Below are 144,179 nucleotides of genomic sequence, written 5' to 3' on the forward strand. Positions count from 1 at the left end.
TTTTTTTTCATTTCAACGACGAAGGTAACGCGTTTTCTTCACTTTCTAGGCCATTTCCGCGTTTTTGTGCTTGAATAAACATGTGAAAAAGTTTGTTACGGATATGTATCGGTAGATCTAGGCTTGTACGTTCGGATTTTGAAAATTCTAAGGCCGTATTCGGACACTAGAGCAAAAAGGATATATAGATCCGTGGTTTTTTTTCAAAAAGATGTGAAAAAATTTTCAAAGAAAAATGTAGATCTAGTCCGAACCGAACCTTTCTCGCTAAAACTAGTGCCGGATTTGTGTAGAGGAGGAGGAAACGAAGCTTTTGGTATAAAAATTTTGAAAAAAAATAATAAAAAAAATTCCGACGCGGTGGCGCCGCCGCCGGAAACCGGCCGGCCACCGCGCCGGAAAAGCTCCGGCCGCCACCTCCATATCAGCTCCGGCCGCCACCTTTTTTAGAGAGAAGGGAGAGCTTCTCTCTCTAAGTTTAACTTAGAGAGAGAAGAGGAAAGGTTTTGTGAGGTTTTTGTGAGAGAAAATCCTTTTTATACTCCCTCCGATCCCACGCGCGCGCGTGCGTGCTCTTGCCATGTTCCCTCGCTCTGTGAACCATCAGATCTGGATTGTTCCAAGATCTGATGGCTGCTGTGTGTTTGATTTTGAATCCTGTGCATGACTTTTTGTGTGAAATATGGTATATCTTCTGTTTGAACCGTTAGATCTTTGATCTAACGGTCACTATGCTTCCTGCATTTTACACTATCTTTTATGCTTTTTTCTGGACCCTTTGATCTTTGATCAAATGGCTGTGATGTGATCTTGAGAGCTTGATCTGGACCTCTGGATTCATCCAACGGTCCAGATTAAATCCTGCTGAGTTTTTTTTTATTGCTTTTTAATTGTGTTTTAAATACCTTTTTTACACTTTCTTGGTGTATTATGCTTCTAAAAAATTTTCTAAAAATATTTCCCCATCATTTTAATTTTTCCTCTAAGTATTAGAATTTATTTGCTTATTTTTGCATTTATTTCCTTTACTTTGTTCTTTAATTTTTGCTCATTAAAATTCCATATATGTTCTTGATGCATTTTTACATATTGTGATTGATAAATTCTCATGTTTTTACCCCTTTTTATTGCATATTCATTTGGTGCATTTTTTATCATTCCCATTATATTTTTCTTTGTTTCACTAACATTTTGTTCCTTATGTGACTTCACTCATAGCATTTCACTATCTTCTCCACTTTCTTTAGCTTAGCATTTATTTTTGCAAATTTTAATTCATTCGGTGATGTAATTTGTTATCATTGGTTTGTAGCTTGGCAAAGAGGCCATAGAATGTATTTAGGCAATTTTTGTAATATGGACTATGGACACTATGGCGCACCGGCACGCACACACTCACCCTAGATGTATGCCTAGGATTGCATGTGTAGATGTATGGCTAGGATTGCATGATTAGATGAATGCTTAGGTTTAAACACTTAGAGAAAATCCAATTTTTTCCAAAAATATGCAAACAAATTCACTTCAAATATTTTTCATAAAAAATGGAGTCAAAACTCCAACAATTTTTCCCTTTTATTTTCTCAATCAAATTCTCAAATAAACCTAATCATTAAGACTTTTTTGCAAAGTCACTAAACAAACCCTCACTTTTTCATACTCTAATGCTCATGAAGCCTCTCAATCCCTTTCTTCAAAAATTATTTCCAAAATTTAAAATCAAGCAATTAAAACAAAAAACCACAAGTCTTTTTAGCAAGAACTACGCCGGTTTTGATCCCGTAAAACGGTACGTAGGCAAGGGACTTTAACCCCTCCAAGCCGAAATATAAATCAAATTCTACTTCTTCTCACCTCCATTCTTCACTCAAATAAAACTTCTTTCAATAAGTAGGCAATAAAAATAAAGCGTAGAAATAAATTTAGGAGAACGGTTCTTATGGAATACCATAATCGCCCCGGGTGCCTAACACCTTCCCGTAGCGAAAACGACCCCCGAATCCGGAAACTCAAGGGTTTTTCTCCTTTTACCCTTCCCAAGAAAAAAGAGAGATATCAACGGTTAAAAGGTTCAAGTCCAATTAATGGCTTGACACCCAAAAACCATGATAACAATATGAATAAAAAAAACATGAGAAAAGGATCACCATTTCTCCAATCATTGTGAAATCATGTTTCTTCCTTCGTCTACTCGTTGAAAGGTCTTTTTTTACTGATCTAAGGGTTTAGTATTTATAGGCGCACCTTTCCCTGAGTTTTAGAGCAAGTTGATTCCCGATGCGAGCCCAAATCTTGCGATGTGGGATAGTCAGAGCTGATCCCTTTGGCATCTCATTCAATTCTCATAATGTGGAGCTCACAGTTCACAATGTGAAATATACAATATTGATCACCTTGATTTCCAATTGTGTTCTCGTGATGATGGGTTCATAGCCCCCGATGCGTGATAGGCAATAATTGTCTCATTGATTTCTCCATTCCCATCTCCATTTCTTCTAACCAAAACGTCTGTATCCACTACTCCTAAATCATCATAAATGACGAACTTGTAAAGAGTATATCTTGGACATATATTTGTTGGTGCAAGACTTAGAGGCCAATTATTTATATATGAACTTGGTACTTGTATCGAAAACTTATTTATTGAATAAAGGCATTTGTATATTATGTTTATTGTTTTAATAATAATAGTCTCGAGAATAACTTAGTTCGATTAATAGAACATTAATTGTGACTTAATCGTGAGACTCCATTAGAACAAAAACATTATTTTTAAAACATCCATAATCAAGTTTTAGTGTGAAGTGGGATAACACTGAAGAATAGAAATTATTATGTGAATGGACTGATGATCACATCTTACAGATCATTGTTAAAAAGTTATCAAGTCTTTACATAGATATAAATATTAAGGGTAGTGTTTATATTGGATTGACCCTCCATGAGAATGTTACATATAACTTTATGTGAAACTCACACGTCATCTTTATAGTGATAAGTGGTGTATTCCACCCTTCGACCGGAAACCAGTATGTACCCTAGATATAGGAGTCATATACTTAGTTGTCGCACAAATATTGTCCGTAACAGGATAATCATAAAGTCAGTTGATGGGTACTCGACAAATCATGTTGAGTGACATGAGTGTTCTAGATGGAATTTTCCAATCCTCCGTAATAGGAGAAATGTCTATGGATCCAATATTGAACTGGACAAGGGTTACATACCATGCTTTGTATTCAATATAGACATGAGGGTAAAAAGATATTTATCACGGAAGGTTTCGTGAGATCGATTGACATTCTTGTCACTTGGGTAGCAGTGATGTGTGGCTAGATACCGCTCACTGTTCATAATATTAAATATAATTTAATTTATTGTCACCGTTACAAGAACCTACAGGGTCATACACAAAAGGACAGTTAGACGAGAAAAATAAGTAAGACTTATTATTGGGAGGGGTAGATTTAGTATGTAAAGCTAATAAGTAAGTAATACTTATTAAAAGGAGGTGTATTTAGCAAATAAAGCTAATTAGTTAGCCGATCAAGCAAATGAGTTATTGGGCTTGTGCAAACCCAATAACACATGACTTGGAGAGAACCCAATAGTTTATATAAATAGAGGCATTGTGTGTGGAAGCAAGAGCTGCTAGAACCAATTGCTAAAGCCCTTGTTCTTCTTCTAACCCTAATCACCCCTCTCTCTTCTCTCTTAGCCTACATATCTGAATTCAACTAGCAATGTGAGTGGAGGAAATTGTTCGTGTTGACCGAGTAGAGGTACTACCGTTTGAGTGGTAGTGACCAATTTCAGAACTCCAATATCAACAGGACTGAACTACAAGAGGTAATACTTGAACCCTGATCATGTTCATTCATAAGGATCCATTGTTAAGGGAAATTTTTATTATTTAATCTGCTGCATATTTTGTTTTGATGTTATTACAATTTTGATGTTACTTACAAAACCATGAATCAGTTTTGATGTTATTACAATTTTAATATGATTTTGAATGAGTAATAAAACAATAATAATAAGAATTAATTGAAATTGATTGATCAATATCGTATATGTGATATACAATTCTAATACAACATCATTACATGTGATATATTGACGGTGTCAGTCGTTCAATAAATTTTATACATTGATTGTAAATTTGTAGACAATTCGTGAGATTGAGCTTTGATATCTGATTCTGGTAAAACATCAAAGATCTGATTTTCCATAATGAGGAAACAATTGTTAAAACTATCGATGTTTGATTGTTGCATTAGGGTACCTAACTATACAAGAGTTGTATTGTCATGGTTGTTTCATACAATCAATTGCTTTCAAAAGATTATTGTGAATTTGAACAATTCATGAGAATTAACTTCGAAATCTGAATATGGTGAAACATTAAAGATTCGGTATTTCATACTAAACAAACAATCCATGAAACCATTGTTGTTCGAAGATAAATAACAATACAAGATTTTTATTGTTATGAAATTTGCAATACAACTAAGGTTCATGGAGTTGTATCAAAGGTTGATGCAATACCGCATCTATTTTTTACTAATTAAAAGTATGCCATAAATTTTATGTGAACATATTTAATTAGTAAAAAATAGATGTAAACACATTTATTGTTTTTTAAGGGTACAATTAATTATAGTATATTTGACAAGATGTGAACACATGTAATTAATAAAAATAGTGTGAACACATTTATTTAGTAAAAAAAAGATGTGAACGCATTTAATTCTTGTACTTTTTGGTTTTAATATAAATATATAATCTATTTAAGGTGTCGCATATACTTTTGTGCTAAAAACAATTCTTCTTTAATAAATTATTATACACATTGTTGATATCTAATTTAAATATCTTTTTCATTGAACATAAATTAATTTTTATTCAATTTTTTATGCATTTTGTTTTTTTTTAAGAATTTTTTATGCAATTTGTTATTTACATGTTTGGACTAAACATATTCAAATGGCCCCTTTGTTTGGTTAGACTTTTGAGAAATTTAAAATTATAATTTTTTCCCTTAAAAAAAAAATTATAAGTGCAAATAGATAAGTTTGGTTTTCACTCATTCACCATTTTCCCTTCATATGTAGTTGTCCAAAACATGTTATGTTATACAATTTTGGGTGCAACAATTTATCCTTTTCAAACCAATTATTTTTTAAATAAAGTTACTCATCTTTCTATGTTTAGTTTCAACCCCATGAAGGTGAGGGAATATCCCTTGCTTTTACCAGTTGGTGATAGTCAACCAACTATCAGAAAAATCCATTTTCTCAAACTTGTTGAAAACTCTGTTGATGGCCCATATTTGAAGTTAAACATATTTTCATCATTGTCTTTTGTTTTCAAACCAAAGGACCGGCTTGAGAATTAATTTTACTGGATGGCGCTACAAATAACATCAACTCTATTTCAAGTAGATCTCTCATCCATCCATGGCAACATATCCAAATTCAAATGTTTAATTTGTATAGACAAGGTAAATATTAGAGTTTAGTTGTTTGATAATTTTTTTCAATAATTTCTCTTATGAACATATATTGAGTTTTTTCGGTTTGATTTTTCCATTTTCAGCATTTGCAATTGACTGAAATGTATTCTAATATGTCATTTCCTTCTTAATGGTGAAACTCAACTATGCATGTCTTTTTTTGCTCAATCATGTTATATAGTTATGTAAAACCTATTAGATCTTTTATGCATAACAAATAAGATTGAACTTTAAAATATAAAAATATATTCAATGTTCCTTTCTAGATATATATACCATATATCTCCAATTCTTAACATCGATCACATTATAACTTTTCTTGGTTTAATTATAAAGACCAAAGGTTAGTAGTATGTGTATACCTATAAGTAAGAGTGACTTTGCTATTTCAAACTCATATAGCTGGGAAAAATATACCCCTACCCTCATTTAAAAAAATAATTGATGATGATGAACACTTGAATATACATACATATAGAAGATTATTTTCATTTTCCATAAATTTCAAACAATGTGAATGGTTTTGGTTTTTCTCTACATTCCTTGTTTTTCAAATAACATAGAAATGCTCCAAACCATGTGGGATAACAAATGAATGAAGTAGTTATATTTCATAATTTATATTTTAATTCTTGTTGCTAGAACTATAGCATATTAAATCTTTAATAGATGTGTGCAAATATATAGCCTTTAGGTCAGGGTCACACATAGTTAGACTATGTTTTCTTTATTACTATAAATATCCCTACTCTGATGAATAAATGTTTATACTAAATAATATTCTATAGAAAATTAGATTTTCTACGTAATACAACGAGTCAGGTAGACATGCACTGAAAAGTTAAACTATATTCTTGTTTCTGTTATATATGTGAATTTAGGAAGGCGATAGAAGTGTTAATAATAAAGATCCTATATATAATTATGATGGTTTCATTATCATTACTCTAAAAAATAAGGTAATTTATATTTAATTTTCTATATTTTTCTCAATTTAAATCTTTCCTCACTTCAACTTTTTTGAATTATATTAATACCTTGTTAACTAAAGTGATGTCTCTGTATAGGCATGAACATATATTACCCTCTTCAAAGCCTGGTGTGCTCATTCTCGTTCCAACGTGGAATAAAAAACATGGAAAAAAATATATATTTAAGTCTACTCTTTAATAAAAGAATTGTATCAGTAATCTATACTTCTATACTATTTACAAAGAGAATGTATAGTTTTAAGCTGACTTTTTCGCTTTCAATTATATACCCGTAAATAAATTTGACTATAAGAATGTTATTTAGTTGATGTCACTGCAAAAAATAAGAATTTATATTATATTTGTCATTGCATAAGATACTTCCTTATTAAGTAATTTAGAATATTAAATGATTCATAGTCACAACAGTAATATGTCATAAAATACGAATTGCAAAAACTGTAGATATGTGGCATTCATATATTGGTCAAAAGTTGCCACTTACTTCCACATAGAACATAACCACAAAAATTTCCAAGGAATTAGAGTAAAAAGGAGCCGCTCGCTATATAAGAAGGAACCGAAAAAATCTCGATCCCCACATCACACAAATCAGCAACCTAGCTTAGTTCATGGCAGAGGCAGATTGGTATCAGCTTCCAAAGGATCTTCTCAATCTGATATCACAACAACTCGACAGTGAAGTCGATCTCATTTGTTTTCGATCTGTTTGTTCCAATTGGCACTCTTCTTCAACTCCAAATCATTGTAACGTTTTATGATGATTTGGAATGGAAGAAGAGTGTCAATTGGAACGAACATATCGAAAACGAATGAGATCGAGTTCATTGTCGAGTCGTTGTGATATCAGATTGAGAAGATCCTTTGGAAGCTGAGACCAATCTGCCTCTGCCACGAATTGAGTTAGGTTGCTGATTTGTGTAATGTGGGGATTGAGCTTTTTTTTCGGTTCCTTCTTATATAGACAGCGGCTCCTTTTTACTCAAATTCTTAAGAAATTTTGTGGTTTTGTTCTACATGGAAGCAAGTGGCACATTTTGACCAATATATGAATGCCACATATCTATTGTGACTATGAATCATTTAATATTATAAATTACTTAATAAGGAAGTATCTTTTTCAATGAAAAATATAATATAAATTATTATCTTTTGCAATGACATAAACTAAATAACATTCTTATAATCAAATATATTAACGGGTATATAATTGGAAGCCAAAAAGTCAGCTTAAAACAATGTATTCTCTTTATAAATAGTATAGAAGTTTATTGATCATACAAGTTTAGCATATTTGAGAAATATGCTGGATGGCGCTTCAGCACCTTTGTCTTTGTTGTCTTTGGGTGTCTTTAGTTCATTTTAGATGAGAGAGAATGTTGGAATTTGAGCCACTCTACAATATGAACCAAATAATTTCAAACAATGATCGGATCTATACAGAGGTTACATGTGTACATCAGAAGGTTGAACAATGTTCTTCGGCACAACATTGTTCAAGACGAATTCATTGTCTGACGGAGGTACAAAGCACTTGTGTGTGATCAATCACCTTGCGTCTCCCCTGTATGTGTATGTTTCAATTCACTTCAATTTGTAGCAAAATGAATTTTGAAGTGAATCATTGCTTTAAAATTGTTAAATTTCTTTAAAATTGTGAAATTACACTTTTATATGATGAGTTATGACCTTACATTTCTTATTTGTTATATTTCAAATCTTGTACGTTAATGAAACTATGCATTTAATAGTAAGTGATGAATAAACTTCTTTTATAAACTGTGCCTTTTATGATGTGTTTGTCTCAACAGTTTTTCAGAAATGTTAGGAGACATGGAAAATATATCATCAGTTGTTCTGGTGGGAACTTCCATAGAAGAGTTGTGATTTTCATTTAAAAATATCACTGGACTTAGATGCTCTACCATGCACCCCTGTGCACCGTACCATGCGCCCCGTGCATGGAAACAGCTAGGAAGTGTTGTTTGCTTAACTCTCAAGTCGTTTTTGTTGGAAAACCCCAATTTTCACTTCTTTAATCCCTATGTAGCCATGCACTATAAATATAGGCTCTTGCCGACTATTTTATTCATTCAGAAAGCTAGTGGTACAAGATAATTAGAAGTTTCAAGGCAAAAGATCTACATCCTCCTCTTATTCTCTCTAGGTATGTTTTTTCTATTTTTTTGTAAAGATGCCGATTGCCATTAGCAACTAAACTTTTTTTATTAGGTTTCCACGATGAAACCCTTCTTATTTGTTGGATTTCATTTAATAAAGTTTTTATTCAGTTTATAATATAAAGTTTGATTTAATTCGTATCTGTCCGCTTTTATCAAAATCATAGATGAAGCAATATTAGGATTGACAACCCTCGCCTCCATTCGAACAAGACAGTAGTGAATTGGTTAGTTTCTAATATAATTGAATCCAAATATGAATTTAGGGTTGTAACTCATTTTTTGGAACCTTCGTAATTTGCAAGGGCGAATTGCGGGGAAATCTATGTCCCCAAAACCTTAACGGGGTTATGCTCTACTTTCTTAAATCTAATATTAGACAAGTTATAAACGAATGATTTCTTAATGTAATTTCCAACAAAGAGGAAGGGGATTTAAGGATTTCTTAATCGCCGTTAAACATCTGAATCAACCAAACATAATCTTGCATTGGACAGGACAATTTAAACTTTGCAACAACTCCAATCTCTTCTTTTATTTGCTTTTCTAAATAAGTTCCGCTAATTACCGAAATGACAATGACGATTAGCTTAATAATTTATCAGTTGGTACCATTTGGTTCACTTGCCTAAATTATACATCAGACATGCAATTCAATTGTTTTCTTTGTAACAGGCTCCCTTTTATAGTTGTTTTCTATATTATTAAATTGATGTATTACAAGCACTCCCTAGTAATATTGGGGTAGAACCGGATAATACGTACATGATCTTCAACTGAACTGGAGTCTGGAGAACATGCGATTCAATTTTGTACCACACAATGCACTTCGAAGAAATGAATGGATCAATGTGGAGATTACATGTGTGTGTCTTTGATAATGGTATCACCTATAGAATTTGGAATCCATGTATTAAAGCCGTAAAGTAGCATGACGGATATTCAATTCACCGATCCTTGTAAAAAGAGAAAGTTATTGGATTGCGAAGACGATGGATGATTGAAGTCGTTCATGAAAATGATGCGATCGAGACATGTTTTATGTTCAAGCTGGTATCTTTTTGGTCTAAAGGTGAGCAGAAAATGACATATGAAGCTTTAAAATCTCTCCCTGCATAAAATAAAAGGAAAGGGAATGATAATGGTATGTGATATGAAAATGTGTTACAAAAATTGTAGTCAAAATGAAGCATGATAGTGGTATGTGACAGGATGTTCTCAGGAATTTATTCATTGTAATTATTGTTCATAGGTAATGAAATATGTAGAAGCTTTAAATGTTTGAAAGCCTTGAATTTTAACTTTTATGCTTTTAAAGAGTGTTTGATGTTAGGCATTCAGCGAACATTTGATAACTTGGCTTGTAGAATTGATGAATAAAGCTGAATTAGTTGGATAAAAACCAATTTTGTTATGTTTTCAATGAAATCAGGTAGATTTTTATAAAGGTTTTACATGAGTATTTGAGTTTGAATAATTCAATCATTAAATATGTGTTTATTGTTGTGAAGTTTCCTTTGTTTAAGAGGCCTAATACTGAGCAAAGATGGAGTAAATGTTGCAAAGAGCGTTGAATTCAACATTGGAGGCAGTCTGGCATAGATTGGTGAACATATTTCGAGTAGATTTTACATTATAGTCTAATTAATCTGAACCATTGGCTACTTTGATATTTATGTTAGACTAGATTGCACGGTTCTTGATATTTTCAATTTTATAGATTATCCATATAAATATTTCTCAGTTTCAAATAATGTAAGGTCTTCAATGATTGAAAATTGATGATAATGCTAAGAGAACATCTTACCCAATGGAATTGTCATTGACAATGAAATATTTCCAACAAAACACGGTTTTGAGTGACCCACCAAATTAACCACACACCAATGAAATTTTCCTTATCTTATCTTTTCTTTCATTTCATTCAAAAATTATTTTTTCTTTTCTGTCTTATGTAGAATTTTTCTACGTGTAAAATAATTATTAAGTCGAAAAATTTCTAACCATTTACCCATTCACTAAACGTAATTAAGCACAAGTGAACTAACCATTTAAATTGATATACTGAAATTTGATGTTGAATTTGTGTGTTAAAATAGCACAACTCATTAAAATCTTAAGTTGAATCGGTGAAATGTTGAAGTTGTTAAGTGTCTTCGTTGATTTGTCCTGTCTTTTCTTTTGTATTTGGTAGATAGGAAATGGGAAGGAAGTTTAACTCACGATGGTCTTTGGTCAATGGATCCTCTTAAGTTTCACTTCTTGATTTATTTTGAAACCCTATATATACACTCATCCACATTCTTACTTCTCATACTATTCTTACTTCCTTTTTATTCTCTATTCTCATGGCTATGCTTCAATCATCCGTCTCCTCATCCTCTTCCTTCTCCTATGGATTCACCTATGACGCGTTCCTTAGCTTTAGAGGTGGTGACACTCGTTATGGTTTTACTGGAAATCTCAATAGAGCTCTTTGTGACAAGGGAATCCGAACCTTCATGGATGACAGAGAGCTTCAAGGAGGTGAAGAAATAACATCATCACTTTTCAAGGCCATTGAAGAGTCTAGGATTTTCATTCCCGTCTTGTCTATCAATTATGCTTCTTCTTCATTTTGCTTGGACGAACTTGTCCACATCATTCACTGCTTCAAGGAAAGCGGGCGTCTAGTTTTGCCAATTTTCTATGATGTGGAACCTTCTCACGTGCGACATCACAAGGGCAGTTATGGTAAAGCACTGGATGATCATATAGAGAGGTTCCAAAATAACAAGCATAGCATGGATAGGTTGCAGAAATGGAAGATTGCTCTTACTCAAACTGCTAACTTCTCTGGCCACCAAATCAATCCTAGGTACCGTAGTGCACTCATGTTTTACATTCAAACATAGGTGATATTTCTTGAATGTTCTATTTTCGAACTGTTTTATCTTATAGTTGAAATAGGTAATATTAATTTTATTCTTAACAAGTGTAAGGTACTTGTATGTCAAATCAATATTTGAATTGTATTATACAACTATTATTAAAAATTGATGTGGTTGAGCATTTATGATGTATTTTGCTCAAACTTATTTGATTGGGTAGGAATGGATATGAATATGAGTTTATCGAAAAGATAGTCAAATACGTTTCCAAAAAGATCAATTGTGTTCCTTTATATGTTGCCGATTACTATGTTGGTCTCGAGTCTAGGGTCCTAAAAGTAAATTCATTTCTGGATGTCGGATCTAATGGTGAAGTTCAGATGCTAGGGATCTATGGGACTGGAGGAATGGGAAAGACGACGCTTGCAAGAGCAGTTTATAATTCCATAGCTGATCAATTTGATGGTTTGTGTTTTCTTAACGACATAAGGGCAAATTCAGCTAAATATGGTTTAGAGCATCTACAGGAAAATCTCCTTTCCAAATTAGCTGAATTGGACGTTAAGTTAGGAGATGTCAACGAGGGAACTCCAATCATAAAAGCAAAGGCTTCACCGAAAGAAGGTTCTATTGATTCTAGATGATGTTCACGAACTGAAGCAATTGCAGGTTTTGGCTGGAGGAATTGATTGGTTTGGTCCTGGTAGTAAAGTGATCATTACCACTCGAGACGAACAATTGCTAGTAGGTCATGGGATTGAAAGAGCATATGAAATAGATAAGTTAAATGAGAAAGAAGCTCTTGAATTGTTGAGGTGGTCTGCTTTCAAAATTAACAAAGTTGATGCGAATTTTGACGTCATTTTACACCAAGCAGTAACTTTTGCATCAGTCCTTCCATTGGCTTTAGAAGTAGTGGGTTCCAACTTGTTTGGAAAGAATATGAGAGAATCGAAATCTGCATTAACAAGGATTCCCATGAAAAAGATCCAAGAGATACTTAAAGTTAGCTATGATGCTCTGGAGGATGATGAGCAGAATGTTTTTCTGGACATTTCTTGTTTCTTAAAAGGATATGATTTGAAAGAAGTTGAAGATATATTTCATGCTCATTATGGTAGCTGCATGAAACATCAAATTAGACAGATTCACCCGCAATCTGTACACAGGTTTGAGTCACAAAGGAATCCACACCTTTATCAATGAGGATAAGGAATCTACTTTGAAGGCCGTCCAAGAATCTAGGACTTCCATTATCATCTTCCCTGAGAATGCTGGTTCAGAATCCTTAGGCCTTTCCTATCTTCTAAAAATAGGAATGCACACCTTTATTTCCCCTGTTTTTATCAACACTGATAATTCTCAAGTGCACACGAATGTTACCAGTTGTTATTATCCAGACCAGTCTGACCCAAATATGCGCCCGTTTGAGTTGCATTTTTATCTAAGATGGAGTTTTGATTTAGATAAAGTAGCTAAATTGCCCGACTGGTATTTCAAAGATTGGTACCTTCCTGACCACTAACATTGTTACCTTTTATTTATTTATTTTAATTTTAGTACAAGAACAAAAAAATGATCCGTAAACAACTCTTTAAAGATTCTTCTTTGCGTGGGTTTTGTATTTTGAAAAGAATGCCTGCTTTCTTCTTGAATTGTATTGTAATAATAAGATATATACGAAATCCTTGACATAAATACATATAGTTTGACCTAACCTCTCTGGTTTGGCAGCGTAGGGAATGAATTTGAGTTAATCAACAAGATTGTTGAAGATGTCTCGAGGATACTTAATGGTGTTCCTTCTTTACACGCTGCAGTAAGAAATGAAAAACCAAAATTCTAAACCTTTGGGCACTTTTTTTTTTTCTTTCTTATTTTCTTCTTTACATGCAATCATCTGAAAGCATCTTCTAAACAAAAACAATTATTCAAATCTTTTTGAAGAAATAAACCTGACTGAAATTACCTGTTCTTGTTATCGTGCAGGTTTCCGATGTTTCTCAGACTCGCAGAGTTGTTCAAGTTATAATGTTGATCTCACTTAGGGTGTTTCAAGCCGAGACGACTTGGAGAGTAATTGGTTTTATGTCATGTATTGTTGGCTTGTTATGTTATGCTCTAAGCCCTTCTTTCAATCGATTATTTGGAAGGTGGAATCCTTTCAAGGTCTTTCTCTATGTAGCGTTGTCCTTAGCCATCTTAACCACCATATTAGTTGTAAAGCAGGCATCACCTTCCACGCGCCATGTTCAACTAAAAAACACTTGCATAACCTTTGTGGTTTTGATGATTATCTCAGTGTACTCATTCTTCTATGACGAAGCTGTGAATGGAAAACCTAACATACTGAGTGTAATTTCAAATGCTGCATTTGCTTTTGTATCAGTAAGCTTGCACAGACTGCTTAAGTTTGGGGTTGAGATGGGTGTGTTCTCTTATTTTGTAGGTTGCTTTACAATTCAACTGTTAACCATCAACTGGGTGTTGAACTTTTTTGCCATAATCTTCGGTTTTCTGCTCTTTCTTCTTCATTCTACTATGAATCCCCAACCCAATGTGGCTAGTGAACGTCAAGATAATCAAGTTTGAGAAGGGTTGGTAGTGGTCGGTGGTCAACATGTTGGAATTGAATCGTGAAGCAAGTTTAAGAAATTAGCATTGTAGGGTAATTTGGCTTTTTTATCTACATATGTCCAATAATAGTTTGGTTGGCAATGAATCGTGTCAACTTGAACATTTGGAACTTGGCTCAACAATTAATTCGTGAACTTTATTTATGAATTCTGTGAACTTTGTTTATGAACCCAATTGAGTTGAATTTGAGGATGTTGTGAATCCGGTTTCAAACAAACCTTCACACCAATGAAATAAACCAATGATGTGTGGAGCAAGTGATAGTGATAATCAATGAGAACAAAAATGGTCTCCAAGCAAACAACAACAAAACAGCCCTAGACTAGTGTATAGCAAAACCACACAAGAGATTCCAAAGCATAAACAAGATAAGCGGTAAAAAGAAAGAACAAAACACCGAGAAGATTGTTGACCCAGTTCAGCCAATATGGCCTAATCTGGGGGAGAGAGCAGCTCTCCAATCTAATATGAGAAAGTGTTACAAAAGGTTACAACACTCTAGCCTTCAAGCTTTACACATGAACAAACCCTAGATTCTACCCTTTGGTATTTTCCCACTCTCACACTATGAACCCTAAAACCCAAGGTGATTACAATGTTTTTTTCCCAAACCCAAGAGACACTCTCAACAAAGACCCTCAACCCATTTGTTCTTTTCTTTCATTTCATTCAAAAATTATTTTTACTTTTCTGTCTTATGTAGAATTTTTCTACGTGTAAAATAATTATTAAGTCGAAAAATTTCTAACCATTTACCCATTCACTAAACGTAATTAAGCACAAGTGAACTAACCATTTAAATTGATATACTGAAATTTGATGTTGAATTTGTGTGTTAAAATAGCACAACTCATTAAAATCTTAAGTTGAATCGGTGAAATGTTGAAGTTGTTAAGTGTCTTCGTTGATTTGTCCTGTCTTTTCTTTTGTATTTGGTAGATAGGAAATGGGAAGGAAGTTTAACTCACGATGGTCTTTGGTCAATGGATCCTCTTAAGTTTCACTTCTTGATTTATTTTGAAACCCTATATATACACTCATCCACATTCTTACTTCTCATACTATTCTTACTTCCTTTTTATTCTCTATTCTCATGGCTATGCTTCAATCATCCGTCTCCTCATCCTCTTCCTTCTCCTATGGATTCACCTATGACGTGTTCCTTAGCTTTAGAGGTAGTGACACTCGTTATCGTTTTACTGGAAATCTCAATAGAGCTCTTTGTGACAAGGGAATCCGAACCTTCATGGATGACAGAGAGCTTCAAGGAGGTGAAGAAATAACATCATCACTTTTCAAGGCCATTGAAGAGTCTAGGATTTTCATTCCCGTCTTGTCTATCAATTATGCTTCTTCTTCATTTTGCTTGGACGAACTTGTCCACATCATTAACTGCTTCAAGGAAAGCGGGCGTCTAGTTTTGCCAATTTTCTATGATGTGGAACCTTCTCACGTGCGACATCACACGGGCAGTTATGGTAAAGCACTGGATGATCATATAAAGAAGTTCCAAAATAACAAGGATAGCATGGAGAGGTTGCAGAAATGGAAGAGTGCTCTTACTCAAACTGCTAACTTCTCTGGCCACCATTTCAATCCTGCTGGGTACCCCACTTCACTCATGTTTTACATTCTTACATATGTCATATCTCTTTAATATTCTATTATCTTACTGTTTCATCTTACGGTTTAAATAGAATATATTCTTTTTATTCTTAACAAGTGTAAGTTACTTGTATGTCCGTTTTATTCTTACATATGTCGAACAATATTTGAATTGTATTTATACAACTATTATTAATAAATTGATGTGGCTGTGAATTTGTGATGCACTTAATCAAACTTATTTTATTGGGTAGGAATGGCTATGAACACGAGTTTATTGAGAAGATAGTCAAATATGTATCTAACAAGATCAATCATGTTCCTTTATATGTTGCTGATTTCCCTGTTGGTATCGAGTCTAGGGTTCTAAAAGTAAATTCACTTATGGATTTTGGATCTAATGGTGAAGTTCAGATGCTAGGGATCTATGGGCCTGGAGGAATGGGAAAGACGACACTTGCAAGAGCAGTTTATAATTCCCTAGCTGATCAATTTGATGATTTGTGTTTTCTTCACGATGTAAGGGGAAATTCAGCTAAATATGGTTTGGAGCATCTGCAGGGAAAGCTCCTTTCTAAATTAGTCAAACTGGACATTAAGTTAGGAGATGTCTACGAGGGAATTCCAATCATAGAGAAAAGGCTTCACCAAAAGAAGGTTTTGTTGATTCTCGATGATGTTCACGAACTAAAGCAGTTGGAAGTTTTGGCTGGAGGATTTCGTTGGTTTGGTCCTGGTAGTATTGTGATCATTACCACTCGAGACAAACAATTGCTAGCTCATCATGGGATTGAAAGAGCATATAAATTACATAAGTTAAATGAGAAAGAAGCTCTTGAATTGTTGACGTGGAAGGCTTTAAAAAATAACAAAGTTGATACAAATTTCGACAGCGTTTTACACCATGCAGTAACTTATGCTTCTGGCCTTCCATTGGCTTTAGAAGTAGTGGGTTCCAACTTGTTTGGAAAGAATATAGGAGAATGGAAATCTGCATTAAATCAGTATGAAAGGATTCCCGATAAAAAGATCCAAGAGATACTCAAAGTAAGCTTTGATGCTTTGGGGGAAGCAGAACAAAATGTTTTTCTCGACATCGCTTGCTGCTTCAAAGGATATGAATTGAAAGAACTTGAAGATGTACTTCATGCTCATTATGGTAACTGCATGAAATATCAAATCAGAGTGTTGCTCGATAAATCTCTCCTAAATATCAAGCAGTGCCAATGGAGTCTTACTGATGTTGTGACGTTACATGCCTTGATAGAGAAAATGGGTAAAGAAATTGTCCGGAAAGAGTCTCCAAAAGAGCCTGGAAGACGTAGTAGGTTGTGGTTCCATAAAGACATAATTGATGTCTTAGAAGCAAATAAGGTGAATAATACTGATATCCATGAATGGTCTTTTTGTTATATTTAATCTTTACTTTGTTCTTTTTTACTTATCCTATTAATATCAATTTGTAATCTATGTTTATTTATTATCGTTTGGTTGATCTCTGTTTCTTTTTTGCTTTTTTAAGGGATCAAGTGAAATTGAAATTATATATTTGGAATGCTCGTCATCTGAGAAAGTGGTAGTAGATTGGAAGGGAGATGAACTGGAGAAGATGCAAAAGCTCAAAACACTTATTGTTAAGAATGGTACCTTTTCCAATGGTCCAAAATATCTTCCAAACAGTTTGAGAGTATTGGAATGGCAAAAATATCCTTCACGGGTCATACCATCTGATTTTTTCCCAAAGAAACTTTCTATATGCAAACTACAGCAAAGTGACTTTACATCATTTGAGTTGCGTGGCACAATGAAGGTATGTGTAAATGTAATGATTTTTTTTCCCTGAGCATGGATTAAGTGGTAGCAGCCCAGGGAACTATATTTTCATTGGTACCAAAATTCTCATTATATATATATATATATTAAAGGAGACTTTTATTTATATTATTTAAATTAAATTAAATATTTGCTAACAAAATTATAGGAGCATTACGAAATTAACACTCATAAAATATCAAATAAAATTAATTAATTACATTCACAATTAGGGAACTAAAATTAGAATAACGATATAGAGTTTGAATAATTTAAGAGTATTTTTAACTACTTTATATTAACACTCATGAGTCATATTATTTTATCCAGTTTATTCTTGATCCCAATTATGTTAGAGCAACTTCAATGGGGGTTCCTTACTTAAAAAGGATCACTTCCTACCAATCCCTCGTAAAGACCTCCCATGGAAGGAAGGAAAAAATAGTATCTATTAAGTAACAGACAGCTATATAAGAATCATCTCTCTCTTGAGCAACTAACGGGTCTCATGCTTAAAAGAAGTAATAAAATATGTACAAGTTGGTTCACTTTCAAAAGAAGTAATATTTTATGTGGTAATTTATAATTGGGTTAATATGTTTTTACCCCCCTGTAATTTGGGCGAGTTCTGGTTTTCCCCCCTGTAAAAAAAAAGTTTAGATTCCAACCCTGTAAAATAAGACTATTTCGTTTTAGCCCCTGACCCATGTGACTGTGCATAATTGCTGACGTGGCAAGCTAAGTGGCATGCTGACTGTGCATATCTGATTATGTGGCGTGCTGACTGTATAATTAATTTTTTTAATTTATTTAAAATATATATATATATATAAATTAAAAAAAAATCAGGATTTTTTTTATTACAAAAAATATTTTCTGAAATATATATTTTTCGAAAATTCCAAAATTTATAATTTAAGAAAAATATATATTTCCAAATTTTTTAAAATTATTTTCGAAAAAAATTCAAATTATTTTCGAAAATTTGGAATATATATTTTTTGAAGTTTAAAACAGATTTTTATTCGAAAAAGAAGTTTTTTAAATTTTCTCAAAAAAAAAAAAAATCTGGATACAAATTTATTTAAAAATTTAGGAAAATTTAGATTTTTTTTTAGAAATTTTTATTACAATGTGTTACAGATTTGAGAATATTTTTTAATATTTAAAAATGGAGGATAAAAAAAATCTGGAAATTTTTTTAATATTTAAATTTATTCTTATCTATTTGTTACATGTGTTATTTGTATTAAAAATTGTGGGCATTTTTTAAAAGAAACAACCAGCCCTAAAGCTGAAAGGGGTTGTTTTCTTTATATATATATTTCCAAAAATATTATATAAAAAAATTCATACACTTACTATATTTTGAAACTTTCGAAAAATTTAAAAAAAATAAAAATTAAATAAAAAATTTAAAAATATTCGAAAAAAATCCAAATTAATATTTTTTTCTTAAATTTTTTATTTTTTGAAATTAAACCATTACACACATGTCAGATTTAAAAAAAATTAAAATTAAAATAATTACACAGTGGCGTGCCACGTCAGTGTCAATTACACACGTGTCATATTTTTTTAAAAATAAAAATTAAAGTAATTACACAGTGGCGTGCCACATCAGCGTCTGGATGGGGTCAGTGGTGTTTTGTGGAGAATCTTCATATTACAGGGGTGTTTTGTGGAGAATCTTTATATTATAGGGTTGGAATCTAAACTTTTTTTTTTACAGGGGGGTAAACTGGAACTCGCCCAAATTACAGGGGGGTAAAAACATATTAACCCTTTATAATTTTATAAATAAACATGAGACCCTTGGGGCATGGATCTTAGCTTGGAGCCACTTGGTTCAAATTTCAAAGATCCAACTTTTTTTTTTCTTTTTTGGATTAATCATGTTTTACCCCCTGTAATATAGACCATTTCAGGGTTTGCCCCATGTAAATTTTGTTTTTTCGTTTTGGTCCTTGTAATTTTTTTTGTTTTGTTTCTGAATACACCCTAGGCCATATGAATCTGCATTTTTGCTGATGTGGCACGCTGAGTCACCTTTTTTAGTGATGTGGTACGTTGACTGTATAATTCATTTTGCTTTTATGTTTTTGTGGACCCACGTGGCATTTGTGCCTTTTAAAAAAAATAATAAATATAAAATCATTTATATTAATTTAGAAATATGGAAAATTATTTTTCAAAAATCAAAAAAATTTATTCATTTTTTCAAAATTACAAAGAGATTTTTTTTTTTAAAAAAAATTCACCAACTTAATATAATTCACAATTTTTGAAAAAATTATTAAAAAATATAATACTATATATATATATTTTTAATTTGAAAATTAATTCCCAGAGTTTTATTTTATTTTTCTAAAATCTTCATAATTTCGTAAAAATGATATGATTTTTTTCTTTTCTAATTTTTTAGTTTCGAAATAGATTTTAGATAATAATTTCGGAATAAAATTTTAGAAAAAAAGACTGAATTTTTTCTATTGAAATTCTGGATAAAAATTATCTCTTTTTTTTTATGTTTAAAAAAAATATTATCTAAATTCTGAAAAAATATTTTCAATTTTTATTTTAAAAAAATTCAGGAAAATTATTTTCAATTTGTGTGAATTTTAATTTTTTATTTTCAAGAAATATTATCTAATTCCGCCAAAAAAAGAAATATTATCTAATGTTTTGTTCTTTTAATTATGAAAAATATTTCCCAAATTTTTGTTTAAAAAATAAAAAAGCAATCTTTTTAATTTCGAAAGAAAAATCTAAACTTTTTTTTTTAATTTCAATTTTGTTTTTCTAATTTTTCGAAATATATTTTCTAATTTCTTTAAAATATTTCGAAATATATTATGTTCTACAATTTTGCTTTATAAAATAAAACTTCTTATTTTCGGAAAAAAATATGAATTTTTTTCTATTTTTTTATTTTTGAAAATTAATTTCCAAATTTTAATTTTTTTTTTAAGTTGTGAATTAATTCCTTTTCTTTGGCCTGATATTTTGCAGAGGTTTGTGAATATGAGAGAGTTAAATCTAGACAATTGTCAATTTTTAACACGGATACATGACGTCTCCAACCTCTCAAATTTAGAAATATTTTCATTTCAACAGTGTAAGAATTTAATTGAAATTCACAAATCTGTTGGGTTCCTAAATAAACTTGAAGTCTTGAACGCTGAAGGTTGCAGCAAGCTTATGAGTTTTCCACCTCTGAAGTTGACCTCTCTTGACGAACTAAGGCTTTCAGATTGTAAGAATCTTAACAATTTTCCAGAAATATTAGGAGAGATGAATAATATAAAAAGAATTTGTTGGGAAAACACTTCCATTAAAGAAGTGCCAGTTTCATTTCAAAATCTCACGAAGCTTCTTTACTTAACTATAAAAGGAAAAGGAATGGTTAGGTTGCCAAGTAGCATTTTTAGGATGCCAAATCTGTCAGACATTACAGCTGAAGGTTGCATATTTCCCAAACTGGATGATAAATTGAGTTCCATGCTGACTACAAGCCCCAATCGCCTATGGTGTATTACACTGAAAAGTTGCAACTTGTCAGATGAATTTCTTCCAATATTTGTCATGTGGTCTGCTTACGTGAGAATCTTAGACCTATCAGGAAATAATTTCACAATTCTTCCAGAATGCATCAAAGATTGTCACCTTTTATCGGATCTTATATTGGATGATTGCAAGTGCCTTAGAGAAATTAGAGGGATTCCACTAAATTTAACAAACTTGTCTGCAGCAAACTGCAAATCATTGACTTCCTCGTGTAGAAACATGCTATTGAATCAGGTTTTGTTTTATTCTTTTGTTTTCCTTGTATTTCACTTAATATTATATTGTTTACTCTATATATGATTTATTAATGGCTAACAGGATCTTCATGAGGCTGGAGGAAAAGAATTTTATTTGCCAGGATTTGCAAGGATTCCAGAGTGGTTTGATCACCGAAACATGGGACATAAATTTTCTTTTTGGTTTCGTAACAAGCTCCCTTCCTTTGCTATCTGTTTTTCTACTAAATCAGTTGCTACTGCAGCCTGGAATGATATTAATATACTCCCCACTCTGATCATCAATGGCAACAAATTTCGTCGAAATCGTCATGGTCGGGCTTATATAATGTCGACTCATCATACATATTTGGATGATATGATACGGGAATTTGTAAGACGTGACTACATGGACGAAATAGGTTTAGAAAATGAATGGAATCATGCAGAGGTTACATATGAACATCCGAGAGTGGAACCACTAACAGAAATTGGAATCCATTTTTTCAAACAGAAAAATAACATGGATGATATTCAATTCACCGATCCTTATAAAAGGATAAAATTAAATGATAATTATAATGATGATGATGGTGATGATGTTTTTTATGATGTTGATGATGTTCTTGATGATGATAATGATGGTGTCTTTGATGATGATGAAGACGACCACCATTCAGAATAGTTCAGACCAATCACTAGACCACTCATTGGTGCAAAAGCATAGATAAATAGAATCATTCATTGGATGATATTGTGAATGATTAACTCAATATGTAATTTTAATTGTGTGTACTTATTTATTATGTTAAACATTATCATTATTATTTATGTTCTTCAAAAGATTGCTCTCTCCACTGAGTTATTATCTGTTGCATAATATGCAATACTTCTGAATTATAGTTTTCATTACATACATTGCTATCCCTTGACGATTGAGTAGAAAAATGTAGTATGATAGTGTTACTTGTCATCTCTATGGTTAGCGCCATTAGTGTTGTGTACTGAGAAGTTCACACAATCCGATTAAATTGTCTTATTTGAGGTTATCTAATGTAGGCTGGAAATATGAACATTTGTATGGCAGGATCTGCAATTACATTACGCTATTAAATGTAAAATGAAATGCTTATGCAAGAAGAAAAAAAACTTATTTAGTAGCATGCTCCTGCAAGAGGAAGTCAATGATTTGCAATTTAATGCAGACAAATGTTTTAAACTAGGATATAAATGCAATTCATATAAAAAGAAAATGTTATTGTCTTCATGGAAATAAAAATGACATCCATCAATGTATCATTCATTCTTGTCATAAAGTTTGCAGAAAACAGGGGGCTCATATGCGTTTAAAAACAAAACTCCAAGAAGTATAATGAAATTCAAAATGGATCTAGCCAATTAAACAAAATATCTTCTGCAATAGACGATATAGAAGAGGCAAACCTAGAAGATTCATGAAAAAGATTCTTGTCATATTGTGAGAATCTTAACACTTTTCCAGAAATATTAGGAGAGATGAATAATATAAAAAGAATTGCTTGGGAGAACACTTCCATTGAAAAAGTGCCAGTTTCATTTCAAAATCTCACGAAGCTTCTTTACTTAATTATAAAATCTCCCCATTAGTGTTGTGTACTGAGAAGTTCACACAATCCGTTTGACCCGACTTTACCTATTTTTCAATTTTTTCTTCCAAATTCAGTTGCTTCTACATTGCCGTTGTAGGAGATTAAGGTATCGTTTGACCCGACTTTTTATATTTTTACATTGCTATCCGTCGACTTTTTATATTTTAACTATTTTCCAATTTTTTCTCCCAAATTCAGTTGTTTCTACATTGCCGTTGTGGGAGATTAAGGTATCGTTTGACCCGACTTTTTTCAAACTTCTCTACATTTTTAAGGAGAAGTTAGGCCAAACACAATATCAATTAAGTACTTACTAAAAAAATAACTTTTTTTGAACGCATAAAATTGAATAGAATGAGCTTTGACTAGAAGTTGTTGAATGTTACTTTAAAAAATTACTTCTCGATAATTTATTTCACAAACTCCTCTTTTCAACTCACGCTAGGAACCTTTTCTTTATTTTTTTAATATTATATTTCAATATGTTTTTTTCTTCCATTTAACTTTATTTTTTTTCAACCGTTCCATTTAATTTTTTAAGGAGGTTCCATTTAATTTTATCTTTTTTTCAAAGAAATTTTATTATCTTTTTATCACTTATATATTTAATTTCAATATCGTTTAATCATCATAACCTCACAAATATTTTTATTCACGCTGTCATTTAATGATTCCAAATATTTTTATTTCCTTTCTTCAACCTCGCGAATATACACACACACACATTAACATGTAGAGTAATATCTTATGTCCGTCTGTCTGTTTTTTTTGTTACGCTAATGCATATAATTATTTAGTGTTGCTTGGTTGAGTGCTACCTCACCAATTTTTTTAACTATTTTCCAATTTTTATATTTTTAAAAACTTTTAGCTATTTTACAATTTTTTATTTTTAACTATTTTCCAATTTTTTCTTCAGTTGCTTATACAGTGCCTTTGTGGGCGAATAAGATACCGTTTGACCCGGTTTTTTTTTTCTTCAACTTCTCTAAATTTTTAAGGAGAAGTTAGGCCAAATACAATATCAATTAAGTACTTACTAAAAAATGTACTTTTTTAATGCATAAAATTGAATGGAATGAGCTTTGGCCAAAAGTTGATGAACGCTACTTCAAAAAACTACTTCTCGACAATTTATTTCACAAGTGTCTCTCTTCGATTCACGTTGGGAACCTTTTCTTTTATTTTATAATATTATATTTCAATACGTTTTTTTCTTTCATTTAATTTTTTTTTTGAACCGTTGCATTTAATTTTTTTTAAGGAGGTCCCAATTAATTTTATTACCTTTTTTTCAAAGGAATTTTATTATATTTTTATCATTTATATATTTAATTTCAATATTGTTTAATCATCACAACCACAAAATATTTTTATTCACACTGTCATTTAATGATACCAAATATTTTTATTTTCTTTCTTCAACCTCACAAATACACACACTGCGTATAATTTTTTTTGGCGTTGCATAATGCGTAAGATTATTTTTATAAAATTTTGATTTTAATTAAAAGTAAAATTGTAGATGTCTTTTCTTTGAAAAATATATATATGGCATATCAAATGAGATGAGTGTTAAGAGTAAATTGGCTTTCTCCTTTTCCCTTATCCCGTTCTCTCTCTATTGCATAAACCATAAGTGACTGCTCTTTTTACCTCTTCTATGTATTGTTCTTCCTTGATTTTTCTCTCTATAGAAAGGATCTCTTCGACGTTCTTCTGTTCCTTTCTTTCCTCTCCCTCAATTTAGGTTCAATAGAAAGAAAACATAATAAGATTTTGTCAAAGAAAAGAAAGATTATGATAGCTTTGGGAGACAAATTCCAATTAGTTAGAATAATTTCGTAGAAGACTAACAAATAATCACAAGCTGATTTGTTTAAGAGTGAAATTATAGTTTAGTTCTACTATTGTTCAAATCCAACTTAAATTAACCTTTTTTAAAAAATTTAATCAATTGATAAGAAACGGTCACGAAAATGGAAAATAGAAAAAAACATTAAATTGGGGTATGTATGATTTAGGTGGCCATAGAAATCTTCTAACAAAAGCAGTAAGCATTGCCATCACCAACACTAGCTAAAGTGTTATGTACAAGTTGCATTGAGAAGCGTGTGCAGAGGAAAGATGAAGAGTTGTGGTTTTTGTTTTAATTGACAGCATAGGGCTCCAATTATGATGATATGTTTGAATGTATGAAGTTGTTGATAATTGAATTGTTGTTAGTAAAATTTCATGTTCATAGTATGAGAAAATGGTATATGATGAAATGTGCTCAATTAGTTGAATTATGCCATGATGTTGTTGAATTGTGATGAGATTTTATGATCAATTGTTGTGGTTGTTGCTAAGTGATGTTGTTGATGATAATTCATGGCTTGAGTTTGCATAATTATGATTTATTGTTGAGAAATGAGATGTTGTTGGTAGTTTGATAAAAATTGGTGAATTGGTCCAAATGTCAATTGTTTTCATGTTTATTGAGTCCTTGTGAGTCTTTTTAGTCATATTGACCTGTAAACAACATCTAGAAACACATTTGGGCATTGAGGGATCAAAATTGAGAATTTTGGGTGAAAAGGGGTTGAAACCCGTAACATTGAGGGATCAAAATTGTTTTAGACTTTTGTCGAAACAAACTTATGCAAAACTAATGGAGCTTGCAAGTTGAACCTACAGCTCATATAGACTTAGGTAAGGCTTGTGAGATTGGTTGAACATCTTAATCATGTCAAAAATGATATTTCGGGTGGGAATGTGAAAGATTGTGAAATTGAGTTTTTCATACGAACTTAAGCTATTCTTTGGATTAATGTCTAATATTCCGTAAGTGGCTTAAGCTCATGACTACATGATTGATTAAGATTGTTTGAGAACTTCCAACTTGTCTATGTTGTTTTTGTCTTGGGAATTATCAATTTTGGCCGTTTGCCACTTGATACGGATTTGTCGGAGATGTTCTTTTAAGGCAACCAGATTATAAATTATCGTGACTATTCTTATATGACTAAGTGAGGTTGTATGAATAATTGATTATATATTGGACATGATGTTTATCATGGGTTGTTGTATGATCTCTTACTTAGGATGTAAGAAATGCTTGAAAATGGTAAAACTATATGAAGTAGTTGAGGTTGAATAATATTGTTGATTATTGATAATCATGTTGATGATGTGATTCTTATTTGAATTATAACTTGATTGTGTATGGACATGATTTCTTGATAATGCAATTGGTGTGGAGATGATCAATATATTTGGAAGTTGTCCTCTATATTGTGGTGAAAATTGTGGAGTGTTGTCGCATTATCGAGTCTTTGTTACATGTCCATGCATCATAGTCGTGTTGAGATTTTATATGATGTTTTTGTTGCATCATCGGGTTCCAGCCTAGCAGAGATCATTTAGTGATCTAGTTTTGTGGACTTCGGTCTTGCAGAGATCCATTAGTGATCTAGATTGTAGGCGTCGGCCTTGTAGAGACCCTTGGCGGTCTAGATATAGGTGACGACCTTGAAGTGAAATGGTACCACATGCATATAAGTGTCGAACTAGGTGCACATCATGACATGAGTCTTATTGGTGAAATGTGATTGATGATTATGCATGAATGTTATCTCGATTTTGGGGTATCAAGTCATTAATTAGGCTTGAACCTTTCAATCTTTGATATTCTCTATTTTTTTCTTGGGAAGGGTAAAATTGAGAAGAAAAAAAACCCTTAGAAACTCTAAGTTCGGGGGTCGTTTTCGTTACGGGAAGGTGTTAGGCACCCGCAACGACTATAGTACTCTATAGGAACCGTTTTTCTAATTTTATGTCTACGCTTTATTTTTAATGCTATTTATTAAAAAAGAGAAGTTGTTTATGTTAAGAATGGGGGGAGGAGTGTTTGGATTTTTATTTTATTGGACTTGGAGAGGTTTTGACCTCTAGCCTACATACCCTTTTAAGGGATCAAAATTCCATGTAGTTCTCTTTCAAAAGTATTTTTGGTGTGTTTGATTGATTTAAGTTTTGGAAAATGGTTTTGAAGAAGAGAAAGAGGCCGTAAAGGCATGAGAGAAGAAAATGGTGAATGGTTGGTTCAATTATTAAAAAAAAAGGTCTACGTTGGAATTAGAGTTCATTTGAGTTTGATTAAGAAAATAAAGGGAAAATTCTATGGAGCTTTGACTCCAAGGTTTATTAGGAAATTTTTTTCAAGTGATGGAATTTGCTTATTTTGGAAAATTGATATTTTTCTAAGTATCGCGTTCCCTAAGCATACATCTAAGACAGTAAATCAACATACAACGTGTGTGCGTGTCGGTGCTTGTGTCGGTGTACATCATTAGAGTCCATTGTCCGTTACATTGGCCCTAGTTTACATTCTATGGTCTTGCAAGAAATTAAAAAAAGAGAAATTGAAACTACCTAAATTTACATGCCAACTTTAACATAGAAATGAATAGTAAAAGACCTAAACTATAAGAAATGGGGATGAAATGATAGAATGCTTATGGGGTGAATGAAACAAGAAATAAAATGGTTAGTAGAATAGGGTATAAAATAATAGGACAAGTAAGCAAAGAAATACGAGATAAATGGTAAAAACAACAACAATAACCAAAATGTAAAAAGTACACATTACTTGTAACAAAAGAAATTAACAAATCACATCATAAACAGTAAAACAATCACACAACCGGTAGCATATTCAACATGAAATTGCATATTAATCACTCATATCATGCACCAAGATACCATGAACACAATGTGACAAGAAATTCACAAGAAATTCAATTAAAAAGTGAAAAAACATCAAGAACTATCACATACATTTTTTTATTAGTTTTTCAATGTGTAAAAACACCACAAGAAATACCAAAAATGAATTAAAGAACACATAGGAAATTTTTTAGAATTTTTAAGAGAAAAAATTGAACAAGCAGGGATTCAAATAGCAAGACAGCAAGGTGCAAATAGCAAGAAACTAACAAGAAACAAAGGAATATGCGCAGAAGGAGGCCCAAGCCCAAAACCTAAGGCCTGGATGCACAGGGAGCGTTGGATTGATCCAGGGAGGGAAACCCTAGATCCAACGCTCAGGATTGCAAGGAATTGGACCGGTATTGAACCGGTCCGGTCTAGGGGTCTATATAAGCAAGCTTACACCAGTTCAATCACTTTGCTATGTTCTTTCTCTCTCTTCTCTCATCCTAGTGAGAGACGCTCTCGCCTCTCTCTTCCCTTCCTCCGTCGGTTTCTGGATTGAGCGGCCGGAGAAGATGAAGATCTGGCCGGAACCTTCATAGGTCCGCCGGAATCTTCATCCTCTCCGGCGAGATCTCCAGTTTTCTGGCAACCTCTAATCTCACCAGAAATTTACGAATCTTACATCAAACTCTTCGTTTCTTCATCCTAAACATGATTCTAACACTGGTTTTCACAAATAAAGCTTAAATCAATGTAGATCTAAAGATCTTGCTACGGCTTTGAAAGTTTTTTTAGGTTTTTTAGTTTTTTGAAAGAAACTCTTTGAAACTTTGAAGATCTACATTGATTCGTTCTTGTTATTGTTCTTGAGAAAGGAAAATGAAGATTCAAGTGTTACCTGTGATTTAATCGGAGATTTCGAACGAAAATCTTCGGAAAACTTCGATTTGATTTTGTTTCGTTGATTTCGTTCTTGAATCCGAAAATAAATCGGTGTTCTGGCTGGTTCGATTCCTTCTTCTTCTTCACCGGTTCAAATTCTTCTTCTTTTCCTCTTCGTCTTCACTGATTCTCTGTGATCGGTGCTTGAGTTTGCCAATGGCGAATTCGCGCCTTGAATTGCAGAGAATCCAGTTCAATGATGATGATTCTTTGAAGAATCGCTGAGAACTGAACGAATTTAGTTGAAATTGTTGATGAATTGTGATTCTGGAATTCTAGGGTTCATGAATGTTCTTCATGTTCTTGATAGTTTCTGAGTTTTTGATCTAACTGAATGGAGAGAGAAACTGTGCTTCTGTTTGTTGAGGTGGCGTGAATTGTGTGGATCCCTTTTGATTTGTGCAGTGAATGCACCTTTTATAGGCTGCTAAGTGTGCTTGAGACCCAATGGGAGAGGGACACCTGTTTTTGGACTTAGGGAACTCTCTGCAAAAAAGAAAAATTGAAGGACTGGACTGTAATTAAGAAAATGGACTAAAAGGCAATTTTTAAACTGTTTGGGATTGAAATGCAATTTTAGAAACTGTTCATGGACTAAAATGCAATTAAAATAAAATTGTACTAAAATTGGTAATTTGAAAAAAACGTAAAGTGAAACCAAAAAATAAAATCAACAAAAGGACTAAAATGAACCAATTACAAAAATGAGGTATTTCAAAATACCTCTCTGTCGAAATTTTGACAGGAAAAGACCAAAATGCCCCTAGGGACTAAAATGACTCAACCTGGCTCAGATGCAATTTTGAAATGATTTTAAACAAAGACCCAACAGTGTGTTACTTTAGTAAGATAAGTATATAGCAATTTTGTTACACATGCACCACCAAAGATAACTAACATTATAATTAAAATATATGTTTTGAAAAGTGGATCCAGAGAGAATCGAAGGAGGTTACATAAATTCATAAGCTCCTTGTTAAGCCGGAGGGTAAGCTGAAAATTTAGGCTTATTGAAAATGGCATAAGCAGCATATGAAACTATGATAAGCTATTTTTATTTATTTACCCAAACACCTTTAAAAAGGCTTATGGAGTAGATGATAAGTCCACATAAGCTCAAAATAAGTCAATCCAAACGGGACCTATATATAATTATGATGGTTTGGTTATCATTACTCTAAAAAAATAAGGTAATTTATATTTAATTTCCTATATTTTTCTCAGTTTAAATCTTTCCTCACTTCAACTTTTTTGAATTATATTAATACCTTATTAACTAAAGTGATGTTTAGATTGTAAGTTTGTATACCAAACCATCAAGTAAATAAAGATGTCTTAAAACACTATGAAATAAATAGATTGACTATTTGGGATATTAAGGAACAAACACACGCATTAAAATTAGGACTAATAAGGTATGTAGTCAATTTTAAAATGAACAATTTTTTTACTTTTATCTTGTGATTACGTAGATAATGGAAAAAAGAAAAATCATGAGTGCGTTTATGCTAAAACCTAAGCATGAATATACAATATTGTTTATATCTTCTTTGTAGTTTTTTATTAATGTAATGAAAATAATTATGTTTTTCCGCTTGAATAATAGGTAATGAAAATAGTAGCATCGAACTTCACTTTAGAAAATATTAAGTGATAGGTTTAATAATATGGGGTGGTTCTTAACTTTCCTTAGTACATGTGTAGAAAAGCATAATTTTGATGAGTATTTTTATGGCATCTTGAATTGTATAATATATGTGTTATACCCTGTTTTTGGACCTAAAAATACTGGGCCCAATTTCATTTTCAAACTTTGTCAATTATCAAATTTCAACTGCACAGTTCAAATTGTCTCTGCCTCGCAGTATTTTCAATCACAATTTTACCTATGTTTTTCTTGCATAAAACCTTTCGAAATGTCTTTACTTATCTTGTAAGTCATTCAAAAGTGTCTCTGAATCATTACATTGCTTTTTCTACAGTTTATTTCAAAATTTGCAAAAAAAGTCATACAGAAGGGTATTTTGGTCATTTCCTGCAGTGGGACCCATTTTCATCCTTGTGACTGTCTCTGAGTCTTTTCAAATTCATTTTTAACTTTCCATCAGTAAACCTTGCTAATTTCATTTCAAACTTGCATCTGAGTCAGTGTCGAGTCATTTTGGCTCTGTTTAGGTCATTTTTAGCCCTAGGGGCATTTTGGTCATTTCACATAAAATTTTGGCATGGGGAGGTTACTTTGAAGTACCTCATTTAAGCCATTGGTTCGTTTTAGTCCGTTTTGTCAGTTTTATTTTTTGTTTCACTTTACATTGGGTCAAAATTACAAATTTTAATTCATTTTATTTTTACTTTGCATTTTAGTCCCTTAATTTTGTTAAAATTGCATTTAAGTCCAAATTGTCCAATTTTTATATTTTGAGTTCTGTTTTTAAAAAATTGCAGTCCAGTCCCATATTTTACAAAATTGCAGGGAGGTCCTCAAAGTCAAATTACAAGGCAGCGCCCAAGTCACAAGTTCAACGCCACATGGCAGCTTCTCATTGGGTCTCAAATACAAGTGGCAGCCTATAAAAGGCGCATTCAATGCACAGTCAAAAAGAAAAGTCAGAGATTCATCAAAAACAGATTTTCTTTCTCTCTCCATTCTGTTACAGATCAAAACAGAAAAACCAGAGAAAAATCACCAAGAACAAAAACCCTAGAAAATTTTCCAGAATTGAAATCCATCAAAAGTTCTCAGTGATTCATTGAAGAATCATCATCATCGAACCGAATCCTTCACAATTCTAGTGCGGATCCGTCACCAATAGCGACGAATCCAAGCACGATCGCGAAGGATCCGAAAGTTTGAGAAGAAGAGGGAAAGAACCGATTTATTTTCGGATCCAAGCCAGAAAATCAAAACCGCGCCAATATCCAAGTTTTCCGAAGATTCCATTCGAAATTTTCAGCCAAAATTACAGGTAAAACTCAGAATCCATCTCTTTTTTTCGCAAGATATCAACAAGCACGAATCAGTTGTAGATTTACCACGTTTTAAAACTTTCATCCAACAAAACTTAAAAAAGAACCAAGAAAACTCTTTTCAAAACCGTGAACAAAAGTGTAGATCTACAACGATTCAAGCTTTGCATGAAAAAACCAGTACCGGATTCGTGTTTAAAACGAAAAAGGATTTCCAAAAACGTAAAAAATTTCGAAAACGGAGAAGTTTGTTCAACTACGGCGGCGGCGCCGCCACCCTTGGGTGGCCGGCCACCGCGCCGGAAGAGCAAGCCTCACCGGAGAAGATGAATCTTCATCTTCCTCCTTGAAGTTTCCGGCGAGAGGGAAGAAGAGAGAAGTAGGAGCTTCTCTCACTAGGATGAGAGAAGAGAGAGAAGGAGAGGAAAATAATGAGAAAAAAACCGGACCTTCCCCCCTTTAAAGCCAGTGAACCGGACCGGTTCAGGACCGGTCCAACCCCCTTTGTTCCTGGCCGTTTGATCTAGGGTTCCAGAATCCTAGATCAATCGTGTGGCTCCTGTGCAATCTGAGTTTTGTGTATTGGGCCTTTGGTTTGGGCTTTGATCTTTTACGTTTTTGTTTGTTTTCCTGCTATTTGCACCATATTTCTTTGCTGTTTGAACCCCTGCATGCTTAAATTTTTCTCCAAAAAATCTCCAAAAATTATCACATGTTTCTTGATATTTTCTTAGTGTTTTTATGACATTTTTGAACATCAAGGATCTACGAAATTTTTGTATAATTAATTCATAGCATTTTAATTCTCTTTGAATTATTTGTTATGGATTCTTCTTCACACATTTGTCCTTGATGTGAGAATATGTAATAAAAGCTACTTGATGTGTTAATATGAGAGATTTGTGCCTATAATTTCATGTTGATTTGCTGTTTTGATTTGGTTCATGAGTTCTTAATTTTATGAACAATATATGCATATTTTGAAAGACATAAAATGCCAAGTTCATTCTAAAAAATATGGCATGAAACAATGCTTGCATGCTTCCAATAATTCCATGCTATAACTTGAGATAAAGAAAACTCTTTCAAAATTTGTTAAAGCATGAGAATTAGAGGCCAAGAATGCTTTAGGTTTCATACCTAAGTTTTTAGGGTTTAATGTCATTTTGTTAACTTTTTGTGCCATTTTGCATGCTTTTATTTCTTAGTACTTGTTATGTTTTTTTCTTTTCACTAACAAGTTTATTTCCATGTTTCATGCATCCCATTTAGCATCCCCTCCACTTTCTTTAGCCTAGCCTTTATCTTTTGCAAGTTTTAATTCATTTGGTAATGTGATTTGTTATCATTGGTTTGTAGCTTGGCAAAGGGGCCATAGAATGTATTTAGGCAATTTTTGTAATATGGACTATGGACACTATGATGCACCGACACGCACACACTCACCTTAGATGTATGCATAGGATTGTATGGTTAAATAAGCGTTTAGGTTTTAAACACTTAGAGAAAATCCATCTTTTTTTTTCAAAAAAAATAATTGAACTTCACTTCAAAAACTTTCCTAATAAGTATGAAGTCAACACTTCATTTTTTTCTTTCTTTTTTTTCTTAAGGAAAATTCAATTCATCTTAATCATTTAGACTTTCTTTCTAATCACTAATCAAACCTCACCTTTTGCTAAAATCTAATGCTCATGAAGCCTCCCAATCTCCTTCTTCAAAACCTTTTTTCTCAAAACTTAAAATTAAACAATTAAAACAAAAAACAAGTCTTTTTAGCAAGAACTACGCCGGTTTTGATCCCGTAAAACGGTACGTAGGCAATGAGTCAAAACTCATCCAAGCCGAAATAAAATCAAAGTCTTACAATCTCTCCCCCCATTCTTAACTAAATAAACCTCCCATTTTCAAAAGTAAGCAAAAATAAGCGCGAATATAGACTTAGGAAAACGGCTCCTATAGAGGACTATAGTTACTCCGGGTGCCTAACACCTTCCCGTAGTAAAACCGACCCCCGAACTTAGAATCTAAGGGTTTTTCTCAATTTTGCCCTTCCCAAGAAAAAATAGAGAATATCAACGGTCAAAAGGTTCAAGTCCAATTAATGGCTTGGCACCCAAAAACCATGATAACAGAAATGGCGACTTCACTGGGGAAATTCTTTTTAGCGGGTCGCGCCTAGTTTTCCTTAGTGTATATTTACGCTTTGTTTTATTGCTTACATATGTGAATACTTGTTTACTTTCATTTGACGTGTGGGGTGAGAATATCAAAAGTCCTATACCCGGGCTGAGTGAACTTATGTTTAGGTAGAGATATAATCGACAATTCGATCCGGGGGTTGCCTCGTGTATTGGATTATGCGATCAATCTCACATAGCTGAGGCATTTTGAAGGTGATATTGTCGGCGTGTGTTGTCATGCTTAGGCACTTCACTTTCAATTGTTCGACGAAGCTATGAACCGTAGTTACCAAACCCATCCTAGCCTTTTTAGGACGTAGTGCGGTGGCTAAATTGAGTGTTGTCTCAAACTTTAGTCGTCACGCGATACTACACTCAAACTAGACCTTCTCACAAATAATCATGGAACGGGTGTCGTCCTGTACTACCATGATATATGTGAGAGAGGTTGCAGTTTGGGAACTGTGTTAGAACCTTGGTTACTACTATCCAAAGCCTTAGTTCACCGGACACCGTGTCCATCCGTGGCCTTGTTACTTTGAATCTCAACCCACATTGTAACTAAACAACACAATCATGCATACATGCATTCATGCATAAACATTTTTCATGCATTCATCGAAGGACTTAAACAAATGGAAATTTTTTGTAAATAATCACAGGTATGAAGAAGACTAAGTGCTACAAGTTCAAGGAAGTGGATTTGGTTAGTTTGAGAGAGTTGGCGCTCAAGGTCAAGAGCCAAACAGGGTTCCGACTCCGGTATGGGGGATTGCTTACTTTGCTCCGAACCGATGTGGACGAGAAGCTAGTGCACACTCTAGTGCAATTTTATGATCCAAGCTTCCGTTGCTTCACTTTCCCGGATTTCCAGTTGGTTCCTACTCTCGAGGCTTACTCCAATCTAGTGGGTTTACCTATAGCCGAGAAGACGCCTTTCACCGGTCCCGGGACTTCTCTTACTCCTCTGGTTATTGCTAAGGATCTCTACCTCAAGACTTCCGACGTCTCCAACCATCTTATTACCAAATCTCACATCCGCGGGTTCACTTCAAAGTATCTTCTTGATCAGGCTAATCTCGGTACTACTCGTCAGGATACACTCGAGGCTATTCTTGCTTTGCTTATCTACGGGCTCATTCTCTTCCCGAACCTCGACAATTTCGTGGACATGAATGCTATCGAGATCTTTCATTCCAAGAACCCGGTTCCTACTTTGCTAGCAGATACCTACCACGCCATTCATGACAGGACTCTCAAGGGCCGTGGGTATATTCTTTGCTGCGTATCTCTTTTGTATAGGTGGTTTATTTCACACCTTCCGAGTTCCTTCCATGATAACTCGGAAAATTGGTCCTACTCTCAGCGGATTATGGCCCTCACTCCTAATGAGGTCGTCTGGCTCACTCCTGCCGCTCAAGTGAAGGAAATCATTATGGGTTGTGGAGACTTTCTCAATGTACCTCTTCTTGGTACTCGGGGAGGAATTAACTACAATCCCGAGCTTGCTATGAGACAGTTTGGTTTCCCTATGAAGTCGAAGCCCATCAATCTTGCTATATCTCCAGAGTTCTTCTTCTATGCGAATGCTCCTACCGGACAAAGGAAAGCTTTCATGGATGCTTGGTCCAAGGTTCGAAGGAAGAGTGTGAAGCATCTAGGTGTGAGATCCGGTGTTGCTCATGAGGCCTATACTCAGTGGGTGATAGATCGAGCTGAGGAGATTGGTATGCCTTATCCAGCTATGAGATACGTGTCTTCGTCTACTCCATCTATGCCTCTACCTCTACTCCCCGCGACTCAGGATATGTATCAGGAGCATCTAGCTATGGAGAGTCGTGAGAAGCAAGTGTGGAAAGCTCGGTATAATCAAGCCGAGAATCTAATCATGACTTTGGATGGTAGAGATGAGCAGAAGACTCATGAGAATTTAATGTTGAAGAAAGAGCTAGCTAAGGCCCGGAGGGAATTGGAAGAGAAAGATGAGCTGCTTATGAGGGACTCCAAGAGAGCTCGAGGACGACGAGACTTCTTTGATAGATACTGTGATTCAGATTCCGAGTCCGATGATCTTCCGACTACTTCTTATGCTTGAGGGCTTCATTTGTTTATCTTGTTGAAATTTCAAAGTCTTCCTTTTGAAAATGCTATGTAGTTTTGATTATTTGCAAAATTTCTAATTTGTTTAAAAATCCTTCGATGAAAAAAATAAGTCTTTCGCATTTGCATTTGCATATCATGCATCATATGCATCATGCATCGGTCACAAAGGCTTCCGAGTGCTTACCACCTCCTGGTTTCTCTGCTACAGTGTGAAAAGTGGCTCGTGCTCAGAGAATTTACGAACCTGATAGAATTGATCGAACCAGAGAATACAGAAGAAAGAAAAGGGCTATGGAAGAAGAGAACACACAGCTTCGTACCGAATTGGCATCTCTAAGGGAGGAATTGGCCAAAGCTCATGATGCTATGACTGCTCTGTTGGCTGCTCAGGAACAACCAGTTCCTGTGGTTTCTACAGCTGCAAATGTGACTCCTACCGTAACAACTGATCCCCGCTCTATCATGCCATCCGGGTATCCTTACGGGCTTCCACTGCACTATACTGCTAATACAGGGGCAGGGACCTCTGGTACTACCAACAGTGGCCCAATCCCAGGGGCAAACTTAACTCCTGTTAGTACTGCCTTGACTCAAGCTGCAACGACTGTTACCGAGCCCATTGTGAATGCGGTGCCTCTATTTGTCCATGCTAATGCACACCACGGGAGTATTACCACAACCGGAACTATGGAAGAGAGAATGGAAGAACTTGCCAAAGAGCTCCGACGGGAAATTAAGGCCAACAGGGGAAATGGAGACTCCATTAAAACCCAGGACCTCTGCTTGGTATCGAAGGTAGATGTTCCAAAAAAGTTCAAAGTCCCGGAGTTCGACAAGTATAACGGGCTGACTTGTCCTCAAAATCATATTGTCAAATACGTCCGGAAAATGGGCAACTACAAGGACAATGATTCCCTTATGATCCATTACTTCCAAGACAGTCTGATGGAAGATGCTGCGGAGTGGTATACTAGTCTGAGCAAAGATGATGTCCATACTTTTGATGAGCTGGCCACCGCTTTCAGGAGCCACTACGGGTTTAACACTCGTTTGAAGCCGAATAGGGAGTTTCTCAGGTCCCTATCTCAGAAAAAGGAGGAAAGTTTCCGTGAATATGCGCAAAGGTGGAGAGGGGCAGCTGCCCGTATCACTCCTGCTTTAGATGAAGAAGAAATGACCCAGACGTTCTTAAAGACCTTGAAGAAAGATTATGTTGAGAGAATGATCATTGCTGCCCCGAACAACTTTTCGGAGATGGTCACCATGGGAACCCGTCTTGAGGAAGCAGTCAGAGATGGGATCATTGTGTTTGAGAAAGCTGAATCTTCTACGAGTGCATCGAAGAGGTATGGTAATGGACACCACAAGAAGAAAGAAACGGAAGTGGGAATGGTGTCAGCTGCAGCCGGTCAATCTATGGCTACCGTTGCTCCTATCAATGCAGCTCAAATGCCTCCGTCATACCCATATATGCCGTATTCTCAGCATCCGTTCTTCCCACCGTTTTATCATCAGTACCCTTTGCCACCGGGCCAGCCTCAAGTGCCCGTCAATGCAATTGCCCAACAGATGAAACAACAGTTGCCGGTTCAACAACAACAACAACAACAGCAGCAGCAGCAGTATACTAGGCCAACTTTTCCTCCTATACCAATGTTGTATGCTGAGTTGCTTCCAACTCTACTCCAGAGAGGGCATTGTACGACTAGACAAGGCAAGCCACCACCTGATCCGTTGCCTCCAAGGTTCAGGTCTGATCTCAAATGTGACTTTCATCAAGGTGCCTTAGGACATGATGTCGAGGGGTGTTATGCTTTGAAGTATATTGTGAAGAAACTCATTGATCAAGGGAAGCTGACTTTTGAGAATAATGTTCCACATGTCCTTGACAATCCTCTTCCAAATCATGCCGCTGTGAATATGATCGAAGTGTGTGAGGAAGCTCCTAGACTTGATGTCCGCAATGTTGCCACTCCCCTGGTGCCTCTGCATATCAAGCTATGCAAAGCTTCTCTGTTCAGCCATGATCATGACAAGTGTCTAGGATGCCTCCGTGATTCTTTGGGTTGCCATGCTGTTCAAGACGACATCCAAAGCTTGATGAATGATAATCTTCTGACTGTCAGTGATGTTTGCGTGGTCGTGCCAGTTTTTCACGATCCGCCTGTCAAGAGTGTACCTTTGAAGAAGAATGCTGAGCCTTTGGTAATAAGGTTGCCAGGACCAATTCCTTATGTTTCGGACAAGGCAGTGCCATACAAATACAATGCTACTATGATAGAAAATGGAGTAGAGGTGCCTCTAGCCTCCTTTGCCACAGTAAGTAATATTGCCGAAGGGACTTCTGCAGCGCTAAGAAGCGGGAAAGTCCGTCCGCCGTTATTTCAGAAGAAGGTAGCTACGCCAATCACTCCACCAGTTGAAGAAGCAACTCCAACCGTTGTTTCACCCATTGCTACAGATGTGAACCAGTCAGGTAAATCTATAGAGGATTCAAATTTAGATGAGATTCTGAGGATAATAAAAAGGAGCGACTACAAGATCGTTGATCAATTGCTGCAGACTCCTTCGAAGATATCTGTATTGTCATTACTCTTGAGCTCTGAGGCTCACAGGAACACCTTGTTGAAAGTGCTGGAGCAGGCATATGTTGACCACGAAGTCTCGGTAGATCGTTTCGGTGGCATAGTGGGAAATATTACTGCTTGTAACAACCTCTGGTTTAGTGAAGAAGAGTTGCCGGAAGTGGGAAGGAGTCACAATCTGGCTTTGCATATCTCGGTGAACTGTAAATCAGACATGATATCAAATGTGTTGGTGGATACCGGTTCCTCTCTCAATGTAATGCCCAAGACAACTCTAGATCAGTTGAGCTACCGCGGGACCCCGTTGAGGAGAAGTACTTTCTTGGTCAAAGCTTTTGATGGATCTCGAAAGAATGTGCTGGGAGAGATAGACTTGCCGATAACCATTGGCCCTGAGAATTTCTTGGTTACCTTCCAAGTGATGGACATTAATGCATCCTACAGTTGCCTGCTGGGAAGACCGTGGATACACGATGCAGGTGCGGTTACTTCCACCTTACATCAGAAGTTGAAATTTGTGAAGAATGGAAAACTCGTTACAATCCATGGTGAAGAAGCATACTTAGTCAGCCAGTTGTCTTCTTTTTCTTGTGTTGAAGCAGGGTCTGCTGAAGGGACTGCTTTCCAAGGGTTGACCATTGAAGGTGCAGAGCCTAAGGAAGCTGGGGCTGCTATGGCTTCATTGAAAGATGCTCAGAGAGCCATCCAAGAAGGTCAGACTGCCGGCTGGGGCAAGATGATACAGCTCTGTGAGAACAAGCGAAAGGAAGGTCTCGGGTTCTCCCCGTCATCAAGGGTTTCCTCGGGAGTCTTCCACAGTGCAGGGTTTGTTAATGCTATCTCTGAAGAAGCCACTGGATCTGGTCTCAGGCCTGTATTTGTTACACCAGGAGGCATGGCGACAAATTGGGATGCCATTGACATTCCTTCAATCATGCATGTTTCTGAGTAATGTGTCTTGTTGCTTTAGTGCTTTGTTTTCAAAAATAACAATCCTCTCGCTCTGCCCAAAGCGAGAGTGATATTTTCTGTAAGGGCATGTTTGTTTCGGCATTGCCGTTGATTAATAAAATTTTGTCGTTTCTTCCACGACTACTTTTTTTAGTGCTTTTTCCCTTGGAAACAATGGTAATGCCAGAAAAAACCAAAACGTCTGTATTTTCTTATTAATTTCAAAAATCTGCATGAAAAAAAAAACTCTTTCTAAAAATCATCCAATCATTATATGCAGGTTGAACCATAATAAACCCGTTGAACACAGTAATCCTACGGTTCCTCCAAGTTTTGATTTCCCTGTATATGAAGCCGAAGATGAGGAAGGTGATGACATACCGTATGAGATCACTCGGTTACTTGAGCAAGAAAAGAAAGCCATTCAGCCTCACCAAGAAGAGATTGAGCTTATCAACATAGGTACCGAGGAAAACAAGCGAGAAATCAAGATTGGTGCTACTCTAGAGGAAGGGGTTAAACAGAAGATCATCCAACTCCTCCGGGAATATCCGGATATTTTTGCATGGTCCTATGAAGATATGCCAGGTCTAGACCCTATGATCGTGGAGCATCGGATCCCTACCAAGCCTGAATGTCCTCCCGTCAGGCAGAAATTGAGGAGGACTCATCCTGACATGGCCCTCAAGATCAAGAATGAAGTTCAAAAGCAGATCGATGCGGGTTTCCTCATGACAGTTGAGTATCCCGAATGGGTTGCCAATATTGTGCCTGTGCCGAAGAAGGATGGTAAAGTTCGGATGTGTGTTGATTTCAGGGACTTGAACAAAGCCAGTCCAAAAGACAACTTTCCGTTACCCCATATTGACGTGCTTGTTGATAATACTGCTCAATCTAAGGTGTTCTCCTTCATGGACGGTTTTTCCGGTTATAATCAGATCAAAATGTCTCCTGAAGATAGAGAAAAGACATCTTTTATCACTCCATGGGGTACTTTCTGTTACAAAGTGATGCCGTTCGGCCTAATCAATGCCGGTGCTACCTACCAAAGGGGAATGACCACTCTGTTTCATGACATGATTCACAAAGAAGTTGAGGTATATGTGGATGACATGATTGTGAAGTCAGCAGATGAGGAGCAGCATGTTGAATATTTAACAAAGATGTTTGAAAGGTTGAGAAAATACAAGCTGCGATTGAATCCCAACAAATGTACATTCGGTGTCAGGTCCGGAAAGTTATTAGGCTTCATTGTCAGCCAAAAGGGCATTGAAGTCGATCCTGATAAAGTCCGGGCCATCCGAGAAATGCCAGCTCCACAGACAGAGAAGCAAGTCAGAGGTTTCTTGGGACGTTTGAATTACATCTCCCGATTCATATCTCACATGACTGCAACCTGCGGGCCGATCTTCAAGCTACTTAGAAAGAACCAGCCTGTTGTATGGAATGATGAATGCCAAGAAGCTTTTGATAGCATCAAGAATTACCTGCTGGAACCACCTATCCTTGTCCCACCCGTGGAAGGAAGGCCTTTGATTATGTATTTGGCAGTATTTGATGAATCCATGGGATGTGTACTTGGTCAACAAGATGAAACCGGAAAGAAAGAGCATGCTATCTACTATCTAAGCAAGAAGTTCACCGATTGTGAAACTCGATATACAATGCTTGAAAAGACTTGTTGTGCTCTAGCTTGGGCTGCCAAACGCCTGCGCCATTATTTGGTGAATCATACAACTTGGTTGATATCCAGAATGGATCCGATAAAGTATATCTTTGAGAAAGCGGCCGTTACTGGGAAGATCGCACGCTGGCAGATGCTTTTGTCTGAATATGATATTGTGTTCAAAACTCAAAAGGCAATCAAAGGCAGCATTCTTGCCGATCACCTTGCTTATCAACCTCTTGATGATTACCAACCAATTGAATTTGATTTCCCTGATGAAGAGATCATGTATTTGAAATCCAAAGACTGCGACGAACCGTTGATTAATGAAGGTCCAGATCCCAATAGCAAGTGGGGTTTAGTCTTTGATGGTGCTGTTAATGCTTATGGTAAAGGAATTGGGGCAGTCATTGTATCCCCGCAAGGGCATCACATTCCCTTTACCGCTCGAATTCTGTTCGAATGTACCAACAACATGGCTGAGTATGAAGCATGTATCTTCGGGATCGAGGAAGCAATTGACATGAGAATCAAACACCTCGACATCTATGGAGATTCTGCGCTCGTCATCAATCAGATAAAGGGGGAATGGGAGACCCACCATGCTAAGTTGATTCCTTATCGTGATTATGCGAGACGTCTTCTGACATATTTTACAAAGGTTGAGCTGCATCATATTCCTCGTGATGAGAACCAAATGGCTGATGCTCTTGCTACTCTATCTTCCATGTTCCGAGTAAACCAGTGGAATGATGTGCCATTAATCAAAGTGCAACGCCTTGAAAGACCTTCACATGTGTTTGCTATTGGGGATGTGATCGATCAAGCTGGTGAAAATGTGGTTGACTATAGACCTTGGTACTACGACATCAAACAGTTCTTGCCGAGCCGTGAGTATCCGCCGAGTGCTTCCAAACAAGACAAGAAGACCTTGAGAAGATTGGCCGGTAGATTCCTGTTAGATGGAGATATTCTGTACAAGAGAAACTATGACATGGTATTGTTAAGATGTGTTGATGAACATGAGGCAGAGCAGTTAATGCATGATGTACATGACGGTACCTTCGGGACCCATGCTACAGGGCATACTATGTCAAGAAAGTTGCTACGGGCAGGTTACTACTGGATGACTATGGAGCATGATTGCTACCAGTACGCCAGAAAATGCCACAAATGTCAAATCTATGCTGATAAGATTCATGTGCCTCCGCATGCTCTCAGTGTTATGTCATCCCCATGGCCGTTCTCAATGTGGGGCATCGACATGATTGGAAGAATTGAACCGAAAGCTTCAAATGGTCATCGTTTCATCTTAGTGGCAATTGACTACTTTACCAAATGGGTTGAAGCAGCATCTTATACCAATGTGACCAAGCAAGTGGTAGCTAAGTTCATCAAGAACAACATCATCTGTCGATATGGTGTTCCCAGCAAGATTATTACCGACAATGGTACCAACCTGAACAACAATGTGGTGCAAGCTCTTTGTGAAGAATTCAAAATTGAGCATCATAACTCTTCTCCTTATAGACCTCAGATGAATGGTGCAGTTGAGGCCGCCAATAAGAATATCAAGAGAATTGTCCAGAAGATGGTAACCACTTACAAGGACTGGCATGAGATGTTACCCTATGCTCTGCATGGCTACCGCACTACCGTGCGCAGTTCAACCGGGGCAACCCCTTTCTCTCTTGTATATGGTATGGAAGCGGTTCTTCCTTTGGAAGTGGAGATCCCATCTCTCCGTGTGATCATGGAAGCAAAGTTATCTGAGGCTGAATGGTGCCAAAGCCGGTATGATCAGTTGAATTTGATTGAGGAAAAACGTATGGATGCCATGGCTCGTGGACAGTCATATCAAGCAAGAATGAAGACTGCCTTTGACAAGAAAGTCCATCCTCGAGAATTCAAGGTAGGGGAACTTGTATTGAAAAGGAGGGTAAGCCAGCAACCCGACCCAAGGGGCAAGTGGACGCCTAACTATGAAGGTCCTTATGTTGTCAAGAAGGCCTTCTCCGGTGGTGCTTTAATCCTTACACACATGGATGGTGTAGAGCTTCCAAATCCAGTGAATGCCGATATAGTCAAGAAATACTTTGCCTAGAAATGTGAAAAGAACAGCGTGGTAGGTCGAAAACCCGAAAGGGCGGCCTAGGCAAAAATGCGCTTCCCGGTGGATCGAAAACCCGAAAGGGCGGTCCAGGCAAAAATAAGGGACAAAAAAAACAAATATGAAAAGCTCGCTGAGATTGTACGCAACTCAGGCAAGAATGAGCGTCTCGATGAGCCGAAAACCCGGAAGGGCGGTTCATGCAAAAATGAGATTGAAACAAAAGGCAAGTAACTATATCTGGCCAACCACCGTCCCCCTTGGGGCATCTGCAGCTGTTAATGCCTATCTTCATCAAAAGCTTCTGTACTTGTGAATTCAAAGTTTCTAAGAACTGTAGTGGTTACCGTGTTCAATGTACCACCAACCAATAAAAATTACCATTTTCCAAGCTTTGTGAATCCGTGGAGTCATGCCTTCGGCTGACCACCACTCTTATACATCAAATTGAGCTTGTGCTGTTGTTTGAAACTCTATTTTTCTTCTACTTTCAAAGCTGTATACAAAACATTTTCTTTCTATTTTGATAATGACAATGCTTGAAACAAACATTTTTGAAAATTGAAAACTTTTTGTGTGTTTTGAAAAGCAAGCCTGAGCAACAGGGTACGTTCAAATGAAACATGCATGAGCGAGAGTATGTTAATGTCTATTTCAATATATGTTACAAGCAGGTTCTCCTCCAAGATAATCTGTGGTCAATGGCAAGAATGAAAAAACAGAATGAAAATGCATGAAAATGAAAAGGCTCGCTAAGTTGAAAACCCGGAAGGGCGGCTTAGGCAAAAATGAGCACCCCGCTGGATTGACAACCCGAAAGGGCAGTTCAGGCAAAAATGGGGCATTGAAAAGAATCTATTTCCCCGGTGGATCGAAAACCCGAAAGGGCGATCCAGGCAAAAATGGGATGCGAAAAATGAGAATGAGAAAATAGCATGCAAAAAGCATTGACCACAGATGCGATGTCTACAACGTACCCAGCACTGAAATGCCCAGCATAACGGCGTTTTCCCCAGTAAAGCCTTCCGAGATTCAATTTCCAGCAAGTTGTATAGCTACCTGCCCTCAGCCATGGTTCCGATACGTCTCCCAACGACGTCATCTCCAAAGAGGATTTCCAAGAATGTGTAATATAGCACGAGCCACTACGTGCCCAATACTCTGATGTCTTGTCTTCCCCGTGAAGTCGTGCCTACAAAATGCCAACAGTCATGCATTACAAGCATTCATACATGCATAATCATGCATATTACGTGCCCATGCATTTAATGGAACTGTTATATCATCCATGCATATTGCATTTCCAATGTCAACATCAGTCTCAATTCAATACTCATGTCAGGTTCTCTGTCAAAGCCTTGTGATCCAATAATATCAATCAATTTCTACCTTTCAAACCAAATCGACGCCAAGTCAATCTCAATCTATGTTTCGTCAAACAAAACTCAATCCCCAGTGAATATGTTTCTGTTTGGTCAAGTGGCTAGTTCAAGTCCAAGAACAGCTTGTACCTATCAATTTGCTTATGTTATCGGTCGAGTGCCCAGCTCAATCCAAGAGCAGCTCGTACCTGTCAATATGTTTCCGTTTGGTCAAGTGGCTAGCTCAATCCAAGAGCAGCTTGTACCTGTCTATCTGTTTCTGTCCGGTGGAGTAACCAGTTCGCATCCAAGAACAAGCTCACACCTGTTTATTTGCCTTTGCTTTCGGTCGAGTGACCAGTTCGAATCCATAAGAACAACTCGTACTTGTCAATTTCCCCAGTCGGGTCACCAGTTCGAATCCATAAGAACAACTCGCACTTTCCAATATCCCCAAGTGAGTTACCAGTTCGAATCCATAAGAACAACTCATGTTTGTCCAGTAACCTCTATCCCCTGTGAAGTGACCAGTTCGAATCCATAAGAACAACTCGCAGTTGTCTGTTTGTTTCATCCCCGGTCAAGTGGCTAGTTTGAATCCAAGAACAGCTTGTACCTGTCCAACTTGTTTCTAGTTTCCCGTTACTCTGCTATTCACTATCTTTGTCAATGTCTACCAATCCCGCAGTGGATACGACATATTTTGTTAATTCCAATCCCCCTGAGGTCTTGCATTCATAATCCAAATGATGCATGACATGCATATTATTTGAAAATGGGTAGGCGTATTTTTACGTCCAAACACAGTGCAAATGCTAATATTTAAGTATCTTCGTCCTGTCAAGCCAAAGACTCCGTCTCTTGACTCTCCAGACAAAGAAACTTAAATAGGGGCAGCTGTTATACCCTGTTTTTGGACCTAAAAATACTGGGCCCAATTTCATTTTCAAACTTTGTCAATTATCAAATTTCAACTGCACAGTTCAAATTGTCTCTGCCTCGCAGTATTTTCAATCACAATTTTACCTATGTTTTTCTTGCATAAAACCTTTCGAAATGTCTTTACTTGTCTTGTAAGTCATTCAAAAGTGTCTCTGAATCATTACATTGCTTTTTCTACAGTTTATTTCAAAATTTGCAAAAAAAGTCATACAGAAGGGTATTTTGGTCATTTCCTGCAGTGGGACCCATTTTCATCCTTGTGACTGTCTCTGAGTCTTTTCAAATTCATTTTTAACTTTCCATCAGTAAACCTTGCTAATTTCATTTCAAACTTGCATCTGAGTCAGTGTCGAGTCATTTTGGCTCTGTTTAGGTCATTTTTAGCCCTAGGGGCATTTTGGTCATTTCACATAAAATTTTGGCATGGGGAGGTTACTTTGAAGTACCTCATTTAAGCCATTGGTTCGTTTTAGTCCGTTTTGTCAGTTTTATTTTTTGTTTCACTTTACATTGGGTCAAAATTACAAATTTTAATTCATTTTATTTTTACTTTGCATTTTAGTCCCTTAATTTTGTTAAAATTGCATTTAAGTCCAAATTGTCCAATTTTTATATTTTGAATTCTGTTTTTAAAAAATTGCAGTCCAGTCCCATATTTTACAAAATTGCAGGGAGGTCCTCAAAGTCAAATTACAAGGCAGCGCCCAAGTCACAAGTTCAACGCCACATGGCAGCTTCTCATTGGGTCTCAAATACAAGTGGCAGCCTATAAAAGGCGCATTCAATGCACAGTCAAAAAGAAAAGTCAGAGATTCATCAAAAACAGATTTTCTTTCTCTCTCCATTCTGTTACAGATCAAAACAGAAAAACCAGAGAAAAATCACCAAGAACAAAAACCCTAGAGAATTTTCCAGAATTGAAATCCATCAAAAGTTCTCAGTGATTCATTGAAGAATCATCATCATCGAACCGAATCCTTCACAATTCTAGTGCGGATCCGTCACCAATAGCGACGAATCCAAGCACGATCGCGAAGGATCCGAAAGTTTGAGAAGAAGAGGGAAAGAACCGATTTATTTTCGGATCCAAGCCAGAAAATCAAAACCGCGCCAATATCCAAGTTTTCCGAAGATTCCATTCGAAATTTTCAGCCAAAATTACAGGTAAAACTCAGAATCCATCTCTTTTTTTTCGCAAGATATCAACAAGCACGAATCAGTTGTAGATTTACCACGTTTTAAAACTTTCATCCAACAAAACTTAAAAAAGAACCAAGAAAACTCTTTTCAAAACCGTGAACAAAAGTGTAGATCTACAACGATTCAAGCTTTGCATGAAAAAACCAGTACCGGATTCGTGTTTAAAACGAAAAAGGATTTCCAAAAACGTAAAAAATTTCGAAAACGGAGAAGTTTGTTCAACTACGGCGGCGGCGCCGCCACCCTTGGGTGGCCGGCCACCGCGCCGGAAGAGCAAGCCTCACCGGAGAAGATGAATCTTCATCTTCCTCCTTGAAGTTTCCGGCGAGAGGGAAGAAGAGAGAAGTAGGAGCTTCTCTCACTAGGATGAGAGAAGAGAGAGAAGGAGAGGAAAATAATGAGAAAAAAACCGGACCTTCCCCCTTTAAAGCCAGTGAACCGGACCGGTTCAGGACCGGTCCAACCCCCTTTGTTCCTGGCCGTTTGATCTAGGGTTCCAGAATCCTAGATCAATCGTGTGGCTCCTGTGCAATCTGAGTTTTGTGTATTGGGCCTTTGGTTTGGGCTTTGATCTTTTACGTTTTTGTTTGTTTTCCTGCTATTTGCACCATATTTCTTTGCTGTTTGAACCCCTGCATGCTTAAATTTTTCTCCAAAAAATCTCCAAAAATTATCACATGTTTCTTGATATTTTCTTAGTGTTTTTATGACATTTTTGAACATCAAGGATCTACGAAATTTTTGTATAATTAATTCATAGCATTTTAATTCTCTTTGAATTATTTGTTATGGATTCTTCTTCACACATTTGTCCTTGATGTGAGAATATGTAATAAAAGCTACTTGATGTGTTAATATGAGAGATTTGTGCCTATAATTTCATGTTGATTTGCTGTTTTGATTTGGTTCATGAGTTCTTAATTTTATGAACAATATATGCATATTTTGAAAGACATAAAATGCCAAGTTCATTCTAAAAAATATGGCATGAAACAATGCTTGCATGCTTCCAATAATTCCATGCTATAACTTGAGATAAAGAAAACTCTTTCAAAATTTGTTAAAGCATGAGAATTAGAGGCCAAGAATGCTTTAGGTTTCATACCTAAGTTTTTAGGGTTTAATGTCATTTTGTTAACTTTTTGTGCCATTTTGCATGCTTTTATTTCTTAGTACTTGTTATGTTTTTTTCTTTTCACTAACAAGTTTATTTCCATGTTTCATGCATCCCATTTAGCATCCCCTCCACTTTCTTTAGCCTAGCCTTTATCTTTTGCAAGTTTTAATTCATTTGGTAATGTGATTTGTTATCATTGGTTTGTAGCTTGGCAAAGGGGCCATAGAATGTATTTAGGCAATTTTTGTAATATGGACTATGGACACTATGATGCACCGACACGCACACACTCACCTTAGATGTATGCATAGGATTGTATGGTTAAATAAGCGTTTAGGTTTTAAACACTTAGAGAAAATCCATCTTTTTTTTTCAAAAAAAATAATTGAACTTCACTTCAAAAACTTTCCTAATAAGTATGAAGTCAACACTTCATTTTTTTTCTTTCTTTTTTTTCTTAAGGAAAATTCAATTCATCTTAATCATTTAGACTTTCTTTCTAATCACTAATCAAACCTCACCTTTTGCTAAAATCTAATGCTCATGAAGCCTCCCAATCTCCTTCTTCAAAACCTTTTTTCTCAAAACTTAAAATTAAACAATTAAAACAAAAAACAAGTCTTTTTAGCAAGAACTACGCCGGTTTTGATCCCGTAAAACGGTACGTAGGCAATGAGTCAAAACTCATCCAAGCCGAAATAAAATCAAAGTCTTACAATCTCTCCCCCCATTCTTAACTAAATAAACCTCCCATTTTCAAAAGTAAGCAAAAATAAGCGCGAATATAGACTTAGGAAAACGGCTCCTATAGAGGACTATAGTTACTCCGGGTGCCTAACACCTTCCCGTAGTAAAACCGACCCCCGAACTTAGAATCTAAGGGTTTTTCTCAATTTTGCCCTTCCCAAGAAAAAATAGAGAATATCAACGGTCAAAAGGTTCAAGTCCAATTAATGGCTTGGCACCCAAAAACCATGATAACAATATGCATGACATGAGGTTCGAATTAGAGGAGCTTTTGTCAAGGTGTAGAAAATGGCATTTTTCAGCTTCCCGTTTGAAGAGAAAATTGTAAACTCTATTTATAATTGTTGCATATTTCATTTTGAACTTTTGTATTATGCTTAAAATATGCTTAAAATTATCATCCTGTATTAAATGATTATAACAAAGGCTTACAATCCTCAATAGACATGGAATAAGCAAGAATATTTTTATCATCTATCATACATCCATATTTCCTCGAACATTACTTCTCTTTCAATTTTGAACATCATTACAAAATTTTCCAAAATAAAGGCCAACAAGAATGGGAGGAAATCCAGGTAGAACACCAACATCTTAATCTATATTTCCTCGAACATTGACTTCTCTTTCAATTTTCAATGTTATGAACAAGATCATATGACCCAAAATAGTGAGTAGAACTATTTGGCCTTGCATTGCTTGATATTGCCCACCCCACTCCGAAACCCGGACATACATCTGTATAGGCATGAACATATAGTACCCTCTTCAAAGCATGTGGTGCTCATTCTCGTTCCTACGTGGAATAAAAAAAAATATAGAGAAAAAAATATATTTAAGTCAATTCTTTAATAAAGAATTGTATCACTAATCTATACTTATATACTATTTACAAAGAGAATGCATAGTTTTAAGCTGAGATTTTCGCTTCCAATTATATACCCGTTAATAAATTTGACTATAAGAATGTTATTTAGTTTGTCATTGCAAAAGATAAGAATTTATATTATATTTGTCTTTGCATAAGATACTTCCTTATTAAGTAATTTAGAATATTAAATGATTCATAGTCACAACAGTAATACGTCATAAAATACCAATTGCAAAGAATGTAGATATGCATGCAACATTCATATATTGGTCAAAAGTTGCCACTTACTTCCACATAGAACATAACCACGAAAATTTACAAGGAATTAGAGTAAAAAGGAGCCGCTAGCTATATAAGAAGGAACCGAAAAAATCTCAATCCCCACATCACACAAATCAGCAACCTAACTTAGTTCATGGCAGAGGCAGATTGGTCTCAACTTCCAAAGGATCTTCTCAATCTGATATCACAACAACTCGACAGTGAAGTCGATCTCATTCATTTTCGATCTGTTTATTCCAATTGGCACTCTTCTTCAACTCCAAATCATTGTAACGTTTTATGATGATTTGGAATAGAAGAAGAGTGTCAATTGAAACGAACAGATCGAAAACGAATGAGATCGAGTTCATTGTCGAGTCGTTGTGATATCAGATTGAGAAGATCCTTTGGAAGCTGAGACCAATCTGCCTCTGCCACGAATTGAGCTAGGTTGCTGATTTGTGTAATGTGGGGATTGAGCTTTTTTTTGGTTCCTTCTTATATAGATAAACAGCGGCTCCTTTTTACTCGAATTCCTAGGAAATTTTTGTGGTTTTGTTCTACATGGAAGCAAGTGGCACATTTTGACCAATATATGAATGCCACATATCAACAGTTTTTGCAACTGGTCTTTTACGATGTATTAATGTTGTGACTATGAATCATATATTCTAAATTACTTAATAAGGAAGTATCTTTTGCAATGAAAAATATAATATAAATTCTTATCTTTTGCAATGACATAAACTAAATAACATTCTTATAGTCAAATTTATTAACGGGTATATAATTTGTCAGCTTAAAACTATGCATTCTCTTTATGAAAGAATTGACTTAAATATATTTTTTCTCCATATTGTATTTTCCACTTAGGCTTCAATCTGTCGCTTTGACTAGTAAAGATAAGTGTCAGTTTATTGATCATACTTTTTAAGAATTTCACAATTCTACCATATGTCTCAAAGCATTGACGATGTTGGTCATGTTCTACCTGGATTTCCTCCCATTCTAGCTTGTTAACCTTTATTTTGAAAATTTATTGACGATGTTCATGCTGAAAATTCTGCTCATAATTGTATGATAGCCAATGAAAATATTCATGCTTCTTCCAAGTCTATGAGGATTGTAAGCATGTTTTATAAGCATTTAATCGTCCATTGTTCTTCATCATATTTAGCAGAGTTTGAGCAATCAATACAGTTTGAAGGAAGATTTTGAAGATGCAAATGGAAGCAACGATTTCAGGATGTGTCTAGTGACAGATTGAAGCTAATCTGAGAATCAAGGTGAAAGCAAACACTTTTATATATAAAAGGGATGAAGAAGCCAATAATGAAATTGTTGTGGTTTGGTTAAAAGATCAATGCAGGTAATGTTTTGGTTAAACACTTTTCTGAAAATGGTAATAGTTAGCAAAATGAATTTTTAAGTGAATCAGTGCTTTAAATTTGTTAAAATTCTTTAAAATTGTGAAATTGCACTTTTATATGATTAGTGATGAATCATATCTCTATTATTATAAGCTTGAATTGGATTCGTTGTTTATGTTAATTTAGATACGTACTTCCTTATATTTTATCTTCGTTGTTTATTATAAGCTTGATTCCTAGTATTTGTTGGTCAATGTTTTATCTTAGGTGAGTGACACGCTTAAAGTATAAAATCATGTAATTGCATCAGGTAAATAGGTAAAGATTATATTAGTTGCATGTTAACATTAGCATGAAAATTGTGATATTATTTTAGCAGAGTATGCTTTTCTTTTCAAGGTTTATAAATTCATTTATATTTGTCCTTTATGGCTGCGTTTGTTTCAGATTCATTTATACTACTGCACGCCATATTTGACAATTTGGAATTAGAATAATAAATTTTGATATATGACATCGAAAAAATGGAGGGCTCTTACTATTATATATCAATTATAAATTCACTACTAAAAAAACAAAATTGGCGAGGGAAATTTACAAATGGAACACATGAAATCATTCTCTAACTTTCTCATTAAAGTTTGCGATCAAAAAATTTATGAGAAATTTTATTTTTTCCCTCACTAATTTCCCTCCCTGATTTTGTTTTTCCTAATAGTTCAATATGTGAAACTTTGATTGTTACGTCTTCTTTTGTTTTTCCCTTCAGTTTTTATTAAAAAAAGTTTATTTTGTCTTTTCTTTCATATTTGGTACTTAGGAAATGGTAAGGAAGGTTCACTTGCAATGATCTTTCAATTATTTGCTCCAAGACTCAATTTTTTAATTATTTATTCCTGAAATTAAATAACTTGCAATTGAAGTAAAATAGTTATAAAAAGGAAATAATATTAAATAAAACGGAATCAAATCTAAATAAAACGGACTCAAATATTACATTAAAAACACTAATTATTGACTCATCAATTGTCTACTAGATTCAGGTTGATAAGGGCCATATGAGGGTCCAACTGGTACATGAATTTCTTAAATGCAACTCTAGGCTTTCGACTAATGTTGATTTGAGAACATTAAATTTTACCACAGTGGCAAAAAAAATGTCAAAACTTTAACAATGCTGTGTGAGCAATTTGCTCATTGGAATTGTCCTTGGCAATGAAATGTTTCCAGCAAACACGGTTTCTAGTGACTCACTGGCACGCCGGTAAAAAAAATCAGTACAGACTACACATATATAATAATTTAAGCAGAAAATTTTGTTTTGTTTTAGAAATATATAAACTAAAGCACACCATTATTTTGACAATTCGGAATTAGAATAATAAATTTGTTGTCTTTATTAACCACTTCACCAACCAAATTTCTATTATATTTTCTGGGTTGTCCAATTCTGATGCTGTCCTTTATATTTTCTTTTCATGTGATTCCAAAAATAATTTTTATATTTTTTTCTGTTAAAAAATTGTTTTAAGTATATGAAGAATTTAATTCACGAATTTAAAGAATATGCACAAAAAACCACCTCACCCACATTTTTTTAAATGATTTTTAAGTTAAATAATGATATATGACATAGAAAAAATGGAGGTCTCTTACCACTATATATCTACTCTTAAGTTGAATATGTGAAACTTTGAAGTTGTTACACGTCTTCTTTTGTTTTTCACTTGAATTTTTATTAAAGAAAGTTTATTTTGTCTTTTCTTTCCTATTTGGTACTATAATTATATACATCAATATAAACATACTTATTAACATAAATGAGATTATAGAATAAACAAATAAGGAATTCCCGTGAACTTAACTCAGTTGGTAGGGATATTGCATATTATATGCAGAGGCCGGGGTTCGAACCCGGACACTCCACTTCTCCATAATTAAATTGTGTGAGCTCTAACCACTAGGCTACTTGACCAAAAAAAAAAAAAGAATAAACAAATAAGGATATCTAATTCATAAATAATCATTCTACTATCTCATATTTATTCTGTTTCAAATATACCATTCATATGACATGATAGTTATGCTTGCACAATTGGCAAGTAATCATAAAAATGGTCTAATTATTCATGTTATCTCGATAATCTAACATAATCATAATTGATCCCCAAATGTGGGTTCTAAGCTAATTAAAGTAACTCTCCTTGGCATTAGTCCCGAAATTGCAAGCAGCTTATCCACAATTTGCAGCTTTTGCTAGCTCCAAAACTCCATAATCCATTTTCCAAAATAGCTTATGTCTTGGCTTATAGGTCTTGCTCTTTCCGAAACAACTCAACTCATTTGCGACATAGTCTTACTTCATCAACCAGCATATACAAAAAAATTCATTCCAGTCCCTGAACCCGAAGTTCGTCGTTTGGCTATTTAAGCACTTACAAAACAGCTTAATTACCATTTAATCCCCTTTACCATGATTAGACCAGCTTATTCTTTTTCCATTGCTCATATACCAATTCAACATATCCCTCCTAAACTGTTCATCACAAGATAATACCTGACACAACTTAAATTCCAATTTAAGCTATTATCCAAAGGGTTTAACTAGGAACTTATGACTTTTTTCATATCAAATTCGACCCAAACTTTAACACAGATGTTCCAACATGTATAGTAAGCCCTATGATCCACTTATACAGCATTTTAAATTCACAACTTAGTCATTTAAGGCATTTTGCTCAATAGTTAACAATACATATAGATATAAAATCTATTAATTTTTAAAAAAAAAGGTTAAAATGTAATGTTGTCAATAAAATATAGCATATTTGAGAAATATGCTATAACCATGGCTCTCTTTTTTTCTTCTACTAAATCAGTTGCTACAATCAGTAATGATTTTGATTTAAATATTAAAATACAAACTCTAATCATCAACAGGGCCGTTCCTATAGAATAGAGGCTCGGCTCTAACATTAAAAATAAACCTCTTATAAAATAAAAACACAATTTTTTAAAAGAGTAGCCTCTATTCATACTTAAAATAAGATATTAAAAAAAATTAAAATTAATTAAAGTAGCTAAAAGTAGATCCTAAAAATATTAAATTAATAAAAGAAGCAAAATAGAGGTTGAACCATGGAATCAGTGCTTTAAAATTGTTAAATTTTGAAATTGCACTTTTATATGATGAGTGATGACCTTACCTTTCTTATTTGTTAAATTTCAAATGTTGTACTTTAATGAAATTATAAATTTAATAGTAAGTGATGACCTTACCTTTCGGAAATGTTAGGAGAGATGGAAAATATATCATCAGTTTTTCTGGTGGGAACTTCCATAGAAGAGTTGTCATTTTCATCTTTGAGTCGTTCATATAGTTTCGTAAATATCGGAGCTTGTTTACTAACTTAATTCCTTGGTAATTTGTGCTATGTCCATAGTAAAAGAATTATGCTCTCCTTTATTTTGATTATGTAGCTACTATTTAATATAATATCTTTAAATGTTTGAAAGCCTTAAATTTTAATTTTGTATGCTTTTAAAGAGTGTTTGATGTTAGGTATTTAGCAAACGTTCGATAATTTGGCTTGTAGAATTGATGGCTAAAAACCAATTTTGGTATGTTTTCAATAAAATCTTGTAGATTTCTATAAAGGTTTTTAATGAGGTGTTTCCTTCCATGTTCCATAATTGAAAATCATGTTAAGGCATTGAAAAGTGACAACAAGTCATCAAGACATAACCCTACAAACATTTTGTCCTGATATTCGTTAGGAAATTCATGTTTTGTATTGTTACTCACTAGAATCAATATGAAGTCAATTATTGTTTTTATAATCACGATTTGAGTTTGAATAATTCAATCATTCAATCTGTGTTTATTAAGGAAAGTTATGGTGCTCCTAGTGGGCAAAGATGGAGTAAATGTTGCAAAGAGCATTGAATTCAACATTGGAGGCAGTCTTGCATAGATTGTTGAATATTAGCAATGATGTGACTGGTGCTGGTATGTTTAATAATCTGTACCATTTGCTACTTTGATATTTATGTTAGACTAGATTCATGATTCTTGATATTTTCAAAAATTATTTTTACTTTTTTTTTTTTGTCTTCTAGAATTTTTGACGTAAGAGAATAATTAAGCCGAAGAATTTAATAGATATGCATTTATATTTTGATTTATAAGGTAAGACACATTATTATATGGGAAATGCTAACTGGTGCCTCTGGGATACGGGTTAAGGATATGAAAAAGGAATTATATAGTAATTAATGTATTGAAATTGTGTAATTAATTTATAATAAAGTCAAAAACAATTTTCTTTTATGGTAATAATTCCCTTTTATGGTATCCTTAAACAGTGACCCGAAGGCACAGGTTAGTAGGACCCTTATTATATTTAGACTTAATACATGCTTTGGTCCCTTAACTTATTTTCGAATTTCATTTTGGTCCCCTAACTATAAAGTGTCTCAATTTGGTCCCTTATGTCTTTTGTCGTTATATCTTTTGGTCCCATCCGTTGCATTTTAATTGTTTGATCTATTTAAAAATAGAAACGTTGGATCATGTAGGTTTATTGTAGCCAACGGTGAATGATTAACACCTGATTTTTTTTAAGCAAAAAATATATAAAAAAAAATCATATTTTTTATAAAATCATTTTCAAAATTGAAAAAATTTATTTTTTTTATGAAATTTTTAAAAAAAGGTCAGATTTTTTTTTTTCGAAAAAAAAAGGTTTTTTACTACAAAATACCTGAAAATATTTTAATTTTAAAAAATCTGGAAAAAAAATTTACAATTTTTTTAATTTTTGAAATATATAAAAACTTCTGGAAAAGATTTAAAAAAATTCATATTTTTTCTACAAAATTCTGTATAATATAAAAAAAATTCAGATTTTTATAAAATATGAAGAAAAAAAATTATTCCTGACCTATTTTTTTTATATTTCGTAAAAAAATTATTTTTTTTCAAATTTTGAAAAATATATAAAAAAAATCAGGTTTTTATAAAATATGAAAAAAAAAATTATTCCTGAATTTTGAAAAAGATTTAAAAAGTAATTATAATATTTTCCAGATTTTTAAAAATTAAAATATTTTCCAGAATTTGGTAGGAAAAAATTTAAAAAAAAAAAAAATTTCGAAAAAAAAATCTGACCTTTTTTAAAATTTTCGTAAAAAAATTAATTTTTTTTTATTTTGAAAATGATTTTATAAATATTCTGAAAAAAAATCTAGAATATTTTTTTCTTCATATTTTATAAAAAATATGATTTTTTTAATATATTTTTGGCTTCCAAAAAATCAGGTGTTAATCATTCACCGTAGGCTACAATAAACCTACATGATCCAACGGTTTCTATTTGATAAATAGATCAAACAGTTAAAATGTAACGGATGGGACCAAAAGAGGTAACGGCAAAAGACATTAGGGATCAAATTGAGACACTTTATAGTTAGGGGACCAAAATGAAATCCGAAAATAAGTTAACGGATCAAAGGCATGTATTAAGTTTTATATTTATTATACGAATTTGTGTGTTAAAATAATACAGCTTATTTAAATCTTTAGTTGAATTGTGAAACGTTGAAGTTGATAAGATATGAAATGTGACAGAAGTTTCACTCCCAATGGTCTTTGGTCAATGGATCCTCTCTTAAGTGCAACCGAGTTGCCTTTTTTAGTTTGAAGCCCTATATATCCACATTCTTAATTCTCATACACTTATTACTTCCTTTCTATTCTCTATTCTCATATGGCTATGCTTCAATCATCCGTCTCTCCCCCTTCTTCCTTCTCTTATGGATTCACCTATGACGTGTTCCTTAGTTTTAGAGGTATTGACACTCGTTATGGTTTTACTGGAAATCTCTACAGTGATCTTTGTAAGAAGGGAATTCACACATTCTTTGATGATAGAGAGCTTCAAGGAGGTGATGAAATAACATCATCACTTTTCAAGGTCATTGAAGAATCTAGGATTTTCATTCCTGTCTTGTCTATCAATTATGCTTCTTCTTCATTTTGCTTGGACGAACTTGTCCACATCATTCATTGCTTCAAGGAAAATCGGCGCCTTGTTTTGCCAATTTTCTATGATGTGGAACCTTCTCATGTGCGACATCACAAGGGCAGTTATGGTAAAGCACTGGATGATCATATAGAGAGGTTCCAAAATAACAAGCATAGCATGGATAGGTTGCAGAAATGGAAGATGGCTCTTACTCAAACTGCTAACTTCTCTGGCCACCAAATCAATCCTAGGTACCGTAGTTCACTCATGTTTTACATTCTTACATATGTCATACTTCTTTAATATTCTATTTTCTAACTATTTCATCTCACTATTTAAATTGAAAATATTATTTTTATTCTTAACAAGTTTAATTACTTGTATGTCAAAACAATATTTGAATTGTATTTATACAACTATTATTAATAAATTGATATGATTGTGAATTTGTGATGCATTTACTCAAATTATTTGATTGGGTAGGAATGGCTATGAATGCGAGTTTATCGAGAAGATAGTCAAATATATATCTAACAAGATCAATCATGTTCCTTTACATGTTGCCGATTACCCTGTTGGTGTTGAATCTAGGGTCCTAAAAGTAAATTCACTTATGGATGTTGGATCTAATGGTGAAGCACAGATGATAGGGATCTACGGGAATCGTGGAATGGGAAAGACAACACTTGCAAGGGCAGTTTATAATTTTATAGCCGATCAATTTGATGGTTTGTGTTTTCTTCACGATGTAAGGGAAAATTCAGCTAAATATGGTTTAGAGCATCTATAGGTAAAGATCCTTTCCAAATTAGTTGAATTGGAAGTTAAGTTAGGAGATGTCAACGAGGGAATTCCAGTCTTAAAGCAAAGGCTTCACCGAAAGAAAGTTCTATTGATTCTCGATGATGTTCACAAACTAAAGCAATTGCGGGTTTTGGCTGGAGGACTTGATTGGTTTGGTCCTGGAAGTAAAGTGATCATTACCACTCGAAACAAACAATTGCTAGCAAGTCATGGGATTGAAAGAGCATATGAAATAGATAAGTTAAATGAGAACGAAGCTCTTGAATTGATGAGGTGGAACGCTTTCAAATATAACATGGTCGATTCAAATTTCGACCGTGTTTTGCGGTGTGCAGTAACTTTTTCTTTTGGCATTCCATTGGTTTTAGAAGTAGTGGGTTCAAACTTGTTTGGGAAGAATATTGAAGAATGGAAATCTGCATTAAATCAGGAAGAAAGGATTCCCATTAAAAATATCATAGAGATACTTAAAATAAGCTTTGATACTTTGGATGATGTTTTGGATGATGCTTTGGATGATGCTTTGGATTATTTTGATGATGATGATGAGGATGAAAGGATTCCCATTAAAAATATCACAGAGATACTTAAAATAAGCTTTGATGCTTTGGATGATGCTTTGGATGATGGTTTGGATGCTTTGGATGATGCTTTGGATGATGGTTTGGATGCTTTGGAAGACAAATGTCTTATTATGTGAATGATGAATTCAATGACCACATGTCAACAGAGATAATGTAAATATGTAATTTTAATTAGGGTTAATAGTGTTTTTCACCCCTGTAATATATGCCATTTTCGGTTTTCGTCCGTATAAAATTTTCGGTTTGATTTGCACCCTCGTAAAAAATAAAAATACCGGAAAACACCCTTAATAGGCCATTCAAAAACCAAAATTTCTTAAAAAAAAATCTGAAAATGGCCTATTAGAGGTGTTTTCTGTAAAAATAATAATTATACGAGGGTGCAAATCAAATCGAAAATAGTTCAGCAACAAAGATCTACTTTGGAACAACTCGAACGTATAAGTTCTTCGGTGACTTTTCGAGATCAAAGATGAGCTTATCACCTTCTTCCATCACACGTTCTCTGCAGAAATTGAACTATTGTCCACCCAAGTATTTTTCATAGCTTTCTCTTTCGGTGGTAATGAGTATATTACATGAACTCGATCACCCTAAATTCGAGAAAGAAACCAAAAAATATAAATAAATCAAAATGTACACTAATAAGTAACATTGATAAATCATAAAGGAAATTACAACAAATCTTAACTAACTCATCTAACCTTTGCATCACAAATAATGAGCTTCATATGTTGATTCACATTACTACCCGTCACAACCCAAAAATCCAGCACTCCAAATCCTATTTTCCAAATCTCCAAATCATTTTTGAGATCCTTAATGTAGTCATAATCCCTTGACATTGAAAGTCCTATATAGAAATACAATAATACATCATTTCATTTTATTTCCTTTGTTCATTCTGATATTGAAAGAAACTAACATATTTCTATGTGATCAATTTTATATCATTAAATCAACCTGATCTTAAATGCACAAATTTTGGTATCATTAACTTTCTGGATCTCACTGATATGACCAAAACAAATTTTATAACAATCAACTTTCGTACGGCTCAATGATATAGGAAAGAATAAACCAAATATAAAAAATGTTACAACTTTAGGATTACTCACAAAAACTAAAATAACCCACATGCGTCAAAACCTTACCATAACAAAGGAAGATTTTTCTAGAGCCATGCAACATAATAATTTCTTGTACATAATTCACTAACAATTGAAAGAAAAAAAAACCTTAAAAAACTAAAACAGTGTCGAAAAATGAACCCCTCAAGCCATAAAAATCAGTCAATTCAAGTCATGCATGGTCTCAGAACCATGAAAAAAGGAAGAAAATGATCTCTTATGAAGAAGAAAGTGAAACAGTGTGATGACAGTCCGTCATTCGCTATTTTGAGAGTCTTTTTATATGTATTTTGATCACAAAGTGGAGTTCACAAGGCAACTTATGCTGCAAAAGAGTAGAAAACTGAAGAAAATACAAAGAAGAGAATCGTGTCACGATTTGGTAAAAACGTGACACGATTTTAGAAGACCAAAATCAAGCTTCGACATTGAAGAAATCGTGTCACGATGGCATAATCGTGTCACGATCTGAGGAAACCCTAATTCAGCGATTTACGATTCAAGGAGAATCGTGCCACGATTTACTTAAATCGTGGCACGATTTTAGGCGGAATTCTGTGCCTATTTAAGCTGAAGTCTATTCCAAGGACAAGGGTTACGATTTGGAGAGAGAAAAGTGCGATTTTGAGACTACAAGACGGCGAGAAGGGCGATTTCTTCACTCTTTTACCAGTTCATGTATGCATTGATTCCTCTAATGATTATGTTATTTGTAAACACCATTATGAGTAGCTAAATCCATTAGAGGTTAGGTCTGAGATGATTCTTTGTAACCCTAATTGTAACATGTTGCTGTGAAACTCTATTATTTGTGAATGACAATCTAGTTTTTATTCAATTCAATTATTCTTAATGCTTTTTATATCCTGATCAAATATAAATATGATTTAGTGAGAACGAATGACTACTGACCATAGCTTTCGACTTAGACCTAATTGATTTGTTCTAATAAACATGGTTAGTCTAGGAATGAATAATCCTTTATTAGTGATATTAGGTTAACGTGCTTAAACCTTCAAAGGTTATTAGACCACCTAAGGAATTAGGGGCTGTAACCCTAGAAGAGGGTCCTAACTCAAGGGATTGATTAAGACTATTTTGTTAACTATCGTAAAACTAGTGACTCTTTCACAAGAATAGGTGCAGTATACCAATTAGGGGTAACATAAATGATTCGAAAGACCTAAACTCATCTCTATCTTATTCTTTAAACCAATCTTTATTTTCTGTTATTGCTTATGCAAACAAATCAATCAACTGTCTAGCGGCAAATTAAAAGAACTTTTATACATCTTAAGTTACAACGTAATTGAATTATTGAGATTAAAATCAGTCCTTGTGGAACGATATTTTTACTACTTCGATAGTATTTGGTACACTTGCCAAAAATCTATCACAGTGTTCCCAACTGAACTTAGATACTGTTTGGCAAAGGTTTTTTACTGTCTAAAAATTACTTCAAAACAAAGTTAAAATAAAGGCCTTTAAGAAAGAAGCTAAAGTTGTTTGTTTTTTTAGTTTTAAAGTTACTTTTAAGTTAAATGTTGTTTGGCAAAATATTGTGCAAACTTTGAATTTTTTTTATGGTGTCCGGGGTTCGAACCCCGGACTTGACATATATTTATGAATTGTTCCTATCATCTGAGCTAAACTTACGAGCACAAAACTTTGAATTTATTATTAATTAAAATAATAAATAAAAAATGTTTAAAATATTTTCCGAAGGCTAAAAATGTTAAAAAATAAAAGATATTTTTTCACAAAGACTATATTTACGCAATAACGTTTATTTTTGTGTAACATGAATACAAATCTGTATCATCATATAAATGACTTGTTAATTTTTATTTTTTTTTGTGGTGGCCGGAGTGTGAACCCCGGACCTTGCATATATTATGCATTGTCCCTATCAACTGAGCCAAGCTCACTAGGACACTTGTTAAATATTTTAATAGGATAAATAATTTAAGGAGTCTGAAATAATAACATAAATAATATCAAAATAGTTGGTTTTTTCTATTTCAATTATACTCTATAACTAATTTAATTTCGTTATAAGAATACCATATTTTTGGTGTCTTTCAAAAAGATAAGAATTTATATTATATGATATTATATTTGTTACATTGTTGGTGTTATGGAAACATATATGTTTGTTTTTTTGAATAAGAAAAAGATATGCATAGTTGTTAATTACAATATAAAGGTGCAATATATATATATATATATATATATATATATATATATATATATATATATATATAAGTATTTTTTTTCGGCATTTAGACCTTTTTTGAAGAAAAGACATCTACAATTTTACTTTTAATTAAAATCAAAATGTTATAAAAATAATCATACGCATTATGCAACACAAAAAAAAATTATACGCATTAGGGTAACAAAAAAACAGTCACACATAAAGTATTACTCTAAACACTAATGTGTGTGTATATTTGTGAGGTTGAAAAAAGAAAATAAAAACATTTGGTATCATTAAATGACAGCGTGAATAAAAGTATTTGTGAGGTTGTGATGATTAAATTATATTGAAATTAAATATATAAGTGATAAAAAGATAATAATATTAAATTGAACCTTCTTAAAAAAAATTAAATGGAACGATTCCAAAAAAAAATAAAAATGGAAGAAACAAACATATTGTAATATAATATTAAAAATAAGAGAAAGGGTTTCCAACGTGAATTGAAGAGAGATGCTTGTGAAATAAATTGTCGAGAAGTAGTTTTTGAAGTAGCATTCAACAACTTTTGGCCAAAGTTCAATCCATTCAATTGTATGCATTAAGAAAAGTACCTTTTTAGTAAGTTGGCCTAACTTCTCCTTAAAAATGTAGAGAATTTGAAGAAAAAAAACCGGGTCAAATGGTATCTTAATCTCGGAAGAAAAAATTGGAAAAGACTTAAAAAAAAAATGAAAAATAGTTAAAAAATTTTAAAAATATAAAAATTGGATAATAGTTAAAAAAAATTATATGCATTAGCGTAACAAAAAAACAGACAGACGGACATCAAATATTACACTAAATGTTAATGTGTGTATGTATATTTGTGAGGTTGAAGAAAGGAAATAAAAATATTTAGTATCATTAAATGACAGCGTGAATAAAAATATTTGTAAGATTGTGATAATTAAGCGATATTGAAATTAAATATATAAGTGATAAAAAGACAATAAAATTTCTTTGAAAAAAGATAATAAAATTAAATGGAACCTCTTTAAAAAATTAAATGGAACGGTTTAAAAAAATAAAATAAAATAAAGTTAAATGGAAGGAAAAAAACATATTGAAATATAATATTAAAAAATAAAAGAAAATGTTCCAAGTTGAAAAGAGGTGCTTATGAAATAAATTGTCGAGAAGTAATTTTTTAAAGTAACATTCAATAACTTTTGGCCAAAGCTCATTCCATTCAATTTTATGCGTTCAAAAAAATTACTTTTTTTAGTAAGTACTTAATTCATACTGTGTTTGGCCTAACTTATCCTTAAAAATGTAGAGAAGTTGGAAAAAACCGAGTCAAACGATACCTTAATCTCCCACAACGACAATGTAGAAGCAACTGAATTTGGGAGAAAAAATTGAAAAATAGTTAAAAGTTATTAAAAATATAAAAATTATAAAATAATTAAAAAAATTGGTGAGGGGCAAAATGGTAAAATGCACCCATAAAAAGGTGAGGTCCCACCAAATAGGAAATTACAAAAATGCCCATCTTAGGGGCAAAATGGTAAAATTACAGGGAATTATCTTTTATATATAATAATTAGGTAGATTTTCTGTTATTGTCCATTAATTTATGTTGTTGTTCATTTCTGATGTTGTCTTTTATATTTTCTTTTCATAAGATCCAAAAAGAATTATTACATTTCTTTTCTCTTAAGAAAATGTTAAGTTGATGAAGAATTTAATTAAAGAATATGCACAAAAATCCACCTCACCCCCATTTTTTAAAATGTTTTTTTTAAGTTAACTAATGTTTTTTTTATTAGGGAAAAGTTAACTAATGATATATGACATCGAAAAAATGGAGGTCTCTTACTATTATATATCAACTCTAAATTCACTAATAAAACAACAATTTTTATTAACCACTTCCCCAACCAATTTTCTATTATATTTTCTGTTATTCTCCATTAGTTTATGTTGTTTTCCATTTCTGATGCTGTCTTTTATATTTTCTTTTCACAAGATCCAAAAAGAATTTTTACATTTCTTTTCTCTTAAGAAAATGTTAAGTTGATGAAGAATTTAATTAAAGAATATGCACAAAAATCCACCTCACCCCCATTTTTTAAAATGTTTTTTTTTTAGGGAAAAGTTAACTAATGATATATGATATCGAAAAAATGGAGGGCTCTTACTATTATATATCAACTCTAAATTCGAAAATAAAAAAACAAAATTGGCGAGGGAAATTTACAAAGGGAACATATGAAATTTCTCTCTAACTTTCTCACTAAAGTTTACGACCAATAAATTTGTGAGAAATTTTATTTTTTCCCTCATTAATTTCGCTCCTTGATTTTGCTTTTCCTAATAGTTCAATCTGTGAAACTTTGATTGTTACACGTCTTCTTTTGTTTTTCACTTCAGTTTTTTTATTAAAGAAAGTTTATTTTGTCTTTTCTTTCATATTTGGTACTTAGGAAATGGTAAGGAAGGTTCACTTACAATGATCTTTGATCAATAAGTCCTTTTAAGTGCAACCCTGTTGCCATTTTTTCACTTCTTAATTTATTGAGACCCTATATATACACTCATCTACGTTTTAACCTCTCATACTCTTCTTACTTCCTTTTTGTTCTCTACTCTCATGGCTCTGCTTCAATCATCCGTCCCCCCCTCTTCTTCTTTCTCCTATGGATTCACCTATGACGTGTTCCTTAGTTTTAGAGGTAGTGACACTCGCTATGGTTTTACCGAAAATCTCTATAGAGCTCTTTGTCACAAGGGAATCCACACCTTCATTGATGACAGGGAGCTTCAAGGAGGAGATGAAATAACACCATCACTTTTCAAGGCCATTGAAGAGTCTAGGATTTTCATTCCTGTCTTGTCTATCAATTATGCTTCTTCTTCATTTTGCTTGGACGAACTTGTCCACATCATTTATGCTTCGAGGAAAATAGACGCCTAGTTTTGCCAATTTTCTATGATGTGGAACCTTCTCACGTGCGACATCACAAGGGCAGTTATGGTAAAGCACTGGATGATCATATAAAGAAGTTCCAAAATAACAAGGATAACATGGAGAGGTTGCAGAAATGGAAGATGGCTCTTACTCAAACATCTAACTTTTCTGGCCACCATTTCAATCCAGGGTACACCAATTCCCTCATATTTTTCATTCATACAAATATAATGTTTCTTTAATTCTCTATTTTCTGGACGTTTCATCATTCAGTTTAAAGAGGAAATAAATTTTTTATTTTATTTTATAGTTTAAGGTACTTGTATATCAAACGAAAATTTGAATTGTTATTATACAATTATTATTAATACAACGATGTGACTGAATTTGTGATGCATTAACCAAGACTTATTTGTGTGTAGGAATGGATATGAATACAAGTATATTAAGAAGATAGTCAAATATGTATCAAACAAGATCAATCATGTTCCTTTATATGTTGCCGATTACCCTGTTGGTCTCAAGTCTAGGGTCCTAAAAGTAACTTCATGTGTGGATGTTGGATCTAATGGTGAAGTTCAGATGCTAGGGATCTATGGGACTGGTGGAATTGGAAAGACAACACTTGCAAGAGCAGTTTATAATTCCATAGCTGATCAATTTGATGGTTTGTGTTTTCTTCACGACGTAAGGGAAAATTCATCTAAATATGGTTTAGAGCATCTACAGGGAAAGCTCCTTTCCAAATTAGTTGAATTGGACGTTGAGTTAGGAGATGTCAATGAGGGAATTCCAATCATAAAGCAAAGGCTTCACCGAAAGAAGGTTCTGTTGATTCTAGATGATGTTCACGAACTAAAGCAATTGCAGGTTTTGGCGGGAGAAATTGATTGGTTTGGTCCTGGAAGTAAAGTGATCATTACCACTCGAGACAAACAATTGCTAGCAAGTCATGGGATTGAAAGAACGTACGAAATAGATAAGTTAAATGAGAACGAAGCTCTTGAATTGTTGAGGTGGAAGGCTTTAAAATATAACAAGGTCGATTCAAATTTCAACGGTGTTTTGAGGTGTGCAGTAACTTATGCTCCAGGAGAGCCAGGAAGACGTAGTAGGTTGTGGTTCTGTAAAGATATAATTGATGTCTTAGAAGCAAATAAGGTGAATAGTAATTTCCATGAATGGTTTTTTTTGTTATCTTTAATCTTCATTTTGTTCTTTTTTACTAATACCACCTTCGTCCCTAAATATAGGAGCCTTTTGCCAAAATTGTGGAGATTGAGAAAGTTGGTTGTGGTATTAAATTTGTATATAATTACTATTGTTTTTACAATTTTATCCTTAAGAAAGAGAATAAATTTATGTTTTCAATATAATATTTATTGTTGATTGAACAAAAATGCAAAATAAATAAGGGTATGTTGGTAAAAAAATAATTAATGTACTTGGAAACACCAAAGAAGTCTTATAAAAAGGGACAAATTATTTTTTCAAAAGTGTCTTATAATTAGAGACGGAGGTAGTACTATTAATAGCAATTTGTATCCATGAATGATTTATTTATTATTTTGTTCTTCAATTCGTATCATACACACATGTATTGATACGTGTTCTTTTCCGCTTTAAGGGATCAAGTGAAATTGAAATTATATATTTGGAATTCCCGTCATCTGAGGAAGAGGTGATAGATTGGAAGGGAGATGAACTCAAGAAGATGCAAAACCTCAAAACACTTATTGTTAAGAATGGTACCTTTTCCAAAGGTCCTAATTATCTTCCTAATAGTTTGAGAGTATTGGAATGGCCTAAATATCCTTCAAGGATCATACCATCTGATTTCTGCCCAAAGAAACTTTCAATATGCAAACTAAAGGAAAGTGACCTTTCATCATTTGAGTTGCGTGGCACAGTGAAGGTATGTGTAAATGTAATGATTTTTTTCCCTCGTCAGGGGTGGCCTCGAGTATGGGCTAAGGAGACATCAACCCACGACACTATAATTTTAGAGGCACCAAAATTTATTTTAGGCTTAAATATGTTTTTAATTTCTATAAATATACCAACTTTTTGTTTTAGTCCCTCTAAAATTTTCCTTCAACTTTTAGTCCCTTAAAGTTTTTTCATCTTAACTTTTGGTCCCTCTTTTAAAGTAAACTCATATATAGAATTAATATTTTTAAATGAAATATTCCAGAAAAATTCTTAATATTCTAAGAATCTCTCCCAAAAAATTTAGAATTTTTTAACAAAACATGAATTTTTATATTTTTGAAGGTTAAAAATTCATATTTAATTTGTGTTTTGCTAAAAAATTCTAGTTTTTATTGGGAATTTTTTTTACAATATTCTTAACATTTCTGCACAATTTTATTTAAAATTTCAAAAATTAACTTAAAAATAGGGACCAAAAGTAGTGATTGAAAATTTTATAAGGACTAAAAGTTGAAGGAAAATTTTAGAGGGACTAAAACGAAAAGTTAGTATATTTTTTTTTTTTGGTCAAGTAGCCTAGTGGATTTAATTGTGGAGAAGTGGAGTGTCCAGGGTTCAAATCCCCGGCTCCTGCATATAATATGCAATATCCCTACCAACTGAGTTAAGCTCACGAGGATAAAAGTTAGTATATTTATAGGACTAAAAACATATTTAACCCTTTATTTTATATATATATAATAGAATTTTATATTATGTAAATTGTGTAAAATATTTGCTAACAAAATTATAGGGACATTATAAAATCAAAATTAATAAATGCATGTGATTAAATAAAATATTGAATAAAATCAATTAATTACATCCACAATTGGAGAACTAAAATTAGAATAATGATATAGAGTATAAATAATTTAAGAGTTTTTTTAACTCTCATATTATTTTACTCGAATTTATGTGTTTCCTTTCTTTCTAATTCTCAATCTTTAATCTCTTAATTATCTCAATTTTGTTAACACAAAAACACAAATCATTTACTTTCGACAAACTCCAAAAGCATAAGTGTCAATGTCGTATAGATAATAGTCATACAATTCTTTTCCTTATAGATAAAGTAGTAAAAATTCAAACAATTTCTTGGAGGATGAGAAAGAAGAAGTCTCTTTATAGTGGATTATGAATATAAACATTAAATTATAATCCATGTGCGCTATTGTGTAAAACATGCTCTCTTTAGTTACTAAATTATTAAGTGTCGAATGTAGACTTTGGAGCATGGATCCTACCTTAGAGCCACTTGGTTCACATATAAAAAATCCAACTAATGTTTTTTTTTTTTTTTTTTTTGCACAATATCAAATGAAAATGTGAAATAATCTTTCGATTCATATCTTTTGGCCTTCTATATTTTTGTCAAATTTTCTTATAATGGTACCATTTTTTTTTACAACTCTTATAGTGGTACCATCTTATGCTTTGCCTGAGTCATCCAAATTCAAAAGACCGACCCTGCCCCTTGTCTTAAACAATACTTCCTCTGTCACTATATCTAAGCATCCGTTTGATTTTCTTTGTCCTTAAATGTAAATCCTTTTTCAAATTACTAGATGCATTTATTATTTTTTCCTAAACATACCCCTAATTAATACTACTAACTTGTCTTGAAATATGAAAAAGTCAAATTTAATAAACATAAAAACAATGGATAATATGGTAATATTAACACACAAAATAGACACATTAATTATACTAACAATTTTTATTAAGAAATGTGAAAGAAGCAAAGAGAGCTTACATATAGAGGTGGAGGGAGTATAATATAAGAATCCTCATTCGTTCATTAATTAATTATTTTTCTTTTGCCTTATATTTTGCAGGGCTTTGTGAATATGAGAGAGTTAAATCTAGACAAATGTCAGTATTTAACACGAATTCACGACGTCTCCAATCTCCCAAATTTAGAAATATTTTCATTTCAATACTGTAAGAATTTAATTGAAATTCACAAATCTGTTGGGTTCCTAAATAAACTTGAAATATTGAATGCTATGGGTTGCAGCAAGCTTTTGAGTTTCCCACCACTAATGTCAACCTCTCTTCAATATCTGGAGCTTTCATATTGTGAGAGTCGTAAGTCTTTTCCAGAAATATTAAGAGAGATGAATATAACAGGACTTACTTTCCTAAGCACTTCCATTGAAAAACTGCCTGTTTCATTTCAAAATCTCACGGGGCTTCGTCGATTAAGTATAGAAGGAAATGGAATGCTTAGGTTGCCAAGTATCATTTGTAGTATGCCAAATCTGTCAGTTGTTTATGTTCGAGGTTGCATATGGCCCAAAGTGGATGATAAATTGAGTTCCATGGTGACTTCAAGCGCAGAGCATATGCACCTGAGAAATTGCATCTTGTCAGATGAATTTCTTCCAATAATTGTCATGTGGTCTGCTAATGTGTCAAAGTTAGACCTATCAGGAAATAATTTCACAATTCTTCCAGAATGCATCAAAGATTGTCGCTTTTTAACGGATCTTATATTGGATGATTGCAAATGCCTTAGAGAAATTAGAGGGATTCCACCAAATTTAAAACACTTGTCTGCAAAATACTGCAAATCATTGATTTCCTCGGCCAGAAACATGCTATTGAATCAGGTTTTTTTTTTATTTTTTTTGTTTTCCTTGTATTTGTCTTAATATTTTATAAGATTGTTTACTCTATGAATTATTTATGGCTAACAGGAACTGCATGAGGCTGGAGGAACCATATTTTGTTTTTCAGGATTTGTGAGGATTCCAGAGTGGTTTGATCATCAAAACATGGGACATACAATTTCTTTTTGGTTTCGTAACAAGCTCCCTTCCATGGCTCTCTGTTTTTCTACTAAATCAGTTGCTAAAGGTTTTCATATGAGTACGAAAAGACCCATACTTGTCATCGATGGCAACAATTATAGTCTATCTTCCTTTCATGGGTATGATATAATGTTGACTCATCATACATATTTGTATGCAACGGAACTGAAATCTCGTCCAGTCAACAACTTGAACAAAATAATTTTAAAAAATGAATGGAATCATGCAGAGGTTATATTTGAACATTCAAATGTGGAACCACTAACAGAAATTGGAATCCATTTTTTCAAACACGAAAATAACATGGATGACATTCAATTCACCAATCCTTAAGAAAGGTTAAAATTAAATGATGATGATGATGATGATGGTGATGATGTTTTTTATGACGTTGATGATATTCTTGATGATGAAGACGACCACCACTCAGAATAGTTCAGGCCAATCACAAGACCACCCGTTGGTGCAAATATGTAATTTTAATTTAATACACCCGTTGAATGATGAATTCAATGACCATGGTGTCAACACTGATAATGTAAATATGTAATTTTAATTCTCTGTTACATATTATACCCTTCGACTACTATCAAAATAATTTATGTTTTGTTACATGATTGCTCAGTCCTCTTTGAGTTTTCATTACATACATTGCTAGCTGAGAAGTGCACATAAGGTCTGTTTGGATTGGTTTATTTGAGAAGATTTATAGAAGACTTATACATGTCCAAGAGGAACTTCTTTCCAAAACAGTCGAATTGGACAATAAGTTGTGAGATGTAGCTGATGGAATTCCTATCATAAAGCAAATCCTACACCATAAGAATGTTCTTTTGATTCTAGATAATATGGATGAACTGAAGCAACTGCAGGGTTTGGCTGGAGGGCTTGATTGGTTCAGTCCTGACAGCAGAGTCATCATTACCACTCGAGACAAACGTTTGCTAACATGCAGTCACAGGGTTGAAACAACCTATGAAGTGGATTGGTTAAATGTGGCAGAAGCTCTTGAATTATTGACGTGGAAGGCATTTAAAAGTAACAGAGTCCATTCAAGTTACAAGTACATTCTACCATGTGCAATAACTTATGCTTCTGGCCTACCATTAGCTTTAGAAGTAGTTGGTTCCAACTTGTTTGGATTAGATATAGGAGAATGGGAATCCACATTAGACCAGTATGAAAGGATTCCAAATAAAGAGATCCAAAAGATACTTAAAGTTTTGATGCTTTGGAGAAAGATGAGCAAAGTGTTTTTCTCGACATTGCTTGTTGCTTGATTTTTATAAAGGTTTTACATGAGCTCTTTCCTTCCATGTTCCATAATTGAAAATCATGTTTAGGCAATAATTTTATATTAGCATTGAAAAGAGATGAGTCATGGCATAAAACTAAAACAAAAAACATTGAAACATTTTGTCCTGATATTACTTGAGAAATTCCTGCTTTGTATTATTACTCACTGGAATTACTATTTGAATTTGAATAATTTAATCATTCAATCTGTGTTTATTGTTGTAAAGTTTAATCTGTTTTAGAGGCCTAATGCGGTGGATTAAGGAAAGTTATGGTGCTCCTAGTGGGCAAAGATGGAGTAAATGTTGCAAAGAGCATTGAATTCAACATTGGGGAGGCAGTCTTGCCTAAATAGTTATGAGTATTTGTTGTGAATTCGATGAAAATCACACCAATAACAACTTGATGTGTGGAGCAAGAGATAATCAAGCAATCAAAACAAAGTGTATGGAACAATTAAATACAAGCCAAAAGTAGAAAACAACGGCGAAAAGAACACAAAGAAGAGAAGAACACAAAAGAATTTGTTGACCCAGTTCGGTCCAAATTCACCTAGTCTGGGGGAGAGAGCAGCCCTCCGATTCACTATATGATGAGTAACGTTACAAAAGAGAAATCAATGGGTTACAAGAATAAGTCTCCCGTCTAATTCTACCGAAAGTCCCAGCCTCTTCCCGTAACCAAGAGACTCAATCCTAATAGTGTTTCCCAAGGTGAATCAACCCACAAACCCTAGTGTTTGTTCCAAAGAGACAAACTCTATACAAACCCTAGTTTTGTTGTTGCCTTTCTAAACCCTTGTTTCAGCCCCCTCTATCTCTAAGTTTGCTCTGATACAAGGTCTATATTTATAGTGAAAGTAATCCCTTAAAAAAACTGAAACAAATTTTCAATAAAAATACGTTTTATTTTTATCTTCAATCGCACTATCGTGGCACGATTCGATACAATCGTGGCACGATTTTTCCAGTGTTTGCCCAGAACTTTGCTCCAACAATCGTGGCACGAAGCTTCTCCATCGTGGCACGATTCTTCAGAATTCTGATTTTAAGTTAACTCTCACAGTATTATCAATGATGTGACTGGTTCTGGTATGTTGATATATATTTCAAGAAGATTTTACTTTATAGTCTAATAATAATCTGAACCATTGGCTACTTTGATATTTATGTTAGACTAGATTGCACGGTTCTTGATATTTTCAACTTTATAGTTAATATGCTTATAAATATTTCTCAGTTTCAAATAATGCAATAAGGTCTTACCCAATGGAATTGTCATTGACAATGAAATTTTTCCAACAAAACACGGTATTGAGTGACCCACATGGAGGAAAATCAATTTAGTAGGACCAACCAAGTCTCCATTATCATTTCTTTTCATGTGATTCAAAAGAGTTTAATATTCTCTCTCGCTTTTTTTCTCAAGTTTTCATTCTATTATTAGTAGGGCCAGTGTGCTTTTATTTGAATCTGCAATTTTACCAAGTAAGAAACTTCATGAATGCCTTAAAAGTCAAATTGACATTTTCAGATGGGACCCTAAAAATGAATTGAAAGCTTAAGTAATATTTTGTTTAGACCTCAAAAGTCTTTACGATATTTAATCTCATCTACCAAACTGACATTTCTAGTTGTTATTCTATGTCAAAACTTGATATCTATATTTAGTGTATGGTTGTGAATTGCCTATCAGACAGGTCAGCAAAAGAGAAATAAATTAGACAGCTGCAAAAGTGAAACCACGTTGCTATTTAATTTTTTCAATCTTGTTTTATTATATTATTACAATCACATTCACACACTCATAGTCTTCTTACTTCCTCTTTCTTCTCTACTCATGGCTCTTCAATCTTTCATCTCCTCATCCTCCTCTTCCCTCTCCTATGGGTTTACCTATGATGTCTTCCTTAGTTTTAGAGGTAGTGACACTCGTTATGGTTTTACTGGAAATCTCTACAAAGATCTTTGTAAGAAGGGAATTCGCACCTTCATTGATGACAGAGAACTTCCAGGAGGTGACAAAATAACACCATCACTTTTCAAGGCCATTGAAGAGTCTAGGATTTTCATTCCTGTCTTGTCTATCAATTATGCTTCTTCTTCATTTTGCTTGGACGAACTTGTCCACATCATTCACTGCTGCAAGAAAAATGGACGCCTAGTTTTGCCAATTTTCTATGATGTGGAACCTTCTAACGTGAGACATCAGATTGGCAGTTATGGTAAAGCACTGGCTGAGCATATTGAGAAGTTCCAAAATAGCACGGATAACATGGAGAGGTTGCAGAAATGGAAGAGTGCTCTAACTCAAACAGCTAACTTCTCTGGCCACCATTTCAGTTCTAGGTACACCACTTAACTCATGTTTAGCATTCTTACATAGTTACATATAACACATTTCTTTAATTTTCTATTTTCTAACCAATTCATCTTACAGTTGAAATAGAAAATATTAAATTTATTCTTAACAAGTGTAAGTTACTTGTATGCAAAACAATATTTGAATTGTATTTATACAACTATTATCAATATATGATGCATTTACTCAAACTTATTTGATTGGGTAGGAATGGATATGAATACGAGTTTATTGAGAAGATAGTAAAATATTTATCCAGCAAAATCAATCGTGTTCCTCTATATGTTGCTGATTACCCTGTTGGTCTCGAGTCTAGGGTCCTAAAAGTAAATAAATTTCTTGATGTCGGATCTACTGGTGTAGTTCATATGCTAGGGATCTATGGGACTGGTGGAATGGGAAAGACAACACTTGCAAGAGCAGTTTATAATTCCATAGCTGATCAATTTGATTGTTTATGTTTTCTTCACGATGTAAGGGAAAATTCAACTAAATATGGTTTAGAGCATCTACAGGAAAAGCTCCTTTCCAAATTAGTTGAATTGGACATTGAGTTGGGAGATATCAACGAGGGAATTCCAATAATAAAGAAAAGGCTTCACCGAAACAAGGTTCTGCTAATTCTCGATGATGTTCACGAACTGAAGCAATTGCAGGTTTTAGCTGGAGGACTTGATTGGTTCGGTCCTGGTAGTAGAGTGATCGTTACCACTCGAGACAGACATTTGCTAAAAAGTCATGGGATTGAAAGAGCATATGAATTACCTAAGTTAAATGAGACCGAAGCTCTTGAATTGTTGAGGTGGAATTCTTTCAAAAATAACAAGGTGGATTCAAATTTCGATGGTGTTTTACGGTGTGCAGTAACTTATGCTTCTGGCCTTCCATTGGCTTTAGAAGTAGTGGGTTCAAACTTATTTGGAAATAATATAGGAGAATGGAAATCTGCATTAGATCGGTATAGAAGGATTCCGATTAAAAAGATACAGGAGATACTTAAAGTAAGCTTTGATGCTTTGGAGAAAGATGAGCAGAATGTTTTTCTCGACATTGCTTGCTGCTTCAAAGGATATAATTTGAAAGAACTTGAAGATATACTTTATGCTCATTATGGTAACTGCATGAAATATCAAATCAGTGTGTTGGATGAAAAATCTCTCATAAAGATCAACAGGTACGAGGGGAATTATGTTGTGACGTTACATTTCTTGATAGAGAAAATGGGTAAAGAAATTGTCAATGAAAAATCTCCAAATGAGCCTGGAAGACATAGCAGGTTGTGGTTCCATAAAGATATAATTGATGTCTTAGAAGAAAATCAGGTGAATACTGATATCCATGAATGGTTTTTTTTGTTATCTTTAACCTTCCTTTTGTTCTTTTTTACCAATCCTATTAATATCAATGATATCCATGAATGGTTTTTTTTGTTATCTTTAACCTTCCTTTTGTTCTTTTTTACCAATCCTATTAATATCAATTTGTAACATATCCTTGAATGGTTTATCTGTTATCTTGGTTGATTTTTTTTTATTTTTTTTTTTTGCGCTTTAAGGGATCAAGTGAAATTGAAATTATATATTTGGAATTCCCGTCATCTGAGGAAGAGGTGGTAGATTGGGAGGGAGATGAACTGAAGAAGATGGAAAACCTCAAAACACTTATTGTTAAGAATGGTACCTTTTCCAATGGTCCAAAATATCTTCCAAACAGTCTGAGAGTATTGGAATGGCCTAAATATCCTTCACCGGTCATACCATCTGATTTTTGCCCAAAGAAACTTTCTATATGCAAGCTACAACAAAGTGACTTTATTTCATTTGGGTTTCATGGCACAATGAAGGTATGTGTAAATGTCAGTGTCGTATAGATATAATAGTCTCCTAAGAGTATAATGCAAACAATCTATTGATTTATTAAATATTCATGCAATTCTTTTCCTTATAGATATAATAGTAAAAATTCAAACGATTTCTTGGAGGAGGAGAAAGAAGAAGTCTCTTTATAGTGAGTTATGAATATAAACATTGAATTATGATCCATGTGTGCTATTGTGTAAAACATATTCTCTTTAGTTACTAGCTTAGAGCCACTTGGTTCACATTTCAAATTCCAACTCATGTTTATTATTTTTTTTGCACAATGTCAAATGAAAATGTGGAATAATCTTCCTATTCATCTCTTTTGTCCTTCTATAATTTTTGTTAAATTTTCGTATAAGGGTACCATCTTATGCTTCGCTAAGTCATCCAAATTCAAAGGACCGACATGTCCCTCGTCTTATACAATATAAGAATTCTCATTCATTCATTAATTCTTTTTCATTTGCCGTATATTTTGCAGAGGTTTGGGAATGTAAGAGAGTTAAATCTAGACGACTGTCAATATTTAACACGGATTCACGACGTCTCGAATCTCCCAAATTTAGAAATATTTTCATTTCAATTTTGTAAGAATTTAATTGAAATTCATGAATCTGTTGGGTTCCTAAATAAACTTCAAATCTTGAATGCTGTCAATTGCAGCAAGCTTAGGAGTTTCCCAGCTATGAAGTCCGCCTCTCTTCGAAGATTGGGGCTTGCATATTGTACGAGTCTTAAGACTTTTCCAGAAATATTAGGAGAGATGAAGAATATAACTCATATTTCTTTGATGAAAACTTCCATTGACAAATTGCCAGTTTCATTTCAAAATCTCACGGGGCTGCAAATCTTTTTTATAGAAGGAAATGTAGTGCAAAGGTTGCCAAGTAGCATTTTTAGAATGCCAAATCTGTCAAAGATTACTTTTTACCGTTGCATATTTCCCAAACTAGATGATAAATGGAGTTCCATGGTGTCTACAAGCCCAACAGATATCCAACTGGTAAAATGCAACTTGTCAGATGAATTTCTTCCAATAGTTGTCATGTGGTCTGCGAATGTAGAATTTTTAAACCTATCAGAAAACAATTTCACAATTCTTCCAGAATGCATCAAAGATTGTCGCTTTTTATGGTCTCTTAGGTTGGATGATTGCAAGTGCCTTAGAGAAATTAGAGGGATTCCACCAAATTTAAAACACTTGTCTGCAATACGCTGCAAATCATTGACTTCCTCGTGCAAAAACATGCTATTGAATCAGGTTTTGTTTTGTTTATTGTTTTCCTTGTATTTGACTTAATATTATATAATATTGTTTACTCAATGAATTATTTATGGCTAACAGGAACTGCATGAGGCTGGAGGAACCAAATTTTGTTTTTCAGGATTTGCAAGGATTCCAGATTGGTTTGATCACCAAAGCATGGGACATACAATTTCTTTTTGGTTTCGTAACAAGCTCCCTTCCATGGCTCTCTGTTTTTCTACTAAATCAGCTGCTACAATGCCCACGGGAAAGACTAATTTTTATATCACAATACCCACTCTATTCATCAATGGCAATAAATATGATCGTCTAGATATGAGCGGTATAATGTCGACTCATCATACATATTTGTATGACATAAATCTGAGAAAACTTGATCAACATCCCTTCATGAAGGACTCCATACTTCTAGAAAATGAGTGGAATCATGCAGAGATTATATGTGAACATCAGGAGGTGGAACCAATAACAGAAATTGGAATCCATTTTTACAAAGAGCAAAATAACATGGATGATATTCAATTCACCAATCCTTATGAAAAGATAAAATTAAATGATGATGATGGTGATGATTTTTTTTATGACGTTGATGATGTTCTTGATGATGATAATAATGATGTCTTTTATGATGTTATTGATGTTCTTGATGATGATGATGATAAGGATGTTCTTGGTGATGAAGACGACCACCATTCACAATAGTTCAGGCCAATCACAAGAGCATAGATAAATGGAATCATTCATTGGATGATATTGTGAATGATGAATCAATGACCACCGTGTCAACACAAAATAATGTAAATATCTAATTTTAATTCTGTGTGCTTATTTATTATGTTACATATTATCATTAGGGTTTTTCTATCATGTGCAAATTTGCACATGATAAACTCAAATAAGACAATTCTATATATTTAGATATAATTAGATAAACTCAAATAAGACAATTTAAACAGATTATGTGCACTTCTTAGTACACAACACCAATGGGGGCTAACCATAGAAATGACAAGTATAATTCTATAATACTACATTTTTCCACTCAATCTTCGAGGGATAGCAACAGATCATAACTCAAAGTGGAGAGAGAAATCATTTGAAGAACATAAATAATAATGATAATATGTAACATAATAAATAAGCACACATTTATTTCTTCAAAAAAAAAAATAAGCACACATTTATGTATAGCAATGTATGTATGTATGTAATGAAAACTATAATTCAGAAATATTTCATATCATGCAACAGATCATAACTCAAAGTGGAGAGAGCAATCATTTAAAGAACATAAATAATAATGTAGTATTATCACTACTACAATTTTAGCTTTTAATAGCACAATTTTAATAGCGTTTCTATATAAATGCTATTAAAAAGGCAACATACATGCTTTTAATAGCCTTTTTGGTCGAGCGCTAAGAAAAGCTACTAAAAAATATGGATTAAATGGCTAGAGGTTTTCTTCAGAAGCAAGGCATGGACTATAATGAAGTGTTTGCTCTAGTTGCTAGAAACTGTGAGGTTAGTAACTGCTATTGCTTGTAAGAATGAATGGCCACTCTACCATTTACATGTAAAGTCAGCATTTCTAAATGATCCGCTAGAAGAGGTAGTGTTTGTGTCACAACCACCAGGTTTTGAAATTGCTAGGAAGGAAAATGTGGTGTATAAACTGCATAAAGCACTATATGGATTAAAACAGGCTCCTAGAGCATGGAACAAGAAAATTGATCAAGTTTTAATTCAAATAGGCTTTAAAAAGTGTTCAGTTGAGTTTGGTGTATATGTTCAGAAGCCTAGTGATGGAGGAACTGTTATAATTTGTCTGTATGTTGATGACTTACTCATCACTAGTAGCTCAACATCAGAGATTAAGAAGGTTAAAGAGAAACTGAAGCTGGAGTTTGAGATGACTGATCTTGGTGAGCTTTCATTCTTCTTAGGAATGGAATTTGTGAAATTGAAAGTTGGGATAGTGATGTATCAGAAAAAATACATTGGTGAATTGCTTGATAAATTTGAAATGAAGAGCTGCAATACAGTTTCAAATCCTTCAGAGACAAACTCAAATCTGGATGAGTGCATTGAAGAAGAAAAAGTGGATACCACAATGTTCAGACAAATTGTGGGATCTCTAAGATATCTATGTAACAGCAGGCCAGATATTTGCTACTTAGTAAGTGTGATTAGCAAATTCATGCATGACCCTAGGAAACCTCATCTGATAGCTGCTAAGAGGATCCTTGGATATGTAAGAGGGACTATGGAGTATGGTCTGTTATTTCCTTATGGAGCTAAGAGTGAAGTGAATGAGCTCATAGGTTATTCAGACAGTGATTGGTGTGGAGATCTAATTGATAGGAGAAACACTTCAAGTTATGTGTTCAAATTCAATGATGCTGCAATTTCATGGTGCACCAAGAAGCAACCAGTCACTGCACTTTCATCCTGTGAAGCAGAGTACATAGCTGGAACTTTTGCTACTTGCCAAACATTATGGCTGGATTTAGTGATGAAAGAGCTCAAGTGTGAAGTGGTAAAGCCTCTGACACTGAAGATTGACAACAAATCAGGCATAAGTCTTGCTAAGAATATTGTCTCTCATGGCAGAAGTAAACACATTTCGACCAGATTCCATTTCATTAGAGAGCATGTGACTAATGGAATGATTGAGTTGCACTACTGCCCCACAGAACTACAACTTGCTGATGGTTTTACAAAAGCAGTGAAGCTTGACAAATTTGAATTCTTGAGGAAGAAATTAGGTGTTCTTAATATTCAGTAGTTATGATTAAGGGGGAGTATTGGAGTATTAATCAATAACTGTTGTTCAGAATCTGAAGTGCAGCTTCGGAACATGAGCTTCTGAAGTATAGCTTCTGATGTTTTGCTTCTGAAGTGCAGCTTCTGAACATCAGAAACTTCTAATGTGCTGCTTCTGATGTCTTCAGAAGCAGGGTCTAGTAACAAACCTTGGTTAGCGTGTTAACCAAGGTAGTTAGTTTGTTAGAGAAGTTTGTTACAACGTCTAGTTGTATATATACTCACTCATGTGTTGTAAATAATAACAAGCATCAGCAATCAAAATAAAAATTCATTAGTTTTCTCTCTTCAGTTTTACAATAACTTTATGTTATTTCATCTTGCTTAGAAACAGCTTATTTTTCATAAGCACTTAGACAACGAACATGATTAAAGGTTACAATGAAATAATATAAAATTCCAAGTATCTAATTTGTGAATTGGCTAAAAAAAAAATTTCGATTTTGAATTTTGTTAAGCAATTTGATCCTTTTATTTACATGGATTTAATTTAGTCCATGAATTATATCCTTCTTTAAATATAAGATAAGATAAGATTACTTTCTGTGATAAAACCTATGAGAAATCAGTACCACTGCAATTATTGTGAATTGGCTGCCCCATATGGTGGATAGGAAACTTCGCCCTTGGTGTTTTGATCCCAAAAAGCAATGATTCAAAGGACAATGATTTATTTTAGAGGAAGGACAATGATTCATTACTACACGAGAATTGTTGTTTACACATTTGGTTTGGCTGTGCCACACGAGTAAATTACTCAAATGCTCCTCGACAGTTAAATGCCGAAGTTTTTAGGGAACCGGCGGCAGTTAACTGCCGAGGAAAACCTCGGTAGTTAACTGCCGAGGAAAATGTTTCATTTGATGAAACAGCTACCTGCTCCCCCTACACACTATTTTCTTCATCACCTTCATTTCCACTTCCATTCAATCCCAAAATCCATTTTTTTTAATCAATTTTTGATCCAAAATCATTCAAGCGTCAAGCATAGAAGGTATCAACACACTATTGACGTAAAAAAACAGGTATTGTGCATTTTATTCGATTGATTTTTTGGGTGTTTTATGGGTATCTACGTCAGTTACGTAGAACCCTGTCATGGGAATCCTCGAAACTGCCGAGGAAAACTTCGGTAGTATAGTGCCGAGGAAAACCTCGGTAGTAAGGTGCCGAGGAACTCTTGTGAAAAAATTTCACAACGAAAAAATGGCAGCTACTGCCAGATTTTCAAAAAAAAAAAATTCTTTTGTTTTTTTTTTATTTTAATTCATTATGGCATTGATGTTTATACATTACTTAGTTGTTAATTCATATTTATGTGTTGTTTAATTATAGTAATGGTAGATAATGCGAAAGATGTTCCGGGAGAGACAAAACCAAATGTTGTCGAAAATTCCGGAGATGTCAAACCGCCTAATGTTGAAGCGAAACCAAACATTGGTGGAGCTTCCGTCCATGTTGAAGCTTCAATGTATGTTGGGGGCTCCGGTGTCCTCCCACTTCAACCCCACGAGGTCGACACGGCTAAGTTTTTTTCAGACGACGTTAAGTCGAAAAATAGAGATGAATTGCTTGAGTGGGTGCGTCGACAAGAAAATAAGGCGGGATTTACAATTGACACACAAAGATCAAGCTTGATCAATCCAATGTTCCGGCTAGTGTGTGAAAGGAGTGGAACTCACAAAGTTCCGAAAAAAAAATCGAAGCATGCGAGAACGGGCTCAAGAAAATGTGGTTGCTTATTCATGATTAGTGGATATCAAAGTAAGCAAACAAAGGAATGGGGATTGAACATTCTTAATGGAGTTCACAACCATCCCATGGAGCCAGCTTTAGAAGGACACATTCTTGCCGATAGATTAAAGGAGGACGACAAGAAGATTGTACGTGACTTGACCAAGAGCAAGATGCTTCCAAGAAATATTTTGATACATTTGAAGAACCAAAGACCACATTGCATGACAAATGTGAAGCAAGTGTACAATGAACGTCAACAAATATGGAAGGCAAATAGAGGTGACTATTGGAACAAAATGTGTTTCACAATGAACCTTATTAAGTTTTGATGATAACAAAGTATTAAAAATTGTCAATTGGTTATTACTAATAATTGTTCAAGTGTACAGGACCAAAGGCTAGTCAAGTAATTTCAACAGGTCCTGGAAGAACAATGGAAAGAAATAGAATTCCAAGCATCTGAAGAAAACCGCTCCTGAAGTTCAGAGTGCTTCTGAAGTGATGACGTCATCAGAAGCAGAAGATCATCAGAAGCAAGGTTTTTCATCAGAAGCAAAATATCTTCACCAGAAGCTGCATTTGATCCTTTAATCAAACTGAAGATTTAAAGTAGCTGGTTCTCCATTCAGCCTTATCTAAGAAGAACGAAGAATTAAAAGGGAGGTATCAACGGTCATTTGGAGAGCTCTGAACATTTGTCCTTCGTTAACAGAGTTGACAAAGTACAAGTGTACAACCACTACCTCCACTACTCTGTTTTGTCCACGCTACAAGACAAGACAACAGCTATGCCTGCAGAATATGTGCCTTCAAGATGGGAATGAATTTGAAGCTGATTCTTCAAAGGACTACACCCAAATCAGGCAAAGGATTACTGGTGATGATTTAAGGAATTCAAACGACTCTTTAGACATGCTGATTATCTCAACGTCTCTTTCACGCCTCTATATAAAGGAGTGAAGACTTGAAGATAGTAGACAGAGATATACAAGTTCAAAAGCGCCAAAACTCTGTCAAATTGATTCTACAAAGCACACAGAATTTCTGCACTGATTTGATAAATCTTAGAAATTCAAAGTCTAGAGTCTTTACTGTATTGTATTGAGAACACCACTGATTGTATATCAAGTGTTCAAGTCAAACTCAATTGTCTGTATTTTTGTTTGATTAGAAGTCTCTTGCTTAGTGCTTGAGCATTAGAAGTCTCTTGCTTAGTGCTTGAGCAGTGGAAGTCTCTTGCGTGTGTGCTTGAGCATCTTTGTGAAGTCTCATACTTTGAAAGTATTGAGCAGTTGTAATCTTGTTGATTATAGTGAAATCTCCTTGGAAGTGCAAGGGGGACTGGACTACTTCCGTGTTGTGGAAGGAACCAGGATAACTGCTTGTGTCTTTGTCTTTCTTTTCTCTACTCTGTTCTTTTCCGCTGCACATCTAATTCTGATCAATTCATCAGAAGCACTCATAAACTGCTTCTGAAGATTTATCTGAAGAAGATTATTTAAGAGAGAAAAAGAAAACACAATTCAACCCCCCTTCTTGTGTTTTTCTCACCTTCAATTGGTATCAGAGCTTGCTCTGTTATCATAGCGCTTAACAGTGTTACAGATCAAGATCCTATAGAAAAACATGTCTGGAGGAGATGAATCAACTACTACCTTAAAATACACAAGTGTCAAGCATGACTATGATACGGCTGACAAGAAAACAGACTCTGGAAAAGCTCCTAAGTTTAATGGAGATCCAGAAGAGTTTTCATGGTGGAAAACAAATATGTATAGCTTCATCATGGGTTTGGATGAAGAGCTATGGGACATATTGGAAGATGGAGTTGATGACCTGGATTTAGATGAAGAAGGAGCTGCCATAGTCAGAAGAATACATACTCCTGGTCAGAAAAAGCTTTACAAGAAGCACCACAAAATCAGAGGAATTATTGTGGCTTCTATACCTCGCACCGAATATATGAAGATGAGTGACAAATCTACTGCAAAGGCTATGTTTGCGTCACTATGTGCCAACTTTGAAGGCAGCAAGAAGGTGAAAGAGGCTAAAGCTTTGATGCTTGTTCATCAGTATGAATTATTCAGAATGAAGGATGATGAGAGTATTGAAGAAATGTACTCAAGATTTCAAACTTTGGTTTCTGGATTGCAAATTCTAAAGAAAAGCTATGCTGCTTCTGATCATGTCAGTAAGATTTTGAGAAGCTTACCTTCAAGATGGAGACCCAAAGTAACTGCTATTGAGGAAGCTAAGGATCTAAACACTTTAAGTGTTGAAGATCTTGTTAGCTCACTCAAAGTGCATGAAATGAGTTTAAATGAGCATGAATCCTCTAAGAAGAGTAAATCCATTGCTCTACCATCTAAAGGAAAGACTTCAAAATCTTCAAAAGCCTACAAAGCCAGTGAATCTGAAGAAGAATCACCTGATGGAGATTCTGATGAAGATCAGTCGGTGAAAATGGCTATGCTGTCCAACAAACTTGAATATCTGGCAAGGAAGCAAAAGAAATTTTTGAGCAAGAGAGGTGGCTACAAGAACTCAAAGAAAGAAGATCAGAAGGGGTGCTTCAACTGCAAGAAGCCTGGTCATTTTATTGCTGATTGCCCTGATCTTCAGAAGGAGAAATCCAAAAGTAAATCCAAGAAATCAAGCTTCAGCTCCAGTAAGTTTAGAAAGCAAATCAAAAAGAGCTTGATGGCTACCTGGGAAGATTTGGATAGTGAATCTTGTTCTGATAAAGAAGAAGCAGAAAATGATACAAAAGCAGCCATGGGGTTAGTGGCAACAGTATCATCAGAAGCAATATCAGAAGCTGAATCAGATTCAGAAGATGAAAATGAGGTATATTCCAAAATTCCTAGACAAGAACTTGTTGATTCTCTAAAAGAACTTTTATCACTATTTGAACACAGAACCAATGAGTTGACAGATTTAAAAGAAAAATATGTTGATTTGATGAAACAACAAAAGTCAACTCTATTGGAACTTAAAGCTTCTGAAGAAGAACTCAAAGGGTTTAACCTCATATCAACAACATATGAAGATAGACTCAAGAGTCTTTGTCAGAAGCTACAAGAAAAATGTGATAAAGGATCAGGCAATAAACATGAGATTGCCTTGGATGATTTCATTATGGCTGGAATAGACAGAAGCAAAGTTGCTTCTATGATCTACAGCACATACAAGAACAAAGGCAAAGGGATTGGATATTCTGAGGAGAAATCTAAAGAATACAGTCTCAAGAGCTACTGTGATTGTATCAAGGATGGATTGAAATCCACCTTTGTGCCTGAAGGTACAAATGCTGTAACTGCTGTTCAGTCAAAACCTGAAGCTTCTGGTTCAAAGGCTAAGATCACATCAAAGCCAGAAAACCTTAAGATCAAGGTGATGACAAAATCTGATCCTAATAGTCAAAAGATTAAAATTCTGAAAAGATCAGAACCTGTTCATCAGAATCTGATTAAACCAGAATCTAAAATTCCAAAACAAAAGGATCAGAAGAACAAAGCAGCTACTGCTTCTGAGAAAACAATACCAAAAGGTGTCAAACCTAAAGTATTGAATGAACAGAAGCCACTCAGCATTCACCCTAAGGTACAAGGGAGGAAAAGTAAAGCCTCCAGAACTAACCCAAAAGGACCCATGAAAATATGGGTACCTAAATCTGAATTGGCTAAAACTGCAGGTGTGCCTAAGGGCAAGAGAGAAACAAAGGTCATGGTACCTAGACAGCGGATGCTCAAGGCACATGACTGGAGAGAAAGCTTTGTTCCTTACCCTTACAATGAAAGATGGAGGAGAAGTGAAGTTTGGTGGCAACCAAACTGGAAAAATCATTGGTACAGGTACTATTGGTAATTCCTCCATCTCAATTAATAATGTGTGGCTAGTAGATGGTCTGAAGCATAACCTATTGAGCATTAGTCAATTTTGTGACAATGGGTATGATGTAATGTTCAGTAAGACCAACTGCACACTGGTCAACAAGGATGACAAATCCATTACATTCAAGGGAAAGAGAGTTGAGAATGTCTATAAAATAAATTTCTCTGATCTGGCTGATCAGAAGGTAGTTTGCCTTCTGTCAATGAATGATAAAAAATGGGTATGGCATAAAAGGTTGGGACATGCTAATTGGAGATTAATTTCTAAAATTAGCAAGTTACAACTGGTTAAAGGATTGCCTAACATTGATTATCATTCAGATGCACTTTGTGGTGCATGTCAGAAAGGGAAAATTGTGAAAAGTTCTTTCAAATCTAAAGACATTGTATCAACCTCCAGACCCTTAGAATTACTCCATATTGATCTTTTTGGACCAGTTAACACTGCATCCTTATATGGAAGTAAATATGGATTAGTCATTGTTGATGATTACAACAGATGGACTTGGGTCAAATTCATTAAAAGTAAAGATTATGCTTGTGAAGTGTTGTCATACCCCAATTTTGGACCGTTTAAAATCTCTTGTCCGTATTTTAAAATTGTTCACGTTCCCATTTATTCGTTGTTTTTTACCATTTAAAATTCGTGTTTCTTGTCTTTAGTTATTCAAAAAAGTTTTATTTTTACGTTAAATCAACGTTTGCATTTCACAACGATTAAAACCGTCTCACTTTCATTTTTATGACGCATTTTTGTTATATAGTCTTTTTAGCCGTAACGATCATGTCTAAAAAAAGAAGGCCTAATCGCATTTTAAAAGGCGTTTTTTATTAATCATTTCAATCGAAATTTCGGCAAGGAGGATACTTTGAAGTACCTCATGTCAGATTTCGAAGGGACTTTTTTATTTTTATTTTTTTTTTTTAGGTTAGTTTGTTTATTATTATTTAGGAAAAAAAAACAAAGAAGTGAAAGTCACGTGAATGACTTCCTTCCTTTTATTTTCTTTTCTTTTTTTTTATTATTTATTTATTTTATTCATTTTTGTTTTTATTTTATTTATTTATTTATTTATTTGTTAAAATCTTTTTCTCCAAGTCTCAGCTGCAGGGGCATTTTGGTCATTGACTTGTACCAGAGCCAACCCTAGTTTGTCACTATAAAAACACTGTCAATCATTGGGAAATGGGTCAGAGAAAAATCACTGTAGCTGCGTCAGAGTCAAATCAGTCCCTCAACCCACACAAACCCTAATTTCCTTTCTCTCATACATTTTTTTCGGATCAAAAAAACAGGATTTCCAGATAAAGAAGAAAGAAAAGGCTCAACAACATTCAATATCAAAACAAATCATAATCACAACACCAGTTCATTACACAAACAAAAACAGATCGGAGTGCTCAAACCCAAGAACAACAAACACCAACAATTACGAAATCAAAGTGTAGAAAACGGAACCGAACCGGACCGGAAAGAAGAGGGAACAAACGGAGGCACGGATTTTTGGACCGGATAGAAGAAAACAATCAACAAGAGGTAGTCTCTATCTCTTCATCTTGTGGTGTTTTGTTTCTTCTTTTACTCCTATCTTATTTTCGTGAATCTTTGGCTTTAGATCTAGGTTTTTTTGTTGTGAGTTTGAGAAAAGCAAGTCCGGATCCGTGTTTAGTGCTAAAAAGGATGTGTGAATATGTGAAAATTTTTTAATTTGGAGTGGTTTGGTTGCTCCGGCGCGGCGGCGCCGCCTGTTGGCCGGCGGCCACCACGCCGGAAAACGCAAGCTTCGCCGGAGAAGAAGGCTGCAATTTGCAGACCTTCTCTCACTAGAAATGTTTAGAGAGAGGGAGGAAGGAGAAAAATGATAAAAAACCGGTCCCTATGCCTTTTATAAACATGCGCAGACCGGTCTGGTTCATCTGAACCGGACCGGTCCATATATTTCCTCTTTCCTTTCTTTCTAAACCTTTAAATCCTTTCTTTTTTTTAATCCAACGGTTATGCATGTGCAATCTATGGTGATACTTAGTACACCTTCAGATCTAGACTGATTGATTTTTAATCTAACGGTCAGGGATGATTCTGTTTAGATCACACGCGTGTCCCTTGCTTGCAGTATTCCATGTTCTGTTTTGTCCAACCGTTGGATCTTAGATTCTATGGCTGTGATGAGATCTTGAGATTCAGATCTGGACCTCTGGATTCATCCAACGGTCCAGATTAGATCCTGCTGAGCCAATATTTTTTTATTCCTTATTTTTAATTATCTTTATTTTTAAATACTGTTTTTACACTTTTTTGACATTTTGTGTCTAAAAAAAATTCCAAAAAATATTTTTTCACCATTTTAATTTTCTCTAATTTTAAAAATCCATCCTATTTGTTTCCTTTTAATTTTTTTTTTTTGTTTATCTCTTATATGATGATCTTAATTATTATTTGTCTTAATTCTTGCTTATTATTTCTTATGTCTCATTCATCATAATATTTCTTGTGATTACTAACTATTTAATTTTTGTCTTGAATCATAGCATGCACATTTTGTAACGCCCACTTTCGTTTAATCGTTATTTAATCGAGTTTAGGCAATTATATTATAATTATATAATATGTGCATGATTTTGATATGTTTTGATGATTTGTTTTGATGACGTGTTAAGTTATGAGTTTTGGAGGATATGATAAGATTAGAGAATTTATTTTATTGTTAAATAAAATAAAGATTTGAAAAATATTTAGTTGAGGGCTGTTTTGATATTTTAGATAGTTTTGGGGGAGAAAGTGAAATAAGATAAGTTATTAAGGAGAGATATAAAAGAGGCTAAACCTAGTTTTAGAAAAACACTTTGTACGTGAAAACTTTTGGAAAAGGGAGAAAAAGCTTAGAGAGGAGCAAGAGACCAAGAGGGCTGCGATTTCTTCATAACCAGGTAAGGGTGGGACTAATAACTCAGTAGCATTAACCTCTGTAATTCTGATGATTAGTTGACAAAGTTAGGATTGATTTAGAGAAGTTTTGGAATTAGGTCAAACCCTAAAATTTGAGAATAAATGGTAAAACTTGTTTAGATTGATGAAAGAACCGTCCTTTAACCTTAGAATATGTTTAGGATGAATTCTGGAATCAAAACCAAGCTTAGAACCATGTGAAACGTCGGATTTCTGTGATATTAGGAAGCCTGGCCGTAGCGACATTCATCGCTCGCCACGGCGAGCTATGATCCTCGCCTCGCGAGTGATGAAGATTCATCGCTCGCCTCGCGAGCCCCTTTCCTTCGCCTCGCGAGTTGTCTGGTGCAACTCGCCATGGCGAGCAACCCCTCTCGCCTCGCGAGCTTAGGCAGAGTGCATGTCATATTTCGTGTTTCGACCTTTTTAGTTGAACCTTGTATGCCTTTGAGTACCAGAACATACCTAGTATTGATTAGGAATGATTTTAGGACAGGATTGAACCCAGAACAACATCAGTTTGGGAGATTAGTGTTACTCGCCATGGCGAGTAAGTACTCTCGCCTCGCGAGTACAACCAGAATGTAGTTGCTTGAGTGTTGTGCGATCTGTGTCGCATGTGTTGATCAAGAGTGAACCCCTAGTTGGTAATGAAACCTAAAGATGACGTTTAATGCAGCCTGTAGAGTTGTTTAAGTTACATAAATATTAATTGAGCAAGAACTATTATATTGTATATTCATGCAAGATATGAAGGGTTAATAATAATGCAATTTATGTGCTATTGATATAATGATATCATCTTGATATGTGACTTGTTTATGCTGCTTCCGTTATTTAACTAAGTGCATATGTATATGATAAGGTTTAGCTCCAAATTATTGGACGCATTGTTGATTACGATGATTACGTGTTTTGTTCATAAGTGTCCATGCATTACATATCATTGAGCTTAGTCTTCACCACGAATATTAGGAGCTTTGTCCTCCGCACGTTTTATAGGAGCTTTGTCCTCCGCACGATTAAAGTATATTAATACTTATGATGACGATTGGTACCACATGCATATATGGAGTCTAGGAGCATTGTCACATTGTCATGATTAAGATGCCTTGTTGATAATGATTGAATATGTGATTACGTGATAAGTGTTTATTGAATGTGTTATGTTATTCCTAATTATTGGATATATGATTACGTGATAACTGCTTAGCATTTATGCAAAGTTAATAATGTAATGACTATGATGTTTAACTTATAATTCTTAATTGCATTGTTTAATGTTATTCTGTTATGAAATCTCACCCCTTCTGTTTGAATGTTACCTCGACCGTGGGTAACGTGCAGGTGATCGTGCTTAGTGTGCAGTTGCCGTCGTGAGTGGCCTTGCCTTCACTGTGTCGTCTAGGTCGCTCTGATACGTAACGGGATGGGGTTATTGCTATAATAAGCTTCATTCTTTTACGTGAACTGCCATGATAATTATGTTTTGATAAACTCTTTTGAGATACTTGTTGGGCCTGAGTGCCAAAACGTTTTATGAATTATATTTACGACTTTCCGCTGCAATGTTTAAGATATTGGTTAAATTATTATTTAACTGTTGGATTACGTTATATGTGATATCCCGTTGTTTGATGTTACTCTGATAAATGTTATGTTTTTAAAGAAATTTTCGATATTGGGAAAACGGGGTGTTACAATTGGTATCAGAGCAGGTCGGTCCGTCCGGTCAATTAGAGAGTTGTGTCGAGTCTTAGTAATATTATATTACTATCTTATACTGTTGTTGCTACTTTTGTAGAATATCAGAATGGCTGGAAGGAACGATGCTGCGTTAGCTGCTGCTCTACAAGCTGTTGCCCAAGCTGTGGGACAACAACCTAACGTGAATGCTGGTGCGAATGCTGAAGCTAGGATGTTGGAGACGTTCATGAAGAAGAACCCTCCGACTTTCAAAGGACGTTATGACCCTGATGGAGCCCAGACGTGGCTTAAAGAGATAGAGAGGATTTTCCGGGTTATGCAGTGCACGGAAGATCAGAAAGTTCGGTTTGGTACTCATCAGCTGGCCGAGGAAGCTGATGACTGGTGGGTTGCTCTTCTACCTACCCTTGAGCAGGAGGGAGCTGTTGTGACTTGGGCTGTTTTCAAGAGGGAGTTCCTGAGAAGATACTTTCCGGAAGATGTTCGCGGGAAGAAGGAGATCGAGTTCCTTGAGTTGAAGCAAGGGAACATGTCTGTGACAGAGTATGCTGCCAAGTTTGTGGAGCTGTCAAAGTTTTACCCGCACTATACTGCTGAGAATTCTGAGTTCTCGAGATGTATCAAGTTCGAGAACGGTTTGAGGCCCGACATCAAGAGGGCGCTTGGGTATCAACAGCTGAGAGTTTTTCAGGACTTGGTTAATAGCTGCAGGATCTATGAAGAGGATACGAAGGCTCACTACAAGGTAGTGAACGAAAGGAAGGGTAAGGGGCAGCAGAGTCGTCCTAAGCCGTACAGTGCCCCCGCTGACAAAGGGAAACAGAAGATGGTCGATGTTAGGCGGCCTAAGAAGAAGGATGCTGCAGAGATTGTGTGCTTCAATTGTGGTGGGAAAGGCCACAAGAGCAACGCCTGTCCCGAAGAAATCAAGAAGTGTGTCCGGTGTGGTAAGAGAGGTCATGTTGTAGCTGATTGCAATCGCACGGACATTGTGTGCTTTAACTGCAATGGAGAGGGTCACATTAGTTCTCAGTGTACTCAGCCGAAGAGGGCGCCGACTACTGGTAGGGTTTTTGCTTTGACTGAGACTCAGACAGAGAATGAGGATCGTTTGATCAGAGGTACTTGCTATATTAATAATACCCCTTTAGTTGCTATTATTGATACTGGTGCTACGCATTGCTTTATTGCTTTCGATTGTGTTTCTGCTTTGGGTCTTGAGTTGTCTGATATGAATGGAGAGATGGTTGTCGAAACTCCAGCTAAGGGTTCGGTGACTACTTCTCTCGTATGTTTGAAATGTCCTTTGTCTATGTTTGGTCGTGATTTTGAAATGGATTTAGTTTGTCTACCTTTGAGTGGTATGGATGTGATTTTGGGTATGAACTGGTTAAAGTACAATCACGTTCTTATTAATTGTTTTAGCAAGTCAGTACATTTCTCTTCCGTCGAAGAGGAAAGTGGTGCAGAGTTTTTATCTACTAAGCAGCTGAAGCAACTGGAACGCGATGATATCTTGATGTTTTCCTTGATGGCTTCTTTATCTGTTGAGAATCAAGCAATGATTGATAGGCTACCGGTGGTGTGTGAATTTCCTGAAGTCTTTCCAGATGAGATTCCTGATGTGCCTCCAGAGAGAGAAGTCGAGTTTTCTATTGATCTTGTTCCTGGAACGAAACCGGTCTCGATGGCACCTTATCGTATGTCTGCTTCAGAATTATCTGAGTTGAAGGAACAGTTGGAGGACTTGCTTGAAAAGAAGTTTGTTAGACCAAGTGTTTCACCTTGGGGAGCGCCGGTTTTGCTAGTAAAGAAGAAAGATGGTAGTATGCGGTTGTGTATTGATTATCGGCAGTTGAACAAAGTAACTATCAAGAATAGGTATCCACTTCCGAGAATTGATGATTTGATGGATCAGCTAGTGGGTGCACAAGTTTTCAGCAAGATTGATTTGAGATCGGGTTATCACCAGATTAAAGTAAAAGATGAGGATATGCAGAAGACAGCTTTCAGAACGCGCTATGGTCACTATGAATACAAAGTTATGCCTTTCGTTGTGACCAATGCACCTGGAGTGTTTATGGAGTATATGAATCGCATCTTCCATGCATTTTTGGATCGGTTCGTAGTTGTGTTCATCGACGATATTTTGATTTACTCCAAGACTGAAGAAGAACATGCAGAGCATCTGAAGATTGTCTTACAAGTGTTGAAAGAGAAGAAACTTTATGCCAAATTGTCTAAGTGTGAATTCTGGTTGAAAGAAGTGAGTTTCCCTGGCCATGTTATTTCCGGAGATGGTATTGCTGTGGATCCGTCTAAAGTCGAAGCTGTATCACGATGGGATACTCCTAAGTCCGTTAGTGAGATTAGAAGCTTTTTGGGTTTAGCTGGTTACTATAGAAGATTTATTGAAGGATTTTCTAAGTTAGCTCTTCCGCTTACACAGTTGACTTGTAAAGGTAAGACCTTTGTGTGGGACGTTCATTGTGAGAGGAGTTTCGGTGAATTGAAGAAACGTCTGACGATTGCTCCAGTTTTGATTTTGCCGAAGCCCGAAGAACCTTTTGTGGTATATTGTGATGCGTCCAAGTTGGGTTTGGGAGGTGTGCTTATGCAAGAAGGTAAAGTGGTAGCTTATGCTTCAAGACAGTTGAGAGTTCATGAGAAGAATTATCCTACGCATGATCTCGAGTTGGCAGCTGTAGTCTTTGTGTTAAAGATATGGAGACATTATTTGTATGGTTCGAGGTTTGAGGTGTTTAGTGATCACAAGAGTTTGAAGTATTTGTTCGATCAGAAGGAATTGAATATGAGGCAGCGAAGATGGCTAGAGTTGCTAAAGGATTATGACTTTGGTTTAAATTATCACCCAGGTAAAGCTAATGTTGTTGCAGATGCCTTGAGTAGGAAGACATTGCATATGTCTGCCATGATGGTCAGAGAGTTCGAGTTACTTGAACAGTTCAGAGATATGAGTTTGGTTTGTGAATGGTCGCCTCAGAGTGTGAAACTGGGTATGCTGAAGATTGATAGTGAATTTCTGAAAAGCATCAAAGAAGCACAGAAAGTTGATGTGAAGTTCGTGGATTTGTTGGTTGCTAGAGATCAGGCTCAAGGCAGTGATTTTAAAATCGATGATCAAGGCGTGTTGAGATTCCGAGGGAGAATTTGTATTCCAGACGACGAAGAGATTAAGAAGATGATTCTTGAAGAGAGTCATAGAAGTAGCTTGAGTATTCACCCGGGAGCTACGAAGATGTATCATGATCTAAAGAAGATTTTCTGGTGGTCTGGTTTGAAAGGAGATGTGGCACAGTTTGTGTATTCCTGTTTAGTTTGTCAGAAGTCGAAGGTCGAGCATCAGAAACCCGCTGGGATGATGGTACCTTTGGATGTGCCGGAATGGAAATGGGATAGTATATCGATGGATTTTGTGACGAGTTTGCCGAATACTCCGAGAGGGAGCGATGCAATTTGGGTTATAGTTGATAGATTGACAAAGTCAGCTCATTTCCTACCTATTAATATTAGTTTCCCTGTTGCCCAGTTGGCAGAGATTTACATCAAAGAGATTTTGAAGTTGCATGGTGTTCCTTCGAGCATTGTATCAGATAGAGATCCAAGATTTACTTCTAGATTTTGGAAAAGTTTGCAAGAGGCTTTGGGTTCGAAGTTGAGATTGAGTTCGGCGTATCATCCACAGACGGATGGTCAGTCGGAGAGGACAATTCAGTCACTAGAGGATTTATTGAGAATTTGTGTTCTTGAGCAAGGAGGAACTTGGGACAGTCATCTTCCGTTGATCGAGTTCACTTATAATAATAGTTATCATTCTAGTATTGGAATGGCACCTTTCGAGGCTTTATATGGTCGGATATGCAGAACTCCGTTGTGTTGGTTTGAGTCAGGAGAAAGAGTGGTCTTAGGACCAGAGATTGTTCAGCAAACTACTGAGAAAGTTCAGATGATCCGAGAGAAAATGAAGGCGTCGCAGAGTCGACAAAAGAGTTATCATGATAAGCGTAGAAAAGATCTTGAATTTAAGGAAGGAGACCACGTGTTTTTGAGAGTCACTCCTATGACTGGTGTAGGACGTGCTTTGAAGTCAAAGAAGTTGACCCCGAAGTTCATTGGTCCGTATCAGATATTGGAAAGAGTTGGGACGGTGGCTTACCGAGTGGGTTTACCGCCGCATCTTTCGAATTTGCACAATGTTTTCCATGTGTCGCAACTTCGGAAGTATGTTCCGGATCCATCTCATGTAATTCAGAGTGACGATGTGCAAGTTAGAGACAACCTTACGGTAGAGACGTTACCGTTGAGGATTGATGATCGTAAAGTGAAGACGTTGAGGGGCAAAGAGATACCTCTCGTGAGAGTCGTTTGGTCGGGAGCGACTGGCGAAAGCTTGACGTGGGAGCTTGAGAGTAAGATGCTGGAGTCGTATCCAGAGTTGTTTACTTAAGGTAAATTTTCGAGGACGAAAATCTTTTAAGTGGGGGAGAGTTGTAACGCCCACTTTCATTTAATCGTTATTTAATCGAGTTTAGGCAATTATATTATAATTATATAATATGTGCATGATTTTGATATGTTTTGATGATTTGTTTTGATGACGTGTTAAGTTATGAGTTTTGGAGGATATGATAAGATTAGAGAATTTATTTTATTGTTAAATAAAATAAAGATTTGAAAAATATTTAGTTGAGGGCTGTTTTGATATTTTAGATAGTTTTGGGGGAGAAAGTGAAATAAGATAAGTTATTAAGGAGAGATATAAAAGAGGCTAAACCTAGTTTTAGAAAAACACTTTGTACGTGAAAACTTTTGGAAAAGGGAGAAAAAGCTTAGAGAGGAGCAAGAGACCAAGAGGGCTGCGATTTCTTCATAACCAGGTAAGGGTGGGACTAATAACTCAGTAGCATTAACCTCTGTAATTCTGATGATTAGTTGACAAAGTTAGGATTGATTTAGAGAAGTTTTGGAATTAGGTCAAACCCTAAAATTTGAGAATAAATGGTAAAACTTGTTTAGATTGATGAAAGAACCGTCCTTTAACCTTAGAATATGTTTAGGATGAATTCTGGAATCAAAACCAAGCTTAGAACCATGTGAAACGTCGGATTTCTGTGATATTAGGAAGCCTGGCCGTAGCGACATTCATCGCTCGCCACGGCGAGCTATGATCCTCGCCTCGCGAGTGATGAAGATTCATCGCTCGCCTCGCGAGCCCCTTTCCTTCGCCTCGCGAGTTGTCTGGTGCAACTCGCCATGGCGAGCAACCCCTCTCGCCTCGCGAGCTTAGGCAGAGTGCATGTCATATTTCGTGTTTCGACCTTTTTAGTTGAACCTTGTATGCCTTTGAGTACCAGAACATACCTAGTATTGATTAGGAATGATTTTAGGACAGGATTGAACCCAGAACAACATCAGTTTGGGAGATTAGTGTTACTCGCCATGGCGAGTAAGTACTCTCGCCTCGCGAGTACAACCAGAATGTAGTTGCTTGAGTGTTGTGCGATCTGTGTCGCATGTGTTGATCAAGAGTGAACCCCTAGTTGGTAATGAAACCTAAAGATGACGTTTAATGCAGCCTGTAGAGTTGTTTAAGTTACATAAATATTAATTGAGCAAGAACTATTATATTGTATATTCATGCAAGATATGAAGGGTTAATAATAATGCAATTTATGTGCTATTGATATAATGATATCATCTTGATATGTGACTTGTTTATGCTGCTTCCGTTATTTAACTAAGTGCATATGTATATGATAAGGTTTAGCTCCAAATTATTGGACGCATTGTTGATTACGATGATTACGTGTTTTGTTCATAAGTGTCCATGCATTACATATCATTGAGCTTAGTCCTCACCACGAATATTAGGAGCTTTGTCCTCCGCACGTTTTATAGGAGCTTTGTCCTCCGCACGATTAAAGTATATTAATACTTATGATGACGATTGGTACCACATGCATATATGGAGTCTAGGAGCATTGTCACATTGTCATGATTAAGATGCCTTGTTGATAATGATTGAATATGTGATTACGTGATAAGTGTTTATTGAATGTGTTATGTTATTCCTAATTATTGGATATATGATTACGTGATAACTGCTTAGCATTTATGCAAAGTTAATAATGTAATGACTATGATGTTTAACTTATAATTCTTAATTGCATTGTTTAATGTTATTCTGTTATGAAATCTCACCCCTTCTGTTTGAATGTTACCTCGACCGTGGGTAACGTGCAGGTGATCGTGCTTAGTGTGCAGTTGCCGTCGTGAGTGGCCTTGCCTTCACTGTGTCGTCTAGGTCGCTCTGATACGTAACGGGATGGGGTTATTGCTATAATAAGCTTCATTCTTTTACGTGAACTGCCATGATAATTATGTTTTGATAAACTCTTTTGAGATACTTGTTGGGCCTGAGTGCCAAAACGTTTTATGAATTATATTTACGACTTTCCGCTGCAATGTTTAAGATATTGGTTAAATTATTATTTAACTGTTGGATTACGTTATATGTGATATCCCGTTGTTTGATGTTACTCTGATAAATGTTATGTTTTTAAAGAAATTTTCGATATTGGGAAAACGGGGTGTTACACATTTAATTTTCCCATCATTTTATTTTATCTTTGACTTAGTGTGTATAAATAGGAAATTGATGTAATTTTATTTCTTGCATTTTTATTTTGGCATAAAGGCCTTAGGGTTGTATTTAGGAATTGATGTAATAATGTAGGTAACACAAGCACCGACACATGCACCGACACTACCACATTTTATTTACCACTTTCCGTTAGTTTTTGCGACGTTACGTTAGTTCTCACCGTTAGTTTAAAAAAAAAACTTTTTATCAAAAAAAAACTAAATATGTCAAATTCAAAAAATCATTTTTCTTAGCAACATTTTCTCTTTATTTTCTTAATCAAATTCTCAATCAATCTTAATTCAACTTCAACCATTTTTTTTTAAATTTTAAAATCAATCAACCTCACTTGTTTTCTTTATCTCATGCCTTGAGGCCTCTTTCTCTTCTTAAAACCCATTTCCAAAAAAATCTTAAAATCAACCTAACCCACCAAAGAAATTCTTGAGTGTAACTACGTCGGTTTTGATCCCTTTCCCAACAGGGTACGTAGGCAGAGGACTTGTTCTTCCAAATCAAATAAAAATAACAGAAAACATACTTCTTCTCCCTCCATTCTTTCACTTAGACATTAGGCAATAATTTTTTCAAATGAACAAGTATTTTAGCACAAGATAATCTAGGTAAGAGGTTCCTACGGAATACCGTAGATGCTTAGGGTGCTAGCACCTTCCCTTCGCATAACCAACCCCCGAAATTTCCATGTTGCTTATAGAAATCGTCCGTACAAACCACTTTCTTCCCTAGCTTCCTTAAACTCAAGAGATCTGGCTTCTTGAAACTATACTGCCTAAGGCTCCTCATATCTACAATGTTTACAACAAAGCTTTTATAAGTCCTTCAAAATTTTTGATGAATGGAAAAAATATTTATGGATGGATACATGTATGCATGATAATACTAAAGCACATAGGATGCACGGTGAGGTTAAATTCATATGTTGGAGTCAAAGGGTAACAACGCCATTTGGTAAGGACTAAGGTTTTTAAATTGCACTGGTAACAAGGGTTCTACCAAGTTCCCAAAGTCTTTAACCACTTCAAAATATTTATCGGGTGACGGGAGTACTCCCATTCCAATTATATTTGTCGGAAAGTCTCGTTTGGGTGTAGCATCGCGTATCAACTAATTCAAGAGTACTCTCGATTAGCCACCGCACTACGTCCTAAAAGGCCAAAGATAGGTTAAAGGTGACTAAAAGTCCTCAACTTCAATGGTCACTTGAAAATAGCATGCCAAACATGAGTACTCACGTTGACAACACATACTTCCAAGATTCCTCCGTTGAGTGGGGTTATCACATGTGCCAATACCGAAGAGTACTCTTGGCATGGAACTATGATTATACCACCGTCCTATCTTAAATTTCCCTCAAACTCGGGTGTAGAGCTTATCTCACCACTCACGTAAAAAGAAATAACATTTAGGCATGTATTTACAAGGCATAAGAAATAATAAAGCACAAGGATAAAGAAAGTAAGGTGGGTTTAACCCGCGTAGAATTCAAGTCCCCAGTGAAGTCGCCATTTCTGTGCTCGTGATTTTCGGATGTCAAACCATTAATTGATTCGAATCGTCAATCTTTGAACTCTCGATTTTTATTCGTGGGAAGGGAAAAAATGAGTAAAAACCCTTATCGAGACTTTGGATTCGGGGGTTGGTTACGCAAAGGGAAGGTGCTAGCACCCTAAGCGTCTACGGTACTCCGTAGGAACCTCTTACCTAATTTATCTTGTGCTAAATTGCTTTGCTTATTTGAAGAGATAAAAATAAAATTAGATGGTGAGTTGAAAAGGAACGGAAAATTGATTTTTTATTGGAGAGAAAAAAGAAAATTGTTTTTTTAGTTGATTTGGAAGGACAAGGTCCTCTGCCTACGTACCCGTGAGGGATCAAAACCTCGTAGTTCGGGATAGAAATTGACGTTTGATTTACTTTTGTATTTTTTAATTAGTTTTGAAAGAGGTTTTAAAATAAAAAGCCAAGCGGCAAATGAGAATTTGTTTGTGTTTTTTATATTGAAAGATAATAGACTCAAAGTAGAATTAAAATTGATTGAGATTTGATTAAGAAAGAAAATAAAAGGAACGACCACTTGATTTGAGAATCAAGGTTTATTATAAAAATGTTTTTGTGATTTTTGATATTTGAATGTTTTTGTTGTTTTGGCATAGTAGATGAAAATTAGGCTAACAGAGCAATAAAAAATAAAAACATAGGACCAGAGCACTCTGGAGAATGATTAAATTAAACAAAAATATAATATTAACAGTTAATATAAGACCAGAGCACTCTGGATTAATTTTATTAACAAGGACCAGAGCACTCTGGATTAATTTAATTAACAAGGACCAGAATACTCTGGATTAATTTAATTAACAAGGACCAGATCGTTCTGGAGAATAATTAAATTAAACATAAATATAATATTAACAGTTAATATAGGACCAGAGCACTCTGGATTAATTTAATTAACAAGGACCAGAGCACTCTGGATTAATAGAGAGAAAATTAAAATGCATGAAAAAGAAATTAAAAAAAATGAGATGCTGGGGGGTAAGCAAGAAATAAAAAGGGGTGCAGGAATTAGAAAAGAGAATTGGGCTTAAGAAAACTGAACCGGGTCGGTTCTACGGGTCGGTCCATGGGTTGAACCAGTGAACACATATATAAGGGTTGTGGGTCACAAAAATTGCCATTTTTCATTGTTTTTCTCTCTCTTCTCTTATTTCTAGAGAGAGAAGCTCTGCCTTCTCTCTAGAATTTCTTCATCTTCTCCGGTGGAGAGATGGTGGCCGGAGGCGGTTCCGGCGCGGCGGCCGGCGAGTTCTCGCGGCGGCGCCACCGCGCCGGAGTTAAAAATGTCTCCTTTTTTTATTTTTTTCGTCCTCTCTCCTTCTTTTTACTCACTCTTTCTGATTTTAAGCTCAAAAATTATTTTTACCAAGCAGTTTGACCTAGATCTAAGGAAAGAAATACTACCTTTTGGTAGATCCGGTTTGGATTCGAAACCGGTGGTGGTATGGTTCGGATTTGATGATTTGTTGCGCTAGGGTTATGGTTTATGATGGTTTAGTGATGGTATTGTTTGGAGTGATTTGTAGATTTGGTGATGGGGGTTTATGGTACTGTGATGTTATTACGTGAGATTGGGAAAGGTTTGTGAGATTTTGTTGCAGTGGAATTTTTTATGAGTTTTCTCCTCCTTTTTTGCTGGTGGTTGTTGGTTGTATTTATAGAGCTGAGTTGAGCAGAATTTTGTTGCTTGGAGAGGAACATGACAGGCTGTTTTTTTGTGGCTTGGAGAGGAAGTGTGGCAAAGCTGTCGTGGCTTGGAGAGGAAGGGTGGCAAGCTGTTTTGGCTTGTGTTCCCTTTGGATAAAATTTTGACAATAATAATAATAAAAATAATAAAATAAAATAAAAATACAAGGACTAAAGTGAATCAAAATGAGATAAAAAAAAAGATAAAAATTTAAAACGGATTTAAAATTAATAAAAGTTGAAAATAAAAATTAAATGAAAATTGAGAGAAGAGACCCGACTCGGAATCAAATATGAGGTATTTTAAAATACCTATCTGCTGAATTTTTTGCTCGAAAGGCTGAGACCGGTCGGAGTTAAATGACATGTGTCACTATTGTCTTAGGTCAAAAATTGGGGTATGACAATATATGTCGGCGTGTGTTTTCACGTTTAGACTTTATTACTCTTAAGTTTCCATTGAAGCTAAAGACCTTTAGTAACCCTTAACCCATCTTGGCCTTTTAGGACGTAGTGCGGTGGCTAACCGAGTGTTTTCTCGGAACTAGTCGACACGCGATACTACACTCAAATGAGACTTTCCTACGAACGTTTTTGGACCGAGTGTTTTCTCGGTATCCGATAATATTCGGAAGTGGTCGAGGACTTTGGGAACCTTGGTAGAACCCGTGATACAGGTACATTTGAAACCATAGTCCTTACCAAATGGCGTTGTTACCCTCGACTCCAACATGTGGACTTAACATCACCATGTATTCTATGTACTTTAGCATAACCATGCATACATGCATTCATTCATAAACAACTTTTTCCATCAAAAAATTGAAGGACTTAGACAAGTTTTTTTTTTTGCAAACATCATGGGTATGGACTTTGTAAGAATGAACACCAAGAGATACAACTTCAAAAAAATCTTAACTAAACTTTAGCTTTTGTTAAGAACTTTTTCTTTGGTTTCGATCTTACCTTTTGAAAAAAGAACCTTTTGCAATATCTTCATAATTTTCAAATGAAACCATGTTTCTCTACCATGTTTAAAAATTAACTTTGATAAGTCCTTCAAAAAAAAAATAATACATTTTTGCATACATATATCATGCATCATTTTTTTTCATTCATAGTTTCTAGTTTGTGTCTCATACTGTATCTTCTCCATAAAAGGTCTATCTGTCGGTCTAATCGCATCTACAACACTCGAGCAAATCAGAATGGATCATATTGAACAAGAGAACCACAAGCTTCGTGAAGAGGTGACAACCCTCCGGACCGAGAATGAGATCTTAAGGAACTTAGTATCTTTGATGACGATGGCACAAAGACAACCATTATCTCATCCTATTGTCAGCACTCAGGATCAGACGGTTGCTTCCACTACCCCGATTTCAACAGTGTTTGCTAGTAGTCCTCAACATGCTATGCTTGAAGGTTATCTATGGGGCACACCCTTTGGTTCTGGTGAAGTATTTTGTCCTGATGACTCTAAGGTTCAAGCTCCTTTTGTGCAACTGACAACGCCTATCCCTCAACCGGGTCCTTTGTTCCCTCAAGCTGCTATGATTCATACTACTCAGCAAGGCCATAAACCAATCTATCGTTCAGGAAATGTGGTTGCATACGACCGGACAGCTGAACTGGAAGACAGGTTTGACAGAATACAATTGGAATTGAAAACTCTTCGTGGGAAAGAACTGTTTGGGAAAAATGCTTATGATCTTTGCTTGGTTCCCAATGTCGTGATACCACCCAAGTTCAAAGTCCCTAATTTTGAGAAATACCAAGGAAACTGTTGAATATTAGCACAGAATCAATCAGATTTTGTGCTGTTTGACTTATTATAACTGGTTGTAAATACTAATTAATTGTAATTAGCTGTATTAGAATTAGAATTTAAAGGGAGAATAAGTAGCATTTATAGACAGAATAATTTGTTTTATTTTCTGGCTAGAATAGCACTCTGCCTACAGTCCCTTGTATTCTATAAATACCTCCTATGTACTGTTTTATATATCAATGAAATATAGAGCATATTTCCATATGGTATCAGTGGCAGCAAGAAATCCATAGGGTTTATTTTGCTTCCGTATTTTTTTATCCATCCCACATAATGTCTGATTCCATGTCTGATAGTGAGTCCCAGCATTCACCCAAACATTCTTCACCCAATTCAGATACCATATGGAAACCACCCTGTTCAGATCACAACAATTCGGCTGAACGGTGCTAATTACTTTCGTTGGTCACAGTCTGTTCAATTGTATATCAGGGGGAGAGGAAAGATTGGCTATATCACTGGCGACAAGAAACAACCAGACAAGGTAGGCGCAGATTATGATACATGGGATGCTGAAAATTCCATGGTCATGACATGGTTAGTCAATTCTTTGACTGAAGAGATAGGTGCGAACTATCTCTGTTATGCTACCGCAAAAGATCTTTGGGAGAATGTCTCTCAAATGTACTCTGATTTGGGAAACCAGTCCCAAATTTACGAATTAACTCTCCAGCTTGGAGAAATTCGGCAAGCTGAAGATTCAGTCACCAAATACTTCGGTTGTCTCAAACGTATTTGGCAAGATTTGGATCTCTTCAATGAATATGAGTGGAAATCACCTGAGGACTGCAAGCACTACCAGAAGATGGTGGATGTTAGCCGTGTCTTCAAATTTCTTGCAGGTTTAAATGTTGAGTTTGATGAGGTTCGTGGCCGAATTCTTGGTAGGAATCCTATCCCTCCAATTGGTGAAGTCTTTGCGGAAGTGCGTCGCGAAGAGAGTCGTAGGCAAGTGATGCTCGGAAAGAAGAAAGCTGCTGTCCCGCCACCAGTTGAAGGATCTGCCTTGGCTGTTCCTCAAGTCAATCACAAATCTTTCCGTAACCCACGAGGTGGTGACAAAACTCATTTAGTTTGCGACTATTGTGGCCGCAATCGTCACACCCAAGAAACTTGTTTCAAACTACATGGTAGGCCAAACAATAGCAAGGCTGGTAAGTTTGGTGACCGACCTATGCCTACAACCAGCAATGCTGCTTCATCTCCATTTACTAAGGAGCAGATGGATCACCTTCTTAAGCTTCTAAAGTTCAATTCATCCCCTAATACTCCAATTGGTACTGTGGCACAAACAGGTAAGGATTCTTGGGCACTATCTGTCCAAAACCACTCCAACCCCTGGATAATAGATTCAGGGGCATCTGAACACATGACTAATTGCTCTCATCTATTCAGTTCATATTTTCCTAGTTCAGGCTCTGAAAAAGTTAAGATAGCTGATGGTAGTTATTCCAGTATTGCAGGCAAAGGCAACATAAAAATTTCAGAGCAAATCACTTTGCAATCTGTTTTACATGTTCCCAAATTTGCTTGTAATCTTCTATCTGTTCATAAACTGTCTGAGGACTCTAATTGTTCTGTTCTTTTTTGTCGTTCTACTTGTGTTTTTCAGGACCAGAACTCGGGGAAGACGATTGGAACTGCTAGAGAGATTAATGGACTGTACTACTTTGATGAAACCCCTCTTGGCAATACAGCAATGTTTGGTTCAAGCCGTACGAGTCCACCTCTTGTTTCAAATAAAATCATGTTATGGCATAAAAGATTAGGTCATCCTAGTTTTTCTTATCTTAAGCATTTGTTTCCTGAATTTTCCAAAGAAATAAGTTCTTCACAATTTCATTGTGATGCTTGTCATTTAGCTAAAGATCATCGTGTGTCTTTTAATTCAAGAGGTTATTCCGCTTCCAAACCTTTTTATCTAATTCATAGTGATGTTTGGGGTCCTTCAAAAATTAAAACTTTATCTAGAAAAAAATGGTTTGTGACATTTATTGACGATCACACACGGGTTTGTTGGGTTTACCTCATGGAAAAGAAATCAGAAGTTGAACAAAGGTTTCAAGATTTTTTTAACATGATTAAAAATCAATTTCATACCACGATTGGCATTCTAAGGTCTGACAATGGCACTGAATACTTCAACAAATATTTAAGTACATTCCTAGTAACTAATGGGATAATTCATCAATCCACTTGTCGTGATACTCCACAACAAAATGGTATTGCTGAAAGAAAAAATAGACATCTCCTAGAAGTTACTAGAGCTATTATGTTTTCTATGAATGTACCTAAGTATCTTTGGGGTAATGCTTTATTAACTGCTTGTCACCTCATCAATCGAATGCCATCCCGTGTGTTACAATATGAGACTCCCGTGCAGGTTTTACAAAATAATTTTCCCACTTCTCGCATTATTACAAATATTCCCCTTAAAGTTTTTGGTTGTCTCTGTTATGTTTACATCCCAAATATTTTTCGTTCCAAGTTGGACCCTAAAGCTGAAAAATGTGTCTTTCTTGGCTATGCTTCCAATAAAAAGGGATACAAATGTTTTAACCCAGTTACAAAGAAATTTTTTGAAAGTATGGATGTCCACTTTGTTGAAGATCAACCTTTTTTTAGAGAAAATTCTCTTCAGGGGGAGAGTCAGAGTAGTAATGAGGAAGATAATTTTTGGGAAATTTTACCAGTTCTTGATGATATTGTAACAAATGATCATCTAGATGCTAAGATAACAGAACCTAGAAATCCTAACCTTGAATTACTAGAACATATGGTATTTGAAACAGGGGGAGAAGAGGGAGAAACACTGATTAAGAATCCTGAACTTAGAGTGTATGTTCGGAAAAAATTTCATAAAGATGGTACAAATCCCATTGTCTTTCCGGCAGAAGTTCAATCGGATTCTCCAAGTGAAGGTCCTACTGATAATCCATCTTCTAGTTCCTCCGGTAATTCTTCTCACTCATCCAATGATTTACCTGATTTGTCTTTTCCTGATATTAATCTTCCGATTGCTGTGAGAAAAAATATCCCTGACCTCAATATTCCTATTGCTGAAAGAAAACGTACCCGTACATGCACTAAACACCCCATGTCTAATTACTTGTCGTATGACAAGTTATCCCACAGTCACAAAGCATATGTGTCTAGGATTTCTAATTTGTTTGTGCCCAGAACTATTCAGGAAGCATTAGGTGATCCGAATTGGAAATTAGCAGTGAAAGAAGAGATGAATGCTTTGAACAAAAATAACACTTGGTGTATCACTGATCTACCTTATGACAAAAAGGCAGTAGGATGTAAGTGGGTCTTTACAGTGAAGTGCAAGGCTGATGGAAGTGTGGAAAGATACAAAGCAAGATTAGTAGCAAAAGGATTCACTCAAACTCATGGTATAGATTATCAGGAGACTTTTGCCCCGGTTGCTAAGATCAATTCCATCAGAATTCTTCTCTCTCTTGCAGTAAATTTCAACTGGACCCTACATCAATATGATGTTAAAAACGCCTTCTTGAATGGAGAATTACATGAAGAAGTGTATATGCGCTTACCTCCGGGATTTGAAGATAAGCTTGGAAGAGGTAAAGTTTGCAGATTGAAGAAATCCTTGTATGGATTAAAACAATCGCCAAGGGCCTGGTTTGAGAGATTTGGAAGTGTTGTCAAGGGACATGGCTTCACTCAAAGTCAAGCTGATCACACTATGTTCTTCAAACACTCACGTGAAGGTAAGATTGCCATCTTAATAGTGTATGTTGATGACATTATTATGACAGGAGATGATATTGGAGAGATTAGTGATCTAAAGAGAAGACTTGAGGCTGAGTTCGACATCAAGGATCTTGGAAAATTAAAATACTTTCTCGGTATGGAGTTTGCAAGATCGAAAGAAGGAATTTTCCTCAACCAGCGGAAGTATATACTTGATTTACTCACAGAGACAGGGATGACAGGGTGTAAGGCAGCAGAAACACCAATGGATCCCAATGTGAAACTAAAATCAGTTGCTGAAGATGAAATAATAGATAGAGAACGCTATCAACGGTTGGCTGGTAGGCTAATTTATTTGTCACATACAAGGCCTGATATAGCATTTGCTGTGAGCGTAATAAGCCAATTTATGCATGCACCAGGGCCAGCCCACTTTGAAGCTGTTTTCAGAATATTGAGATATTTAAAGGGAACTCCAGGAAAAGGGTTAATGTTCAGAAACAGAGGGCATATACAGGTTGAAGCCTATACAGATGCTGACTGGGCAGGTAATATAAATGATCGGAGGTCTACATCCGGATATTGTACCTTTGTAGGTGGAAACTTAGTTACATGGAGGAGCAAAAAACAAAATGTTGTAGCCAGGAGCAGTGCAGAGGCTGAATTCCGATCGGTGGCTCATGGTTTTTGTGAAGTACTATGGATCAAAAAATTCATGCAAGAATTGAAGATTGCAGGCCCAACTCCAATGAAAGTTTATTGCGATAATAAGGCAGCTATTTCTATTGCTCATAACCCTGTTCTACATGATAGAACGAAACATGTTGAAGTGGACAAGCACTTTATTAAAGAAAAAATTGACAGTGGTGAGATTTGTATGTCTTATATACCTACCAAAAGTCAAGTAGCAGATGTCCTCACAAAGAGCTTACCTAAGAGACAGTTCGATGACATGGTGTGCAAGCTTGCTATGAATGACATATTCATGCCAGCTTGAGGGGGAGTGTTGAATATTAGCACAGAATCAATCAGATTTTGTGCTGTTTGACTTATTATAACTGGTTGTAAATACTAATTAATTGTAATTAGCTGTATTAGAATTAGAATTTAAAGGGAGAATAAGTAGCATTTATAGACAGAATAATTTGTTTTATTTTCTGGCTAGAATAGCACTCTGCCTACAGTCCCTTGTATTCTATAAATACCTCCTATGTACTGTTTTATATATCAATGAAATATAGAGCATATTTCCATAGAAACACTTGTCCTGAGCTTCATTTGGTAATGTACGTGAGAAAGATGTCTGCTTAAGTAGGTAATGATGAGCTCCTTATCCACTGTTTCCAAGATAGTTTGACTGGTGCCGCACTGATATGGTATATGGGCCTACACAAGGTTGATATCAAAACTTTCAATGATTTGTGTGAGGCTTTCGTCCAGCGATATAACTACAACTTGCATTTGGCCCCAAACAGAAAGGAACTGCAAGCCATGACCATGAATGATAATGAATCTTTCAAAGCTTATGCCCAACGGTGGAGAGACGTCGCTGCACAGGTTCGTCCACCTCTAGAAGAGAAAGAATTTACCGAGATTTTCTTGGAGACTCTGGATCAGTTCTATTATGAGCATATGCTTACAAGTGCATCCGGCAGCTTCGTAAATATGATGACTGTGGGCATGCGTATTGAAGAGTGGGTCCGAAAAGGACAATTGGTCAAAGAAAGTGCTCCCACAGATGATTTTGAGTACGAAGATCAGGAAATGAGTGTGGTAGAAAGTCAGCCTCAACCACAGTATCTGGCTTATCACCCTGCTGCCGCTATTATGCCTATCATAAATCCTGTTCAAAACTCGGGTTATCAACCTCAGTTTTAACCATATCAACAACAGTATCAACAACAACCTCGACAACAGGCTCCAAGAACTCAAATTGATCCTATTCCTATGAGGTATGCAGAGTTGTTTCCAAGGTTGCTTGAAAGGAATTTGATCCATACCAAGGCACCTCTCTCGGTGCCGGCAATTTTGCCAGCAGGATATAGGGCTGACCTCTTTTGTGCCTTCCATCAAGGGGCACCTGGTCACGATATTGAAGAATGTTTTGCATTTCAGAAGATAGTTCAGAAATTGATTCTAAAAAACCTCATACCTCTCGAAGAGTTTGAATTTGAGTGTGTAAGTTAATCCGATATCGGATTTTGGTATCTAAGGTTGACACATGAGATGTTTTAGCTGCATTTGGGTCGCTGCTAATGTTTTATTTCTACTACTTTTTGTTCAATTAATATGTTTGTTTGTTGCTTTATGTTTTTCAAAAACAAAAAAAAAAAACCTTTCCTCCCACCTGAGGCGAAAGTGAATTTGTTTAGGGCTTTTTGCTTTATGTATTTTCATCATTAGTGAAAGGTCGCTTGATCCCGACTTTGTTTTATTTTGTGCTTTTTCTGGAAAAATGGTAATACAAAAAACCAAAAAAAAGAATTTTTTTCTTTAATCATTTCCACATATCTGCATAACCATAATGTTTATATCAATAATCAAATCATGCATTAATAAACCCGTTGAACACTTAAACCCTGTACTCTCGCTTGACTTTGAGTTCCTTGTATCTGAGGCTGAAGAAGAGGATGATGAAGAAGTTTCCACTGAGATTTCTCGCCTACTAGGGCATCTTGGCCGTCGTAGCTACAAATATCAAGAGAGTTTGTCCAGAAGAGGACTTTCATGTACAAAGACTGGCACGAGATGCCACCATTTGCCTTGCAAGGATATTGTACTTCAAGTGAACATTTCAGCAGGGGCAACCCCCCCTCCATCCCTCAGTATACAACATAAAGACAGTGCCTTACATGAAGGTCAAAGTCCCGTCAACGGGAGTTCCAATGAAAGCTAAGCTTGATGGAACTTAAAAGTGTCACTACCGTATGGCGTGGACAGTTGTATCAAAAGCATGAAGCAAGTTTTCAACAAGAGAAGGCTTGTCCCCATGAATGTCAAGAGAGTGGCCTTGTGCTCAAAAGTTATACTATCTGATTTAACCAAGTTCCAGGGGCAATGAATGCCTAACACAAAGAATGAGGGTAAACTGGTATGTCCTATGAATACCGATGCAGTCAAGAAATACTTTGTTAAAATGAAAAAGCTCGATAAGTCGCAAATCTGAAAAGGCGGCTTAGGCAAAAAAGAGCATCTCGATGGACTGAAAACCCAAAAGGGCGGTCCATGCAAAAGTTAGCGACATATAAAAAAAAAAATGAAAAATGATTATCCTGATAGGTTGAAACCCGCAAGGGCGATCTATGCAAAAGTTAAGGATCATGACAAAGTAACTGCATCTGGTCGGACATGACTCATCTGTGGCATTCCAGCCGTTAAAAGACCTTCGACTCATGGCAAGATAATTGCATCAAATCATATATGATTCATCTGGGGCATCTTAGCTGTCAAAAGGCTTCCGATCTGAAACATCTGCAAACCAAAGACTCAGAACAGTGAAATTCAAAGTTGGTAGGGAGAACAGTGGTTATTGTGTTCAATATACATTTCCCATATAATTACCATTTTCCAAACTTTTTTTTAATCCGTGGAGCCACGCCTTTCCCTGGCTACCACTCCATTTTATTAATGTGAACCAATGCCCATTTATTTGAAATTCTCATTTAGTCTATTTTGCAAATTTTCTTCTATTTTTGATGTTAATATGTAAAGCAAAAAAAAAATCTTTTAAAACTTTTTTCATGTCTTTTGAAAAGCATAAACAAGTACATTTTCTTTGAACTTATGAGTAAGTGAAACATACATCAACATACGTTTCAAGTACAGTTAAAACTCTGCAAGATAAGCATGATCAAAAACTGTAAGATGACCTCTGTAAAAAAAAAAAAAAAAAAAAAAAACACAAAAAAAGAAAGGCTCGCTAAGTCGAAAACCCGAAAGGGCGGCTTAAGCCAAAAACGAGCGTCCCGGTGGATTGAAAACCCGAAAAGGCAGTCCAGGCAAAAATTAGGGGCATACAAAAAAAGACAATATTCCCGGTGGATCGAAAACCCAAAAGGGCGGTCCAGGCAAAAGTTAGGGATTTTCAAAAAAAAAAACAATATATACAAAAAAAAATGAAATGAAAAAAATGGAAAAGACAGAGGCATCACAGTTCCAACGGGCCAAACAGAAGAATACACCTTGAGCTTGGTTTACAAATGGCGACTTCGGCCGGTGGTTTGATTAACTGTGACTTCTACCTCTGGTTTGATTAATGGCGACTTCTGCCAAAACATGGGTTGATATCCTTCTAGTGGTTTGATGAATGGCGACTTCTACCTGCGGTTTGATAAATGGGTTTACCCTTTCAGTGGTTTGTTTAACATGCATTACTCCCAAGAAAGGGCGATTTCTGCCAGTTGTTTGATTAAAGAGCTTTTACCTCTTCAGTGTATTGATTATTGAGCTTCCTCTCATCAGTGATTGGATATCGAGCTTTACCCCGTCAGTGATTTGATTCATCTCCAGTAATACTATCCCCAATGAAGATTGTCGAGTGTTTGTACTGCGATGTCAGTCCGCCTTCCATCTTACTTGTCTAGTCTTGTCAGCTTCACTTGTTGTATAGAGTCGTCTAAATCATACATTCATACAGACATATATTCATGTACTCATACATTCATTCATTTCATATATACATAATCATGCATATAAACATTCTTGCACATATAACTTGCATACAAATACCATTTATACTTTATCGCATTAATTGCCTTGTGTCTTATTTCATCTGTATTTCACAAAACTGTCGTCTCCAATATGTCTGACCCAGAAAGGTCACATGTAGTCTTGTTTGGTCATATTCCTTCAGTTCGGTCTGGACTTACCTTTCGGACCAGGTTAATCCCCTGCCAATGTCTTTTATACCTTTTGGACCAGGTTAATACCCTGCAAATACCTTTCATGTCTTTTGTACCAGGTTAATACCCTGCCAATACCTTTCGTACCTCTTGGACCAGGTTAATCCCCTGCCAATGTCTTTTGTACCTTTTGGACCAGGTTAATCACCTGCCAATATCATTTCTACCTTTTGGACCAGGTTAATACCCTGCCAATACCTTTGAATACCTTTTGGACCAGGTTAATCACCTGCCAATATCATTTCTACCTTTTGGATCAGGTTAATACCCTGCCAATACCTTTCGTACCTCTTGGACCAGGTTAATCCCCTGCCAATGTCTTTTGTACCTTTTGGACCAGGTTAATCACCTGCCAATATCATTTCTACCTTTTGGATCAGGTTAATACCCTGCCAATACCTTTCGTACCTCTTGGACCAGGTTAATCCCCTGCCAATGTCTTTTGTACCTTTTGGACCAGGTTAATACCCTGCCAATACCTTTGAATACCTTTTGGACCAGGTTAATCACCTGCCAATATCATTTATACCTTTTGGACCAGGTTAATACCCTGCCAATACCTTTCATGTCTTTTGTACCAGGTTAATCCCCTGCCAATACCTTTCATACCTTTTGGACCAGGTTAATACCCTGCAAATACCTTTGAATACCTTCGGACCAGGTTAATCACCTGCCAATATCATTTATACCTTCGGACCAGGTTAATCCCCTATCTTTTATACCAATCATGTCTTTACTTTTGCCACCCGTCGGCTAATCATGTCTTTACTTTCGCCACTCGTCGGCTAATCATGTCTTTACTTTCGCCACTCGTTGGTTAATCATGTCTTTACTTTCACCACTTGTCGGCTAATCATGTTGTTATTTTCGTCACTCATCGTCTAATCATGTCCCTACCTTTACCTTGAAGCAATGTTAACGAACATCAATCATAAACATTACTTATCATTTCTTTCCCCAGTGATATCTGTCCAATTGTCCCCAGTCAGTCTTTATGCATCATCTTTACATTCATACTTACATCATATTTAGTCGTATTGTCACATTCATCAGCATCACACCTCTGGCGTTTCAAATGGTCCAAAATTGGCGTTTTTATATATTTAAGTCTCTCCGACCCTTTGGTTTAAAAAGTTCTCTTTTAAAACCTTTGTGACGAAGAAACTTAAATAGGGGCATCTGTCATACCCCAATTTTGGACCGTTTAAAATCTCTTGTCCGTATTTTAAAATTGTTCACGTTCCCATTTATTCGTTGTTTTTTACCATTTAAAGTTCGTGTTTCTTGTCTTTAGTTATTCAAAAAAGTTTTATTTTTACGTTAAATCAACGTTTGCATTTCACAACGATTAAAACCGTCTCACTTTCATTTTTATGACGCATTTTTGTTATATAGTCTTTTTAGCCGTAACGATCATGTCTAAAAAAAGAAGGCCTAATCGCATTTTAAAAGACGTTTTTTATTAATCATTTCAATCAAAATTTCGGCAGGGAGGATACTTTGAAGTACCTCATGTCAGATTTCGAAGGGACTTTTTTTTTTTTTTTTTTTTTTTTTTTAGGTTAGTTTGTTTATTATTATTTTATTTTTATTATTATTTAGGAAAAAAAAAACAAAGAAGTGAAAGTCACGTGAATGACTTCCTTCCTTTTATTTTCTTTTCTTTTTTTTTATTATTTATTTATTTTATTCATTTTTGTTTTTATTTTATTTATTTATTTATTTATTTGTTAAAATCTTTTTCTCCAAGTCTCAGCTGCAGGGGCATTTTGGTCATTGACTTGTACCAGAGCCAACCCTAGTTTGTCACTATAAAAACACTGTCAATCATTGGGAAATGGGTCAGAGAAAAATCACTGTAGCTGCGTCAGAGTCAAATCAGTCCCTCAACCCACACAAACCCTAATTTCCTTTCTCTCATACATTTTTTTCGGATCAAAAAAACAGGATTTCCAGATAAAGAAGAAAGAAAAGGCTCAACAACATTCAATATCAAAACAAATCATAATCACAACACCAGTTCATTACACAAACAAAAACAGATCGGAGTGCTCAAACCCAAGAACAACAAACACCAACAATTACGAAATCAAAGTGTAGAAAACGGAACCGAACCGGACCGGAAAGAAGAGGGAACAAACGGAGGCACGGATTTTTGGACCGGATAGAAGAAAACAATCAACAAGAGGTAGTCTCTATCTCTTCATCTTGTGGTGTTTTGTTTCTTCTTTTACTCCTATCTTATTTTCGTGAATCTTTGGCTTTAGATCTAGGTTTTTTTGTTGTGAGTTTGAGAAAAGCAAGTCCGGATCCGTGTTTAGTGCTAAAAAGGATGTGTGAATATGTGAAAATTTTTTAATTTGGAGTGGTTTGGTTGCTCCGGCGCGGCGGCGCCGCCTGTTGGCCGGCGGCCACCACGCCGGAAAACGCAAGCTTCGCCGGAGAAGAAGGCTGCAATTTGCAGACCTTCTCTCACTAGAAATGTTTAGAGAGAGGGAGGAAGGAGAAAAATGATAAAAAACCGGTCCCTATGCCTTTTATAAACATGCGCAGACCGGTCTGGTTCATCTGAACCGGACCGGTCCATATATTTCCTCTTTCCTTTCTTTCTAAACCTTTAAATCCTTTCTTTTTTTTAATCCAACGGTTATGCATGTGCAATCTATGGTGATACTTAGTACACCTTCAGATCTAGACTGATTGATTTTTAATCTAACGGTCAGGGATGATTCTGTTTAGATCACACGCGTGTCCCTTGCTTGCAGTATTCCATGTTCTGTTTTGTCCAACCGTTGGATCTTAGATTCTATGGCTGTGATGAGATCTTGAGATTCAGATCTGGACCTCTGGATTCATCCAACGGTCCAGATTAGATACTGCTGAGCCAATATTTTTTATTCCTTATTTTTAATTATCTTTATTTTTAAATACTGTTTTTACACTTTTTTGACATTTTGTGTCTAAAAAAAATTCCAAAAAATATTTTTTCACCATTTTAATTTTCTCTAATTTTAAAAATCAATCCTATTTGTTTCCTTTTAATTTATTTTTTTTTTGTTTATCTCTTATATGATGATCTTAATTATTATTTGTCTTAATTCTTGCTTATTATTTCTTATGTCTCATTCATCATAATATTTCTTGTGATTACTAACTATTTAATTTTTGTCTTGAATCATAGCATGCACATTTAATTTTCCCATCATTTTATTTTATCTTTGACTTAGTGTGTATAAATAGGAAATTGATGTAATTTTATTTCTTGCATTTTTATTTTGGCATAAAGGCCTTAGGGTTGTATTTAGGAATTGATGTAATAATGTAGGTAACACAAGCACCGACACATGCACCGACACTACCACATTTTATTTACCGCTTTCCGTTAGTTTTTGCGACGTTACGTTAGTTCTCACCGTTAGTTTAAAAAAAAAACCTTTTTATCAAAAAAAACTAAATATGTCAAATTCAAAAAATCATTTTTCTTAGCAACATTTTCTCTTTATTTTCTTAATCAAATTCTCAATCAATCTTAATTCAACTTCAACCATTTTTTTTTAAATTTTAAAATCAATCAACCTCACTTGTTTTCTTTATCTCATGCCTTGAGGCCTCTTTCTCTTCTTAAAACCCATTTCCAAAAAAATCTTAAAATCAACCTAACCCACCAAAGAAATTCTTGAGTGGAACTACGTCGGTTTTGATCCCTTTCCCAAAAGGGTACGTAGGCAGAGGACTTGTTCTTCCAAATCAAATAAAAATAACAGAAAACATACTTCTTCTCCCTCCATTCTTTCACTTAGACATTAGGCAATAATTTTTTCAAATGAACAAGTATTTTAGCACAAGATAATCTAGGTAAGAGGTTCCTACGGAATACCGTAGATTCTTAGGGTGCTAGCACCTTCCCTTCGCATAACCAACCCCCGAATCCAAAGTCTCGAAAAGGGTTTTTACTCATTTTTTCCCTTCCCAAGAATAAAAATCGAGAGTTCAAAGATTGACGATTCAAATCAATTAATGGTTTGATATCCAAAAATCGCGAGCACAGAAATGGCGACTTCACTGGGGACCTTGTCCTACGCGGGTTAAACCCACCTAACTTTCTTTATACTTGTGCTTCATTATTTCTTATGCCTTGTGAATACATGTCTAACTGTTATTGTTTTCACGTGAGGGGTGAGAAAATGAGCTCTACACCCGAGCTTGAGGGAAATATAAGATAGGAGTGGTAGACTCATAGTGGCATACCGAGAGTATACTCGTGTCTTGGCACATGTGAGATAACCACACTTAGCGGAGGAGCTTAAAGTGATATATGTCGGCGTGTTTTCTACGAACGTTTTTGGACCGAGTGTTTTCTCGGTATCCGATAATATTCGGAAGTGGTCGAGGACTTTGGGAACCTTGGTAGAACCCGTGATACAGGTACATTTGAAACCATAGTCCTTACCAAATGGCGTTGTTACCCTCGACTCCAACATGTGGACTTAACATCACCATGTATTCTATGTACTTTAGCATAACCATGCATACATGCATTCATTCATAAACAACTTTTTCCATCAAAAAATTGAAGGACTTAGACAAGTTTTTTTTTTTTTGCAAACATCATGGGTATGGACTTTGTAAGAATGAACACCAAGAGATACAACTTCAAAAAAATCTTAACTAAACTTTAGCTTTTGTTAAGAACTTTTTCTTTGGTTTCGATCTTACCTTTTGAAAAAAGAACCTTTTGCAATATCTTCATAATTTTCAAATGAAACCATGTTTCTCTACCATGTTTAAAAATTAACTTTGATAAGTCCTTCAAAAAAAAAATAATACATTTTTGCATACATATATCATGCATCATTTTTTTTCATTCATAGTTTCTAGTTTGTGTCTCATACTGTATCTTCTCCATAAAAGGTCTATCTGTCGGTCTAATCGCATCTACTACACTCGAGCAAATCAGAATGGATCATATTGAACAAGAGAACCACAAGCTTCGTGAAGAGGTGACAACCCTCCGGACCGAGAATGAGATCTTAAGGAACTTAGTATCTTTGATGACGATGGCACAAAGACAACCATTATCTCATCCTATTGTCAGCACTCAGGATCAGACGGTTGCTTCCACTACCCCGATTTCAACAGTGTTTGCTAGTAGTCCTCAACATGCTATGCTTGAAGGTTATCTATGGGGCACACCCTTTGGTTCTGGTGAAGTATTTTGTCCTGATGACTCTAAGGTTCAAGCTCCTTTTGTGCAACTGACAACGCCTATCCCTCAACCGGGTCCTTTGTTCCCTCAAGCTGCTATGATTCATACTACTCAGCAAGGCCATAAACCAATCTATCGTTCAGGAAATGTGGTTGCATACGACCGGACAGCTGAACTGGAAGAAAGGTTTGACAGAATACAATTGGAATTGAAAACTCTTCGTGGGAAAGAACTGTTTGGGAAAAATGCTTATGATCTTTGCTTGGTTCCCAATGTCGTGATACCACCCAAGTTCAAAGTCCCTAATTTTGAGAAATACCAAGGAAACATTTGTCCTGAGCTTCATTTGGTAATGTACGTGAGAAAGATGTCTGCTTAAGTAGGTAATGATGAGCTCCTTATCCACTGTTTCCAAGATAGTTTGACTGGTGCCGCACTGATATGGTATATGGGCCTACACAAGGTTGATATCAAAACTTTCAATGATTTGTGTGAGGCTTTCGTCCAGCGATATAACTACAACTTGCATTTGGCCCCAAACAGAAAGGAACTGCAAGCCATGACCATGAATGATAATGAATCTTTCAAAGCTTATGCCCAACGGTGGAGAGACGTCGCTGCACAGGTTCGTCCACCTCTAGAAGAGAAAGAATTTACCGAGATTTTCTTGGAGACTCTGGATCAGTTCTATTATGAGCATATGCTTACAAGTGCATCCGGCAGCTTCGTAAATATGATGACTGTGGGCATGCGTATTGAAGAGTGGGTCCGAAAAGGACAATTGGTCAAAGAAAGTGCTCCCACAGATGATTCTGAGTACGAAGATCAGGAAATGAGTGTGGTAGAAAGTCAGCCTCAACCACAGTATCTGGCTTATCACCCTGCTGCCGCTATTATGCCTATCATAAATCCTGTTCAAAACTCGGGTTATCAACCTCAGTTTCAACCATATCAACAACAGTATCAACAACAACCTCGACAACAGGCTCCAAGAACTCAAATTGATCCTATTCCTATGAGGTATGCAGAGTTGTTTCCAAGGTTGCTTGAAAGGAATTTGATCCATACCAAGGCACCTCTCTCGGTGCCGGCAATTTTGCCAGCAGGATATAGGGCTGACCTCTTTTGTGCCTTCCATCAAGGGGCACCTGGTCACGATATTGAAGAATGTTTTGCATTTCAGAAGATAGTTCAGAAATTGATTCGAAAAAACCTCATACCTCTCGAAGAGTTTGAATTTGAGTGTGTAAGTTAATCCGATATCGGATTTTGGTATCTAAGGTTGACACATGAGATGTTTTAGCTGCATTTGGGTCGCTGCTAATGTTTTATTTCTACTACTTTTTGTTCAATTAATATGTTTGTTTGTTGCTTTATGTTTTTCAAAAACAAAAAAAAAAACCTTTCCTCCCACCTGAGGCGAAAGTGAATTTGTTTAGGGCTTTTTGCTTTATGTATTTTCATCATTAGTGAAAGGTCGCTTGATCCCGACTTTGTTTTATTTTGTGCTTTTTCTGGAAAAATGGTAATACAAAAAACCAAAAAAAAGAATTTTTTTCTTTAATCATTTCCACATATCTGCATAACCATAATGTTTATATCAATAATCAAATCATGCATTAATAAACCCGTTGAACACTTAAACCCTGTACTCTCGCTCGACTTTGAGTTCCTTGTATCTGAGGCTGAAGAAGAGGATGATGAAGAAGTTTCCACTGAGATTTCTCGCCTACTAGGGCATCTTGGCCGTCGTAGCTACAAATATCAAGAGAGTTTGTCCAGAAGAGGACTTTCATGTACAAAGACTGGCACGAGATGCCACCATTTGCCTTGCAAGGATATTGTACTTCAAGTGAACATTTCAGCAGGGGCAACCCCCCCTCCATCCCTCAGTATACAACATAAAGACAGTGCCTTACATGAAGGTCAAAGTCCCGTCAAGCAAAAGGCACTGTCTTTATGTTGTATACTTCAAGCAAGGTTTTTCATCAGAAGCAAAATATCTTCACCAGAAGCTGCATTTGATCCTTTAATCAAACTGAAGATTTAAAGTAGCTGGTTCTCCATTCAGCCTTATCTAAGAAGAACGAAGAATTAAAAGGGAGGTATCAACGGTCATTTGGAGAGCTCTGAACATTTGTCCTTCGTTAACAGAGTTGACAAAGTACAAGTGTACAACCACTACCTCCACTACTCTGTTTTGTCCACGCTACAAGACAAGACAACAGCTATGCCTGCAGAATATGTGCCTTCAAGATGGGAATGAATTTGAAGCTGATTCTTCAAAGGACTACACCCAAATCAGGCAAAGGATTACTGGTGATGATTTAAGGAATTCAAACGACTCTTTAGACATGCTGATTATCTCAACGTCTCTTTCACGCCTCTATATAAAGGAGTGAAGACTTGAAGATAGTAGACAGAGATATACAAGTTCAAAAGCGCCAAAACTCTGTCAAATTGATTCTACAAAGCACACAGAATTTCTGCACTGATTTGATAAATCTTAGAAATTCAAAGTCTAGAGTCTTTACTGTATTGTATTGAGAACACCACTGATTGTATATCAAGTGTTCAAGTCAAACTCAATTGTCTGTATTTTTGTTTGATTAGAAGTCTCTTGCTTAGTGCTTGAGCATTAGAAGTCTCTTGCTTAGTGCTTGAGCAGTGGAAGTCTCTTGCGTGTGTGCTTGAGCATCTTTGTGAAGTCTCATACTTTGAAAGTATTGAGCAGTTGTAATCTTGTTGATTATAGTGAAATCTCCTTGGAAGTGCAAGGGGGACTGGACTACTTCCGTGTTGTGGAAGGAACCAGGATAACTGCTTGTGTCTTTGTCTTTCTTTTCTCTACTCTGTTCTTTTCCGCTGCACATCTAATTCTGATCAATTCATCAGAAGCACTCATAAACTGCTTCTGAAGATTTATCTGAAGAAGATTATTTAAGAGAGAAAAAGAAAACACAATTCAACCCCCCCTTCTTGTGTTTTTCTCACCTTCAATAAGAAGCCGTTGCAATTTCTAATCTCGAAGTTGGAGGAGCACAACTATACTTATTACTCAAGAACACAACTTGAAAGTAATACAATTGAAGATATCTTTTGGGCTCATCCAACATCCATTAAGTTGTTTAACAATTTTCCAACGGTTTTGGTTATGGACTCCACCTACAAGACCAACATGTATAGGATGCAAATGTTTGAGGTAGTTGGGGTCACTTCAACCGATTTGACATATTCGGTTGGGTTTGGATTTATGACACATGAGAAAGAGGAAAACTTTGTTTGGGTTTTAAAAATGTTGCGTAAACTTCTTTCGTCAAAGATGAATATGCCTAAGGTGATTGTTACCGATAGGGATATGTCTTTGATGAAAGCGGTTGCACATGTTTTTCCGGAAAGTTATGCAATGAATTGTTACTTTCATGTGCAAGCTAATGTCAAACAAAGGTGTGTCTTAGATTGTAAATATCCTTTGGGTTTTAAAAAGGATGGGAAAGAGGTGAGCAATCGCGATGTGGTCAAGAAGATAATGAAGGCATGGAAAGCTATGGTTGAATCGTCCACTCAACAGTTATATGCAAATGCATTAGTGGAGTTCAAAGATTCATGTAGTGATTTCCCAATTTTTGTAGATTATGTCATGACCACCTTGAATGAAGTGAAGGACAAAATTGTGAGGGCATGGACAGACCATGTGTTGCATCTTGGTTGCAGGACCACAAACAGGGTCGAATCGACTCATGCTTTATTGAAGAAATACTTGGACAATAGTGTGGGTGATTTGGGTACTTGTTGGGAGAAAATACATGACATGTTGTTGCTTCAGTTCACTGCTATATAAACATCCTTTGGTCAAAGCGTTTGCGTGTTGGAAAATAGATTCAAAGATGTCACTTTGTACTCGGGTTAGGTGGTCATGTGTCTAGATATGGTTTGGACAACATTGCTTTGGAAGAGACACGTTGTAGGGAAACATTGTGCATGGACAATGACATTTGTGGTTGTGTTCAAAGGACATCTTACGGGCTACCATGTGCATGCGAAATTGCTACTAAGCTCCTTCAAGTGAAGCCAATTTTATTGGATGAGATATGTAACACTCTAATTTTTTTATTTAATTATTTTTAATTGTGTGGTGTCATTATGTGATTTTTGGTGATTATTGTAGTGTATATATATTTATTATATGATTATTTTATTAAATAATTAAAATAGGAGTAAAATATGATTAATTAGAATTATTTAGGAGGATAAGGATTAATTGGAAATTAATAGTGATTAGGAGGGGTTTAATGAAAAATAGGAGTTACACTTTGAAGGAATAAGGAAAGAAAAATAGAGAAAAACAGTTTAACGTACAAAACATACAAGTTTTGGGAGAAAAGCCAAGTGCAAGGGAGAGAAGCTTAGGAATCAATTGCTGCTGTATTTTTCTGCGAATCTAAGGTAAGGGTGAGGTTTACCGCAATTATATAGATTCTGAATGTTGATTGTGTTCTAATAGGTTTATGTGAGGATTTGGGAGAAATTGGGTTTTGTTGATTAAGGAGTTTTGAGTGTAGAAATCATAGAATTGAGGGTAGAAATGGGTTCTGGGTGCATAAAACCTTTCATTGCATATCTGTAAACTAAATTGGGGAGTGAATTGAGGAAAAATGGAATTTTGGGAAAAACCTGCATTCTGCCCGTACTGAAGTTCATCGCTCGCCTCGCGAGTAGCCATTGCTCGCCATAGCGAGTGAACAACTTCATCGCTCGCCTCGCGAGTGAATCAGCTCGCCATGGCGAGTAGCCTTGTAAAAATCTGGATTTTGAAAACGTTGTTATAAGCCGTATTTTGGGTAGTTTCGTGTACCTAGATGATTTTTAAGAGGACTAGAGCAAGTTTTAAGTTTAAAAGATGATCAGGGAGCTTAGAAATGAGGATTTAGTGAGAAAAATGTCATTTTTCCCGAGAGTACCATATTTCTGTTCGCCTCGAGTTCGCCTCCAACTCGCCATGGCGAGTAACTATTTTTCTGAGCTCGCCATAGCGAGCAGAGGAGCTCGCGAGGCGAGCTGCCCAGTAATTGGTTGTTTAATTTCTGATGTTGTCTGAATGGTTTATTTGGTTGAATTATTGCATGGCTTGTATGCTGATAATGTATTTACTTGGATGTTTGATTGGTTACAATGAATGGATGCTGACTGATTGAATGTTGTATTTAAATAAAATTCCTTAACGTTGTAAGTTGGTTGGTGAAACATATATATATATATATGTCTAGGTGGGTTGGTATGTAGATATACAACAAGGGGATTAGTTGCATTAACATAACAGTGGGAGAGCTTCGGCTCTGGAATGCTTAGTCGTTCAAAGTGGTGGAGTACTAGTTACTCAAAGTGGTGTAGTGGTGAGGACTTATGTCCTGTTGAGAATGCTTTAACCATTCGACAGAGGTGTGGGTCACGGCCCTGATTTTTGGTACCACATGCATGGGTGTTTAGAGGAGTCTTAGTGGAGTAGTAATAAGTTGCATATATTGTTGAGAGGTGTATGAGTTAATATTGTTGATAAGATGTAAAAATGATGTTGTGTAAGTAATATTAATGTGGATGATTTATGATAGGGTGTTAGATTCAATTGATGCATTCTTTATCTATATTTTGTTGTGAATCTCACCCCTTCTGCTTGAAAATGTTGCCCTTCCTATGGGTAACTTGCAGGTGATCCTGAGTAGTTGGTGGTGGCTCATTGTGTCTAGGGCTCTGATACGTGGGATGGGATTTCTTTGTTTAAATTCATTCTATGTATCAAATTTTGGATATTTTATGTTGTAGCCCTATGAATGAAGAAATATTTTATGTTGTGGCTTAATGCCAAGATTATTTTGGATAATGGAGTTTAATTTAAAGATTATTCCGCTGCAGTTAAATAAAGGATGTTGTTAAATAGTTTTAATCTATTTAAGAATTTTATATTTTGAAGTGTGACATACCGTTTGATGTTGAAACTCTGATTTTATATTATAATTAAATTGATTTTTGGGAAACGGGGTGTTACAATTGGTATCAGAGCAGGTTGGTCCGTCCGGCCAAGTAGTAGAGTCGTGTTGAGCCACCTAGGATAGAGTGTCAACTCTAATATTGTTGTGTTGTTGTTGTTGTTGTTCTGAACTGTTGTTCATTATGTAGAATCTTAAGATGGCTGGTAGAAACGACGCTGCTATTGCTGCTGCACTTGAGGCTGTAGCTCAAGCTGTTCAACAGCAACCGCAAGCTGGTAATGGAGAAGTGAGGATGCTGGAGACCTTTTTGAGAAATCATCCCCCAGCATTCAAAGGAAGGTATGATCCAGATGGTGCCCAGTCATGGTTGAAGGAGGTAGAAAGGATTTTCAGAGTTATGCAGTGCTCTGAAGTGCAAAAGGTGCGGTTCGGGACGCACATGTTGGCTGAGGAGGCAGACGACTGGTGGGTAAGTTTGCTACCAGTGTTAGAACAGAATGGAGCTGTGGTGACCTGGGCAGTGTTCAGAAGAGAATTTCTGAATAGATACTTCCCGGAAGATGTCCGAGGTAGGAAGGAGATTGAGTTCCTGGAATTGAAGCAGGGTGATATGTCTGTTGTTGAGTATGCTGCAAAATTTGTGGAGCTTGCAAAGTTCTATCCCCATTATGTTCCGGAGACAGCTGAATTCTCCAAGTGCATAAAGTTTGAGAAGGGCTTGAGAGCTGACATCAAGAGAGCCATAGGATACCAGCAGATTAGAATTTTTTCTGATTTGGTGAGTCGCTGTAGGATCTACGAGGAGGACACCAAAGCTCATTATAAAGTGATGAGTGAGCGAAGAGGTAAGGGACATCAGAATCGTCCTAAACCGTATAGTGCCCCGGCTGACACGGGTAAGCAGAGACTTAATGATGAGAGGAGGCCGAGTAAGAGGGATGCTCCTGCTGAGATTGTATGTTTTAAGTGTGGCGAGAAAGGTCACAAGAGTAACGTTTGTACCAAGGATGAGAAGAAGTGTTTCAGATGTGGACAGAAGGGTCATATGCTAGCCGATTGCAAGCGCGGTGATGTTGTGTGCTATAATTGTAATGAAGAGGGCCACATCAGTACTCAGTGCACACAACCGAAGAAGGTTAGAGTTGGTGGAAAAGTTTTTGCTTTGACTGGTACACAGACTGCTAATGAGGACCGTCTCATCAGAGGTACTTGTTTCTTTAATAGTATTCCTTTAATTGCTATTATAGACACTGGTGCTACTCATTGTTTCATTGCTTTAGAATGTGCTTATAAACTGGGTTTGATTGTGTCTGATATGAAAGGAGAAATGGTTGTTGAAACTCCAGCTAAGGGTTCAGTGACTACTTCTCTTGTTTGTTTGAGGTGTCCAATTTCTATGTTTGATAGAGATTTTGAAGTAGACTTAGTTTGTTTGCCGCTGACGGGAATGGATGTTATTTTTGGGATGAATTGGTTAGAGTATAACCGAGTTCATATCAATTGCTTTAACAAGACTGTGCATTTTTCTTCTGCTGAAGAAGAGAGTGGAGTTGAAATTTTATCTACAAAGCAGATGAAGCAGTTAGAACGTGATGGAATTCTGATGTTTTCTCTAATGGCATATCTGTCGTTAGAAAACCAAGCTGTGATTGACAAGCTAGCAGTGGTGAATGAGTTTCCGGAGGTGTTCCCTGATGAAATTCCCGATGTGCCACCAGAGAGAGAGGTAGAGTTTTCGATTGACCTTGTTCCCGGAACAAAGCCGGTGTCAATGGCACCGTACCGTATGTCAGCTTCTGAGTTAGCTGAATTGAAGAAACAGTTGGAAGTTTTGCTTGATAAGAAGTTTGTAAGACCCAGTGTTTCACCGTGGGGAGCACCTGTGTTGTTGGTGAAGAAAAAGGATGGTAGTATGAGGTTGTGCATTGACTACCGTCAATTGAACAAAGTTACAATTAAGAATAGATATCCGCTTCCGAGGATTGATGACTTGATGGACCAGCTGGTAGGTGCAAAGGTGTTCAGTAAGATTGACTTGAGGTCAGGTTACCATCAAATTAAGGTGAAAGATGAAGATATGCAGAAGACGGCCTTTAGGACACGATATGGTCATTACGAATACAAAGTGATGCCTTTCGGTGTTACTAACGCGCCGGGTGTGTTCATGGAGTATATGAATCGAATTTTTCATGCTTTTCTGGATAAATTCGTGGTGGTATTTATTGATGACATTCTGATTTATTCGAAGACTGAAGGAGAGCATGCAGAACATCTGAGAATTGTGTTGCAAGTTTTGAAAGAAAGGAAGTTGTATGCCAAACTGTCGAAATGTGAATTTTGGCTAAGTGAAGTGAGTTTCCTTGGTCACATTATTTCTGGTGATGGTATAGCGGTTGATCCATCAAAAGTTGATGCAGTATCACAATGGGAGACTCCGAAGTCGGTGACTGAAATCAGAAGTTTCTTGGGCTTGGCTGGTTACTATCGCAGATTCATAGAAGGATTTTCAAAGATTGCATTGCCGTTGACTCAGTTAACTTGTAAGGGTAAGTCCTTTGTGTGGAATGCTCAGTGTGAGAGTAGTTTCAATGAATTAAAGAAAAGATTGACAACTGCTCCTATTTTAATCTTACCTAAGTCGGAAGAGCCATTCGTGGTTTATTGTGATGCGTCTAAGCTGGGTTTAGGAGGTGTTTTGATGCAAGATGGCAAGGTGGTAGCATAGGCTTCTAGGCAACTGAGGGTGCATGAAAAGAATTATCCCACTCATGATTTAGAGTTAGCTGCGGTGGTTTTTGTTTTGAAAATTTGGAGACACTACTTGTATGGTTCCAGGTTTGAAGTGTTCAGTGACCACAAGAGCTTGAAATATTTGTTTGATCAGAAGGAATTGAATATGAGGCAGAGGAGATGGCTTGAGTTGTTAAAGGATTATGATTTTGGGTTGAATTACCATCCGGGAAAAGCAAATGTAGTCGCGGATGCATTGAGTAGGAAGACACTCCATATGTCTGCTATGATGATGAAAGAATTTGATTTATTGGAACAGTTTAGAGACATGAGTTTGGTGTGTGAGTTGTCGCCTCAAAGCATACAGTTGGGGATGCTAAAGATTAACAGCGATTTCCTGAATAGTATTCGAGAAGCACAGCAAGTGGATGTCAAGTTGGTTGATCTAATGGTTACTGGTAATAGTATTGAGGATAGTGACTTCAAGGTTGATGATCAGGGTGTGTTGAGATTCAGAGGTAGAATTTGTATTCCTGATAATGAAGAAATGAAAAAGTTAATCCTAGAGGAAAGTCATAAGAGTAGCTTAAGCATTCATCCGGGAGCTACGAAGATGTATCATGATTTGAAAAAGCTGTTTTGGTGGTCTGGGTTGAAGCGAGATGTTGCTCATTTTGTGTATGCATGTTTAACTTGTCAGAAGTCTAAGGTTGAACACCAGAAACCTGCAGGATTGTTGACACCATTGGATGTACCGGAGTGGAAATGGGATAGCATTTCTATGGATTTTGTGACGAGTTTACCAAACACTCCGAGGGGACATGATTCGATTTGGGTTGTGGTTGATAGGTTGACGAAGTCGGCACATTTTATTCCTATCAACATTAGTTATCCGGTAGCTCAGTTGGCTGAGATTTATATACATAGTGTTGTGAAGCTACATGGAGTTCCTTCGAGTATTGTGTCGGATAGGGATCCGAGGTTCACTTCTAGGTTCTGGAAGAGTTTACAGGACGCTTTGGGTTCGAAGTTGAGGCTGAGTTCGGCTTATCATCCTCAGACAGATGGTCAGTCGGAGAGAACGATCCAATCATTGGAAGACTTGTTGAGAGTGTGTGTGCTTGAACAGGGTGGAGCTTGGGATAGTCACCTACCATTGATAGAGTTCACCTACAACAACAGTTATCATTCGAGTATAGGAATGGCACCATTCGAAGCTTTGTATGGTCGAAGGTGCAGGACTCCGTTGTGTTGGTTTGAGTCAGGAGAAAGTGTTGTGCTGGGACCGGATTTGGTTCAGGAGACTACAGAAAAAGTCAAGATGATCAGAGAGAAGATGAAAGCGTCACAGAGTCGACAGAAGAGTTACCATGACAAGCGGAGAAAGGCCCTTGAGTTTCAAGAGGGTGATCATGTATTTCTAAGAGTGACTCCGATGACGGGTGTAGGACGTGCTTTGAAATCGAGAAAGTTGACTCCGAAGTTCATTGGCCCGTATCAGATTTCAGAGAGGATCGGGACGGTGGCATATAGAGTTGGCTTGCCACCACATCTATCGAACTTGCACGATGTGTTTCACGTGTCACAGTTGCGGAAGTATGTAGCAGATCCTTCGCATGTTATTCCGAGAGATGATGTGCAGGTTAGGGACAATCTCACAGTTGAGACTTTGCCGTTGAGGATCGATGATCGGAAAGTAAAGGCATTGAGGGGCAAGGAAATACCTTTGGTGAGAGTAGTTTGGGGTGGAGCAACTAGTGAAAGTTTGACTTGGGAGCTGGAAAGTAAGATGAGGGACTCTTATCCTGAGTTGTTTGTTTGAGGTAAGATTTCGAGGACGAAATTCAGTAATTTGGGGAGAGTTGTAACACTCTAATTTTTTTATTTAATTATTTTTAATTGTGTGGTGTCATTATGTGATTTTTGGTGATTATTGTAGTGTATATATATTTATTATATGATTATTTTATTAAATAATTAAAATAGGAGTAAAATATGATTAATTAGAATTATTTAGGAGGATAAGGATTAATTGGAAATTAATAGTGATTAGGAGGGGTTTAATGAAAAATAGGAGTTACACTTTGAAGGAATAAGGAAAGAAAAATAGAGAAAAACAGTTTAACGTACAAAACATACAAGTTTTGGGAGAAAAGCCAAGTGCAAGGGAGAGAAGCTTAGGAATCAATTGCTGCTGTATTTTTCTGCGAATCTAAGGTAAGGGTGAGGTTTACCGCAATTATATAGATTCTGAATGTTGATTGTGTTCTAATAGGTTTATGTGAGGATTTGGGAGAAATTGGGTTTTGTTGATTAAGGAGTTTTGAGTGTAGAAATCATAGAATTGAGGGTAGAAATGGGTTCTGGGTGCATAAAACCTTTCATTGCATATCTGTAAACTAAATTGGGGAGTGAATTGAGGAAAAATGGAATTTTGGGAAAAACCTGCATTCTGCCCGTACTGAAGTTCATCGCTCGCCTCGCGAGTAGCCATTGCTCGCCATAGCGAGTGAACAACTTCATCGCTCGCCTCGCGAGTGAATCAGCTCGCCATGGCGAGTAGCCTTGTAAAAATCTGGATTTTGAAAACGTTGTTATAAGCCGTATTTTGGGTAGTTTCGTGTACCTAGATGATTTTTAAGAGGACTAGAGCAAGTTTTAAGTTTAAAAGATGATCAGGGAGCTTAGAAATGAGGATTTAGTGAGAAAAATGTCATTTTTCCCGAGAGTACCATATTTCTGTTCGCCTCGAGTTCGCCTCCAACTCGCCATGGCGAGTAACTATTTTTCTGAGCTCGCCATAGCGAGCAGAGGAGCTCGCGAGGCGAGCTGCCCAGTAATTGGTTGTTTAATTTCTGATGTTGTCTGAATGGTTTATTTGGTTGAATTATTGCATGGCTTGTATGCTGATAATGTATTTACTTGGATGTTTGATTGGTTACAATGAATGGATGCTGACTGATTGAATGTTGTATTTAAATAAAATTCCTTAACGTTGTAAGTTGGTTGGTGAAACATATATATATATATATGTCTAGGTGGGTTGGTATGTAGATATACAACAAGGGGATTAGTTGCATTAACATAACAGTGGGAGAGCTTCGGCTCTGGAATGCTTAGTCGTTCAAAGTGGTGGAGTACTAGTTACTCAAAGTGGTGTAGTGGTGAGGACTTATGTCCTGTTGAGAATGCTTTAACCATTCGACAAAGGTGTGGGTCACGGCCCTGATTTTTGGTACCACATGCATGGGTGTTTAGAGGAGTCTTAGTGGAGTAGTAATAAGTTGCATATATTGTTGAGAGGTGTATGAGTTAATATTGTTGATAAGATGTAAAAATGATGTTGTGTAAGTAATATTAATGTGGATGATTTATGATAGGGTGTTAGATTCAATTGATGCATTCTTTATCTATATTTTGTTGTGAATCTCACCCCTTCTGCTTGAAAATGTTGCCCTTCCTATGGGTAACTTGCAGGTGATCCTGAGTAGTTGGTGGTGGCTCATTGTGTCTAGGGCTCTGATACGTGGGATGGGATTTCTTTGTTTAAATTCATTCTATGTATCAAATTTTGGATATTTTATGTTGTAGCCCTATGAATGAAGAAATATTTTATGTTGTGGCTTAATGCCAAGATTATTTTGGATAATGGAGTTTAATTTAAAGATTATTCCGCTGCAGTTAAATGAAGGATGTTGTTAAATAGTTTTAATCTATTTAAGAATTTTATATTTTGAAGTGTGACATACCGTTTGATGTTGAAACTCTGATTTTATATTATAATTAAATTGATTTTTGGGAAACGGGGTGTTACAAGATATACCACCATTGGCTTAGGTTATCTATGGGCGAAGAAAGTAACGAAGTTGCTTTTTGTGTCGAGGTTGAGTTGAAGGCTATTCTAGAACGTCTAAAGAAACTCCCTTTCCAAATGAAGCTTGAGGTCAAAGAGGGTTTGCGGCAGTTGGCATTTCCTGAAACCACCTTGATGTCTGCACCACCACAAAAAGTACCAACCAAGGGAGCAAAGAAAAAAGTCGAAATTGTGAGGTCTAAAGGAAAAATTACATCGACTAGTCGGATCCCTTCTTCTTGGGAGGTTGTTGATTCCCAAAATCCGGATAGCCAACCGTCACCATCACCAACAACATCATCATATAAAAGGAAAAAAGGTGCTCGTCTTGGTAAAACATCACTTTCCCCACTTCCACCACCTACTCGGTATCCAAAGCCTAAGGCTATCCCGGTTATGCGTCCTATTGATTATATGCCACGCTTCATGCTTCCATTTATTGAAAAAGTGGTGGATGTTATCGGTGATGGACATTGCGGATTCCGAGCTATAGCCGAGTTCATGGGCTTGACCGAAAAAAATCATCTCATGATCCGTACACATCTTATTCAAGAGTTGATAGATCATAGAGATGATTATGTTGAAGTATTTGCGGGTGAGGATCGTTATAACTACATTTTAAACGGATTACATCCTCCCGCAAATACAAAAAGTTGTGCACATCTTGTTGATAAGTGGTTGACTTTTTCGGATATTGGACACATTGTTACTAATTATTACAAAATGTGTGTGGTGGTGTTGAAAAATCTTGAAGTTGGAAACTCGGAATTGTTTTTCCCACTAAGAGGGCCAACACCGCCGGGTAATCAAAAAACTCTCATCTTGTGCCTTGGGGCAATTCCAAATCATTTTGTGCTTATTTCCTTGAAGAATGGTTGTCCACTACCTCCATCATCTACGGAGTGGCACAATCACAAGAAAGAAGATGCGGTGACTTGAGAAGATGAGTATTTGGATCAACATGAGTTGTTCCGAAAGCTCATGGCTATTGAAAGTGGAAACAAACCGTTCATACCACAAAAGGAGTCAAACAAAGCGGCGTCTATTTTGTTGGACACTCCCGAAAAACCAAAGCAACAATTTGAAGTTATTGCGGAAGATGAGGAAGATTCTATGTCACTTGATCTTCTCCAATCACTTGGTCTTTAATGAGTGATTTTTTTGTCGGTGTTAGTTCTTTTTTTTTTGTAGAAATTACACCGACGTATTTTTTGGGATCGAAATTGTAACGCCAATTTTTTGTGGCCAATATATAAGTAACATTATGTAATTTATATTGATATATATATATATATATATATATATATATGACATTTATGTGGTGAAAATAATGCAATAATTATTTATAGCTTATTAATGTTTACGCATTTGATTTATTCGTTATTACATTCCATTTAATTTTGTTCTAATATATGATTCTTTTGTTAATTTTTTTTTCAAGTGAGACATGTCTGAGGTTGCACAAATTGAAGGGCGTGTTAGGTACTCCGCGTTAAAAAAGACGGTTAAGGTTATGATAACGCCGACGGACTCTCTTGACAATTTGAAGGCACAACTTAACACTTATTTTGAGCATCTTGGTGAAAATCAATATACACGTCACTTGTTTGGTCAAATGCCATGCATAGACCTAGGAGAAGATAGAGATGAATAAGCATGGAAAATGGCAAGCTATATGCCTTGGCTTATTTGCGATGATAGCGACGTCGAATTTATGTTTCAGAATATGGTGGAAGATAATATATTATATATGTATGTTCGATCGATATGCAATTGTGTAGAATGTATGTAGGGATTTAATTTAATGATGTGTAATGAGTTGTTTAATGATGGACATTTAATTATGAACACTTTGTAACGTTTTGTTGAATTTCAATCGGTTGTGTAATTTGAACCAAATGTCGGTTTAATTTAATTTTAGACAACTGTAAAAGATATTGTATTTTTCTTGTTTATGACCGAGTTTCAATGTTATATGATTTATATTACCTTTGGAAATGCTCTGGTTTAATTACAGGTAAAAACTGGCCGAAAAATGGCTTGGAAATGTTTAGAATTATGCAGAACACACTGCCTGCATAATCCAGATTTCCTCTGCAGTTAACTATCGAGGTTTTCCTCGGCAGTTAACTGCAGCCGGATTTCAAATTCCTCGGCAGTTAACTGCTGCCGACGGGGTAAAAACGTCATTTACTCGTGTGGCACAGCCTTATGTAATGTGGGAATAGCAATTCTCTTACTACACACGCTTAAGCCACAGTTAGTTTCTGTTAGTTTAACCGTCATTTTTCCCTTTTTACCTTTATTTTTGTGTACAAATTGTGTTTTATTTTAATTACTAGTCCTACTAATATCTATGTTACAATTTGTTATTCCCTTATAATTTCTCTAAACAAATCACCAATTCCCCCTAAAATTGTAGGGGTTATACATTTATCTTTAAGCAAATAAATAAGAAAAAGACTTTGATTCTGAATCATGTCGAGCAACTTGATCATTTTGTTTACATGGATCTAATTTACTATCAAATTAATCCGGGGATTATATCACTTACTAACAAATTAGTCTGTGAGGTATATCAGTTAAAACTAAATCCTTCAAGTAATCATGATAAATACAAGAATACCATTATTGTATTGGCTACCCCACACGGTAGATAAGAAATTTCGCACTTGGTGCTTTGATCCTAAAAAGCACACAGTAATTAGTAAATTTCAATTTCTATAACATGAAAAATTATGTAATGTCTAGACCCCCTCCTTTGTACAGGTTTTGCTCTTTTTTCATAATATTATTTGGGGATGTCCACGAGTTTCCTTGATGTCTCCTCCCCATTTTTGGTGATGTCACAAATCTTGCATATTTTATACATTATCTATATCAACTGAGTTAAGCTCATGAGGACGATGTCTCCTCCCCTTAATTCAGCCAAAAAAAAATGTAATATAAACTTTAATTTTTTTTTTTTCTTTTGAAAAGAATCTGAACTTTTAATTGATGAAGCAGATTAAATTAATATATTACTAATACTAGTTTGAGACCCGTGCCCTGCACGGAAAATGTTTTTCCAAAAATTATTTTGCATATATTAAATAACATATTTCTTTTTAAATATTTCTTGTGGGTTTTTTAAAAAAATTATGGCCCTGTTTATAAGAAAACGTCACATCTTTTAAGGTATAGTTATTGATTAAAAGAATTTTTATCTTTCATTTAATGATTCTCTTTTTAATCTTAGTGGGTGTATTTTTTTATGAGAGTATATTAGTAAAAATATCTAAAAAGTTATATTAATTAATATTATATTGGTGTTGGCATAGTGGTATTGGTTTGGGATCTGCGAGTGTGCTCCTCCTCAAGGTCTCAGATTCGATTATCTCTGGTGTCAATTTGGATGGGCTAATTTAATTTCTTCAAAAAAAAAATTAATGATTATATTGGTTTTGATGATTTTTGATTTTGTTTCTTATATTAAGGACCGTAATGGGTACATCAATAATACCTTAAAATTCTAGGGAAAAAAGGGAAAATTACAATTAAAGAAGTCTTATTTTTATTTTGTCATTTTGTGTTCACCTAGAAGGTTTAGACTTTTTGTCCCCTTCTTCTTTGTGTTAGTATAAAAATAGATCAAACACTATTTATTTTTTCACCCAAAAACTCAACCCTCTGATAGGTGCATATGAAAGGGAAAATTAAAGTTAACCGAAAATACGATTTTCTTTAAAAATATTTTGAAAATAAAATCAAATTTTAAATAATTGTAACGGCAACTCATGTCAAGTGATAAAAAGGAGGATTATGATTGAAGTCTAGCGAACCCGCGTACATTAATCGCAGGCGCAAACCAGCAAACTCGTGCACGAAAATGAATCCATATAGCAAGAAAGGTTATATGTGATTGATTAAAGTACCAACCCGGGTCTAAAAATAAAAAATGAGAAAACCATGAATTTTGTCATAAAAAAAAAAATCTAACATGAATCATCTCAAATAGTAAGAAATTAACGCTAGTAGAAAAAATACAAACAATCAATTATCCCAATAATAAATTAGTTCAATGGTCCTGACCAAAAATAAAATAAAATTGGTTCAATGGTAAGTTTGATTCATGTCTCTTATTGAAAATATTATGTTTTGGAGAGGAGAATCTACATCATCAAATTCAAACAATGTAGATCAACTCTACATAATACATACATGCATAACATAGCAACCTAGTTAATTTAGCAACCTAGTTAATTTAACCGTAACACTACTAAAAAAACAAAAATTAGTGAGGGAAATTTAGTGAGGGAAAACGTAAAATCCCTCTCTAATTCCGTCACTAAATTTTGCGACCAAAGAATTTGTGAGGAATTTCATTTTTTCCGTCACTAATTTCCCTCGCTAATTTTGCTTTTTCTAGTAGTGTAATAAGTCCTAACAAATAAAGTAAAAATCATTAATCACGGGCACAATCAAATGAACCCGTCTATAAATATTAAACCATATAGCAGAAAAGTTTATGTGTGGCCCATTAAAGCATCAAACTGGGTCTAAAACTGAAAAATGAAACGATCATCAACATAAAAATGGTCCAGATACCATCAACTACTTGAAGCAGGTTGAAAATTAAATGGAGAATTAATTTGTTAAGTTAGATTTTTATTAAACGATAAATAAGTAATAAGGATAATTCATTTTATTTGTTTGTTGGTTTTCACATTATATTTTAAAGGATATCTCAAACGACTACAACCAAAGTTCTTATATATGTAACAATGCGAAATAGAATACGAAGAAAAAATATTAATTAAGTGAATTGGTAAGTAACTAGCATGGACACCCGTGCCAAGCACGGGCTAGAATGTCGTCGCATATATTATATATACTAACAAAAATCATATACTTTAAGTTTTAAAATTTTGGATGAAGTTGTGGTGGTATTATTATCACTTGTGTGGTTTCCTCTTTCCCCAAATTGTCGATCTACATCAGTTTAAGCTTCCACAGAAAGCTCAGCTGTGGTATCACATCTCCGTTAGACATTGTGAGGGAGCGAGAGTTGTTCTTGGTGGTGGACTACAAACACAAAGATCCTGACACTTAATGGACAGATGTTAATGTGTCAAGTGTAAGTTAAAATTTTATATTGTATGCAATAGTATATATGAGAAACATTTAAGTGAGATGATTCACATGCATAATGCTTTTAGACTTTGAAAGAATATGTGATGTGAATCTCACTTCTGTGATTGTTCTTAGTCTAATGTGATAATATAATCCAATGTAGGATCTTTTGTAACACCCCGTTTTCCCAATATACAAATTTCGTAAACAATTATCAGAGTAAAATCCATAAACGGGATATCACATAGAAACGTAATCCAAAAACAGTTAAATAATAATTTAACCTTCACAAATATCTTTAACATAGCAGTGGAATACTAATTCAAAAATCATAAACCAGTTTTGGCACGCAGGCCTCGTCATAATTCTTAAAAGAAAACAGTTCATATTCATAAATAGCATGAAAGTCACGTAATAGAATGAAGCATGCATAATTCATAAAGCCCCATCCCGTTACGTATCAGAGCGACCTAGAAGACACAGTGAAGGCAAGGCCACTCACGACGGAAACAGCACACTAAGCTCGATCACCTGCACGTTACCCACGGTCGAGGTAACATTCAAACAGAAGGGGTGAGATTTCATAACAGAATAACATTAAATAATGCAATTAAGAATTATAAGTTAACATCATAGTCATTTCATTAATTAGCTTTGCATAATTGCTAAACTATTAACACGTAATCGTATATCCATTAATTAGGGATAACATAACATAATCAATAAACACATATCACGGAATCACATATTCAATCATTATCAACAAGGCATCTTAATCATGACAATGTGACAATGCTCCTAGACTCCATATATGCATGTGGTACCAATCGTCATCATAAGTATTAATATACTTTAATCGTGCGGAGGACAAAGCTCCTATAAAACGTGCGGAGGACAAAGCTCCTAATATTCGTGGTGAGGACTAAGCTCAATGATATGCTATGCATGGACTCTTAACAACAAAACATCGTATTCATCGTAATCGTATGCATTCAATAACTTGAAGCGAAACGTCATCATTTCTTTAATTCAAAAATAAACATTGCATACTCAGTTAAATAACAGCAGCAGCATAATTCAAGTCACATAACAGCAGGGGATATAAACATATCAACATTAATTCAATAGAATCATAATCGTTTCATTATATCTTACATATTGCATAATACTTAAATCATGCTCAATTAACATCAATGTATCTTAATAGCTTTACAAACTGCATTAAACGTTATCTTAGGGTTTCATTACCAACTAGGGGTTCACTCTTGATCAAAAGGTGCGACACAGATCGCACAAACACACAAAACACTACATTCTGGACTTGCTCGCGAGGCGAGAGTTCTTACTCGCCATGGCGAGTACCACTCAAACTCCCAACTAATGTTGTTCTGGGTTCAATCCTGTCCTAAAATCATTCCTAATCATCTCTAGGTATGTTTAGGCACTTAAAGGCACTCAAGGTCCAACTAAAAAGTCAAAAATACAAAATATGACATGCACTCTGCCTAAGCTCGCGAGGCGAGGAGGGGTTGCTCGCCATGGCGAGTTGCACCAGACAACTCGCGAGGCGAAGGAAAGGGGCTCGCGAGGCGAGCGATGAAGATCATCACTCGCGAGGCGAGGATCATCACTCGCCGTGGCGAGCGATGAACAGGAGCACGGGCAGACTAGGGTTTTTCTCAAAAATCCATCCTACAACATGTTTCAAAGCTTGGTTTTGATTCCAGAATTCATCCTAAACATATTCTAAGGTTAAAGGACGGTTCTTTCATCAATCTAAACAAGTTTTACCGTTTATTCTCAAATTTTAGGGTTTTGACCTAATTCCAAAACTTCTCTAAATCAATCCTAACTTTGTCAACTAATCATCAGAATTACAGAGGTTAATGCTACTGAGTTATTAGTCCCACCCTTACCTTGTATGAAGAAAAATCGCAGCCCTCTTGGTCTCTTGTTCCTCTCTAAGCTTTTCTCCCTTTTTCCAAAAGTTTTCACGTACAATCAGTTTTTCTAAAACTAGGTCTAGCCTTTTTATATCCTCTCTCAATTACTTATCTTATTTCACTTTCTCCCCCAAAACTATCTAAAATATCAAAACAGCCCTCAACTAAATATTTTTCAAATCTTTATTTTATTTAACAATAAAATAAATTCTCTAATCTTATCAAATCCTCCAAAACTCATAACTTATCACGTTATCAATCAAATCATCAAAACATATCAAAATCATGCACATATTATATAATTATAATATAATCGCCTAAACTTGATTAAATAATGATTAAACGAAAGTGGGCGTTACAACTCTCCCCCACTTAAAAGATTTTCGTCCTCGAAAATTTACCTTAAGTAAACAACTCTGGATACGACTCCAGCATCTTACTCTCAAGCTCCCACGTCAAGCTTTCGCCAGTCGCTCCCGACCAAACGACTCTCACGAGAGGTATCTCCTTGCCCCTCAACGTCTTCACTTTACGATCATCAATCCTCAACGGTAACGTCTCTACCGTAAGGTTGTCTCTAACTTGCACATCGTCACTCTGAATTACATGAGATGGATCCGGAACATACTTTCGAAGTTGCGACACATGGAAAACATTGTGCAAATTCGAAAGATGCGGCGGTAAACCCACTCGGTAAGCCACCGTCCCAACTCTTTCCAAAATCTGATATGGACCAATGAACTTCGGGGTCAACTTCTTTAACTTCAAAGCACGTCCTACACCAGTCATAGGAGTGACTCTCAAAAACACGTGGTCTCCTTCCTTAAATTCAAGATCTTTTCTACACTTATCATGATAACTCTTTTGTCGACTCTGCGACGCCTTCATTTTCTCTCGGATCATCTGAACTTTCTCAGTAGTTTGCTGAACAATCTCTGGTCCTAAGACCACTCTTTCACCTGACTCAAACCAACACAACGGAGTTCTGCATCTCCGACCATATAAAGCCTCGAAAGGTGCCATTCCAATACTAGAATGATAGCTATTATTATAAGTGAACTCGATCAATGGAAGATGACTGTCCGAAGTTCCTCCTTGCTCAAGAACACAAATTCTCAATAAATCCTCTAGTGACTGAATTGTCCTCTCCAACTGACCATCTGTCTGTGGATGATACGCCGAACTCAATCTCAACTTCGAACCCAAGGCCTCTTGCAAACTTTTCCAAAATCTAGAAGTAAATCTTGGATCTCTATCTGATACAATGCTCGAAGGAACACCATGCAGCTTCACAATCTCTTTGATGTAAATCTCTGCCAACTGGGCAACAGGGAAACTAATATTAATAGGTAGGAAATGAGCTGACTTTGTCAATCTATCAACTATAACCCAAATTGCATCGCTCCCTCTCGGAGTATTCGGCAAACTCGTCACAAAATCCATCGATATACTATCCCATTTCCATTCCGGCACATCCAAAGGTACCATCATCCCAGCGGGTTTCTGATGCTCGACCTTCGACTTCTGACAAACTAAACAGGAATACACAAACTGTGCCACATCTCTTTTCAAACCAGACCACCAGAAAATCTTCTTTAGATCATGATACATCTTCGTAGCTTGTAACACCCCGTTTTCCCGACTTAAAAATTTCATTTAATTAATCAGAGTATTCAACATGTAAACGGAATGCTACACTTCATAAAATCGTAAATAAGTTAATTAACTAATTTATCCTTCGACATATTAATTCAAACTTTGCAGCGGATTAAATTCATTAACATAAAAAGTCTTGGCACGAAGGCCTCATCAAAACATCTCATAAAAATCCAATTAACAACTTAATCATGTAAATTTATAAACAATACATAAGGAATAGAAAAGCATGCAACAAAGTTCCCATCCCGTTACGTATCAGAGCACCTAAACGACTCAGTGAGGGATAGCCACTCACGACAGCAAAAACACAGCAACCTACTCTCGATCACCTGCAAGTTACTCATACGAAGAGCAACATTTTCAAGCAGAAGGGGTGAGATTCACAATCAATAATAATAATATATAATTCATCAAATGCATCTAACAACTTAAACTTCATCAATTAGTAATAGTAATTCTTTTAACGACTCCTAAACCATATCATATACTCATCATATCAACAGTCATAACTCGATATCATAAACATCATCATAGCAGCATCATTTAACTTCATAATCAACATCTTAATCATAATCATATAACATCATACTCATAATTCGTATACAACATGACAACTTCATAATCAATGACCTAAACAACGTAACAACATCATATTCATAGTTCATATACAACATAACAACATCATTAATTCATGTTAACATTCTCCACCTAGCACCTTATTAACAACTCATGAATAGAGGACAACTTAGCAACTATACGTAACATCATCATTTCATAATAATAATTATTCATCAAACATTCAATTAGCAATTCATGAATAAAAGACAACTTATCAACTTAACATAACCATCATCAAGTACATTTAACAACTCATAGATAACATCTCATAATCATCATCACAACATTCATAATCACCATCACGTAACATCACACCAATCTCATATTCAACACCATAAACAGTCATCATAACATTATAATCAATATCATAATAATATAAACAACAACATATATTCAACAATAATGTTCTTACTTCTTTAACTTTAGTAACGCTTGCTAATTCAACCAACAACGACGACAACAACAAGATTCAACGACAACGACAACAACTTAATCAACAACAACAACAACAAATCTCTCAAGAACAACGACAACTACAATTATCCAATATATGTATATATTTCATAATCAACAATATCATCAATAATAGATATCCAATTCATCAATTACATCTAACACTCTGCCATAATAATAATTCACCAATATATAAGTATATCATCATTAACACATCAACCAAATGATAATTAAAGCCATCAACAACGACTCATGCAACAACTCGACACCACCACTAAGACTCATGCAAGACATGACAACTCCACTAAGACTCCTCAACAAATGCAACTATGCATGTGGTACCATAATCAGGGCCGTGACCCACACCGCTGTCGAATGGTTAAAGCATTCTCATCAGGACATAAGTCCTCACCACTAACATCACTTTGAGCAACTAGTGCTCCACCACTTTGAACGACAAGGCGTTCCAGAGCCGAAACTCTCCCACTGTTATGCTCATGCAACTGACCCACTTGAGTATATCTACATACAATCCCACCTAAGCATATATGTATATATGACTCACCACTCCAATTTACAACATTCATGTAAAACTTAATTAAATAAAAGCATACATCCAGCTAGCATCCATTCATCAATCACAACCAAATTAGAACATCCAGAGAAATACACCAACATACAAGCCATGCTTAATCAACAAGATAAATCAACCATTAACAACAGAAGTCAAACCAACAAAATTCTGGGCAGCTCGCCTCGCGAGCACATCTACTCGCTATGGCGAGCTCGGGAAATAAGGTACTCGCCATGGCGAGTTCGAGGCGAACTCGAGGCGAACAGAAAAGTGGTGCTCTCGGGAGTTTCGACATTTTCTCACTAAATCATCAATTCTAAGCTCCCTAATCATCTTTTAAACCTAAAACTTGCTCCAGTCCTCTTTAAAATCATCTAGATACATAAAACTACCCAAAATACGGCTTATAACAACATTTTAAAAATTCAGATTTTCACAAGGGTACTCGCCATGGCGAGTTGTATCACTCGCGAGGCGAGCCATGAAGTTGCTCACTCGCTATGGCGAGCACAGGCTACTCGCGAGGCGAGCGATGAACTTCTGTACGGGCAGAATGCAGGTTTTTCCCAAAAATCTCATTTTCCTTCAATTCACTCCCCAAATTAGTTTACAGATATGAAATGAAAGGTTTTATGTACCCAGAACCCATTTCTAACTCCAATTCAACAATTCCTACACTCAAAACCCATTAATTAACAAAACCTAACTTTAATCAAATATTAACCAACGTTAACCAACATTAACCAACATATACAGCTTAATCAATAATTAAACAGCAACATGGCAGTACACAAACAATCTCAAGATATAACAACATCAAATGGTAATTAACATCTTAAAACATCATATATACATATAACACTTCATCAATCATGGACAATATCGCTCACAAATATATACATACATATATTAATTCATCAATCATAAACAATTCTTCACTGTGACCTACGTGCAGTAATTTGACCATAACTCAAGTTCTATAAATCCTTTTGAAGTCAAACCAACGACATTAGAAAGCTAACATCCATACCTACAACTTTTGTGTTTACACCTGAGACCAATTATGTACCAATCAATACCAGTTTTCATTTCAAATTCTGACAAAGTTGTGCTAAAATTCATAAAAATTCACTAAGACCTCCTTGGAGTATTTTCATCATATCTCATAAACCAAAACTCATTTTCGAGTCCAACCAAAGCCATTGGAAAGCTAACAAAATTATCTACAACTTTCATGTTTACACTAAAGACCAATTCAAAACAGAAACATGTGAAAAAGACGCAAGAACGCGAAACAGGTGATGCTGTCTCTGTGCAGCTCGCGAGGCGAGTAAGTTTACTCGCTGTGGCGAGTTGCGACGAACAACCCTACGGGAACAGACCAGTTTTCAGCCAAAAACCCAATTTTTCATCCACCCAAACCCCAAATTTGATAGGAAACTCAACCTATGTTTATTCTACAATCTGAACATCGATTCTTAACACAATTGTCATGATTTCTACACTTTTCAATCCAAGAATCATACTCCAAAACCTAACCCCCAATTCCCAATTTCAACTAGAACTATGCTAAACCAAAATCAGAATTATATAACCATTATCATTGAGAGATAGTCTCACCCTTACCTTAGAATTGCAAAGACAAAAACACAGCAATCAGTTCCTAAGCTTTTCTCTCTTGGTCTTCTCCCTTGCCTTAGCTTTTCTCCTCTCCCACTTGTTTTCACGTTAAACTGTTTTTCTGACTTTTCTTTTCCTAACTCCCAAAATATAACTCCTCCTTTATTTCATTAAACTCCCCTTAATTCTATTAATTCCTAATTAACTCCCCAACCTCCAAAATAATATTAATTCTCACATTATTCTAATTAATATTAAAATAGACTATATAATAAAATAATACACACCACATAATCAACCAATATTATTTAAAATCACATAAATTATATAAATATATCCTAACTCAATAAAAATAATTAAATAATCAAATAATTCAAGGAGGGCGTTACATAGCTCCCGGGTGAATACTCAAGCTACTTCTATGACTCTCTTCAAGAATCATCTTCTTAATCTCTTCGTCGTCTGGAATACAAATTCTCCCTCGGAATCTCAACACGCCTTGATCATCGATTTTAAAATCACTGTCTTCAGCCTGATCTCTGGCAACCAACAAATCCACGAACTTCACATCATCCCTCTGTGCTTCTTTGATGCTTTTCAGAAATTCACTATCAATCTTCAGCATACCCAGTTTCACACTCTGAGGTGACCATTCGCAAACCAAACTCATATCTCTAAACTGTTCTAGCAATTCGAATTCTCTGACCATCATAGCGGACATATGCAATGTCTTCCTACTCAAGGCATCTGCGACAACATTAGCTTTACCTGGGTGATAATTTAAACCAAAGTCATAATCCTTTAGCAACTCTAGCCATCTTCGCTGTCTCATATTCAATTCCTTCTGATCGAACAAATACTTCAAACTCTTGTGATCACTAAACACCTCAAACCTCGAACCATACAAATAATGTCTCCATATCTTCAACACAAAGACTACAGCCGCCAACTCGAGATCATGCGTAGGATAATTCTTCTCATGAACTCTCAACTGTCTTGAAGCATAAGCTACCACTTTACCTTCTTGCATAAGCACACCTCCTAAACCCAACTTGGACGCATCACAATATACCACAAAAGGTTCTTCGGGCTTCGGCAAAATCAAAACTAGAGCAGTCGTCAAACGTTTCTTCAATTCATCGAAACTCCTCTCACAATGAACGTCCCACACGAAAGTTTTACCTTTGCAAGTCAACTGTGTAAGCGGAAGAGCTAACTTAGAAAATCCTTCAATAAATCTTCTGTAGTAACCGGCTAAACCCAAAAAGCTTCTAATCTCAGTAACGGACTTAGGAGTATCCCATTGCGATACAGCTTCGACTTTAGACGGATCCACAGCAATACCATCTCCGGAAATAACATGGCCAAGGAAACTCACTTCACTCAACCAGAATTCACACTTAGACAATTTAGCATAAAGTTTCTTCTCTTTCAACACTTGTAAGACAATCTTCAGATGCTCGGCATGTGCTTCTTCAGTCTTGGAGTAAATCAAAATATCGTCGATGAACACAACTACGAACCGATCTAAAAATGCATGGAAGATGCGATTCATATACTCCATAAACAATCCAGGTGCATTGGTAACTCCAAAAGGCATAACTTTATATTCATAGTGACCATAACGCGTTCTGAAAGCTGTCTTCTGCATATCCTCATCCTTTACTTTAATCTGGTGATAACCTGACCTCAAATCAATCTTGCTGAAAACTTGTGCACCCACTAACTGATCCATCAAATCATCAATTCTCGGAAGTGGATACCTATTCTTGATAGTTACCTTGTTCAACTGCCGATAATCAATACACAACCGCATACTACCATCTTTCTTCTTTACTAGCAAAACCGGCGCTCCCCAAGGTGAAACACTTGGTCTAACAAACTTCTTCTCAAGCAAGTCTTCTAACTGTTTCTTCAACTCAGATAATTCTGAAGCAGACATACGATAAGGTGCCATCGAGACCGGCTTCGTTCCAGGAACAAGATCAATAGAAAACTCGACTTCTCTCTCCGGAGGCACATCAGGAATCTCATCTGGAAAAACTTCAGGAAAATCACACACCACCGGTAGCCTATCAATCACTGCTTGATTCTCAACAGATAAAGAAGCCATCAAGGAAAACATCAAGATACCATCGCGTTCCAGTTGCTTCAGCTGCTTAGTAGATAAAAACTCTGCACCACTTTCCTCTTCGACGGAAGAGAAATGTACTGACTTGCTAAAACAATTAATAAGAACGTGATTGTACTCTAACCAGTTCATACCCAAAATCACATCCATACCACTCAAAGGTAGACAAACTAAATCCATTTCAAAATCACGACCAAACATAGACAAAGGACATTTCAAAAATACGAGAGAAGTAGTCACCGAACCCTTAGCTGGAGTTTCGACAACCATCTCTCCATTCATATCAGACAACTCAAGACCCAAAGCAGAAACACAATTGAAAGCAATAAAGCAATGCGTAGCACCAGTATCAATAATAGCAACTAAAGGAGTATTATTAATATAGCAAGTACCTCTGATCAAACGATCCTCATTTTCTGTCTGAGTCCCAGTCAAAGCAAAGACCCTACCAGTAGTCGGCGCCCTCTTCGGCTGAGTACACTGAGAACTAATGTGACCTTCTCCATTGCAATTAAAGCACACAATGTCTGTACGATTGCAATCAGCTACTACATGACCTTTCTTGCCACACCGGGCACACTTCTTGATTTCCTCGGAACAGGCGTTGCTCTTGTGGCCTTTCTCACCACAATTGAAGCACACAATCTCTGCAGCATCCTTCTTCTTAGGCCGCCTAACATCGACCATCTTCTGTTTACCTTTGTCAGCGGGGGCACTGTACGGCTTAGGACGACTCTGCTGTCCCTTACCCTTCCTTTCATTCACTACCTTGTAGTGAGCCTTCGTATCCTCTTCATAGATCCTGCAGCTATTAACCAAGTCCTGAAAAACTCTCAGCTGTTGGTACCCAAGCGCCCTCTTGATGTCGGGCCTCAAACCGTTCTCGAACTTGATACATCTCGAGAACTCAGAATTCTCTGCAGTATAGTGCGGATAGAACTTAGACAGCTCCACGAACTTGGCAGCATACTCTGTCACGGACATGTTTCCTTGCTTCAACTCAAGGAACTCGATCTCCTTCTTCCCGCAAACATCTTCCGGAAAGTATCTTCTCAGGAACTCCCTCCTGAAAACAGCCCAAGTCACAACAGCTCCCTCCTGCTCAAGGGTAGGTAGAATAGCAACCCACCAGTCATCAGCTTCCTCGGCCAGCTGATGAGTACCAAACCGAACTTTCTGATCTTCCGTGCACTGCATAACCCGGAAAATCCTCTCTATCTCTTTAAGCCACGTCTGGGCTCCATCAGGGTCATAACGTCCTTTGAAAGTCGGAGGGTTCTTCTTCATGAACGTCTCCAACATCCTAGCTTCAGCATTCGCACCAGCATTCACGTTAGGTTGTTGTCCCACAGCTTGGGCAACAGCTTGTAGAGCAGCAGCTAACGCAGCATCGTTCCTTCCAGCCATTCTGATATTCTACAAAAGTAGCAACAACAGTATAAGATAGTAATATAATATTACTAAGGCTCGACACAACTCTCTAATTGACCGGACGGACCGACCTGCTCTGATACCAATTGTAACACCCCGTTTTCCCAATATACAAATTTCGTAAACAATTATCAGAGTAAAATCCATAAACGGGATATCACATAGAAACGTAATCCAAAAACAGTTAAATAATAATTTAACCTTCACAAATATCTTTAACATAGCAGCGGAATACTAATTCAAAAATCATAAACCAGTTTTGGCACGCAGGCCTCGTCATAATTCTTAAAAGAAAACAGTTCATATTCATAAATAGCATGAAAGTCACGTAATAGAATGAAGCATGCATAATTCATAAAGCCCCATCCCGTTACGTATCAGAGCGACCTAGAAGACACAGTGAAGGCAAGGCCACTCACGACGGAAACAGCACACTAAGCTCGATCACCTGCACGTTACCCACGGTCGAGGTAACATTCAAACAGAAGGGGTGAGATTTCATAACAGAATAACATTAAACAATGCAATTAAGAATTATAAGTTAACATCATAGTCATTTCATTAATTAGCTTTGCATAATTGCTAAACTATTAACACGTAATCGTATATCCATTAATTAGGGATAACATAACATAATCAATAAACACATATCACGTAATCACATATTCAATCATTATCAACAAGGCATCTTAATCATGACAATGTGACAATGCTCCTAGACTCCATATATGCATGTGGTACCAATCGTCATCATAAGTATTAATATACTTTAATCGTGCGGAGGACAAAGCTCCTATAAAACGTGCGGAGGACAAAGCTCCTAATATTCGTGGTGAGGACTAAGCTCAATGATATTCTATGCATGGACTCTTAACAACAAAACATCGTATTCATCGTAATCGTATGCATTCAATAACTTGAAGCGAAACGTCATCATTTCTTTAATTCAAAAATAAACATTGCATACTCAGTTAAATAACAGCAGCAGCATAATTCAAGTCACATAACAG

The 144,179-nt window shown here is 35.6% G+C and overlaps 5 protein-coding genes, 1 long non-coding RNA gene and 1 pseudogene across 8 annotated transcripts; all 7 read left to right on the forward strand.

Moving 5' to 3' along the window:
• The first annotated feature begins 10,772 nt into the window (after positions 1–10,772).
• Positions 10,773–14,341, forward strand: LOC11422812 (disease resistance-like protein CSA1). Its single transcript, XM_039826658.1, has 3 exons — positions 10,773–11,544; positions 13,292–13,376; positions 13,547–14,341. The coding sequence occupies exons 1-3, from the start codon at positions 11,036–11,038 to the stop codon at positions 14,147–14,149; spliced, it is 1,197 nt and encodes a 398-aa protein (XP_039682592.1). The 5' UTR covers positions 10,773–11,035; the 3' UTR covers positions 14,150–14,341.
• LOC120575872 (TMV resistance protein N-like) lies at positions 11,647–13,257 on the forward strand (annotated as a pseudogene).
• Positions 14,342–15,012: 671 nt separating the features above from the next.
• Positions 15,013–70,152, forward strand: LOC11413136 (TMV resistance protein N). The gene is made up of 5 exons (XM_039826657.1): positions 15,013–15,795; positions 16,053–17,173; positions 17,322–17,609; positions 20,624–21,412; positions 69,466–70,152. The coding sequence occupies exons 1-5, from the start codon at positions 15,288–15,290 to the stop codon at positions 69,910–69,912; spliced, it is 3,153 nt and encodes a 1,050-aa protein (XP_039682591.1). The 5' UTR covers positions 15,013–15,287; the 3' UTR covers positions 69,913–70,152.
• Positions 50,612–64,593, forward strand: LOC120575873 (uncharacterized). The gene is made up of 3 exons (XR_005642101.1): positions 50,612–51,094; positions 54,985–55,104; positions 64,549–64,593. It is a non-coding gene; the product is annotated as an uncharacterized lncRNA (long non-coding RNA).
• LOC11415065 (toll/interleukin-1 receptor-like protein) lies at positions 56,837–58,711 on the forward strand. Its single transcript, XM_039826659.1, has 3 exons — positions 56,837–57,372; positions 57,605–57,765; positions 58,477–58,711. The coding sequence occupies exons 1-3, from the start codon at positions 56,864–56,866 to the stop codon at positions 58,623–58,625; spliced, it is 819 nt and encodes a 272-aa protein (XP_039682593.1). The 5' UTR covers positions 56,837–56,863; the 3' UTR covers positions 58,626–58,711.
• Positions 70,153–70,242: 90 nt separating the features above from the next.
• On the forward strand, positions 70,243–70,912 carry LOC11422813 (disease resistance protein RPV1). Its single transcript, XM_039826660.1, has one exon. The coding sequence runs from the start codon at positions 70,428–70,430 to the stop codon at positions 70,857–70,859; it is 432 nt and encodes a 143-aa protein (XP_039682594.1). The 5' UTR covers positions 70,243–70,427; the 3' UTR covers positions 70,860–70,912.
• Positions 70,913–72,597: 1,685 nt separating this feature from the next.
• LOC11415066 (TMV resistance protein N) lies at positions 72,598–77,289 on the forward strand. Of its 3 annotated transcripts, none has more exons than XM_024786297.2 (5): positions 72,598–73,223; positions 73,445–74,558; positions 74,792–75,079; positions 75,580–76,101; positions 76,242–76,359. In XM_024786297.2, the coding sequence occupies exons 1-5, from the start codon at positions 72,715–72,717 to the stop codon at positions 76,248–76,250; spliced, it is 2,442 nt and encodes an 813-aa protein (XP_024642065.1). In that variant the 5' UTR covers positions 72,598–72,714; the 3' UTR covers positions 76,251–76,359. The 3 variants fall into 3 exon arrangements, with proteins under 3 accessions (XP_024642065.1, XP_024642066.1, XP_003620096.1); XM_024786298.2 differs by lacking the exon at positions 76,242–76,359 and having other exon boundaries at positions 72,599–73,223; positions 75,580–75,685; positions 75,762–75,934; XM_003620048.4 differs by adding an exon at positions 76,444–77,289 and having other exon boundaries at positions 72,601–73,223; positions 75,580–76,359.
• The last annotated feature ends 66,890 nt before the right edge of the window (positions 77,290–144,179 follow it).

Source organism: Medicago truncatula, chromosome 6 (genome assembly GCF_003473485.1).
Source record: "Medicago truncatula cultivar Jemalong A17 chromosome 6, MtrunA17r5.0-ANR, whole genome shotgun sequence".
Lineage (NCBI taxonomy): Eukaryota > Viridiplantae > Streptophyta > Magnoliopsida > Fabales > Fabaceae > Medicago > Medicago truncatula.

What these genes read in the sequence shown, in the direction of transcription:
- LOC11422812 (XM_039826658.1), top strand. Translation starts at nt 11,036, where the DNA reads ATGGCTATGCTTCAATCATCCGTCTCCTCATCCTCTTCCTTCTCCTAT. An exon ending in GGCCACCAAATCAATCCTAG is followed by an intron (nt 11,545 to 13,291) that starts GTACCGTAGTGC and finishes CTGGTTTGGCAG; the next exon opens with CGTAGGGAATGAATTTGAGT. An exon ending in TTCCTTCTTTACACGCTGCA is followed by an intron (nt 13,377 to 13,546) that starts GTAAGAAATGAA and finishes GTTATCGTGCAG; the next exon opens with GTTTCCGATGTTTCTCAGAC.
- LOC11413136 (XM_039826657.1), top strand. Translation starts at nt 15,288, where the DNA reads ATGGCTATGCTTCAATCATCCGTCTCCTCATCCTCTTCCTTCTCCTAT. An exon ending in AGTTGCGTGGCACAATGAAG is followed by an intron (nt 17,610 to 20,623) that starts GTATGTGTAAAT and finishes GATATTTTGCAG; the next exon opens with AGGTTTGTGAATATGAGAGA. An exon ending in GAAACATGCTATTGAATCAG is followed by an intron (nt 21,413 to 69,465) that starts GTTTTGTTTTAT and finishes TATGGCTAACAG; the next exon opens with GAACTGCATGAGGCTGGAGG.
- LOC11415065 (XM_039826659.1), top strand. Translation starts at nt 56,864, where the DNA reads ATGGCTATGCTTCAATCATCCGTCTCTCCCCCTTCTTCCTTCTCTTAT. An exon ending in GGCCACCAAATCAATCCTAG is followed by an intron (nt 57,373 to 57,604) that starts GTACCGTAGTTC and finishes TTGATTGGGTAG; the next exon opens with GAATGGCTATGAATGCGAGT. An exon ending in ATCTAATGGTGAAGCACAGA is followed by an intron (nt 57,766 to 58,476) that starts TGATAGGGATCT and finishes ATGATGATGAGG; the next exon opens with ATGAAAGGATTCCCATTAAA.
- LOC11422813 (XM_039826660.1), top strand. Translation starts at nt 70,428, where the DNA reads ATGGATGAACTGAAGCAACTGCAGGGTTTGGCTGGAGGGCTTGATTGG.
- LOC11415066 (XM_003620048.4), top strand. Translation starts at nt 72,715, where the DNA reads ATGGCTCTTCAATCTTTCATCTCCTCATCCTCCTCTTCCCTCTCCTAT. An exon ending in GGCCACCATTTCAGTTCTAG is followed by an intron (nt 73,224 to 73,444) that starts GTACACCACTTA and finishes TTGATTGGGTAG; the next exon opens with GAATGGATATGAATACGAGT. An exon ending in AAAACATGCTATTGAATCAG is followed by an intron (nt 76,360 to 76,443) that starts GTTTTGTTTTGT and finishes TATGGCTAACAG; the next exon opens with GAACTGCATGAGGCTGGAGG.